The following is a 108118-nucleotide window of genomic DNA, read 5'->3' as shown; positions in this document are numbered from 1 at the left end:
GAGGCAGAGGTTGCAGTGAGCCAAGATCGCACCGTTGCACTCTAGCCTGGGCGACAGAGTGAGACCCTGTCTCTAAGTAAATAAATAAAAGGAACCATAAAAATGGGCGATGAGTAGCCCTCAGGGCGGGCTGCCTGTGGAGTTGCTGTTCTTTTTTCCTTTACTTTCATAATAAAGTTGCTTTCACTTTATGGACTCGCCTCAAATTCTTTCTTGCATGAGATTCAAGAACCCTCTCTGGGGTCTGGATTGGGACCCCTTTCCGGTAACAAGGCGGCTCTATGGCTGCATTTTCCAGAGGCTCTGGGAGGGAGCTCTGCTCCTCCGTGCTTCCTTTTTGCCCAGACGAGATGCCCGGCCTCCCACACGGTCTTGCCGCCATCAGGTAAAAAGCTGGGGGCTGAGAAGCCAACGCTCTGGGGCCATGGGGGCAGAAGGACAGGAGTCTGGCTCCTTCATTCCATTCTCTGAGCCCTGGAACGACCGATCTCCAGGCAGGTGGGAAAGAGAACGCGGCGAGGTTCCTCTCACCTCAGTGGGAAGCGTTTCTGACCCAACTTGATGCAACAATTTGGCTCCAGTAGGTCGAAATAATGTCACAGCTCTCTTCTCATATTACTATGGACAGCATATGGAAGGGAAATGTAAAAATTACAGAAATAAAAAGGCCTCAACAGTGTCTAGTTAAGCCACAGATGCCATCCGGTGACAGGCATTACTGAATTCTTCTCTCTCGGGATTCTTGCATATGTAGCTTTGCTCATGCTCAGCCAGCCCCAGACGTCCGATCTGGAGGCACTGTTGCAGGATGCGTTGGGGTTTCTTAAAGTCACTCCAAACTAAGTCCACATGGAAATGTATTAACTCACAAAACTGAAGAGCCCAAGGATTGCATCTAGCTCCAGGCAAAGCTAAATTCCAGGGGCTCAAAGATGTCAGGTCAGTCTCTCTCCCTGCCCTCCATCCTGCTGCTTCTTCCTCTTTTCCTTGGCTCATTCTCCTGCCCTGCTTCCCTTGGGCTTTCAGGAAGGTGAGGGCCAACATGAGAGTACTAGGTGATGGTTCTCTCCTCCTTTTGCACCCAGCCACTGACCTGCTGCCAATTTTCCAGTGGAGAGAGCTTCTCACTCTATATGAGGCTTCCCAAGCTGTTGACTGGTATCTTCTAGCTGTGATTTAAATTTACTGTTTTAAAAGCTACCTGGGAGACCCATGAGTTTGTGTTGTTATCTCAGAATTGCTGAATAACATGGCATCCATGACAATGGGCAGAAACTGGGCCAGGGAAGCCACTGTGAGCCTTGTCAACACATCAGTTCAACCACTCAACTGCCAGCCAGGCGAGGTGCCCCCAAATGTGGCGGGCCGCTTACCCACTAGCGAGTATAGAAAGTTGCAACAGACATGGAGACAGAGACATCTAAAACAACTGCTCTTAACACAAAAGGTGAAATGCAGAAGAATGAGTACGAGTCTGTCAAGCAGATACAAACAGAAAATCAGAGTTACTCAGCATCAGGCAATATAATTCGAGACAAAACTAAATGGGGCAAGGCCAGGCACGGTGGCTCACACCTCTAATCCCAGCGCTTTGGGAGGCCAAGGTGGGCAGATCACTTGAGGTCAGGAGTTCAAGAAGAGCCTGGCTAATATAGTGAAACCCCATCTCTACTAAAAATACAAAAATTAGCTAGGCGTGGTGGTGCATACCTGTAATCTCAGCTACTTGGGAAGCTGGGGCACGAGAATCACTTAAACCTGGGAGGCAGAGGTTGCAGTGAACCAAGATGGTGACACTGCACTCCAGCCTGGGCAACAGAGCGAGACTCTTGTCTCAAAAAAAAAAAAAAAAAAAAAAGGGAGCCTCAAAGAAATGTGCAGCAGCATGAGTCCTATCAGCCTATGAGAAGCGGGAGTAATGGAAGGGGGCGGGGGAGGAAAAAAATATTTAAGGACATAATGGCTAAAAACATCCCAAATTCCTTGATAAACAGTCTACACATTAGGAAGTTCAATGAATCCATGTAGGATGAGCACAGAGAGATCAGCAATAATAAAAATACTGAAAGCGGCAAGAAAAGAAATGACTTGTCATTTAAGGGTAACTGCAATAAGATTAACAGCTGACTTGTCAGAAACTATGGAGATTAGAAGGCAGGAGGGTAATATATTCAAAGCACTCACAGAAAAAAATTTATCAACCAAGAATCTTATATCGAACAAAGCCACCTTTCAAAAGTGAAGGCCAAAGAGATTCCCAGATAAACAAAAGCTGAGTAAATGTGTTCCTACCAAACCTGCCTTACTAGACATGCTAAAGAAAGTTCTTCAGGCTAAAAGCAAACGCTCCCGGTGGAGAGGTTCCCTTAGGGCACAGCTGAACCCAGTACGGTGCAGCTCTGTAGGGGAGGGGTGTCCGCCATTACCGAGGCAATCCGCCCCTACTGAGGTACACGCCCATTGCTGACGCAGCCTGCCGTTGCCGAGGCAACCCGCTACAACAGAGAGACTCTGCCGCAGGGCGTAGCCTGTGGCAGCAGGGCGTAGACCGCAGCAGAAGGGCAGAGCCTGCAGCAACAGGGCGAACCTCACACCAGCAGGGCAGAGCCTCGGCAGGCAAATAGTGACTAGACTGCCTCCTAGCTGGGCAGGACAGCACAACGGACACTCACAAAAAAAGCCCCAACCCCCTCCCCCCCCGAGACAGAGCATCTGAGAAAAAAAGGTTTTTTTTATGAGTTCTGTTGCAGCAGAATTAAATGTAGCAGCCTAACAGCCCTGAATGAACAACAGAGCTCACAGCTCAGCACTTGAGCTCCTATAAAGTACAGACTGTCTCCTCAAGCAGCTCCCTGACCCCTCTATATCCAGAAGACTGACATTTGGCAGACATCATTCTGGGACAAAGATAGCAGAAAAAGAAACTGTTCCGCAGCTCCTATAGGTGCACCCCAGACAAGCAGGGCCTGGAGTGGACCTCAGCAGTTGTACAGTGGAGGGGCTAGACTGGTAGAAGGAAAACCAAGTAACAGAAATACTTCATCATCAACAATCTGGGCGTCCACTCAGAGACCCAACCGAAAAGTCAGCAACTACACAGACAACAGGTGGATAAATCCACAAAGATGGGAAGAAACCAGCGCAAAAAGGAGGAAAACACCCAAAACCAGAACACCTCACCTCCTAGAAAGGACCAAAACTCCTCACCAGCAAGGGAACAAAGCTGGAAGGAGAATGACTGTGACAAAATGACGGAATTAGACTTCAGAAGGTGGATAATGAGAAACTTTTGTGAGCTAAAAGAACATGTTTCAAATCAATGCAAAGAAACTAAGAACCTTGAAAAAAGATTCGAGGAAATGATAACAAGAATGGATACCTTAGAGAGGAATATGAATGAATTAAAGGAGCTGAAAAACACAATATGGGAACTTCACGAAGCATGCACAAATTTCAACAGCCAAATTGACCAAGCAGAAGAAAGAATATCAGAAGTCGAAGATCAACTCAATGAAATAAAACGAGAAACCAAGATCAGAGAAAAAAGCACAAAAAGGAATGAACAAAGTCTCCAAGAAATGTGGGACTATGTGAAGACACCTAACCTACGTTTGATAGGTGTACCAGAATGTGACGAAGAGAATGAATCCAAGCTGGAAAATACTCTTCAGGACATTATCCAGGAAAATTTCCCCCACCTAGCAAGACAGGCCAACACTCAAATGCAGGAAATACAGAGAACATCACAAAGATATTCTGCAAGAAGAGCAACCCCAAGGCATATAATCGTCAGATTCAACAAGGTTGAAATAAAGGAGAAAATACTAAGGGCAGCCAGAGAGAAAGGTCGGGTCACCCACAAAGGGAAGCCCATCAGACTCACAGCAGATCTCTTGGCAGAAACACTACAAGCCAGGAGAGAGCGGGGGCCAATATTCAACATCCTTAAAGAAAAGAACTTTCAACCCAGAATTTCATATCCAGACAAACTGAGCTTCGTAAGTGAAGGAAAAATAAAATCCCTTGCAAACAAGCAAGGACTCAGAGATTTTGTCACCACCAGACCTGCTTTACAAGAACTCCTGAAAGAGGCACTACACATAGAAAGGAACAACCAGTACCAGCCATTCCAAAATCACACTAATTGCTAAAGAGCATCAACATAATGAAGAATCTACAACAACTAACGGGCAAAACAGCCAGCTAGCATCAAAATGGCAGTATCAAATTCACACATAACAATATTAACCCTAAATGTAAATGGACTAAATGCACCAATCAAAAGACACAGACTGGAAAATTGGATAAAAAGCCAAAACCCATCAGTGTGCTGTATCCAGGAAACCCATCTCACATGCAAATACGCACAAAGGCTCAAAATAAAGGGATGGAGGAATATTTACCAAGCAAATGGAGAGCAAAAAAAAAAGCAGGAGTTGCAATTCTCATCTCTGATAAAATAGACTTTAAAGCAACAAAAATCAAAAGAGACAAAGAAGGCCATTACGTAATGGTAAAAGGATCGATACAACAAGAAGAGCTAACAATCCTAAACATATATGGACCCAATACAGGAACACCCAGATACATAAGGCAAGTTCTTAATGACTTACAAAGAGACTTAGACTCCCACACAATAATAGTGGGAGACTTTAACATTCCACTGTCAATATTAGACAGATCAACCAGACAGAAAATCAACAAGGATATCCAGGGCTTGAACTCAGACCTGGAGCAAGCAAACCTGATAGACATTTACAGAACTCTCCACCCCAAATTCACAGAATATACATTCTTCTCAGCACCACATCACACCTACTCTAAAATTGACCACATAATTGGAAATAAAGCACTCCTCAGCAAATGTAAAACAACTGAAATCATAACAAACAGTCTCTCAGACATAGTGCAATCAAGTTAGAACCCAGAATTCAGAAACCAACCCAGAACCGCACAGCTTCATGGAAACTGAACAACTGGTTCTTGAATGTTGAATGGATAAACAATCAAATGAAGACAGAAATAAAGAAGTTCTTCGAAACCAGTAAGAACAAAGACACAACATGCCAGAATCTTTGGGACACATTTAAAGCAGTCTCTAGAGGAAAATATATAGCAATAAGTGCCCATATGAGGAGAATGGAGAGATCCAAAATTGACACCCTATCGTCAGAATTGAAAGAGCTAGAGGAGCAAGATCAAAAAAACTCAAAACCCAGCAGAAGACAAGAAATGACTAAGATCAGAGCTGAACTGAAGGAGATAGAGACATGAAAAACCAAAAAATCAATAAATCCAAGAGCTGGTTTTTTGAATAGATCAACAAAATAGACAGACCACTAGCCAGATTGATTAAAAAAAAAAAAGAGAGAACAACCAAATAGATGCAATAAAAAATGATAAAGGGGAAATCACCACAGATTCCACAGAAATTCAAACCTTCATCAGAGAATATTACAAACAACTCTATGCACACAAACTAGTAAACCTGGAAGAAATTGATAAATTCCTGGACTCCTGTGTCCTCCCAAGCCTAAACCAGTAGGAAGCTGAAACTATGAATAGACCAATAACAAGGGCAGAAGTCGAGGCAGCAATTAAGAGCCTACCACACAAAAAAAGCCCAGGTCCAGACGGGTTCACAGCCGAATTCTACCAGACACACAAAGAGGAGCTGGTACCATTCCTTCTGAAACTATTCCAAATAATCCAAAAAGAGGGAATCCTTCCCAAATCATTTTATGAGACCAATATCATCCTGATACCAAAACCCGGCAGAGACCCAACAAGAAAAGAAAACTTCAGGCCAATATCCATGATGAACATAGATGCAAAAATCTTCAATAAAATACTGGCAAGCCGATTGCAACAGCCCATCAAAAAGCTTATCCATCATGATCAAGTAGGATTCATCCCGGGGATGCAACACTGGTTCAACATACACAAGTCTATAAACGTAATTCACCACATAAACAGAACCAAAAACAAAAACCACATGATTATCTCAATTGATGCAGAGAAGGCCTTTGACAAAATTCAACAGTCCTTTATGCTAAAAACCCTCAATAAACTCGGTATTAGTGGGACATATCTCAAAGTAATAAAAGGTATTTATGACAAACCAACAGCCAATATCATACTGAATGGACAAAAACTGGAAGCATTCCCTTTGAAATCTAGCACTAGACAAGGATGCCCTCTTTCACCACTCCTATTCAGTATAGTACTGGAAGTTCTAGCCAGAGCAATCAGGCAAGAAAAAGAAATAAAGGGTATTCAAATAGGAAAGGAGGAAGCCAAATTGTCTCTATTTGCAGACGACATGATAGTATACGTAGAAGACCCCATTGCCTCAGCCCAAAAACTCCTGAAACTGATAAGCAACTTCAGCAAAGTCTCAGGACATAAAATCAATGTGCAAAAATCACAAGCATTCCTCTACACCAATAACAGACTTAAAGAAAGCCAAATCAAGAATGAACTGCCATTCACAATTGCTACAAAAAGAATAAAATACCTTGGAATACAACTCACAAGGAGCGTAAGGGACCTCTTCAAGGAGAACTACAAACCACTGCTCAACGAAATCAGAGAGGACACAAACAGATGGAGAAACATTCCATGTTCATGGTTAGGAAGAATTAATATCGTGAAAATGGCTATACTGCCTAAAGTAATTTACAGAATCAACGCTATCCCCATCAAGCTACAATTGACTTTCTTCACAGAACTGGAAAAAACCACTATGAACTTCATATGGAACCAAAAGAGAGCCCGCATAGCCAAGTCAACTCTAAGCAAAAAGAACACAGTGGGGGGCATCACACTACCGAATTTCAAACTATACTACAAGGCTACAGTAATCAAAACAGCATGGTACTGGTACCAAAACAGAGACATAGACCAATGGAACAAAACAGAGGTATCAGAGGCAACACAACATATCTACAACCATACAATCTTTGATAAACCTGACAAAAACAAGCAATGGGGAAAGGATTCCCTGTTTAACAAATGGTGTTGGGAAAACTGGCTAGCCATGTGCAGAAAGCAGAAACTGGACCCCTTCCTGACACCTTACACTAAAATTAACTCCAGATGGATTAAAGACTTAAACATAAGACCTGGCACGATAAAAACCCTAGAAGGAAATCTAGGCAAAACCATCCAGGACGTAGGAGTAGGCAAGGACTTCATGAACAAAACACCAAAAGCATTGGCAACAAAAGTCAAAATAGACAAATGGAACCTAATGAAACTCCACAGCTTATGCACAGCAAAAGAAACAGTCACTAGAGTGAATCGGCAACCAACAGAATGGGAAAAAATTTTTGTAGTTTACCCATCTGACAAGGGGCTGATATCCAGAATTTACAAAGAACTCAAACAGATTTACAAGAAAAAAACAAACAAGCCCATTCAAAATTGGGCAAAGGATATGAACAGACACTTTACGAAAGAAGACATATATGAGGCCAACAATCATATGAAAAAATGCTCATCGTCACTGGTCATCAGAGAGATGCAAATCAAAACCACATTGAGATACCATCTCACGCCAGTTAGAATGGCGATCATTAAAAAATCTGGAGACAACAGATGCTGGAGAGGATGTGGAGAAAAAGGAACACTTTTACACTGTTGGTGGGAATGTAAATTAGTTCAACCATTGTGGAAGACAATGGTTGGCGATTCCTCAAGGCCTTAGAAATAGAAATTCCATTTGACCCAGCTATCCCATTACTGGGTATATATCCAAAGGACTATAAATCATTCTACTATAAGGACACATGCACACGAATGTTCATTGCAGCACTGTTTACAATAGCAAAGACCTGGAATCAACCCAAATGCCCATTGATAATAGACTGGATTGGGAAAATATGGCACATATACACCATGGAATATTATGCAGCAATCAGAAATGATGAGTTTGTGTCGTTTGTAGGGACATGGATGAATCTGGAGAACCTCATTCTCAGCAAACTGACACAAGAACAGAAAATGAAATACCGCATATTCTCACTCATAGGTGGGTGATGAAAAATGAGAACACATGGACACAGGGAGGGGAGTACTAAACACTGGGGTCTATTGGGGGGAAAAGGGGAGGGCCAGCAGGGGGGGAGCTGGAGAGGGATAGCCTGGGGAGAAATGACAAATGTGGGTGAAGGGGAGAAAGGAAGCAAAACACACTGCCATGTGTGTACCTATGCAACTGTCTTGCATGTTCTGCACATGTACCCCAAAACCTAAAATGCAATAAAAAAATTAAAAAATAATAATAATAAAATAAAATAATTTGCAAAAAAAAGAAAATAATTTGAGGTGAATGAAAATGAAGACACAAAATATCAAAACTTACAGGATGCAACTAAAGTAGTGCTTATTAGGGAAGAGCTTATTAGAAGGGAAATTTATGTTGTAAAGGTCTACATTAAAATAATGATCTCAAATTAGTCACCTAACTTTCTACCTTAAGACAGTGGTAAGAGAAAAACAAAGTAAGTAAGCCTAAGGAAGCAGAACAAAGATTAGAGTGGAAATCAATGAAATAGAGAATATAAAAATTAGAGAAAATTAGTGAAAACAAATGCTGGCTCTCTAAAAAGACGAACACAATTGAAAACCTTTAGTTAGATGGACCAAGAAGATAAGAGAGAAGACTGTAGTTACTAGAATCAGTTATGAAAGAAGAAGCATTACCACCAGCGTTACAGAAATAAAAAAAAAACATAAAAGAATACTATGAACTTTTCATAGTAAAAAGTTCTTTTAGAGAGCCAGCATGTTGTCTAGGCTGGTCTCAAACTCCTGACCTCAAGTGATCTGCCTGCTTCGGCCTCTCCTGGGATTACAGGCATGAGCCACCATGCCTGGCCTGGATGAAGTGGGATTTACCACAGGAATGCAAGTTTGGTTTAACATCCAAAAATCAGTTACTGTAATGCAATGTATCAATAGCATAAGGAAAAAAGCCACATGACCATCTCAAAAGATGCAAAAAATGCATTTGACAAGATTCCAGGCCCTTTGATCATAACAGTATGCAAAAAACTTGGAACAGAAAGAAGCTTCTGGCCAGGCATGGTGGCTCATGCCTGTAATCCCAGCACTTTGAGAGGCCAAGGTGGGCGGATCATCTGAAGTCAGGAATTCAAGACCACCCTGGCCAACATGGAGAAACTCTATCTCTACTAAAATACAAAATTAGCTGTGCGTGGTGGTGCATGCCTGTAATCCTAGCTACTTGGGAGGCTGAGGCAGGATAATCACTTGAACCTGGGAGGCAGAGGTTGCAGTGAGCTGAGATTGCCGTTGCACTCTAGCCTGGGCAACAAGAACGAAACTCCATCTCGAGGAAAAATAAAAATAAAAAAGAAGGAAGCTTCCTTAACCTGACAAAGAGCATTTATGAAAAATCCATGGCCAATGCGGTGGCTCATGCCTGTAATCTTAGCACTTTGGGAGGTTGAGTCGGGTGGATCATGAGGTCAGGAATTCAAGACCAGCCTTGCCACCAAGATAGTGAAATTCCACCTCTATTTAAAATACAAAAATTAGCTGGGTGTGGTGGTGGGTGCCCAGCCACTTGGGAGGCTGAGGCAAGGAATTACTTGAACCCAGGAGGTGGAGGTTGCAATGAGCCAAGCGTGCCACTGCACTCTAGCCTGGGTGATGGAGTGAGACTCCGTCTCAAAAAAAAAAAAAAAAAAAATCCACTAACATCAAACTTACTAATGAAAAGCTGGATGCTTTCTTCCTAAGTCAGGAACACAAGGATGTGTCCTCTCACCATTTCTACTCAGCATCGTGTGGGAGATTCTAGGCAGGGCAATTAGGCAAGAAAAGGAAGCACAAGCCATCCAGTTTAGAAAAGAAGTAAAATGGCTTCCATTTGCAGATAGCCTGATCTTCTATATGTAAAATTCTTAGGAACTCAATAAGAAACGACTGAATTCCAGAGGCAGGGTTCAGGGGGCTGCCCTCCCCAGTGCCCACTGTTCTTCACAGCACCGATCACAATGTGAACATATACTGACATGGATTTTTTTGTATCAGCATCTCTCTTTTAAACAGTAACACTAATACATTCAGCAAGGTTGCAGAAAATAAGATTAATACACAAAAATTGATCCTATTTCTATACATTTGCAAGAAAGAATTTCAAATATGAAATTAATAAGATTCCATTAATGACAGCATAAAAAAGAATAAAATACTTAGACATAAATTGATGGCAAAGTGCAAAACTTATAGCATGAAAACCCCAAAACATTGTCTAAAGAAACTAAAGATCTACCATGGCTTGGATGTGGTTTGTGTCTGTCAAAACTCATGTTGAAATTTGATTGCCAGTGTGATAAAGTTGGAACCTTTAAGAAGTGGAGTCTAATGGGAGGTGCTTGGGTCATGGGGTCCACTCTCATAGGCGCCTTGGTGCCATGCTTATGGTAGTGAGTGAGTTCTAGCTCTTGTGAGACTGGATTCGTTCTCATGGGCATTTATGAAAATGCTTGCTAGTACTTTGTTGAGGACTTTTGCATTCACACTTACAAGAAACATCTTAGCCGGCCGCAGTGGCTCTCGCCTGTAATCCCAGCACTTTAGGAGACCGAGGTGGGCAGATCAGGAGGTCAAGAGATTGAGACCATCCTGGCCAACATGGTGAAACCCCACATCTACTGCAAATATAAAAATTAGCTGGACTTGGTGGTGCACTCTTGTAGTCCCAGCTACTCGGGAGGCTGAGGCGGGAGAATCACTTGAACTGGGAGGCGGAGGTTGCAGTGAGCCGAGATTGTGCCACTGCACTCCAGCCTAGTGTCAGAGTGAGACTCCCTTTCCAAAAAAAAAAGAAAGAAAGAAACATCTCATGGGAATGTGAGACTGGGTTGTCATAAAGCCGGGACAGCCCTCAGGTTTTGCTGCTTCAAACGTGCTCCCTTCCCCTTTGACCTTCTGCCATGTTTTCATGCAGCAAGAAAGCCCTCACCAGAGCCAAGCAGACGCCGGTACCATGCTTCTCAAAGTTCCCAGCCTGCAGAACTGTGAGCTAAGTAAACCTCTTTTCTTTATAAATTACCCTTTCTCAGCTATTCTGTTATAGCAATACAAGGCAAACAAAGACAATATAGAAATAAACTTCTATATTTAGAAGCCTTAAGTTTGTTAAGATGATAGTACTCTCCAAATTGATCTACAGAGGGGAATCCACTGGCTTACAGATTTAGCAGTCTACGACAATGAGAGTTTATTATCTCAGTTTCGGTGTGCCAGGAATCCAGGCACAGCATAGCTGGGTTTCAGTAGTTCGAGGTCCGCCGTGAGTTGCAGTCATGTTGAGACTTGGCTGGAGCTAAAGGATCTGTTCACTCACATGGTGGTTTGCAGGCCGCCGTGTTTCTCACGATGTTGGACTGAGGGTCTCAGTTCTTTGCCATGATGCCACATGGGCTTCTCCATAAGTCAACTCACAACATGCCAGCTTACTTTCCCTGGCACAAGCGATCCAAGAGCAAAATCATGCACATTAGAGCCCCCAGTCATTTTTTTTTTTTTTTGAGGCTGGGTTGCCCAGGCTGGGGTGCAGTGGCATGATCTCGGCTCACTGCAACTTCTGTCTCCTTGGTTCAAGTGTTTCTCCTGCCTCAGCCTCCTGAGTAGCTGGGATTACAGGCGCCTGCCACCATACCCACTAATTCTTGTATTTTTAGTAGAGACAGACTTCACCATATTGATCAGGCTGGTCTCGAACTCCTGACCTCAAGGGATCTGCCCACCTCAGCCTCCCACAGTGCTGAGACTACAGGAGTGAGCCACCTGCCTGGCAGCCACAGTCATTTCTTCTGAGACAGATTTTCTCTGTCACCCAGGTGTGAGTGTGGTGGCACAATCATGGCTCCCTGCAGTCTCAAACTTCCAGGCTCAACCCATCGTAGCTGGAACTGCAGGTACATGTCACCACACCCAGCCAATCGTTTTACTTTTTGTAGAGACAGGGTCTTCCTATGTTGTCCAGGCTGGTCTTGAACTCCTGATCTCAAGCAGTCCTCCCACCTCATCATCCTAAAGTGCTGTGATTACAGGTGTGAGCCACTCTGCCTGGCCAGCTACAGTCTTTTTATGACCCAATCTCTGAGGCCACACTCCATCCCTCCAATTTGGTGCTTGTGATCAGCCAGCCAATGAGTCCTGCCCCCTACAAGGGGACAGTATTAAACACAAGCTTGACTTCCAGGAGGCAGGGATCACGGGGATCTTGGAGGCTGTCCCCCACAGCGCCCGTTATTCTCTCTTCACAGCTCTGACCACATGTGTACAGAGCCTGACATGGATTTTTTTTCTTTTTTTTTTTTTTTTTTGGTATCAGCATCTCCCTGTTAAACTGTCAGCTCCATGGCGGCAGAGACAATACCTGTTTTGTTCATCATTTTGTGACCAAATCAGAGCACAGGGCCTGACCCTACAGGCATTTACCAAATTTTAGTTGTGTGTCGGTTAGTTGGGGATAATAAATATCTTTTACTTGTTTTTATTTTATGCATGTATTTATTTATTGTTTTGGTGGTTTTGGGTGTTTTTTTTTTTTGAGACAAGTTCTCAAAAAACAATGTTGAGATCTGTCATTCAGTCTGGTGGGTGGTGGCGTCATGATAGCTTACTGCTGCCTCAACCTCCTGGGCTCAAGTGACTCTTCCAGCTCAGCCTCGGACAGAGCTGCGACTGCAGGTACACACCACCATGGCTGGCTAATTTGTGTTGTTGTGTTTTGTTGTAGAGACAGTGTTTTTGCCATATTGTCTAGGCTGGTCTCACACACTTTGGCTCAAGCAATCCGCCTGCCTCAGCCTCCCAAAGTGTTGGCATTACAGGCGTGAGCCACGGAGCCCGGCAGCCTCTTCCTTTTACACAGCCTCTCCCTGTTTGTTATTTAGGTTGACAGTTGAACGAATGGATTTATAAATATTTATTTTTGAATACACATAGAATATGTTGGCCAGGCGCAGTGGCTCACTCCTGTCATCCCAGCATTTTGGGAGGCCGAGGCAGGTAGATCATCTGAGGTCAGGAGTTCAAGACCAGCCTGGCCAACATGATGAAACCCTGTCTGTACTAAAAATACCAAAAATTAAAAAAAAGGTGGGGGGCGTGGTGGCACACACCTGTAATCCCAGATACTTAGGAAGCTGAGGCACGAGAATCGCTTGAACTCGGGAGGGGGAGGTTGCAGTGAGAAGATGGTGCCTTCTCATTCATTTTCTCATTCATTTCAGCCTTTTCATTCATTTTCATCGTTGCCAATCTGGTAGGTGAGCAATTATTTCTTCTCCTTCCTTATTCCTCCTACTCCTTCTTTCTTCTCCTTTTCTTTCTCCTCCTCCACTTTCTCCCTCCCTCCCTTCTTCCTCCCTTCCTTCCTCCCTCCCTCTCTTCCTTCCTTCCTTTCCTCCCTCTCTCTTTTCTCCCCTCCCCTCCCCTCTCCTCTCCTCCCTTCCCCTCCCCTCTCCTCCCCTCCCCTCCCCTCCCTTCCTCTCCTCTTTTCTTTTCTTTTCTTTCTGACAGGGCCTTGCTATGTTACCCAGGTGGGAGTGCAGTGGCACAATCTTGGCTCACTGCAGCCTCTGCCTCCCAGGTTCATGCAATTCTCCTGCATCAGCCTTCCCAGTAGCTGGGACTACACATGTGCACAACCATACCCAGCTAATTTTGTATTTTTAGTAGAGATGAGGTTTCTCCATGTTGGTCAGGCTGGTCTTGAACTCCCAACCTCAGGTGATCTGCCCACCTAGGTCTCCCAAAGTGCTGGGATTACAGGCGTGAGCCCCTGCGCCTGGCCTCAAAGGGTTTTTTAAAAAATACTCGATTGTGAGAGTTGGCATTTTCAAGTTTTGTTTTTACATTTTTCACAGGGTTTGACTTTCTGGGCTCCAGGCTGGAATATGTGACGGGTTTCCTGCTGGGAGAATTGTGTTTGTCCAGGTTGCCTGAGAGGCACTGGGAGTTTGGAACAAGCAGGGGCTGCCTGCTTCTCACAGAGCCCTGACCAGGGGTAGCCCACTGGGCCCGGGACACCACATGGCCCTGCAGGCTGAGGACCCAGACAGGCCTCATGCCCACTGCACACCGAGCAGAGCACCCAGGCTACCAAGCAGAGCACCCAGGCCACTGAGCAGAGCACCCAGGCCTGTGTGTTTCGCTCTACCTACATCTCTAGGAGTCTGTCGTGTGAGCCTTGTTGTTCTTGCCGTTTGCACTCGTCCCCTACACATCTTCTTCTCTCTGTGGCTCACTCCAAGGAGCAGGCCAGTGACTCCGGCCTGGCCACCCCGAGCCTCTCACTCTCTTGCTGCAGTGATTGCCCCTTGGGTGGGCACCCGATCCACACAAGACCCGTCAGCCCAGCAAGGTGCGGCCCCAGGACGTCTGCCACGGTGGTGGAGAAAGAGAAGTTTGTCTCCTGGGGTTGCTGGGAGAAGAGAGCCTCGGCTTGTCGAGGGCAACAGGAAAGTGCACTGATGCGTGTCCCCTGCCACAGACAAGCCGAGGCCGGTTACTCTGGGCTTTTCATCCCATAAGCCAAGAGTTTCCCATTTTTGCTCAACTACTCTGAGATGTATTTCTGTCACTTAGAACCAAAAGAAGCCCAATGGATTCGTGAGTTAGGAATCAGGTGCTGCAGGGGGCCAGAGATCCAGGGGTGACCTGGCAGGCCAATCTCGGCCTTGCAGGTCCACAGCCCTGTAAGCCCCAGCTTTCCTCCTTGTGACTCACCTTGCCTGCGACCTTGCCTGTGATCTGCCTGTGACCTGTGATCTGTCTGTGACTTTGCCTGTGATCTGTCTGTGACTTTGTGATCTGTCTGTGACTTTGCCTGTGATCTGTCTGTGACTTTGCCTGTGATCTGCCTGTGACCTTGCCTGTGATCTCCCTAGCAGCCCTGCCCAACAAGCCAGCCCTCTGGGTCCTACTATCCATAGAATCTATGAAGATTTTGAGAACTGTGCCACACAAGCTCTCTCATTGACAGAATACCAAAAAGTTGAACTTGCATTCCTCCCAAGCGCTTGGCTTCAGATTCCAAACTTCTTAATGTCTCCTACTGTAGCTTACATTTTGTGTAAATTTTGCATTCTCAACCACTATGCTTTAACATGTAAAGAATGTTTCCTCAGCCTAGTGTGGTGGCACACAGCTGTAGTCCCACCTACTCAGGAGGCTGAGGCAGGAGGATTGCTTGAGGCCAGGCGTTCAAAGTAGCTGTGAGCCATGATCGCGCCAATGGGCCACATAGCAAGACGCTGGTCTCAAAAAAAAGTTTCCCCAAGAAACCTTTGAGTAAAATGCCTGTTTATCCTGTGACTTTTGGAAAGCAGACCTGCAAGGATTCTTCCCTATCCTGTGGCTGTCTTCTCACTCTCCTGATAGTTAGTGTTCTTTGATGAACAAAACTTTTTAACATTGATGAAGCCCAGTTTATATTTTCTTTCGTTGCTCATGCTTTCTGGGTTATTTCTAAAAAACTACTGTCAAATTCAAGGTTATTAAGATTTGCCCCCATATTTTCTTCCTCTTGTTCTTCTTCTTTTTTTTGTTGAGACAGAGTCTCACTCTGTCACCTGGGCTGGAGTGCAGTGGCATCATCTTGGCTCACTGCAACCTCTGCCTCCTGGGTTCAAGTGATTCTCCTGCCTCAGCCTCCCGAGTAGCTGGGATTACAGGCACATGCCACCATGCCCAGCTAATTTTTGTATTTTGAGGAGAGACAGGTTTTACCATGTTGGCCAGGCTGGTCTTGAACTCTTGACCTCAAGTAATCCCCCTGCCTTGGCCTCCCAAAGTGCTGGGATTACAGGTGTGAGCCACTACGCCTGACCAAAGTCCAACTTGTTCTTTTGCATGTGGATATTCAGTTGTCCAAGCCGAACCGACCCCTGGGTAGGATTCTCCCAGGTCCCCTGAGAACCCTGGGGAGATGATACCTTCACAGCATTCCAAAAGGGATGGACCCACTAAACACCAGACTCAGTTCATGGATGGTTTATGTCTGGGAGGGTGGAAAGGGGCTGACTGGGAAGGGATAACATGGGACAGAGGCTGGGCAGAAAGATAAAGCAAGAGGGGAAGAAACTGGGGCAGGTAGGAGGGAACTGCAAATGTGGGAACCAGGGTCAGCACCCTGGCTGGGAGGGGAGGAGTCCGCCATTAGCCGAAGGGGAAGGTCCAGCTCCACCAAGAGCCTGGAGGCTAGGTTTGGGGTGAGGTTGAGGCAGAAGGAAGCCTGGAGCCCCTCATCATCATGGTCCCAAAGGACAATGTCCCTCAGAGGGCCACAGGGCTTACAGCAGCTGGCTAACAGTTCTCAGCCTCTGGGAAAATAACTGGCCCCGTGCCTCACCTGAAAACAATCAACATGAGCGTTTCCAGGCAACATAGTGTAGGGGTCAAGTTCATGAATTCAGGAATCCAGCTATCAAACAGTGTTCAAGACCTGGATCGACTGCAAACACGTGTGTGATCTGAGCCTCTGAACCCCTGGACAGTTGAAGGAGGAAAGCCTCAGAGGGGGATAAAATAAGTTACGCAATACCCTCAGCCTGGAGCCCGCACTCACAGCAAGCAGGGGTCGGTGACCAGCACGTGCCTGGGAAAGTCTGGGAGCAGGTGCCCGAGATGCTGAATGACGCTTACTTTCTCATTCTTTCCAAGTCGGATTTTTCACAATGAGGGTTGTGTCCATTTGGGTGTAGACAACCCAGGGAAGCTTAGGGTCCATGAAGTGCCGTTTTAACCCAGGTCTGCCCTGGTTCGGGACTGCAGGCCGGGGGCAAAGGCCACACTATTGGCTTGACCTGAGCATGGCCAGGCTGTGCTTGGCTCCAAGCCGGCTCTGGCAGAAGTGTTTGCTGCCTGAGTCCCCCACCCTTTGTGTCTGGGGCTGCCGGGCAGGGGCTGTGGGGCGGCCTCTCTGGGAAGAGCCGAAAAAGGTGTGGGCTTTTAGGATTGCATGCAGGGTTTGGTCCATTTCAGCCTCAGTATCCTCTCAGAGGGACAGTGACTTGCTTGGGGTTTCACACACATTTCTGAGCTGGAACCCCAGCTGGCCTGGCTCTCAGCACCCCGTTGCAGAAAGCTGAGGTCTTGGTCCAGGAGGGGCCACGGGAGTCTGAGATGCCTGGTGCTGGTGTCTGCCCTGGCTGCAAAGTCACATCCGCTGTTTGGCTGCGGGCGTGGGCTCTGCTGCATCTCCCTGGGGGGAAGCTGGCATTGTGTTCTCAATGGCCGGTTGTGGAAAAATCACAGCATGCCGAGTAAACAGAGAACTGGAGGCTGCCACCATGGGAACCGCTGGGTGGAGGTGGCAGTGGAGGCTGCAGTAGGGAGGCCGTGGCTTGACCCAGGCTCACCTGGGAGCCAAGAATCTGCCAACAGGGAGCCAGGGGACTGAGGGGGCCCTGAGGGGGTCTGAAGCCCTGGGAGTTCCCCAAACTCACCCAGCACATCAGGGCCAGGGCCAAGGGCTGCACCCAGTCCCCCCTCCACCAGCTCTAGCTCCTCTGCTCCTTGCTCTTCCAGCCAGATAAGCTGGCAGTAAAACAGCAGGAATTTCTTTCTGAACTATCATTTTGGGGAGGCTTTGGGGACAGCCCTCATCCCTCATCTTCCAGACACTGAGCTTGACCGAAGTGCAAAGCAAGGAGCCATCAAGATCCAGGTGAAGGTACAGGTGGTTGCAAGTTTTGCTCTGTGCTATTCAGTGAAAGCCCTTCAAAGTCCCCAGGAAGGTGTCTGCTCCTAGAAGACACCGGCACACAGTGCAGGAGCACAGGGAAGGGATGAGCGAATGGGAGGGATGAGCATATGGGTGGTGTTAGTACATGGGTGGTGTTAGCACATCGGAGGCCTCAGAATCAGAAGATTCAGTAGGTAAAGCTTATGACACACAGTGAGCACTCCCTTACCAAGGACTGGTGATGAGGACACCTTTATTTAAACAGATGATGATTCACTTTGAGAACAGAAGTATAAACAAAGCAGCCAGGCACAGTGGCTCAGGTCTGTAATCCCAGCACTCTGGGAGGCCAAGGCGAGTGGATCACCAGAGGTCAGGAGTTTGAGACCAGTGTTGCCAACATGGCAAAGCCCCGTCTCTACTAAAAGTACAAAAAATTAGCCAGGCATGGTGGCGCATGCCTGGAATCCCAGCTATTCAGAAGGCTGAGGTAGGAAAATCGCTTGATCTCGGGAGGTGGAGGTCACAGTGAGCTGAGATCACACCACTGCACTCCAGTCTGGGCAACAGAGCAAGACTCTGTCTCAAAAAAATAAATTAAATAAGTAAATAAATGTGGATTGGCCCCAATGCTTCCCTGCGTGAGAGGTGGCCACATCACTTTGGAAGTGGTTGGACCCAGGGGCCATCTCAGGGCTCAGGGATGAGGTCAGTTTGCTCTCAGGAAGCTACCACTTCCTGTTTCTAAGAATACGGGTCAAATGTCATTTCCCTTAAGAATCTCCCAGCCACCCAGGAAGGACTTGTCTGCTGAGGCCACAGGCCCTCTCCCAGCCTCTGCGTCGTCTGAGAGGCTGAGTCTCTGGGCTGCTCTGCTTTCAGCACACCCCCACAGCTGTGGATGCTACTTGGTGCTTGGGGCTGGCCTGGGACCGGGCACTTGGTGGTTCCTTTGCTCCACTCTGGAGCTCACCACAGCTCATACAGAGCAGGACTCCACTTGGTACCCACAGAAGGAGATCCCAGCCAGCAGCAGTGGCCATCCTGCTCCTGCCTGCTCAGCACCCCTTCTTCCAACGTCTGCACCTTGACTGTCTTTTGGGTACCCCCTCCCCTGACCTCCTGCACTGGCCTCAGAGCGTATGACTCCATGTAACCAATTGGAGCATCTGAGGGACTGGTCCAGGGATGGGCGCAGAACCCATATCCTTTGAGAGCCCATTAGGAGAATCAAATCAAAGATGGTTTTTTTTTTTTTGAGATGGAGTCTTGCTCTGTTGCCCAGTCTGGAGTGCCATGGCACTATCTTGGCTCACTACAACCTCCACCTCCCAGGTTCAAGCGATTCTCCTGCCTCAGCCTCCCCACTATCTGGGATTACAGGTATGAGCTACCACACCTGGCTAATTTTGTATTTTTAGTAGACACAGGGTTTCTCCATGTTGGTGAGGCTGGTCTCCGACTCCCAACCTCAGGTGATCCACCCACCTTGGACTCCCCAAATGCTGGTATTACAGGCGTGAATCACCACGTCTAGCCTCAAATCAAAGGCTTTTGATTAAACCATTGGCAAACAGAATCTCCTGGCGGGGTGGGGGGGGGGTCACTCAAGTGGGATGTTGGATGTGGCTGAGATGGGGTCTTGCTGTGTTGCCCAGGCTGGTCTTGAACTCCTGGGCTCAAATGATTCTCCTGCCTCTGCCTCCCAGAGTGCTAGGATTACAGGCAGGAACCACTGCACCCAGCTGAGAGGTAAATTCTTAAAGATGTCACCTGAGAGCCCTTGATCCTGCCAATCCTGAAGCCATCCATTCCCTGGACTTTTCCGTGAAATAAGCCAATAATTTTCCCCTTGTGCTTCAACCCATTGCAATCAGGCTTCTGCCCCTTGCAATGGAAAGAGAGCAGCCTCCTCCACCACATCAAGCTCAGCTTCTGCTGGACCTTCAGGGGCTTCTTTTTCTCTGGCAGATCCCAGAGTGTGGCTGGCTTCCTGCTGGCCTCCCCCACTCACTCCTCACATCTGCCTTCAGTAAACATAGAGAAAGGGCCGAGGGTGAACCCAGAGACCTGCAGGGGGGTGGTGGGTGAAGGCTGGGTGGAGGCGTGAAGGCTGGAAGTAGGGGACGGGCTGCGGTCCCAGGGGTTCTGGTGGTCCTGGCAGCCCTTGAGGAGGTCAGAGGTGCAGCCGGGGAGGTTTTTGAGTCCCTGGAGTTGGGGAGCTCAAAGAGCTAGTGAGACCCTCCTTGTCCAGGCCTGGCTGTATTAACAGGGTCACTGAGGCAGAGAAGGCCAGGACTCCCCAGGGCTCAGCAACTGGCAAGGCAGGCTCTGTCTCCTTGGGAGGCCCTGTGTGTGGCCATCGCGGCCAGAGCAGTCCCTGATTCTCTGGGGAAGGTTTCCTCTGGGCAAAAGTCTTCCCCTAAGACAATGTGGACCACCACAGGCCTGGAACCGGAGGGAAAGAGCCTCACAGGCCAGCTGGTCCCCCCAGTACACCTCCCCCAAGCCTCCATGCAAGAGAGGAAGCTGAGGGCCAGAGGCGGATGGGGTTTGCTGGGATTTGCACAGTAGGTTGGGGCCCCAGGTGTACCCTGGAATGGTTCTCCTGGCTTCCAGGCCAGTCTTGTGCCAGCTGGGGGCATGAGGGCAGACAGCTGGGAGGTGTGGGGGAGCTGACTAGAGAGGGCGTCCAGGGCCACTTCTGTGTCTGATCACAACGTGTCTGTGTGTCTGTCCCAGCGCTGGGTGGGGGTCTGAACATCCTAGAGCAGGTGCTTCTGGTTCCCTTGTAACAGGAGATGCCTCACAAAAGCAGACAGCCGGAAGGTGGGGGGGACTTGCCAGGCGCAGTTGGGGGAGGGGCAAGCCCAGAGCCCTTAGGCGGGCCTGGCCCCACGTCCCCATCAGGTGGTGGAGGATGGGGGAGACCCTCATTTAGGGGAAGCCTACCTGAGAACTGCACTGTGGATGCACGGAGGTTGACAGGTAGGAGACTGTCTGCTTAGGACCAAGGTGTCCCTGCCCAGTTAGGGCCACAGCTGAGGCCAGGGACCTTCTCCAGCAGCGGGCAGGGGCTCTTCCACCACCCACCCCCTGCCCAAGTCCGGCCATGTTCTTGAGCAGCCACACCTCGAATTCCTGCAGCCTGCAAGGGCCCCCCCACCGGAGGGCAGACAGAGCCTCTCTCCCAAGTGGAGCGGGCAGGACAGGTGTTCCCAGGCAGGGTTGTCTGCCTCTGGGGTTTCTCCAGTTTCGACGACGCCCTGGTGGAGTTTAAGTGAGGAGGCGGTGGCAGCACCCAGGGCTCTCCCCTTGATGTGCAGGCCATGTCTGCTGGCCGGGTGCTGGGCATGTGCTTCCTGGTGCCCCGGCTGGGCTGAGCGGCAGGGCTCCAGTGTCTACCCTTGGCTGCTGGTGAGCGCCTTGCTGTTCAGCCCCGGGGCTGGCGTTCAGGGCTCTGTGATGCATCTTTACTGAGATCTGGGCTCTGGGTGGGAGGGAAAGCTCCAGAGCAGACCAAGCCTGGGGTCAGGACTGGGGAGATTGCTCAAACATCATCTGGGCAGCAGACGCTGTCTTCGTTGACTAGGGTCGGGGAGTGAAGACGGGAAGAGCAGGAAGAAGAGAGGGGCAGAGAGTTGGTACTGTCTCAGGTTAGAAGGCCCAGCTCAGGACCGGGCAGTGTTTGAGTCTGTAAGCCCAGGCTTTGGGAGGCTGAGGCAGGTGGATCATGAGGTCAGGAGTTCAAGACCAGCCTGGCAAACATGGTGAAACCCCGTTTAAAAATACAAAAAATTAGGCAGGTGTGGTGGCATGTGCCTGTAATCCCAGCTACTCGGGAGTCTGAGGAGGAAAATCACTTGAGCCACTGCACTCCAGCCTGGCTGACAGAGCTAGACTCTATCTTAAAAAAAAAACAACAAAAAACCCAACAACGAAAAGGACCAGCTCAACTGGGCACGGTGGCTCACGCCTGTAATCCCAGCACTTTGGGAGGCCAAGGTGGGCAGATCACTAGAGGTCAGGACTTTGAGACCAGCCTGATCAACATGATGAAACCCTGTCTCTACTAAAAACACAAAAATTAGCTGGGTGTAGTGGTGGGTGCCTGTAATCCCAGCTACTCAGGAGGCTGAGGCAGAAGAATCACTTGAACCCGGGAAGCAGAGGTTGCGGTGAGCCAAGCTCTCGCCACTGCACTCCAGCCTGGGTAACAGAGTGAGACTCCGTCTCAAAAAGAAAAGGAATTCAAGAAAGACCAGATCAAAGGATGTGCAGTGTGTTCCATGGGGCCAGAGTGTCCAAGAGATGACCAGTCTTCTTTCCTTCCCGCCCTACAGCTCCGGGTTTTAATATATTCATTTACCTTCTGTTAGTTTAATAGGCAGCTAAGGGCACCCCCAGCTAATACATTTCTGGGTTTTGTTTTTGTTTTTGTTTTGAGATAGGGTCTCATTCTGTGGCCCTGGCTGGTGCCATCACAGCTCACTGCAGCCTCGACCTCCCCAGGCTCAGGTGATCCTCCTACCTCAGCCTCCTGAGTAGCTGAGATTACAGGTTCCTGCCAACACATGGAGCCAATTTTTCTATTTTTCTTTCTTTCTTTTTTGTAGAGATGGGGTCTGACTATGTTACCCAGGATGGTCTAGAAGTGGACTCCAGTGATCCACCTGCCTCAGCCTCCCAAAGTGGTGGGCGTACAGGCGTGAGCCACCATGCCCGGCCTGTACATTTATTATATTGATAGGGAGATCCTTTCCCATCCCAAGCCACAGCCCGTGGCCCGTGCATCTGGGGTCCAGGTGCTTCTCCACTGTGCGCGCTGGTTGAGCTGAGGCCACGTCCTGGTGTCACTGCAGGTGAGCAAGAGTGTGGCCACCGCGGCAGTGCCCCCAGCCCATGTGGGCCCTCCTCTGTGGCTCTTCCCTGGGTGTTTACTGTAGAAAATGCCTGCACAAGTGTACACTGTTTTCACTCACCTTCACTGGCGTCCTTCCGACAGCGCTGCCTGTTTCTTCAATGCTGAGTCTTTTCCTCTCTGCATGGCCCCGCCTGTCACCTTGGGAAGCCGTCCCAGCCTCCCTGGCCTCATCTCCCACTGTACAAGGGGGAGGTGGGCGGAGGTGACTCAGAGGCCCTTTCCCGGTCAAACACCCTGGGGTCTACTGCCTTGCCATTCACAGGGGGAGGTGCAGAGCCACCATCGGCTTCCTGATAGCTCTGCAGGGTGCTGGATTGGCGATGCGTCTCTCTGTCTCTGAGATGTCTGATGCATTGCACGCTGCATCCATCAGCACCTCGCGGACTGGGCAAGATGGCTCAAGGCCCTCCCATTCCTCATCTGCGCACTCAGGTGCCCTTCTCTGCATGAGGGCAGAGCTACATGGCTGGCGCCAAGGACGCCTGGAACAATGCATTTTCACCAACAGGCTCTGCACTCTGAGCTCGCCCCACAGACCCATGCAACATCAGGGGAGGTGGAGCTGGGCATTGTTCCCATTGCTCAGATAGGCAAATCGAGAGCAGGGCCCGTGCCCCTAACTCCCACCTCTACACAGCTCTACCTCCTTGAGAAAAACAAAATAAAACAAAAACTACAGAATATTTGCAAACTGAGAAGCTAAAAAGAAAGCCTTAGGGGCCAAGACTCCAAATGTATTCCTCTTGGTGGCTCTGTCCCTGACTGTAAGATGGAGTCTCGCTCTGTCGCCCAGACTGGAGTGCAATGGCATGATCTTGGCTCCCTGCAACCTCTGCCTCCCTGGTTCAAGTAATTCTCCTACCTCAGCCTCCCGAGTAGCTGGGATTACAGGCACCTGCCACCATGCCCGGCTAATTTTTGTATTTTTAGTTGGCCAGGGTGGTCTCAAACCCCTGATCTTAGGTGATCTGCACATCTCAGCCTCTGAAAGTGCTGGGATTACAGGCGTGAGGCACCACGCCCGGTGTAACCTCCACTGACATTTCATATGAATGCTGCCACCTCCTCAGACGTCATCTCCCTCCCAAGCCTGTGTTAACTTTGGGCTAGAACACTGAATGAAGTCACAGGAGGGTCCATTGTGGCATACAGTGTTCCTTCATAAATTAAGACTATAATGGTCACGGAGGCCAAGTTTCTCCCTTTGTCTTTCTTTGTTCTCAGTAAGGAACCTCTAGTGTGGGGTCAGCCCCGCCACCTGTCAGCTCTCCTTCAGCTGCTCCATCCAGTGGGGTAACGAGCACCTCTGGCAATTCTGACTCAAACACAACACCACGATGTTTCCTCCACCATTCCAGAGTTGGAGCATGAGGCCTGGGAGTGCGCGGAATTACCCTTGAAACCTCCAGGAAGAGGTGGGGGCACGATGCCGGCACCTGTCAGTTACAGTAGCCTCGCTGAGCCCAGTAGAATTTGGTTTCTTCAGTGGATCTTGTGCCGGAAGCCATCTGTACCCTGTGAGGTGCCGTGGCTCCACCACACCCAGCCATAGAGTGGAAAGGTAGGTGGGGTCACCCACACCGCAGACTCTCCCCTCCTCACTTCCTGTCTACCTGCAGAGCACAGAAATAAAGGCGACCAGGCTGTGACATCTCTGTGATGCCACAGCTGGTATTTAATGAGCATTTCCCGAGTGCCAAGCGGGGTGCTAAGGGTCTATAGCACTCGGGTGTGTTCAGCTGGAAGGAGTAGACCACCCAGAACCCAATTGCTTTGAATAATAAAGGCTTTATTTTTAGATGGAGTATCACTCTTTCTCCCAGGCTGGGGTGCAGTAGTGCAATCTCAGCTCACTGCAACCTCAAGTGATTCTCCTGCCTCAGCCTCCCGAGTAGCTGGGATTACAAGTGCACACCACTACACCCGGCTAACTTTTTGTTTTTTGGTTTTTTTTGAGACGGAGTCTCGCTCTGTCGCCAGGCTGGAGTGCAGTGGCACGATCTCAGCTCACTGCAACCTCCGCCTCCTGGGTTCAAGCAATTCTCCTGCCTCAGCCGCCCGAGCAGCTGGAACTACAGGCACGCGCCACCACGCCCAGCTAATTTTTTGTATTTTTAGTAGAGACGGGTTTTCACCATGTTGGCCAGGATGGTCTCGATCTCCTGACCTCATGATCTGCCTGCCTCGGCCTCTCAAAGTGCTGGGATTACTGGTGTGAGCCACTGTGCCTGGCAATTTTTTGTATTTTTGTAGAGATGGGGTTTCACAATATCGGCCAGGCTGGTCTCGAACTCCTGACCTTGTGATCCGCCTGCCTTGGCCTCCCAACGTGCCGGGATTATAGGCATGAGCCACTAGGCCCAGCAAATAAAGGCTTTTAAGATCATCTCTCTGCCAGGCTCAGAAGCTCATGCCTGTAATCACAGCACTTTGGGAGGCCGAGATAGGAGGACTGCCAGTGTCCAGCAGGTATAGGTTGCAGTGAGCCGAGATTGTGCCACTGTACTGCAGCTTGGGAGACAGAGTGAGACCCTATCTCAAAATAATAATAATAAGAAGAAGATACTCTCAGAACAAGAAGTCTGGAAGTCAGTAATCTCAGGCTATTTTGCAGCTCAGCAATGCCCCCATCCCCCTGCTCGGCCATCCTCCGTGTGAGGGTTTTACATCCTCAAGCTGGAGGCCTCGTGGGCACAAAACAGCTGCTGGACTTTCAGCTTCAGAAGCTCATCACAGGCAGGAAGTAGGGAAAGCAAAGGCTTCCGCCTCTGTATTTTATTGAGGAAGTCCAGCAGACTTCCTCTTATAACTCAATGGCCAGAGGAGGGTCACATGGCCACCCTTAGCTGCCAGGGAAGCTGGGAAAGCCAGTATCCAGCAGAGAGAAAGGCTTCGCTGTCAACGGATTAGCCCACTCATGATTCATGCACCGGGCCTGGCGCTTTTGCTACCTGGAGCAGCTTCAGGCTTCCATTAGCAAAAGGGCTGTCATCTCTGCTGCACTGCCAGCTGCCACTGTCAGGTCTCTTCTCAAACTCACAAACCCCACTGAGGTGGGATGTATTATTACTTCCATTTTACAGATGACGAAACCAACACTCACATATACTTTGTAGCTTGCCAGAGATCACACAGCTGGTAACTGGCAAGGATCTCATCCCAGATCTGTTCCCGTAGAGAGTGCTCTCAGCTAGCACATATGACTAGGTACCTGCTGCTTACCCACCACCGCAGACTCTGAGCCTCTGGAGGGAAGAGAGGCCTTCCCTCTCTTCATCTTCATCTTCATTTTCATCTTTATCTTTGCTTTTCAGCAGGGACTTGCAATTGACAGAAGCCCCCTGAATTGATTTAAACATAAAACCATTTGGTTTTGATGCTCACTGTTTTGTAATGTGCTTTAAAACTAAGAGTTTAAACTTGCCGACCCTGCCTTTAAAAACACACCTCTTTTCTTTTGTATTATTTTCCACTTACCCATGCTGGGTTCCTGAAGTCCTGGGCATAATTCCAATGTAAATATCACCAGTGATGGAAATCTGGGGAAGGAGAAGAGGGTGAAAGAGCAATTGAGGCCCTGAAGAGTGGCAGTTCCTCATGAACAGTGGAGCCACGGAAAATTCTTTGTTCCCGCCTGTTGGCTTCTTGCCTCCAGGATCTGGGTGGGTATTGCCTCTGGCTAGCTTCCTGCTCAGGTCACAGACAGTCTGATCAGAGCGGGAGTGTCCTGGGGAACAGAGGCCTAACCCCAGCTACATCCCTAGAAGTGGCTGCAAGAAAAAGGTGGGCACGGAGAATCAGCAGCCCAGTGGGCCCATGTGGCCACTCTGTGTCCATTTTCTTTCTTTTTTTTCTGGAGATGGAGTCTTGCTCTGTCACCTAGGCTGGAGTGCAGTGGCACGATCTCGGCTCACTATAACCTCCACCTCCCAGGTCAAGGGATTCTCTTGCTGCAACCTTCTGAGTAGCTGGGATTACAGGCGTCCACCACCATGGCCGGCTAACACTTTTTTATTTTCCATAGAGATGGGATTTCACCATGTTGGCCAGGCTGGTCTTGAACTCCTGACCTGCCTCAGCCTCCCAAAGTGCTGGGATTACAGGTGTGAGCCACAGTATCCAGCCCCTGTGTCTACCGTCTTAGGTGGCACTGATAATGTGACCCTGTGGAACTGGGACAACTGTGCTGTCCATTTCACAGTGAGAAAACTGAGGTTCAGAGAGGTGGAGTCATTCCCCTAAGGTCACACAGTAGAGCTGAGACCAAAGCCGACAGACCTCTCAGGTGAGGTGCTTAACCTAGGTGAGGGTGACTAATAGGTACCTCGGGGTCCTTGGAGAGGGTGCTGAGGGCATGTTGGGTGCCAAAGAGGCCCCAGGCCCATCCTCAGGGCTATATGAGTAACTCAGTGCTCAGAAGCGGGGGCTTTGAGTCAGAACTTGCACTGTCTGGGGACCAGGGACAGACACTCCAGCCTCTTTCTGTACAGCACAGAGGCTGTGGGCCACGTGGCCTGCACTGAAACCTCTGCTCTCCCATGCACAGGTCATATGGCCCTGTTTAACTGGGTGTGATAGCACCTGCTCTAAGGGCTTCTGAGGATGAAGCAATGCACTAGCCCCGAGCCTGCGGCAGCTGGGATGCCAATGTGTTGACTATGGCTGTTTTACACCCTCACAGCTGAGAGGGCTGTGGGGGCCCAGGGCAGACTCCCTCCGGCACCCTCCTTCCCTCCACCCAGCAGCTGCCTTTGGAAGTGCTGCTTTTGGGGTGGGCTGACCCAGGAGGGCCCAGGCTGATTTGGATATGCAAATGAGGGGGTGGGAATTCAAGACAAATGGAAGCCAACTTGCAAATGTGAACATTTTCATGCAGTCTGGTTGTTGGAAGCCAGGGCACAGAGCCCAGCTGAAGCTCCCTCCCACCCCGCACCCCCACCGGGTCCAGAGGGCAGCCTAAGGCTCAGCAACTCCCAGCACCCAGCCACTCCAGGAGTGACCCCTCACACCTGTCCTACAGAGCCTCTGGGTCCGCTGGGCCCCGAATGGGTGTGCCATAAGTTATGGCCTCAGAGAGGAAGCCCAGAGAGATAGAGGACACGCCAAGGTCACCTGCAGGGCCAGCTATGGATCTGAGAGCCCCGCCTGTGCGTCTGCCACAGAGGCTGGCCAAAGCCCAGGCGTCAGGTGGCTGGGACACAGTTCCCAGTCCTGCCATGCTGAAGCTCTGGGTGCCTCTGCCAACTTCCCCCACCTCTCTGGGCTCCTGGGCCCCACCTGGAGACCTGGAAAGAACCCAGAGCACTTGTGGCTGACCTGGCAGACACCGGGCCAAGGCTCTGGGCCACAATGACAGGATATCCCCAGGGAGCTGGGCAGGCTGCCCACGCAGGGAACACAGGGCGGAGGCCTGGCACTGCCCAACCAGAAGACCCACAAGGGCACGGAGGAGGGGAAATCAGATGGCTGGGCCCCAGGGGTCAACAACAGTCTGGGGTTGTTAGGGAAACCGGGACCACAGGCAGAGGGTGCAAGGAGCACTGGGCACCCACAAACGGAGCCTGAGAGCAAAGGCCAGGCCCCCTCTCCCGCCACTTTATCCCCGTGGCCAGGGACCTTACAACCTCCAGACGCTGTCTGTCCCACCCCGACTTCAGAGTGACCCTGTGTTCAGAGGGGAAGGCTGTTCCCAGACTCCCACAGCCAGGGTAGTGCCCGGCTTGAGGACTGCCCAGCCACCCTCACCCAGCCCCAGGCCTGGGGGCACCCTCTGGGGTGAACCAGCAGCCCTGCCCCCACCCCTGCACACAGGAGGCAGGGCTGGCCCTCCAGGTTCAGGGCCTGACCACTTGCCCTCAACTGTTCCCCAAGCCAACAGCCTCTTCCCCATACCAGGGAGCAAGTCCCAGCTTTCAAAATGCCTTTTCTAGTTGTGCCTTAAGGCTTACAAGCTGGGTGGGTGTAACCATTTACAAGGCAAATAGGGGTTTTGTGTCTTTCGCCCTAACAACCCGCTTCCAGCTGAGGACACGGTGGCAGGCTGGTTGGGCTTGATCTGGAACAGCTGGAGCCCTCTCCCTGCCAGGCAGGGCCTCTGGCCTCACTGCCAGGGTGCCAATAGGTGCAGCACAAGACTAGCGCTGTGTATTTGCGCCTGACACTGTGTCAGGGAAGCAGGAAAACACAACCCTCTGTGTGGCGTTGGCAAATCCCAGCCCCTCTCTCAGACTTCAAACCCTGTGCTTGGCCGGGCTCGGTGGCCACGTCTGGGATCCCAGCACTTTGGGAGGCTGAGGCGGGTGGAACACCTGAGGTCAAGAGTTCAAGAGCAGCCTGGCCAACATGGTGAAACCCTGTCTCTACTAAACATAGAAAAGTTAGCCAAGCATGGTGGTGGGCACCTGTAATTGCAGCACTTTGGGAGGCTGAGGCAGGTGTATCACCTGAGGTCAGGAGTTCGAGACCAGCCTGGCTAACACAGTGAAACCTCATCTCTACTAAAAACATAAAAGTTAGCCAGGTGTGGTGGTCGGCATCTCTAATCCCACCTATCTGGGAGGCTGAGGCAGGAGAATCACTTAAACCTGGGAGGCAGAGGTTGTAGTGAGCAGAGATCGTGCCATTGCACTCCAGCCTGGGTGACAAAGCAAGACTCCATCTCGAAAAAAAACACAAACTTGTTCATACAGTATGGGTTGTCTGGTGTATCTCCTGGATGGGGAGGACGGCACACGCTTATGAAAGTAGATATGCTCATCTGTTCTTTCGCTTTCTAGTTATTTGCACCTTGCTTCTTTTTCTTGTCTTACTGCATTGGCTAGAAATGCCGGACCAGGTGCTAGGACCTGAGATGCAGTGGTGAGGGCCACAAACGCCACGGCTTCTGCTTCAGGGCGTTCCCCACCTAGAGGGCAACTTTACAGTGACCTTCACACACTGGGCTGGCCTTAGAGGCCTCGTGATGACTCCGATGCAGCACCTGTTCTGGACAGACACACAGTGTGGATGCTGGAGGTAAGAGTGAGGAGCACCAAGGGGCTGGCTGCTCAGGAGTCAGACTGGCTCCTGAGAAATCAAGGAGGACTTCTTGGAGAAGGCAGCACTGAAGCCTGGCTTTGAAAATGCTGAGGGTTTAGAAATGTACAGATAAGGACGGGTAACCACAAACATGGAAAAGTTTGGAAGTATAGAGAAGATAGGTCAATGGATGGACCCTAAGGTGCCAGGGATGGATGTGGGAGCAGGGGTGTGAGGTGAGGCTGGCGAGATGGCTTAAAGCCAAGCTGCAGAGTTGATCTGAACTAGGGAGACAGAAGGAGTCACCGAAGGCACCCAAGCAGGAGGGTGGCAGCGTGGCTACCTGGGAGGGCCTGGGAGCAGCAGAGGGAGGAGGAAGGCCCAAAGGAGTGAGCCCACCCTCACATGGCTTGCCCTCTTCCTGAGGTCCGGGAGTGTCTCTGTCTGCCTCTGGGAGGGAGATGGCGGCTTCCTCTCCTAGGTCTGGCTGGGGAGATATGGGGGAGAGGACAGGAAGTTGCCTCAAGGAGCAGAGGAGTGAGCTGCCTGGCCCCAGGGCCCCAGCCCCGCTCTGTGCAGGGAGTTCCTGTAGAGGTGGAGGCTAGAGGGCAGGAGGCAGGTCCCCATGGCCCAAAATGCAATGGTGCAGGTGTCCTGGGCTGGCTGGCGCCCTGGGTGCCTGCTGGGCCCTGCTGACCACACGTCCCCACTTCCCCGGGCCCCAGGAGGCCAGAGTGTGCTCCACTCCCAGGAAGAGGCTTCAGAATGTTCCCACCTGACTCAGCCATTCAGCAAACACCCCTGACACCTCTCGGGAGCAGCAAGTCAGGTGAGGTGGCTGCCAGACAGGGGAACTAGGCAGACAGCAGGGGCTGGGGGAGTCACAGGAGGGAGTGCAAGAGGGCCCTATTGACCTCAGGGACTGGGGGGCTACAGGCCTTTAGGATGGGTAGGAATTAGCTGGCTGAGAGACGGAGAGGTGTTTCAAGCAGACAGAAGGCATGGGCAGCCCCAGAGCTAGAAACTTCCTACTGTGTGCAGGGGCTGGATATGGTTCAGTGTGCACCCTCCTACTGTGTGCAGGAGCTGGATATGGCTCAGTGTGGCCCTACTGTGTGCAGGGGCTAGATATGGCTCAGTGTGCCCTCCCCTACTGTGTGCAGGAGCTGGATGTGGCTCAGTGTGCACCCCCCTACTGTGTGCAGGGGCTGGATATGGCTCAGTGTGCACCCCCCTACTGTGTGCAGGAGCTGGATATGGCTCAGTGTGACCCTACTGTGTGCAGGGGCTGGATATAGCTCAGTGTCCTCCTCTATTGTGTGCAGAAGCTGGATGTGGCTCAGTGTGGCCCCCTGATTGTGTGCAGGGGCTGGTTGTGACTCAGTGTGCACTCCCCTACTGTGTGCAGGGGCTGGATGTGGCTCAGTGTGGCCCTCCGAGTGTGTGCAGGGGCTGGTTGTGACTCAGTGTGCACCCCCCTACTGTGTGCAGGGGCTGGATGTGGCTCAGTGTGGCACTACTGTGGGCAGGAGCTGAGTTTGGCCCTATTGTGTGCAGGGTCTGGATGTGGCTCAGTGTGCACCCCCCTACTGTGTGCAGGGGCTGGATGTGGCTCAGTGTGCAGCCCCCTACTGTGTGCAGGGGCTGGATGTGGCTCAGTGTGCACCCCCCTACTGTGTGCAGGGGCTGGATGTAGCTCAGTGTGCACCCCCCTACTGTGCGCAGGGGCTGGATGTGGCTCAGTGTGCACCCCCCTACTGTGTGCAGGGGCTGAGTTTGGCCATATTGTGTGCAGGGGCTGGATGTGGCTCAGTGTGCCCTCCCCTACTGTGTGCAGGGGCTAGATGTGGCTCAGTGTGCCTTCCCCTACTGTGTGCAAGGGCTGGATGTGGCTAAGTGTGGCCCAATGTGTGCAGGGGCTGGATGCGGCTCAGTGTGCCCTCCTCTACTGTGTGCAAGGGCTGGATGTGGCTCAGTGTGGCCCCCCCCTACTGTGTGCAGAGGCTGGATGTGGCTCAGCGTGGCCCAATGTGTGCAGGAGCTGGATGTGGCTCAGTGTAGCTACCATAGTGAGGGTAGGGTAAGGATCTGGAGGGGAAAGCCTTGAGGGCTGGATGGTGGGCTTTGAGGGCAGAGCTGATGAGTTGGGTGGGTGGGAGTCTCAGGGCTCTGGGGACCCATCATAGAGCAAAGGGAGAGGCTGGAGGAGCCAGATGTGAGGTGGCTCCAGGCCAGGGAATTGGCACAGCAAGAATGACAGGTGCATCAGAGACTAGCACAGGGGTCCTGAGGCCCAAAACACAACAACGAAAGAACTTGGGGTCGGGGCAAGGTAATGGGAATGTCACCCACTCTGAACAGCTGGGAGCCGAGGTCTTCCCCTGCCCCTCCCCTGGGGGGGTGTCAAATAGGGAGTGGGGTGGGGGCGTAAAACAGCAGACCCAATGCTCAGATTATATCAGATAAGACCAACAAACGGGTGGCTCACCCCTCAGCAGCAAGTCTCCAGAACACCTGGGACACCTGCTCCCCAGGCCCAGGGGACCCTGAACAAGAAGAAGGTGAGGTTCCCAAGCCTACAAGGCTGTTTAGATTTTGACTCAAACCGATTACAAACCAAGGTGGGGCAGCAGCAGGGCAATCCTGCCACTGCTTTCTGTTCTCTCTGGGGGAAGACACTGCCCCTGCCATTTCCACTGTCAGCATGGACATGTGAGAAAGGGGGCTCAGGTCCAAACGTGGGCAGGCACTGCCAAGACCTCACAGCCAGGTCGGCCTCGCAGAGTCTGTTCCCTCAGCCTGGAACACTATTCCCTCCCCTGTGCCTTCAGATTTCAGAAGAAGTATCCCTTCCTCCAGAAAAGCCTCCCAACCTCCCTGACTAGGAGAAATCTGACCTCCTCTACCTGGCATCTTCTCAAGGCACCACTGGCCACACTGTGATAGGTTGCTGGGTGTGGTTATGTGCTGCTTTCTCAGGTGTGGGCATGGGGAGGACAAGGACCATCTCTTCAGGGTCATGCCTGGGGCATGCTGGGTCCTTGAAACTTTTTTTTTAGAGATAGGGTCTTGCTCTGTCACCCAGGGTGGAGTGCCGTGGCACAATCGTGGTTCATAGCCTTGACCTCCTGGGCTCAAGCGATCCTCCCACCTCAGTTCCTTAGTAGCTGGGACCACAGGCAACCATACCTGGCTAATCTTTAGATTTTTTTTTTGTAGAGATGGAGGTCTCCTATGTGGCCCAGGGTGGTCTCAAACTCCTGGACTGGAGCAATCCTCTCACCTTGGCCTCCCAAAGTGCTGGGATTACAGGTGTGAGCCACCAGGCCCAAAGGATAATTTTTTTTTTGAGATGTAGTTTTGCTTTTGTCGCCTGGGCTAGAGCGCAATGGTGCAATCCCAGCTCACTGCAACCTCCACCTCTCAGGTTCAAGCGATGCTCCTGTGTCAGCCTCCAGATTACAGGCTGTAGCTGGGATTACAGATGCCCACCACCAGACCCAGCTAATTTTTGTACTTTTAGTACAGACGGGGTTTCACCATGTTGACCAGGATGGTCTCGAACTCCTGACCTCAGGTTACCCACCTGCCTGGATTACAGGTGTGAGCCACTACGCCCAACCGAGAAATATTTTTGAATGAATAAAGCTAGGATAAGGGGGGCAGAGCCCAGGCCTCCTGCCCTCCTCCCTTTCCCCTAGTTCTCCCAAATTCCAACATAACTCATCTCCTGAACAGTGGCTCAAACTTCCATTTCACTTTTCTGGAGCAAGACCCTTTCTCAGGACAGGGGTAGAGCCCCCTGAGGTGGGCTGCCCTAAGGTCAGTCCCTGGCTTTTGAGGAGACCGTCCCGGTCCTAACCCAGCAGCCAAACTGAGGCAAGCCATTGACACACAAAGACCAGGACGCCTGGGCCCAGGGCTCCTGTCGAAGCTCCGCCTCAGCCTCCCTGGCTCCATGTCCCTGCTTGAGTCCTTTCCTTTTCCTGGGCCTCAGTTTCCCCTTGTGTACAATGAGGAGGGAGGCCTTCATCTCTGGGGGCCTCCGCAGGGGTCTCATTCAGAGTTAGCCAAGCCTGCAGGGAAGAGAGTGAATACACAGGGTTGGTGCAGCCAGTGAAATGAAGTTTCCAGATTTTTTTTATTTTTCTTTCTTTTTTTTTTGAGACAGAGTCCTGCTCTGTCACCTAGGCTGGAGTGCAGTGGCTCGATCTTGGCCCACTGCAACCTCCACCTCCCAGGTTCAAACAATTTTCCTGCCTCAGCCTCCCAAGTAGCTAGGATTACAGGCACGCACCACCATGTCTTTCTAATTTTTTATATTTTTAGTAGAGACGGAGTTTCACCATGCTGGCCAGGCTGGTCTCGAACTCCTGACCTTGTGATCTGCCCATCTCAGCTTCCCAAAGTGCTGGGATTACAGGCATCAGCCACTGTGCCCGGCGAGTTTCCAGATTTTAGGGAAAAGAGCTGGAAGAGAAATCAAGGCCAGGGGAACAGCATGAACAAAGGGGTGAAGCCAGAATGTGCAAGGCCAGTGAATTTGGAAGAGTCTGGACTTTATCCTCCAGTACTAGGGAGCTACGGAAAGTTCTGGAGAAGAGGAATGAGTTATGAAAGCATCATCTCGGGGAAGCAATCTTGCTATACCAGAAGTCTGAAGACAGGAATGTTGCTGGTAGGTCTTAAAACAGCAGACCCTGGCCAGGTGCAGTGGCTCACACCTATAATCCCAGCACCTTGGGAGGCAGGGGCAGGTGGATTACAAGGTCAGGAGTTTGAGACTAGCCTGACCAACATGGTGAAACCCGGTCTCTGCTAAAAATACAAAAATTAGCTGGGTGTGGTGGCAGTCACCTGTAATCCCAGCAACTCAGGAGGCTGAGGCAGGAGAATCGCTTGAACCTGGGAGGCAGAGGTTGCAGTGAGCCGAGAAGCCACTGTTGGAAGACCCTGACAGGAAGGCGGGGGTTTGCTTAGGAGCCTGTGCTCTGGGGTCAGATCAGATTTGAATCCCAGCTGAGCACCCTCACAGCCTTTCAGGCTCTTATCTGTTAAATGGGAAGAAGACTGGCTACATAATTTGTGGAGCCCAGTGCAAAATGAAAACGGGGACCCTTCGTTTAAAAAACAGAGGGGCCAGATGCGGTGGCTCACATATGCAATCCCAGCACGTTGAGAGGCTGAAGTGGGAGGATCCTGGGAGCCTAGGAGTTGGAGACCAGCCTAGGCAAAGTAAGACCCGCCTCTACAAACTAATTTTAAAAATAATTAACCAGTGGTGTGCACCTGCAGACCGAGCTACTGGTGGGGAGGGGGGCGGGGGAGGCTGAAGGGAAAGTGAGGCTGATGGAGTGAGCTCAGCGGTTCGAGGCTGCAGTGGACCATGACCGCACCACTGCATTCCTGCTGGGCAACTGAGTGAGACCCCATCTCAAAAAAATGTTTAAAATAAAATTTAAAACAGGGAGAAAAGTGTCATTCAAGGCGCTCAAATATAAAACTTTTCCTTTCTTGTGCAGTGTCTCTCAACGTGTCACAGTGCTTTGAAAAAATCTACAATTTAATTTTCTTTTCTTTTTTTCCTTTTCTTTGAGACAGACTCTTACTCTTGCCCAGGCTGGAGTGCAATGGCACAACCTCAGCTCACTGCAACCTCCACCTCCCAGGTTTAAGCAATTGCCCTGCCTCAGCCTTCTGAGTAGCTGGGACTACAGGAGTGTGCCACCACACCAGGCTAATTTTTTATATGTTTGGTAGAGACAGGGTTTCACCATGTTGGCCAGGCTGGTCTCAAACTTCTGACCTCAAATGATCCGTCTGCCTCAGCCTCTCAAAGTGCTGGGATTACAGGCATGAGCCACCACGCCTAGCCTACAAATTAATTTTCTAAGAAAAGAAGAACTAAAATTTTTAATTATTTGCATGAAATTGTATCATGTATCTTTACTTTGTGCAATGTCAGCTTTAGATGCAAAATGAAGAGCATTTAACTCATATTGTGTAATCACTAAAATTACCAGGTCTCAGTGTGTAGCTGAGCAGAACAGGAAAATGATGTACATGAAATGTTTCCATTTCGCTTGTGGATATGAATACACTCTACCCACACCCTCTGTCTTTGCTTTACTGATGAGTAAGGAGCTGAAAGGAAAAGGAACCATGGGTTGCCTTATCTTTTCCTTTTCTTCTGTGTCATGTTGAACATGAGTGGCTGTTTAATACAAGGAAGTAATGTGAATAAGAAATGATATGACAGGGATCCCAGACCTTTCGTGTTTCACAGAACACGACTGTCTTCTTCTTCTTCTTTTTTTTTTTTTTTCCGAGACAGAGTTTCACTCTTGTTGCCCAGGCTGGAGTGCAATGGCGTGATCTTGGCTCACCACAACCTCTGCCTCCTGGGTTCAAGTGATCTCCTGCCTCAGCCTCCTGAGTAGCTGGGACTACAGGCACGTGCCACCACACCTGGCCAATTTTTATATTTTTAGTAGACACGGGGTTTCTCCATGTTGGTCATGTTGGTCTCGAATTCCTGACCTCATGATCTGCCCGCCTCGGCTTCCCAAAGTCTTGGGATTACAGGTGTGAGCTACTGTGCCCGGTCGACTGTACTGTCTTCTTTCTGCATGAAGCAAATTCGGGGTCAAATGGAAAGTGGGCCTTCTCAGCTGTCAGCACCCCCGCTTGCTCAGCTGCAGATGTAACACATTCCCCCAGACTTGATTTGAGTCCACTGAACTCCCACGAATCGTGAGTCTACCAGAGTTCCGTGCTCACGGAGCACAGGGAGCATGTGAGTGAAAGAGACAGCAGACTAGGCAGGCCTCCTGCACTCACTGCATGCTCCATTTCCCATCAGGCTTCACTTACAAAGCACAAGTTCAATGAGAAAATTACTGTATTAAGAATTTCAAGGCCGGGTGCGGTGGCTCACACCTGTAATCCAAGCCCTTTGAGAGGCTGAGGTGGGTGGATTGCCTGAGCTCAGGAGTTCAAAAGCAGCCTGAGTAACACAGTGAAACCCTGTCTCTACTAAAATACAAAAAAGTAGGTGGGTGTGGTGGCGGGAGCCTGTAACCTCCAGTTACTCGGGAGGCTGAGGCAGGAGAATTTCTTGAATCCGGGAGGCAGAGGTTGCAGAGAGCTGAGATCACACCTCTGCACTCCAGACTGGGTGACAGAGCAAGACTCTGTCTCAAAAAAGAATTTCAAGATGGCAGTTGCAGAGTGTTAAACCAAGCGGATGGTAGGCCGGGTGTGGTGGTGCATTCCCGTGGTCCTGCCCACTCAGTAGGCAGGGCTAAGAGAAGCATTTGAGTCCAGGAGATGGAATCCAGCCTGGGCAACACCGTGAGACCCATCTCTAAGAAAACAACAAAAATCAAGCAGAGGGTCCTTCTGACAACAGGTGACCTATGCAGGTTGCACGCCCATGAAGCCAGCTCTGAATGGGGATAAGCAAATACTCCTCCAGTGTTATTATGAGGATTAACTGGGGGCAATGTGTGAAACAAATAATCACAGGTATTCCCTCCACAGCTGAGAGGCTCCTCCCCTGAGGAGGCCTGAGGGAAATCGGGTGCTGGCGCATGTCCCTGGCCCCCGACCCACAGTCCTTTCAGCCATGGCTCTCCCCTGTAATCTCTTCTCCATACCAGCTTCTATGGGGGTTGTTTGTAGCAGGCAAACCTGGCCCCATCTCTCCATTGCTTTAAAGGCCTTCAGTACAAAACCTGGGATATTACACAGACAATTGAGGTTCGCAGTATCCTAGCCCTGTCTCTCTAATCTACCCTCCTGGTCCGTGCACTTCTGCTCCTTATGATTCAATCCCCTTCACTCTAAGGGATTGAATCACCATCCCCGACATATGGCTGAGATTTCTCACCTTCAACTCAGGCTGGTTTTGTCTGCCTGCAACACCCTCTTCTCCATGTGTCTAAATCATTCCAGAAAAGCCAGGTGCAGGGGCTCATGCCTGTAATCCCAGCACTTTGGGAGGCCGAGGTGGGCGGATCACCTGAGTCAGGAGTTAGAGACCAGCCTGGCAAACATGGTGAAACCCCATCTCTACTAAAAATCCAAAAATTAGCTGGGTGTGGTGGCAGGTGCCTGTAATCTCAGCTACTCGGGAGGCTGAGGCAGGATAATCGCTTGAACCTGGGAGGCCGAGGTTGCACTGAGCCGAGATCACACCACTGTACTATAGCCTGGGCGATACAGCAAAACTCCGTCTCAAAGTAAAAATAAATAAATCATTCCAGGGAAGACCTCTTTTTCCTCACGCCCACCCGGTGCCCTCAGGCAAGGCGGGAAGACAGGCCTCTGCCAGATAGGTGGTATGTTCTGCCACCCTCTGTCCGGTAAAGGAGGTGGAAAGAGCCGTGTCTAGGTACCAGGCGTGGATCTCCCGGTTCCTGGCAGCTGGGAGGTGGGAAAGGCAGGCCTGCCCTTTGGATAGACTGACTGTGACCATGTCACCCTGGCCACCAGCTGTTTGTCTGTCCAGGCGCGAAAACAGCATAATGAGGAGGGCCCCATGCCACGGGGCAGGTAGCAGGCTGCGGGAGCGTGGAGGAGTGCCCAGAAGTTGTGACAGGGCCAGTCAAGCAGGTGGGCATGCTGACAGGTGTGTGAGCTGCCAGGCGATGGCCCCAGTTGCTGGCAGCTGTTTGTCCTGCCATGGTCGTTTGAGGTAGGGTGGGGTGACCTGGTGAAAGGGGACATAGGCATGGCTGCCAGAGCAAACACTCAGGCCTTCTGGCCCTGCCTTCTAGCAAATACCAACTCATAACTGAGGGTTCGGTGGAGTGGGAGAGGCTGGGGTTAAGGTCCCTAGGGCTGGCAGAGAAGGAGTCAAACCAGGAGATGCATGTAGGGCTGAGCCAGGGTTTCCCAGCTGCTCGCAGGCCTAGGGCTTTGCGTGACTGGGAAAGGGGTCTAGTGGGGAACTTCGAGGCTCTGTCCAGTCACGTCCTGGCTGACATTTTTCCTGGCAACTTAGGGATACAGTTGGGATTGTGTGGACTACAGCAGTGGGGGAGAAAGGGATCGGGTGGAAATATCTGGGAATATCGAACTTGAGATCTAAAATGCCAGGCTGAGGGTGGCTCGGTGGCTTACACCTGTAATCCCAGCACTTTGGGAGGCCAAAGCTGGTGGATTGCTTGAATCCAGGAGTTTGAGACCAGCCTGGGGAATATGGTGAAACCCTGTCTCTACCAAAATAACAATATTAGCTGGGCGTAGTGGCTCACACCTATAATCCCAGCTACTCCAGAGGCTGAGGTGGGAGGATCGCCTGAGCCCGGGAGGTGGAGGTTGCAGTGAGGTGTCATCATGCCACTGCACTACAGCCTGGGTGACAGAGCCAGACCCTATCTCAAAAAAATAATAATTGTGCTGGGCGTGGTGGCTCGTGCCTGTAATCCCAGCACTTTGAGAGGCTGAGGTGGGCGGATCACCTGAGGTCGGGAGTTTGAGACAAACCTTCCCAACATGGCAAAACCCCTTCTCTCTTTTTTTTTTTTGAGGCGGAGTTTCATTCTTGTTACCCAGGCTGGGGTGCAATGATGCCATCTCAGCTCACTGCAACCTCCGCTTCTGGGATCAGGCAATTCTCCTGCCTCAGCCTCCCGTGTAGCTGGGATTACAAGCATGCGCCACCATGCCCAGCTAATTTTTTGTATTTTTAGTAGAGATGGGGTTTCACCATGTTGACCAGGATGGTCTCCATCTCTTGACCTCGTGATCCACCCACCTCGTCCTCCCAAAGTGCTGGGATTACAGGCGTGAGCCACCACGCCCAGCCAAAACCCCTTCTCTTAAAAAATATATATATAAAAATTAGCCAGGCATGATGGTAGATACCTGTAATCCCAGGTTCTCGGGAGGCTGACACAGGAGAATCACTTGGACCGGGGAGGTGTAAGTTGCAGTGAGCTGAGATGTCAACGCTGCACTCCAGTCTGGTGACAGAGGAAGACTCCGTCGGAAAAAAAAGAAAAAAATAATAATAATGAAAACAATACATAAAATAGCAGGCTGGGAGGAGCCACAGCCAGAAGACCAGCATTCCTCTAGCTCCACAGCAGCAGGCTGGGGTGCAGCTGATACCGAGTATCCACCTGGACCACCAACCAAAAGCCACGAAGAACCCTTCTCCAGCCAGTCCTCAGGGAATGTCTTTGCTCAGGAAGGCTCTGAGAGGCAGAAAGGAGGAAGATCCCGGTCCGGTCCCGGGAGGAAGAGCACAGAAGCTGGGGTGTGCATGATCTGGGTGGGGGTTAGCCGCTCCAGGCAAGGCTGGAAGTTGAGGCTCTCAGGAGTGGGCGGCGGGGTGGGGCTGTGTTGTAGGGGCGGAAAGCTCCTGGCTGCGGGGCACGAAGGGTTTGGGGTTTGAACAGCCAGCTGTGCGGGCTCAATCCTGGCATCTGTGACCCGGTGCAGCCTTGGTGGGTGGCAGAGGCTGAGGCTCTAGACGCAGAGCCCAGTTCGCGGGGGAGGCAGGTGGAGGCCGAGGCGCGGGGGAGGCTGTCTGAGTCAAGCTGGAGGGAGCTGCGATCAGGTTGTTCTCCTATCTCCTCCTTTTGGCCTGGCGCGTGGTTTCTGCCTTCCTGCGACTTCCTCCTCTGCCCCGAAGCCGCTACTCCAGGCACTCCCGGAGCGGGGGGAGCGCTGGAATAGTGGCTCCTCCATCCCTCGCCCTCCCTGGGCCGGGGTCAGTCCCCTGGGAGCCCTGGGGAAAGCCCCCCACCGCACCCCTCGGGCCCCTCTGGGGAGCCACACCCCTGCTCCCTGGTCACATTTCCTGCTGGGGTGACGGCGTGAGTCTAGGGTAACCAGCCGGGTTTTCTGAACTTTCTTCTGCGCCGGTTCCCTGCTAGAGGTTCTGGGGAAGAACACCCCCTGGGTGGGGACTGGAAAAGAAGAAAGAATAAAGAAACGCCAAATAAGGAAAACACCCAGCACTCTCCTCTAGAGGAGCCCCGCTTTCTCACAGGCTTTTGGGCTCCCTCTGAATCCACTTCGCAGAAGTCTAGCTGGGAAGCAGGGTGCCCCGGCCGGGGAGACCTCAAAGGCGACTCGCAGCCCAGAGCCAGGCGCTCCGCAGCCCGCCCCCGCTCTCGGACAGATCCCAACCCCAGCAGCTCTGCGGACCCGGACCAGGACCTCCCGCCCCGGGCCGCGCGCCCCGCCGGCGGCCTCAGTTTCCCCTCTGCCGCACTGGCTGGCTGGCGGGCTGGGAGGGCGGCCGGAAAGGGTGTGATGGGGGCGGGCCCCGCGCCGCCCCGCCCCGGGGAGGGAGCCCCGGGCGAAGCATCCTGGCCCGGGCGGGGGCCGCCGCCGCCACTGCCGTTGGGGAAGGTCCCAGCGCAGACATGGCCTTTCGCGGCGCCCACACGCGCCCTAGCCCACCGCGCTCCGCGCTGTAGCCCGGCGGAGAGGCGGCCTCGACGGTGCGGACGGCTCACAGGGCCGGGCGGGCGGCATGGAGGCGGCGCACCTGCTCCCGGCCGCCGACGTGCTGCGCCACTTCTCGGTGACAGCCGAGGGCGGCCTGAGCCCCGAGCAGGTGACCGAGGCGCGGGAGCGCTACGGCCCCAACGGTGAGCGCGCGGGCCTGGCAGGAGAGCGGGGCCGCGCGCGCGGCAGGCTCAGTTTCCCCTCCTGTCCCCGGCGACGGAGCGGTCCTCTCCCCACCCGGCTCTCGGCCCCAGCGGGCGGGCGGGCAGGAAGCGAGGGCTCCGGAAACCTCTTCCGATGCTCTTGCAGCACCCGGGGCTAGGCCGACACCTTCGCGGGCGCGGAGGGCTGGGGGCGGGTTCCAGCTTGGGAGACCCGACGCCTGGTACCCCCTGCGCCTGACACCTCCCGGACATCCCACCTGCACCACGGCCCCGTCCACCTTGTGAGCGTTTTCCACCCCATCCTGGATCGTACTCCATCCCCGCGCCGCGCCGCCCCCGCCGGCATTCTGCAGGTGCAGCGCTGACCCGTCCGTCGCCGGCCGCAGACTCAGGCTCAGCCTCCCAGCTGGCCCCAGGTCTCCCCTGAGAGCTCCAGAAAACGCCCGGGAAGGTGCCTCTCCTCAGCTAGCGGCCTTGGGGCCCCCACCCCCACCCCCCACCCCAGGTCTTCCTCTTTCTGAAGCGGATGTGGCTGGTGGAGTCGGTGGGGGCTTTGAACTGCTGAGGCGGGAGTCCCACCTTCCTGAGGTGGCGGAATCAAGGCCTCGGGGAGCTGCCAGGGAGGCCTTTCCCGTCTCTGAGCAGGGAGGGAGACTTCAGGCCCTTGCTGTTCGGGTGGAGGGGTAGCATTTCTTCGTCATCTCCTTCAGAGGTGAGTGGGGATCTTTTCTGCCAAAAGGCACATTGAGTGCCACTGGGTACTGTCCTAGTGTGGCCTGGCAATTTGGAGGTCCCATGAGGGTAGAAGATAGAGATGCCCTCCCCACGTCCCTTCAGGCAGGACCTGCCACCCCTTGCTCGTGCCCTCAGCACAGGGCAGAGTGTGAGCAGTCCCGGGAGAAACGTCCCCACCATCTCTGGGGTGCAGCCGGGGTCTGCATCCTTTGGGGACTTGGATTCTTTCCCTGTTGGTGTTCCCAGCCAGCCAGAGGGGAAGGTATTCCAGCTCTGGGATCCTATGACTTAGGCTAGCTCGGAAATTAGGAAGAACTGTCAGAAAAGGACTATTGGGTTTTGTATTGGTTTATGAAACCCACCTCTTATATAAATATTATCTTTCTGGAGCAGAAATCCTTTTTCAAAAAAATTAGTTGCTATATTTAGTTGAGCTGTGGGAGGAACTGGGGAGATAAATATTATTTAATATCCCCCATTAGTGACTTGGCAGTGAGGCTGTGCTTTGCTGCAGGGGAGCCGGGCAGCCTGGTCTGCCTCTGACCCTGGGGTGGGCTGGGGTGGGCTGAGGCAGGCAGATCTGGGGTCCTACTGCCTCTTCTGTGTTGCTGTAGCCTCAGCTTCGGAATGCTGATTCCTAGCCCTTGACCTGCCCCTGGAATTGCATAAATTCTGCTTCTGTGGGACTCCAGGCAAGGCCTGTCTCCATGGGGACATCATGTCTTCATTGGTCCAGCAGAGGAGAAACGGAGTGGGAGGGAGGAGCCCCAGCCTTCCCCACCAGTTCTTTGGTTAGCTGAGACCTTGGGGTGCCCTGGCCGCGGTGGGTCTGTGTGGGGTGATGGGGAAGGCTGTGGGCTTGATGTGGTGTGTTGGCCCTCAGAGGGTGGATGTGTGTTGGGTGTGATAGGGAAAGTTGGGGAGGGGTATTGCTGAGCTCCCCTGGGTCCTCTGGGCCTCGATAGTAGTAATAATAAAAGCTAATGTTCACTGAGCACTTACTATGTGCCAGGCACTATTCTCAGCATTTTTCACCTATTATCTCATTTCTTGCCCCAAAACAACTCCGTAAGGGAAGGACTGTTGTCATCCCCATTTTATACAGGAGGAAACGGAGGGACCTACACATTAAACCACTTGCCCGAGGTCACACAGTCGGTGGTGGAGCCAGCACTGGGTACCCGCTCCTCTCTAGGCCTCAATTTCCCCATCTGTACAAGAGCATCACAAGTTCCGCAGGCTCTGGAACCCTGGTGTTGGCACCTGTCTGGAAGTTTGGGTCAGCTGGCAGCAGCTATTTCAGCTTTGCCTCCAGGCTCCTGGGGTCCCCAGAAGGCGGTTCGCTCAGATCAGTGGTCGTGGTTGGGGGACTTTCAGGGCTCCAGAAGTCATGAGGTGAACAGAGGGGAGCCAGCTGTTCCTTCCTGCCTCACGCTTGCCGTGGCTTGAGGAGGAGGCGCAGATGTCCTAACACAGGTGTTGGGGTGGAGCTGAAGAGGCTTTGAAGCCTGGCCCTGCCCCTTCGTAGATGTTCGATGCTGGCTCAGCCTCTTTGCCTCTCTGTGCCTCAGTTTCCTCACTGTAAGTGAGGCCACCATAGAACCCATCTCCCAGCGTTGTTTGTGAGTCTTTAGTGAGGTCACAGACATCAAGTCATCCTTCCCCTTCACAGAAGAGGCAGGGGTGGGCTCTTGGCCACAAGCTGGGTGGCAGGGTGGGTCGGGCCTGTGGGTAGAAGGGACACCCCAGAGACCTGTGTTCTCCCCACCCTGTGAGTCTGTGCATCTGCAAGCTCTTTAGTGCTGGAAACCACAAGGAAGTCATTTGCCTAAGTCCTGAAGCTTGCAAATCTGCAGGGGGAGGGAGAAAGGGCGGCAGGGACTGGCGATCCCACCGCCACCCCCACTCTCCCACACTCCTCCCTCACTGCAGACAGACACTTCAGAGCTGGGGAGCCTCAGCAGTGCAGTCGGTGAGCATGCTAGCCTGGACCCCCTCCACTTGCACACAAAACACCACCTCTCCCAATCCCCAACAAAGAGAGGGCCGGGAGGCTCCTGACCCCAGCACCTCCTATGAGGCCACTTTGCAGGTGACAGAGGTACCCAGAGTGCAGCCTCCTTGGGGGGCTTTTGTATCTTTTTATTTATTTATTTATTTATTTATTATTTTGAGACAGTCTCGCTCTCTTGCCCAGGCTGGAGTGCAGTGGTGCAATCACGGCTCACTATGACCTCCACCTCCCAAGTTCAAGCGATTCTCTTCCCTCGGCCTCCTGAGTAACTGGAATTACAGGCACCCGCCACCACGCCCAGCTAATGTTTTGTATTTTTAGTCGAGATCGGGTTTCACCATGTTGGCCAGGATGGTCTTGATCTCCTGACCTCGTGATCCACCTGCCTCGGGCTCCCAAAGTGCTGGGATTACAGGTGTGAGCCACTGCACCCGGCCCTTTTTAATTTTTTTGAATAAAAATGTGCATAGTGCATCATTCAAGGGGTACAAAAGGTCCACAGCAAAGCCTCCAACCCTGTCCCCACCCACCTGTTGTTTCCCATCCTCCCCGTTTCTTGTGTGTGCTTCCCAAGACCGTCCGTGCAGACACACATCTGGAGCCGAGATCTGTGATCTTTTCCCACACGGAAGCGGGAGGAGGATGAGTGCCCTCTGCCCCTGCTTTGACCTTGATGGTCATTCTTGGAGCGGGTGCCAGGAGAAGCCTGGTCGGGCTTCCTCTTGGCTGTGGGGACTTCGCATGTGGCTTTTCCCTGACTTCTAGTGAGATTGTGTTGTCGGCAGCCTCTGCTATGACACGCAACGTTGTTGCCACATCATGTCATGCACTTGCCAATATCACCAAAGGCTACATTCCTGGAGGTGGAGCTGTGTGGGGTGCAACTGGGTGTGTTTTCAGCATTAAATTGTTCTCTGCAGTTGGGCTGGCTGACCGGCTTGTTCTCCACCACCTCGTCTTGCAGGGGTGGGATCAGGCGGTTTGATCTGTGCCTACAGAAGTGTCCCCTCTAGGTTTGCTATGCATTTTTCTGTTTCAAGTCACATCTTTTCATATGCTAAGGAGCCATCAAACGGGCTGTGCAGTACCTAAAGGGCCCGCCCCCTCCAGAGCCAGGCAACTTGGGAGTCGGGCAGATCCCAGGAGGTCTCCCAGGGTGGTCTCTGTTCAAGGGAGTGGGCAGGCCAGGCGGAACCTGCCTTCCTGGGCCACATGCTGCCTGTCTGCAGTGTGCACCTTGGCCCCAGGGCTGCCAGGTGGAGTAGGTGCTCCTGATTTAGATTCCTGCCGGCAGCCTCTTGGCTGTGGCCTTATTTGCTGCCCTCAAATAACTTCCAGGCCCTAGTTAGAACTGAAACTTGGGCAGCCCATATGCGTAGCCCACGGAAACCAGGCCAAGAGGAATGGAGGGTGTCAGGAGGAGGGGGTGATGTGGAGTGGCCCTGCTTGCTGGGTGGCCTTGGGCAGACTTGCCCCTCCTGGGACTTGCTACTCCTCAGGATAGCAGGGACAGGACCCTGAGGTCCCCTAAAGGCACTGCAGAATCTGAGAGTGTGTGTTTTGCCTGTAGCCCTTTGGAAGTTCGAGGTCTTTCACCCTTCACCCTAGTTTTCACTCACACTGGCCCCTGCTGGGCAGCTGAAGCCCCCCGGGGGGCAGCATCAGGCCTGCCCAGCCAGTCCCCCTCACCCTCTGGCACCCTAAGGCAGGGCCTGGTTTTTCCCACAGCGTAATCGGGCATTAGCTGCTGAGTAAACCCTTCATCCGCAGCTCCAGATGAGCCAGGTGTGCCGCAGGCCCCTCTGCAAACAGAGAACTACTTCCCAAGGCCCCGCAGCAGCCCCCGCACAGCTGGGTCAGGTGTCCTCTCTAGGTGGACCCGGGAGACACAGGCAGGGCCAGGTGGGCTGGGCAGGTCCTGCTCAGCCAGGGCCTGTCCCTGACTCTGCAAGTGACGATTTAATTGCTCTGCAAATTTACCTTTGAGGAAGACCTGGGTGAGTGCTAGCCTCTCCCGGCTGGAACTGACATTTAGAAGCTGAAATACCAGTTTTCAATGTTTCGAGAAGGAAGGAGTGGGGTGGATGAGGGAGCAGGTGGTGTGTGGAGCCTGGGGGCAAGTCAGAGCCATCTCCTACCCACTTCTCCCTGGCTCCGGACTGTGGGCTCAGGACCGAGGCTTGCACTGTGAAGCAACTGAATCAATTACTGTGAAGATTCAGCATCCACGTGGGGGTGACTCAGCCCCACCCCACCCTGGCGGTGCTCCAGTGTGGAGGGGGACCCCAGCACTGATGGCCAGTCAGAGAAGGGCACAGTGACGAAGCAGGGGAGAGGCTTTTCAGAGAAGCCTTCCTGGAAAGGGATTGAGATGATGAAATGGGACAGTACTGTGGAGAGAAGGCACAGCACAAGCCAAATATCGGAGGAGGAAGGCTGGCCGTGTTGCCTAGCACTTTGGGATCCTAGAACTTTGGGAGGCCGAGGCAGGCAGCTCACTTGAAGTCAGGAGTTTCAGGCCAGCCTGGCCAACATGGTAAAACCCTGTCTCTACTAAAAATAAAGATAAAAAATTAGCCAGGTGAGGTGGCAGCCACTTGTAATCCCAGGTACTCGGGAGGCTGAGGCAGGAGAATAGCTTGAACCCAGGAGGCTGAGGTTGCAGTGAGCCGAAGTCACGCCACTGCACTCCAGCCTGGGCAATAGAGCGAGACCCTGTCTAAAAAATAAATAAATAAATAAAAATATACGTGTGTGTGTGTATAAAATATATATAAATTATACATATATTTTATATGTATATATTGTTATATACATACATATTTTATTTATATTGTATTATATACATATACATATAATATATCTATACATACACACATATATATAAGCAGGGGAAGGTTTGTAAAACAGGGTTATCAACACATCATGCTGGACCCCATAAATATATGCAATTATGATTTGTCAATTATAAATAAACTAAGCAACAGGGGTGGCAACCCTGAGGCTTGGCGTCCAGAGGGACAGATGTACGCTGGGGTACACACATGAAGGGCAGGTGCGGGAGGTCCAGGAAGGCCCTGAACGCTGAGCTAAGGGTGGTGTTTATTCTGTAGGCCAAGGACAGCCCGGAAGCTCTATGAGCAGGACCGAGGTAGGGCCAGGCGTTCGTCACATACATTTACTGAGTATCTGCTGTGCACCAGGAGCCGCTTTGCCTGCTGGAGACACTGCACTTAGTCAAGTCCACTGCCTTAGAGCTTATATTCCAGCAAGCGGTGATGACTGCAGTTTGTGAGCTGTGAGCTGTGCCTTCTACCTGCTCTGTGGGTGCCATTCAATCTTCGCGCATCCTTGCGAGGCACTCACCATTATCACTCTCTTTTTGCAGATGGAGAAACAGGGGATTAGGTAACTTGCCTGTGGCCACGGAAGTACCGTGAGATAGAGCAGGATTCGAACTTGAGCCCTCTGGTCCAGATTCCTTGCTCTAAACCACAAAGCTTCTCTGGTCACCTGCCTTTTGTCCCCAGGACGGCAGGCCCAGGTCTGCACATTGGGCCTTCTTGACACAGGCCCTCTCAATCCGGCCACATGAGCCAGTGCAGGGTTCACTGTGGCAGAGGCTCAGATAAGAATAGTGGCCTGCCCCACTGTGGCTCTCGGAGAGAGTGGCACCTCCTGGTCCTGCCTCTGCTCCCTGCAGCCCAGTGGATGGCGCTGAGAGTGGGCAGAGCCAGGGCACTCTCCCGTGGAACAGATGGGACATCTGGCACTGCTGGAGGCCCAAGGCCACCATTTCAAGGGGAACTGTCTCAGTCCCCAACATGCAGCCTGTGGGGAGAACAAGGAGGGAGTCAGCGTCTTCCAGGAATGCCTGGGGGGGGGCTCTCCCAGCCCTGGGCTCCCTCCGTCACCCCTCATTCAAGTGAGCGGAGAGTAGGGTCCTTTGGGGGTGCATTTGAAGCAGACCAGGCCTGGGCAGGCAGAGCCCAGTAAGCCCCTCAGACACCATCAGGGAGGCCAGCAGGGCCTTTCAGACTGGAGGATTTGGGCTGTGGCTCTGGGGTCTCTACAGAGGGGCACGCCCATTGATGGGATGAGGGCGTCCAGCCCAATAATCGGGACATGGGATACCAAGGGTGTTCAGATGACCTTGGGTGGGCGGTAAAGAGAGTGGAGGAGGGAAGGCCGGACTGCCTGAGAGTCAGCACAGCAGGCCCACAGCAGGGGGTTGAGAACCAGGCGGCCTGCACCCAAAACCCTTCTCTGCCTCCCCGCCACTGTGTGACCCTGAACGAGTCACTCAACCTCTCTGTTGTGTGCTTTGTAAAATGGGCATGACAATGGCATCCTCCTTCCCAGCTTGTTTGAGGATCGTGAGCATATGGCACGAAAGGAGTTAGCAGGGTGTCTGGCACGCCGCCAGCCACTGCTGTTACCTCTGCTAAGCGCCTGGCACACTCGGTCCCTGGTGTCTTCCCATTGGTTGTCTGGAGATGACGTGGGAAGGTGCCTGGCACATTGCTTGGCAGGTGCTAGGTAAATGTGGCTCTTAGTAGTGATGATGGTGCTGGTCGCCACAGCAGCCCTTCAAGGTGGCTGTGCGTATCCCACCTCCCAAAGGAGGCTCAAGGCCTCACCAGGAGCAGGCTGTGGGAAGGACTCAGGGGCAGGTCGGGGCTCCCCCGGTGGGCGGCGTGAGAGCGGAGCCTTGCGGTGGAGCCAGGCTTGGGCGGAGGGGGCTATCAGTCAGGTTCAGCTACGTTACTGCAGCAATCACCTCCAAATCTCAGTGGCTTGAACGACCCAGAGGCTCATTTCTCACTCCTGCTGAGTGCTGGCAGCAGGCTGGGCATCGGGGGCTCTGCACCTTCCTCACCACCTCATAGGCTGCTGGCTGCTGTAGGAGAGTGTCAGAAGAGCTCCAGCCACTTGGCTCTTCACATTTAAATGCATGAAAATCAAAGTCAAATCAGAAATGAGTCACAGTGCAGGGGCTCACCAGCTGCATGTGGCTAGTGGTCCTGGCCAGCACAGAGAGAGGACACTTCTGCCATCACAGAACATGCTACTGCACAGTGACCTCTAGAAGTCCCCACCAAAAGTCAGTGTTCCATCCTGGCATGAGTACCCACCTTCTTCTCAAACCCACCTGGGGGCCATGAAGTGCCTTCCTACTATGTGTGTGCAAGGTAGGGAGAAACAGAAATATTTGGGGAACAGCATAATGAGCACTCAAGAGTGGGTCCCGGGTCAGGGTGGATCAGAGAGCAGGAGGGGAGATCATTCCCATGGAGAGAGAGAGAAAGGCAAACTGGGCTGGGCGCAGTGGCTCATACTTGTAATCCCAGCACTTTGGGTAGCTGAGGTGGGTGGATCACCTGCAGTCAGGAGTTCGAGACCAGCCAGGCCAACATGACAAAACCCCGTCTCTACTGAAAATACAAAAATTAGCTGTGCGTGGTGGTGGGTGGCTGTAATCCCAGCTACTGAGGAGACTGAGGCACGAAAATCGCTGGAACCTGGAAGACGGAGGTTGTAGTGAGCCAAGATTGCACCACTACACTTCAGCCTGGACAGTAGAGTGAGACTCCATCTCAAAAAAAATTAAATTAAATTAAAAAAGAGAAAGGAGAACTTGAGAGATCAGCCAGGGCAGGCAGGCAGCATCGTAGGGACCTTTGTGGGGAAGCACGGGGAATTGAGCTGGCACGGAGACCCCACGGCACGCTTTCTCACCCCAGGCCTCGCCCATTCCCAGAATAAATAAAGGTGAGAGTTCCAGGAGTCTCCCTGGTAGGGCACTGCACAGGCCCATGCATGTGCACGAGGTTAGCAACACCCTGATTCGAGGCTGGGGCATGGCTGAGGCAACCTCCAACGCACCCTGCTCCATTGGAGAATTGGCCCAAAAACCAGGCCTGGCTCTCCCCCCGCCTTTCCTGTTCACCTCAGCTAAATAGATCAGAAGGAAAAAGTCTGTTTGATTTTAATCTCTACGCAGGACACTGGAGATTACATTTTCCACAGAAAATGTCAGCCATTGCCTAAAATAGGACTTTAGAGAAAATGCTAGAAAGTGTAATTTTAGGCTCTGTGTTTCCCTCCTGGATTCCTGCAGTCCAGTGGGCTGCTTGATGCTCCCCAGGGTTCCGCTGCCAGGTGCAGACCCCAAAGCTTCAAACAGGTGGTCCGGGGAGAGGGCTCCATAGGAAAGAATGCCTGCAGGCAGAGACAGGTAGACAGAGCAGAGGACCCGTTTCCAGTGGCAGGAAGGACTAGGTGGAAGACAGCCAGCCTTGCTCTCCGCAGGGCTAGAAAGCTTTGGGGAGATGCCACAGATGTCTGGAGACTGTCCCTAGAGTGGCAAGGACAAGAGGAGGCAGGGCTCAGTTAGACAGCAGCCTGGAAAGGGGAAGCCTCTCCAAGCCACCCTCCAGGGCCCCGCTCCCACCTGTCTCCGCCCCCCACTCTCTAGCCATGTGGTCTTGCCCAGGCCGTGCCTCCACTCCGTTAAGCAGGACTGGACCTCCCTGCCGCCTGCCCTGCAGGCTGTAGAAATGATTCAGACTTCAGGAGCCGAGGCAGCCAGCTCTTCCTGATAGAAAAGGTGCTTCAGGAAATGTTGGAGATAAAAACCAGTGCCTAGGCCAGGCTTGGTGACTCATGCCGGTAATTCCAATACTTTGGGAGGCCGATACAGGCAGATCACAAGGTCGGAAGATCGAGATCAGCCTGGCCAACATAGTGATTTTTAAAAAAAATTTTTTAAAAATTAGCCAGGTGTGGTGGTGGGCACCTGTAATCCCAGCTACTAGGGAGGCCGAGGCAGGAGAATCGCTTGAACCCAGGAGGTGGAGGTTGCAGTGAGCTGAGATGGCACCACTGCACTCCAGCCTGGGCACAGAGTGAGCCCCGTCTCAAAACAAAAAAGCAGCTACAGTGTGGCTGGTGCTGTTGGAGTTTGAAAACAGCGTTCTTCACTGTGCTGGGTGGTACTGGGACTGGGTATGGGGGGGCTGGGGGTCTTCACTGAGTTGCCCGGGGTGCAGGGCCAGGGCGGGGGACTGCACCATGGGAGGGATCCTTACTGCAGGGTGCTGGCTGCTGGGGTCCTGTCCAGGGGAAGCCCCCCGTGCAGTGGGGTTCAGCAGGCTGGTGCAGCTGCAGACCTTGGCCAGCTGGTCCTAGGGGAGCCAGGATGCCAGAGGCCAGGTGAGCAGAAGGAGCCTGAGCCATTGTTCTCCTTTGAGGGAGGGGCTGCCTTGCTGTGAGGATGGGGGTTGTTGAACAGAACCGTGCAGCCCTGTGAGGAAGGGCTATGCAGCGAGCCATGAGAACAGCCCACTCTCCACGTGACCTGGGAGGGGGAGTTCCTCTTTTCTAGACCTCAGTTTCCCCTCTAGGAATGGGGCAGGGAGGGGCTGGACTGGAGGGGCTGGAAGGACCCTCTTGGCTCTGATCCTATCTCAAGATGAGCCAAGACTCCCTTGGCTCGTCTTCCTTAATCTGCGTGGGGTGGGGTAGAGGGGTAGAGGCATTTGGGATCAAACCGTCCATTCTGTGACCTGAGAGAGGCCTGAGGACACATCCAGACTTCGGTGGGGACCTGGGTGGGCACTTCGGGAAGATGCTACCAGGCTCCCCTGAGGCCCCTGCTGACCCTCCTCTCTTGTCTCCTCATGGCTCTGTGGCTGCCTGGATCCTGCAGAGCTCCCGACCGAGGAAGGTAAGGCTGGCACTGGGAGGCTGGCACCAGGGTGGGCCACCAGGCCACAAGACAGCTTTCCTGGGTAGTTCACTGTCAGATTGTGACTCCCTCTCCCAGCAAGGGAGGTCTTGCTGAGTGCCCCAGGATCACCCACCTGTGCCTCTCAGTGACCTGGGTTCTCCGTCTTCCGAGTGCAAGAGAGAACAGGCCGGGAGGTCTCCGAGGCCACCGCAGCTCTGAGTGGGAAGGGTCAGTGGTGGGGGCCAGCCTCACGCGTGCTCCCCATCCCCAGGGAAGTCCCTGTGGGAGCTGGTGCTGGAACAGTTTCAGGACCTCCTGGTGCGAATCCTGCTGCTGGCCGCCCTGGTCTCCTTTGTAAGTACCGCCCTGCCTGCCACCCCGTGGTTGGGGGTAACCTGGAGGGAGAGCCAGGCTGGGCAGCGCTCAGAGACCCAGGAGCCTAGCCCTGTCCTCCACACTGTGGGGGTCCTGGGCTGGCTCCCCGGCCTTACCTGGCCCTGCCCTGCTCAGACTTCAGCCTCCCTTGCCTGAACCTCATGGACCCTACCCTAGGCTCCTGGCTCCCACCTGACCCCTCGATCCATCTTACCCTCTGGCTCTCAGCCAGCTCTCCAACTCACATCTGCCTCTGCCCTGCCCTGCCCTGCTGGGGACTAGGCCTGCTCTACCTCAGCACTACTGAAATTTTAGACCAGATAATTCTTGTTGGGGTGGGTGAGGGGGCTTTCCACTGTGGGATGTTTAGTGGCATCCCGAGACTCTACCCACCAGATGCCAGCAGCACCTCTCAAGTGTGACCACAAAAATGTCTTGTTTTTTGGAGATAGAGTCTTGTTCTATCGCCCAGGCTGGAGTGCAGTGACACAATCTTGGCTCACTGCAACCTCCAACTCCCAGGTTCATGCAATCCTCCTGCCTCAGCCTCCCAAGTAGCAGGGATTACAGGTGCCCGCCACGACACCTAGCTAAATTTTTTGTATTTCAGTAGAGATGGGGTTTCACTGTGTTTCCCAGGCTGGTCTCGAACTTCTCAGGCAATCTGCCCAGCCTCAAAAATGTCTAAGTAGACATTTTTGTCTACTTACACAGCCAAGCCTGATGGCTCATGCCTGAAATCTCAGCACTGGGGGATGCTGAAGCAGTAAAATCACTTGAGCCCAGGAGTATGGGACCAGCCTGGGCAACATAGGGAGACCCTATCTCCACAAAAAATACAAAATATTAACTGGGTGTGGTGGTGCAGGCCTGTGGTCGCAGCCCCTCTGGAGGTTGAGGCAGGAGAACTGCTTGGGCCTGAGAGGTCAGAGCTGCAGGGAGCCATGATCACACCACCGCGTTCCAGCCTAGGCAACAAAGCAAGACCCTCTCTCAAAAATATAAACATGTCTTTGGACATTGCCAAATGTCCCTGGGGGGCACATTGCCCTGCCTGAGTGCTGCTGCCATAACCTCTCCTGTGGCTCCCAGTGCCCCCCAGGTGGACTTGGGGCCTGAACCTCTGGCAGCCTCCTCCCGGCTGCTGCCTCCTCTTGCTCTTCCTTCATTCCTGCTGATGCTCCGCTGGCCACCGTGCTTTGAATACGTGCATCAGAATCACCTGGGCTTGGCTGGGTGCGGTGGCCCACGCCTGTAATCGTAGCACTATGGGAGGCTGAGGCTGGTGGAACACCTGAGCTCAGGAGTTCGAGACCAGCCTGGGCAACATGGTGAAACCCCGTCTCTACTAAAATACAAAAAAATTAGACTGGCATGGTGGCGCACACCTGTAGTCCCAGCTACCTGGGAGGCTGAGGCATGAGAATTGCTTGAACCTGGGAGGCGGAGGTTGCAGGGAGCTGAGAACGAGTCACTGCACTCCAGCCTGGGCAACAGAGCAAGGCTCTGTCTCCCCCACCAAAAAAAAAAAAAAAAAGAATCTTTAGGCTCTTTGACACACAGATGACGGGCCCCACCCCAGAATTTCTCACTAAGGAGATCTGGAATGGGCCCCGACCTCCTCATTTCTTTTCCTTTTTTTTTTTTTTGAGACGGAGTTTTGCTCTTATTGCCCAGGCTGGAGTGCAATGGCTCAATCTTGGCTCACTGCAACCTTCGTCTCCTGTTTCAAGCCATTCTTCTGCCTCCACCTTCTTAGTAGCTGGGATTACGGGCGCCCAACACCACACCCGACTAATTTTGTATTTTTAGTAGAGACAGGGTTTCTCCATGTTGGTCAGGCTAGTCTTGAACTCCTAACCTCAGGTGATTCACCTGCCTCAGCCTCCCAAAATGCTGGGATGACAGGAGTGAGCCATCCTGCCCGGCCGAGAACTACATTTCTTACCAGTTCTCAGGCGCTGCTGCTGCTGGTCTGGGGACCACACTGAGCAGCTGTGCTCCAGACAGACAGTAAGGCCTCGGTGGGCAGCCCTACAACTGCCCCACACCCTTGAAGGTTGGCCCGGGTGGGGTGGTCACTCCTGTGCGGCGGGCATCCTTCTCAGAGAAGTGGCCCTCTCCAAGCCCAAGGCTCCACAGTGGCATCTTCCCAAAGCAGGACAGCAGACAGGAGGTAGGGGGTGCCAAGGAAAAGGACAGCAGACCCCATCCCGCAGCAGGGCCCAAGCTCACCCACTGTGACCCTGCAGGTCCTGGCCTGGTTTGAGGAGGGCGAGGAGACCACAACCGCCTTCGTGGAGCCCCTGGTCATCATGCTGATCCTCGTGGCCAATGCCATCGTGGGCGTGTGGCAGGTGGGAGGTGCTGGGGCGGGACCGGGTCAGGGGTCTCCCAGCCACTAGGAGTGCCCCCACCTGGTGCCAGAGAACTGCAGGCCCTTCTGCTTCTGGCTCCATCCCAGGCCCCAGGGAGTCGCTCTACGGGGGTGGCCTGCAGGAGTTGGGCAGCGGGGACAGACCGCCCGCCTGCCTTCTGCCCTGCAGGAATGCAACGCTGAGAGTGCCATCGAAGCCCTGAAGGAGTATGAGCCTGACATGGGCAAGGTGATCCGCTCGGACCGCAGGGGCGTGCAGAGGATCCGCGCCCGCGACATCATCCCAGGGGACATTGTAGAAGTGGCAGGTATGCCAGGGGCCTCCTCCTTTTATTCTATTGTCTTTTATTTCTGAGACGGAGTCCCGCTCTGTTGCCCAGACTGGAGTGCAGTGGCACGATCTCGCTCTGTTGCCCAGACTGGAGTGCAGTGGTACAATCTCAGCTCACTGCAACCTCCGGCCTCCCAGGTTCAAGCAATCTTCCTGCCTCAGCCTCCCCTAGGGGCCTCCTCCTTTTATTTTATTTTATTTTTACTTATTTATTTTTTTGAGATGGAGTCACAATCTGTCACTCAGACTAGAGTGCAGTGGCAGGATCTCGGCTTACTGCAACCTCCGGCCCCCCAGGTTCAAGCAGTCCTCCTCCCTTAGCCTCCCATAGGGGCTTCCTCCTTTTATTATGTGGGCCTGAGAGCCCCATCCGTCTCTGTGCTTCCATTCTGGCTGTTTATATAGAGGGGGTGGCCGTCAGATCCCTCCAAAGCCCTTTGGCCAAAACCCCATTGGACAGATGAGACTGTGGGCCAGAGGGACAGGGGTCCACCAGAGCCACCACAGCTCAGGCACCCAGCGCCCAGCCCTGGCCTTCAGTCCTGGGAACCCTTCTGGCTTTTCCCAGCCAGTGGTGCCCAAAGCCACCCTCAGCCAAGCCATTCTCCGTGCACAGTAGGGGACAAGGTGCCTGCTGACCTCCGCCTCATCGAGATCAAGTCTACCATGCTGAGAGTGGACCAGTCCATCCTGACGGGTGAGGCCCCCCCGGAGGCTGGGACTTTGTGGGTCTGGACCAGGGGATGGGCGTGTCTTCATGTGAGGCTTCTCATCTCTAACTTCGTGACCAGGTGAATCTGTGTCGGTGACCAAGCACACAGAGGCCATCCCAGACCCCCGCGCTGTGAACCAGGACAAGAAGAACATGCTGTTTTCTGTAAGTCTCTGAAACGTCTGGGGCCTTTGCCCAGACAATGATAAAAATAATATTAAGATTATTACTTATTTTCCAGCCCTGTTGTCCAGGTTGGAGTGCAGGGGCACAATCTTAACTCATCGCAACCCCTGCTTCCCAGGTTCAAGCTACTTTTGTGCCTCAGCTTCCCAAGTAGCTGGGACTGTAAGCGCATGCCATCATGCCCAGCTAATTTTTATTTTTAAGAGTCTTGCTCTATCACCCAGGCTGGAGCGCAGTGGCCCAATCTTGGCTCACTGCAACCTCTGCCTCTTGGGTCCAAGCGATTCTCCTGCCTCAGCCTCCTGAATATCTGGGATTACAGCCACCACACCCGGACAATTTTTGTATTTTTAGTAGAGATGGGGTTTCACCATGTTGGTCAGGCTGGTCTCAAACTCCTGACCTTGTGATCCGCCTGCCTCAGCCTCCCCAAGTGCTGGGATTAGAGGCGTGAGCCACTGCGCCCAGCCTGACATTAGGATTAATCAGCTAAAGTCCTACAGGGAAGAACCTTATCAATTTTTGACAAGACATGCAAGTTTATAGTAATAATCATAGCTTGTGTTTACTGGGGGTGACGTGCCTGGCACTGTTCTAAGCCCTTTACTCATATTGGTTAATTTAATCCTTACACCAACTATTTGAAGCAAGTACTCTTGTTATCCTTGTTACCTATATTTTCCAGCAAAGTTGCCCAAGTTCACATAGCCAGTGAGTGGCAGAGCTGGGACGAACGCAGACATCCTGACTCTAGAACTTATCTGCTGGGAGACCCTGCTTTCTTCTGGAAGGGCAGAGCCTCCCTATAATCACCCAGCAGAAATCCTCTAGAGGAAAGAGGTCGGCCAAAGTGGCGGAAGATGGTGGGAACAGTCCCCTCTCAGATAGGAAAACCAACCCACAATGCATGGTGCCTGGTCGACCCGGCTCTTCTCAGGGTTGATCTTTGGCGGGAGAGATCTGCCTCTGTGGCTTCAGAGAAAGTTAGCAAGTGATACTTACACCTGCCCAGCAACAGCCTGAGACTAGCAAGAAGCATTTGGGGCCACAAGGAGGGGTCAGGCCAATGAGACAATGGCCCAGGCCACCAAGTTATAAGGGGATAGAAAACTTCCTGGAAGTGAAGAGGGATCGAGAAAGTGAAACTCACCCAGAACTCTTCTGTTTTGAAACAGAGTGTCACTCTGTCACCTAGGCTGGAGTGCAGTGGAGCAATCATGGCTCACCGCAACCCACCTCCTGGGTTCAAGCAATACTCCCGCCTCAGCCTCCCATGTAGCTGGGATTACAGTTGCCCGCCACCATGCCAGGCTAATTTTTGTATTTTTAGTAGAGCGGGGTTTCACCATGTTGGTCAGGCTGGTCTCAAACTCCTGACCTCAGGTGATCTGCCAGCCTGGGCCTCCCAAAGTGCTGGGATTACAGGCGTGAGCCACCGTGCCTGGCCAATCCCTGCCTTCTTAGAGCTGCACTATCATGGGAAGGCAGTAGTGACCCTATACATAGCTACCGAAGTCTGGAAGCACTAGTGAGACCCACAAAAAGCAAGCCAGGCAGAAGGATAAGTGGCTTACTCCGGCCTGAGGGAGTTAGGGGTCTTGGGCCCATGGTTGGCCTCTGAGCAGCTTTTTCCTTGTCTCTCCCTTGGCCCAGGGCACCAATATCGCATCAGGCAAAGCAGTGGGTGTGGCAGTGGCCACGGGCCTGCACACAGAGCTGGGCAAGATCCGGAGCCAGATGGCGGCGGTGGAGCCCGAGCGGACCCCACTGCAGCGCAAGCTGGATGAGTTTGGGCGGCAGCTGTCCCATGCCATCTCCGTGATCTGTGTGGCCGTGTGGGTCATCAACATCGGCCACTTTGCTGACCCAGCCCACGGTGGCTCCTGGCTGCGCGGTGCTGTCTATTACTTCAAGATCGCTGTGGCCCTGGCCGTGGCCGCCATCCCCGAGGGCCTCCCGGCTGTCATCACTACCTGCCTGGCACTGGGCACGCGGCGCATGGCACGCAAGAATGCCATCGTGCGAAGCCTGCCCTCTGTGGAGACCCTGGGCTGCACCTCAGTCATCTGCTCTGACAAGACGGGCACGCTCACCACCAATCAGATGTCTGTCTGCCGGGTGAGTGACGGCCAGCTTGGTGTTGCTGTGCATCGCTGGCAGACTGGGCTCTCTCTGTGGGTCTCTCCCCAACCTCCTTTTAGGTGAGGGATGGAGGAGATAACCTGTGGGCTGTCCCTTGGCACAGAGCAGGTCCAGGTTTTCATGAGATGACAGGGAGGCTATCGCAAACTATGGCTGGTGGCCACATGTCACTGAGTCCTGTGCGTAACTGTGGGGCCCTGGCCAGGTTGCTGACAGTCTGTGAACCTCAGTCTCATCAGAAGCCTGGCTGTGTGAGCCCTGCTAGTAACCATAAAGGACGCAGGAGAGGCTCAACTTCAGCCTCGGTGTAGGCGCCATGCTGGCCCAGACCCGGGTTCCATCCTGCCCCAACATGATTCTGTACAGTCCATGCCCGTCACCAGATAAGCCAGCTTCAGTAACCTGGGAAGGGCCAGGGCAGGAATTATTCATTCCTGGGCACTTGATCCCACATCCTGGGCCCGCTGCCTACATTGCCAAGGGATTCTTGCTGAGACTTCAGCCGGCCCATGGGGCAGAAGGCTCCTCCTGACCCAGCAGGTGGGTGGATGTGGAGATGGTAAAAGGCTAGGGGTTCTCCACCCTTCCAGGTCCCCCACGGCCCCTCTGTCACCCCTGCTTCCACAACTGCCCACTGGGCTTGGAAACCCAGGCTCTCTATTCTGAGACCCTAAGGCCCCTCTAGGAGCCCATCAGCGGCCGCCGTAGGGGAGGGTGCTAACCAGCTTTACTGTCCTGCTAAAAGCCCTAGTAGGATTTTATTTAAACAGAGTCTTTCTTGACTAGCAACAATTTTTTTTTTTGAGACAGAGTCTCATGCTGTTGTCCAGGCTGGAGTGCAGTGACATGATCTGAGCTCATTGTAATCTCTGCCTCCTGGGTTCAAGCGACTCTCCTGCCTCAGCCTCCCAAGTAACTGGGACTATAGGCGTGCGCCACCACACCTGGCTAATTTTTGTATTTTAGTAGAGACAAGATTTCTCCATGTTGGCCAGGCTGGTCGGTAACTCCTGACCTCAGGTGATCCGCCCACCTTGGCCTCCCAAAGTGCAGGGATTACAGGCCTGAGCTACCATGCCCAGCCCTAATTAAGTTTTTTTTTTTTTTTTTTTTTTTTGAGACAGTCTCACTCTGTCAGCAGGCTGGAGTTCAGTGGCATAATCTCGGCTCACTGCAACCTCTGCCTCCCCAGTTCAAGCAATTCTCCTGCCTCAGCCTCTGAGTAACTGGGATTACAGGTGCCTGCCACCATGCCTGGCTAATTTTTGTATTTTAGTAGAGACAAGATTTCACCATGTTGGCCAGGCTGGTCGGTAACTCCTGACCTCAGGTGATCCGCACTCCTTGGCCTCCCAAAGTGCAGGCATTACAGGCCTGAGTCACAGCATCCAGCCCTAATAAAGATTTTTAAAGCTCTGTGTAGGGAAGTTGTAGAGGCCTCATGTGCTGGATGCTGGGCTGTGCTTGCTGGGGGACTGCCGCAGGAGCAGGCAGGAGAGTGGGAAGGAAGGGGCATTGATTATGCATCTCCTGGGTGCTGGGCTGGCCATTTGCTTGAAAATGTGCAGCAAAGTCATGTCCAGAAGCAAGAACCATCTCCCCAGCAGAGCTGGCCAAACAGACAAAGAAATAGGCACCCTGGGCCCAGTAAGCCCCTGTCCCTGAGGTGCACAGGTAGGGGCTGGGTGATCAGCAGGCCTGTGTCGGGGCTCACTCTCTGACATCTCTGGGCTAGAGGGGTCTGTGCCTCAGAGCAGCCTGTTGCTTTCCTCCCCTGAAGGCCAGGAACTCATATCCTTGAAGGCAAAAGAGGGATGATTTCCATGTTACCCGGGGAGAAACGGGGGCTCAGCTGTTTGGTCAGGGGTCACAGTGAGATGAGCAGGCTTTCTGCCTAGCTCAGGGCTCCCTCAAGCTGGCAGCTGCCCCCAGGGAATGGAAGAATCTGCCATAAATCCCTCAGAAGCCCAGGACTTTTGGACAAACCGGAGTGGGACACACCTGGGCAGAGCAGACAGTCCCCACCTGAGCCTGGACACTGCCTTCTGTCTCCCTCGTGGTGGGGACGGATGCCCAGGCCGATTTGGCTCTTAGTGGGGTAGGGGGCCTGGAGGAACCCACCCAGGGGTCAGGCTTTATTCACACTGGCCGCCCAGGAAGGAAGGAGGCGACCCCTCCCCAGCCTGAGCATGCCCCTGCGCTCCCCAGATGTTCGTGGTAGCCGAGGCCAAAGCGGGCTCCTGCCTTTTGCACGAGTTCACCATCTCGGGTACCACCTATACCCCCGAGGGCGAAGTGTGAGTTCCGGGCCCGGGAACTGGTGGGCGGGGCGGCCTGGGGGCGGGGCCTCCCGAGGTATCCGTGGGAGTCCCCGGAGACGGGGTGAAGAGGCGGAGCCCCTTCCTGAGGCGGGGCCAAGGTCCTCGTAGTGACCCCCTCCGGATCCGCAGGCGGCAGTGGGAGCGGCCGGTGCGCTGCGGCCAGTTCGACGGGCTGGTGGAGCTGGCGACCATTTGCGCCATGTGCAACGACTCAGCGCTGGACTACAACGAGGTGGGCCCCACCCCTTTTCATGACCTTCCTAGTATCCAGGCCACCCAGACAGACCCTTTTCCCAGCCTCAAAGCTCCCAGGGTTGGCGGCCCTTGCCCCCTGGGAGTGCCACACCCAGGAAGCATGGTAACCCCGGTGCACCCCTCTCCGCTGCCCCTCCCTTTCTTCAGACAGGCTTCAGAACCCTCCCTCTGGGGCTCCAGGGCTGTTGGGGACTGCCATGGAAAGGGCTGAAGGGCTGGGGATACCTGGTGGGGAGAAGAGATTTGGGGAACAGGACCAAGAAAGTGTTTAAAGCAGCCGAGCGCATTGGCTCGTGCCCGTAATCCCAGCACTTTAGGAGGCCAAGGCGGTCGGATCACGAGGTCAGCAGTTCGAAACCAGCCTGGCCAACTTGGTGAAACCCATCTCTACTAAAAATAAATAAATAAAAAATTAGTTGGGCGTGCTGTCACTCGCCTGTAATCCCAGCTACTAGAGACATTGAAGCAGGAGAATCACCCGAACCCGGGAGCTGAGTTTGCAGTGAGCAGAGATCATGCCACTGCACTCCAGCCAGGCCGACAGAACGAGACTGTCTCAAAAAAAAAAAGTGTTTAAAGCAGAAGACACAGCCCACAAAAGGCCCACATTCAGTTAAAGCCTCTGTGACTTCGGCATTGACCACCGTTCACGTGGCTGCAGCAGTGGAATGGGGCATGTGGCAGGATGCATCTGCTCAAGGGAGGTCCTTGGCCAGGCCCAGTCTGCTCCAAGGCCAAACTGGGGGCAGTAGAACATCACTTGAGTAGTAGAGTTACATGGTCAGATGAGCATTCACCGCAGCTTCTGTGTGGAGGACAGACAAACAGGACCGGAGCCGGGGAGGGCTGTGTGGTCATTTAGGCCAGAGAGATGCTGGCTGAGCCCTGGCTGGAACCTCAGGGAGAGGGGAGAAAGCATGGGTCAGCGACATTTAGGAGCCGAGAATCCTGTGGCTCAGTGACTGGTTAGTGAAAGAGAGAGGGAGGAGGCCGGGGTGGCTCCTGGTTGCTGTCCTGGCTGGGGCTGTGTCTGGAGTGGCAACTACAGGGAGTGGGAGAGGTGGCTTGAGTGGCCCCCAGAGAACAAGGTTCAGCAGGCAGCGAGCGGTTGGACATGTGGGCTTGGAGCTCAGCAAGGGATCTTGGCGGGGTATGCACAGGCAGTCATGAGCACGTGGAGCTGGAGGCAGGAGGCACGTGGTCCCAGCGAGAGCAGGTGGGAGGGTAGGAGCAGGCCCAGACAGCAGACACCCAAAGGAGGCTGGCAGAAAGTGGACAGAGATGCAGGCGGAGGGCAGGGAGGGTGTGTGGCCATCGATGCTGGGTGGGAGGCTAGATGTCAGTATCAGACACCACCCTGACCCCAGGGCGGCCAGGCTGGGAAGGACTCACAGGCCCACACACAGGAGGTTACACGGAACTCCAGCAAAGGCAGCGTCCAGGGCAAAGAGTGAGTGAGGCTGGGGACGCTGGCTAGAGGCGGCCTGCCCTTCACTCCTATCCCCCAATCCTTGCCAGGCCAAGGGTGTGTACGAGAAGGTGGGAGAGGCCACGGAGACGGCTCTGACTTGCCTGGTGGAGAAGATGAACGTGTTCGACACCGACCTGCAGGCCCTGTCCCGGGTGGAGCGAGCTGGTGCCTGCAATGCGGTGAGCGGGGATGGGGCTTCTGGGACATCTGGAGAAGGCAGAGAGAACACCAAAGGCTTTTCTCTTTTAATGAAAGCATTTATTATGTCTCCAAAGATAAATGTGTAATATATTACACATGAAAAACTAACAAAGAGAGTTTCGCTCTTATGGCCCAGGCTGGAGTGCAATGGCTCGATCTCAGCTCACCACAGCCTCTGCCTCCCGGGTTGAAGCAATTCTCTTGCCTCAGCCTCCCGAGTAGCTGGGATTACAGGCATGTGCCACCATGCCCGGCTAATTTTTGTATTTTTAGTAGAGATGGGGTTTCACTCTGTTAGTAAGGCTGGTCTCAAACTCCTGACCTCAGGTGATCCGCCCACCTCAGCCTCCCAGAGCACTGGGATTACAGGCATGAGCCACTGCACCTGGCTGACAGTGAAGTCTGGGGAGGCTTTTGGGAGGAGGAAGGACATCTAAATCCTAGTAAGACTTGGCTAGGGAGCAAAGCGGGGAGAAGGCTGAGTGTGGACAAGGGTTTGGAGTTGGGCTGCACACAGCGTGGTCAGGGAATGGCAACTGACTGCCATTTCTGGGGCTGGAGAGGAAAGTGGGGGCCTTAAATGGCAGAGTCAGAGGAGTATAGATGTTACCCCACAGATGGCAAGAGGCCTTCTGGGGGCCAGGCAGTTGGTGGGAGAGCAGGCGAGGGTCGCTGGCTCTGTCCTTCCTGCCCTGACCTACCTGGACCTGCAGGTCATCAAGCAGCTGGTTCGGAAGGAGTTCACCCTGGAGTTCTCCCGAGACAGGAAGTCCATGTCGGTGTACTGCACGCCCACCCGCCCCCATGCTGTGGTCCAGGGCAGCAAGATGTTTGTGAAGGTGGGGCTGCCCGTCCGGCCTGTGCCCCTGCACACCAAGGGAAACCTGGCCATCCAAGCTCCTCTGTGGGCCCGTCTCCCTGCGAATGGCAGGGTTGGTTTAGAAGTTCTCAGGAGCCCCTTTTGCCTCTAACTGGTGGAATACCCTTGGTGTTCTGTGTTTTGGAAACTGAGTCCCAGGGAGGGAAAGGAATCAGCCCCCGTGCACATCACCGTCTGCGGCATCTCCCGTTGCTGCTCCCAGACACGAGGCGGGACACACAGCTCAAGCTTCACCCTGCACGGGAGCTGTTAGCTCCTTTTGAAATGAAATGGCTTCTGTGCTGGGAGCTCCAACCATTGTGAAAAGTTAATTTCTGGGTGACCTTTCAGGAGCAGGAGAAGCCATTGAAGGAGCTTGAAAGGCTCTTCCTAGACCCGGGGTGAGGTCTGGGGTGAGACCTGAGGCCACTGAAGGGCCTGTCTCCCCTGGACCTCCTTCCCAGTGCTGTGCGCTGCCACACCTTGTATGCGGCTCTGTTTCTGGTCCCCTGCAGGGCTCAGCCTGCCTCCCTGCTGCTGAGGCTACTACCCAGTTGGAACCAGTGTAGCACCAGGGAGGCTGGGCCGGCAGGGACGCCATTCCCACCCCACCTGCAAAGCCGAACCAAGCCAAGCCCTCCCCTACTCCTATGGGCTGGCAGGGGAGGGCTTCACTTGGTTGGTGGCTGAACCCACCCCAGCACCCTCCCCACCCCATTCCCTTTAGATTGTCTCACAGGGGGGCCCACTTGGTTCTCATGCTGAATTTACTTTATTTATTTATTTATTTATTTTGAGACGGAGACTCGCACTGTTGCCAGGCTGGAGTGCAGTGTTGTGATCTCGGCTCACTGCAACCTCTGCCTCTGGGGTTCAAGCGATTCTCCTGCCTCAGCCTCCCGAGTAGCTGGAACTACAGGCACGCACCACCACACCCAGCTAATTTTTGTATTTTTAGTAGAGATGGGGTTTCACCATGTTGGGCAGGGTGGTGTCGATCTCTTGACCTCATGATCCGCCCGCCTCAGCCTCCCAAAGTGCTGGGATGACAGGCGTGAGCCACTGCACCCAGCCCTTTGAACTTTCAAATAATGGATTCTGGTCCCTGCCTTGCGCCTGTAGCACTGGGTGGCCTTTCCCCTTATCTGGGTCTAGTTTCCTGAGTTTGGGCAGGAGGGAGGGGAGGGGCCCTGACTGATATGCTGCCTCCTTTCCCGCTCCTGCCTTGCAGGGGGCTCCTGAGAGTGTGATTGAGCGCTGTACCTCAGTCCGAGTGGGCAGCCGCACAGCACCCCTGACCCCCACCTCCAGGGAGCAGATCCTGGCAAAGATCCGGGATTGGGGCTCTGGCTCAGACACGCTGCGCTGCCTGGCCCTGGCGACCCGGGACGTGCCCCCGAGGAAGGAGGACATGGAGCTGGACGACTGCAGCAAGTTTGTGCAGTACGAGGTGGGTGCGGGGCCGATCCTCCCTGGGCAGATGGCAGGTCAGGGATGGGCGTCGGCCCCACGTGAATCTGTCTCCTCCCTACAGACGGACCTGACCTTCGTGGGCTGCGTGGGCATGCTGGACCCGCCGAGGCCTGAGGTGGCTGGCTGTATTGCACGCTGCCGCCAGGCGGGCATCCGCGTGGTCATGATCACCGGGGATAACAAAGGCACTGCTGTGGCCATCTGCCGCAGGCTCGGCATCTTTGGGGACACGGAGGACGTGGTGGGCAAGGCCTACACGGGCCGCGAGTTTGATGACCTCAGCCCCGAGCAGCAGCGCCATGCCTGCCGCACCGCATGCTGCTTTGCCCGTGTGGAGCCCACACACAAGTCCCGCATCGTGGAGAACCTACAGTCCTTTAACGAGATCACTGCCATGGTGAGGGCACAGCCTGGAGCCCAGGAGAGGCTGACGAGCGGGGCCACAGGGCGCAGAAAGAGCAAGCTGGGCAGCGCTCCCCTCGGCCTCATGCTTAGCTTTCCTAACGCCTTGTTAGTATCTTATTTGTTTATTTATTGAGACAGAGTCTTGCTCTGTGGCCCAGGCTAGAGTGCAGTAGCGTGATCTTGGCTCACTGCAGCCTCTGCCTCCTGGGTTCAAGCGATTCTCCTGCCTCAGCCTCCTGAGTAGCTGGGCTTACAGGCACCCACCACCACACCCAGCTAATTTTGTAATTTTTTTTTTTAGTAGAGACAGGGTTTCACCGTGTTGGCCAGGCTGGTCTCAATTTTTTGACCTTGTGATCCACCCACCTCAGCCTTCCAAGTGCTGGGATTACAGGCGTGAGCCATGGCGCCCGGCCTTCTAACATGTTATTACCAAAAAATTCAAATACAAAGAGAGATTTAAATAATGTTTCTTTGAGCCAGGTGCCCAGAACGCTGACCTCCAGACTCACCCAGTCCTTTTCCTTGACCTTAACCCTGACCCATGGCCCAGCCTTGATCTTCATGCCAGCCTTGACTGCAGCTGTGACCTGGTTCTTGATCCTATCTCTGACAGCTATGCGGATTTGCCCCTGACCTTGCTGTTGACACTCATCTTAATGTAATATTTGTGTGTGTGTGATGAGGTCTCACTCTGTTGCCCGGGCGGGAGTGCAGTGGCACAGTCATGGCTCAAGGGATCCTCCCACCTCAGTGTCCTGAGCAGCTGAAACTATAGACACACACCACCACGCTGCCTAATTTTTTAATTTTTTGTAGCGATGGGGTCTCTGTATGTCACCCAGGCTAGTCTTGAACTCCTGAACTCAAGCAATCCTCCTGCCTTGGCCTCCCACAGTACTAGGATTGCAAGTATGGGTCGCCACACCCAGCCTGACCTAACTGTTTACTTTGAGCTTAACTCTGATATAGATTTAAGTCTTGACCTGGACCAAGACCTGATTCCCAGCACTGACCTTGACACCACCTCATCCCCAATGTAATACTTTATGTTAACTTCAACTTTGACCTGGCTTTCAATCTTGACCTTGAATCAACTCCAGACTTAATACCACTTGACATCACTCCTCATGTGGACCTGGACTTGGCCTCTGACTTTGACCTGACCTTCAACTTTTTTCTTTTGAAATGGAATCTCACTCTGTCACCAGGCTGGAGTGCCATAGCGCCATCTCCGCTCACTGCAACCTCCACCTCCCAGGTTCAAGCAATTCTCCTGCCTCAGCCTCCTGAGTAGCTGGGCTTACAGGCTCACACCACCACACGCAGCTAATTTTTGTATTTTTAGTAGAGACGGGGTTTCACCATGTTGGCCAGGATGGTCTCGATCTCCTGACCTTGTGGTCTGCCCGTCTCCACCTCCCTAAGTGCTGGGATCACAGGTGTATGCCACCCCACCCCATCGTCTTCCCTGACCTCATACCCGATATTCTTGCCAACTTTGTCCTCGTGTGCTCCCCTTGCCTTTCCCTTAGTCCATCCTCAGCCCGATTTCTAAGTTCATTCTAGAACCCACCACGTGTCCTGTCCAGCTGCCTGCTTCCTCCAGGACATCCCCTAAGAGCGGGGAAGGGCTGAGTTGAGAAGAGAGGGGGAGGTGGGAGGGAAGTTTCTCAGGCACAGCCCCACCTGACCTGACCCACAGACGGGTGATGGTGTGAACGACGCTCCAGCCCTGAAGAAGGCAGAGATCGGCATCGCCATGGGCTCAGGCACTGCCGTGGCCAAGTCGGCAGCAGAGATGGTGCTGTCAGATGACAACTTCGCCTCCATCGTGGCTGCGGTGGAGGAGGGCCGGGCCATCTACAGCAACATGAAGCAGTTCATCCGCTACCTCATCTCCTCCAACGTTGGCGAGGTTGTCTGGTGAGGCCGGGGATTTCCTCCTCGCAGCCCACTCCATCCTCTCTGTGCCCGAGACTGGGAAAATGCCCATTCCTGCGACGGGGTTGCATGGATGGAGGGACCTGTGCGCTGCCCTGGCTGGGGCCTCCCAGGGTCCCACCTTGGATTGGGCAGGGGAGAGGGCATCTGGTTATTCCCCAGAGGCCCTGATGACCTATGGATCATGGTCACCCCAGCACCCAGGAGGAGCCTGAAGAGCCGCCTCTCAGCCCTCCAGCCATGAACTTCCACTTTTAGATTAGCAAGATGAGAGAAACCCCCCTTTAGGCAGGAATGTATGTGTCCATGTGTGAATGTGTATTTGTATGCACAGGCGTGAGTGCCTGAGTGAGGTGTGTGTGACATGTATATGTATGCGTGTGTGCTCTTGTGCATTTTGAGTGTATGAGCAGAAGTTTGTGCCGGTGTGTGACTGTGTACACACTCGTACTCACGTGTGAGGATGCGTGTGGGGAATGGTGAGCATATGTGCTGCTGGACACGTGTAGATTCTGCATCTCTGCACCTCAGGGCAGACGTGTAGGTGTTTGTGTTTGCAGGATTGTGTGGCATGTGCCAGGTTTTTGCACGTCTGATGCTTTGGCATGCCCTTTTCACGCGCCTGTGTGTATGTGTGTGTGCACTTGGCTTTTGCTAGGTCTAAAGAGCAGATATGGGGCCGGACACGGTGGCTCACGCCTGTCATCCCAGCACTTTGGGAGGCCAAGGTGGGAAGATCACGAGGTCAGGAGAACGAGACTATCCTGGCCAATATGGTGAAACCCTGTCTCTACTAAAAATATAAAAATTAGCCAAGCATGGTGGTGTGCACCTGTAATCCCAGCTACTTGGGAGGCTGAGGCAGTAGAATCGCTTGAACCTGGGAGGCAGAGGCTGCAGTGAGCCGACATGGCACCATTGCACTCCAGCCTGGGCAGCAGAGCAAGACTCTGTCTCAAAAAAAAAGAGCAGATATGTCCAGGATCCAGAGCTGGGACTGGGGAAGGCAGGGTTGGCCAGGCCTGAGGCAGAGCCGTGTACACATGCCCTTCACATCAGAGCTAGCAGAGGGAGGAAGGGCCGCTGTGGAGGCAGTGGGTGAGCTCCCAGCCTGGGGTCTGAGCAAGAGCTGGAGCCTCCATCTGGTGGGTGCCAGGCCTGCTGGGGGCTAGAGCCCATGACTCTGTTCCAGCATCTTCCTCACGGCAATTCTGGGCCTGCCCGAAGCCCTGATCCCTGTGCAGCTGCTCTGGGTGAACCTGGTGACAGATGGCCTGCCTGCCACAGCGCTGGGCTTCAACCCGCCAGACCTGGACATCATGGAGAAGCTGCCCCGGAACCCCCGAGAAGCCCTCATCAGCGGCTGGCTCTTCTTCCGGTACCTGGCTATTGGAGGTGAGTGGGCTGAGTGCAACATGGAATTCCTAAGCTTCCCAAGAGCCTAGTATCAGGCTTGCAAGCTGTGACAGTGTGCCTCAGCCTGGCTAGGCCAGTAGAAACTGCATGGGCTCATGCAACCAAAAAGACCAGAGCATACACACCTCAGGCATGGCTGGATCTGGGTCTCTGTGTCACTGGCTCTGCCTCAGCTTCATTCTCAGGCCCGTGACTCTCATGGTGGCAGAATGGCTGCTGCAGCTCCTGCCGTCATGCTCACTCCATTACAACCCCAAATTCAGCAGAAGAGAGAGCCTTTTATCACACTGCTCCCTGGTAGTATGATGAAAGTCCCAGGCCTGGGCTGGGCAGCATTTTGGGAGGCAGAGGTGGGTGGATCACTTGGGGTCAGGAGTTCGGGACCAGCCTGGCCAACATGGTGAAACCCCATCTCTACTAAAAATACAATAATTAGCCAGGCATGATGCCAGGCGCCTGTAGTCCCAGCTACTCGGGAGGCTGAGGCAGGAGAATTGCTTGAACCCTGGGGACGGAGGTTGCAGTGAGCAGAGATGGCGCCATTGCACTCCAGCCTGGGCAACAGAGCAAGACTCTATCTCAAAAAAAAAAAAAGCCGGGCACGGTGGCTCAAGCCTGTAATCCCAGCACTTTGGGAGGCCAAGGCGGGTGGATCACGAGGTCAAGAGATCGAGACCATCCTGGAGAATTGCTTGAACCCAGGAGGCAGAGGTTGCGGTGAGCCGAGATCACACCATTGCACTCCAGCCTGGGTAACAAGAGCGAAACTCCATCTCAAAAAAAAAAAAGCCTCAGGCCTGTTCTCATCCATCGGCCACCTTGTGTCACCTGCTAATCTCCAGTCACTGTGGCCAAGGGTATGGCCGATGCTGATTGACCAGCGAGGGCCCAGCACAGGCCTCAAGGGTAGGTGCCTGCAACCCACATGGCTTAGAGAGGAAAAGGGTGGCTGCCACCGGGAATTCAGGGAATCAGGAGGCAGGGAAACGGATGCCAGACACCACCCTGTTCTCTACAGCCAGTCTCCTCCCTCTCCCCACAGTGTACGTAGGCCTGGCCACAGTGGCTGCTGCCACCTGGTGGTTCCTGTGTGATGCGGAGGGCCCTCACGTCAACTTCTACCAGCTGGTGAGCAAGGGATGGTTAGGGAGCCTCTTGAACTTCCAGAGCCTCTGGGTGGCCTGCAGCGTCCTTCCCCACTCACTATATACATGTAGACATCCCCACCCAGGGAGCCATGTTCACAGCCCACTGGAAACCCAGAAACACCAGCACAGCCTGCCAAGCCAACAGGCTGCTCCCCATCCCAGTCAGTTAGGAGGGGCAAGGGGCCTGTCAAATCTATCTTACCTTTATCAGGGAAACCCTAAAACATTGAGGCTCCAGAGGAATGAGCCCCTAAATGGTGGGACTTTAGGCAGAGGGTCAAACTGAGGAGATCAAGAATGGAGGGGAGGGCTGGGCGTGGGGGCTCACGCCTGTCATCCCAGCACTTTGGGAGGCCGAGGTAGGCAGATCACCTGAGATCAGGAGTTCAAGACCAGCCTGACCAACATGCTGAAACCCTGTCTCTACTAAAAATACAAAAATTAGCTGGGCGTGGTGGCAGGTGCCTATATCCTAGCTACTCAAGAGGCTGAGGCACGTGAACCTGGGAGGCGGCAGTTGAAGTGAGCAAAGATCACACCACTGCACTCCAGCCTGGGAGACTGAGTGAGACTCTGTCTCAAGAAGAAAAAAAAAAAGAATGGAGGGGAGGCTGGGCACGATAGCTCATGCCTGTAATCTTAGTGCTTTGGGAGGCCAAGGTAGGCGGATCACTTGAGCCCAGGAGTTTGAGACCAGCCTGGGCAGCGTAGTGAGACTCCATCTCTAACAACCAAAAAAAAAAATGGTAAAAATTAGGTACGGTGATGTGTGCCTGTAGTCCCTCCCAGCTACTAAGGAGGCCGAGGTGGGTGGATCACTTGCACCCAGGAGTTTGAGAGCAGAGCAGCCTGGGCAACATGGCCAAACCCTGTCTCTACTAAAAATACAAAAATTACCCAGGCATGGTGGCTCAGGCCTGTAGTCTCAGCTACTTGGGAGGCTGAGGTGAGATAATCACCTGAGCCCAGGATTGAGTTGAGATCGTGTCCTTGCACTCCAGCCTGGGCAATGGGCGTCAGACCCTGTCTCAGAAAAAAAATCAAAAACAACAAAACATGCACTTGCTCCAAATGCTGGGGCTTGAGTTTTGGAGAAACGTCCACTATTGACTTAAGAGATTATCAGATTCTTTATCTCTTTGTTAAAATAAGAAATCCAGCCACGTTTATTTTCCTTCCTGCACGAGAGAGAAGCAAAGATACCCAGAGTGGCCTTGTCTGCATTTGTGCAGTGTGTGAAAACAGATGTGTTTGTGGGACCGACAGTAGATCAGACAGCCGGGCATTTTACAGGTTTTTCTTTGAGGATTATGTTCACAGCACATGGCCCCAGTTTCTAATGTAAAATATCCCTGTGTTCATATTAGACTCCCAAGAGCTGATCTGTATCTTTGGAGAATAAGCCGGTTAACGGTTGGAAACATTCACCCTCATCCCCATAATATGAAAGAACAAGCCAAGTCCCCCAGATGCCCTCAGTTCAGCCTCTTATCTCAGCAGATTCTGTGAACAAGGTTTATGGGCAGAAAGAAAACGCCCCTAGGGTTACAGGGGCAAAGGCGACTTCTTTTATTGACCCTAACGGCTTCTTGTTAATTACAGAGAAGATACCTGTCAAGGCTGCCCCTTGCCATTCATTAGTCTCTGTCAGAAGCAAACGTCAGAGCTGTAGAGCTCAATTTCAGTGGGAGAAATGGAGTGAGGTATGAGGTGTAAATGGAATCTTTTTTGTTTGCTTCTGAGACAGAGTTTAGCTCTTGTTACCCAGGCTGGAGTGCAATGGCATAATCTCAGCTCACAGCAACCTCCACTTCCCGGGTTCAAGCAATTCTCCTGCCTCAGCCTCCCAAGTAGCTGGGATTACAGGCACGCACCACCACGCCTGGCTAGTTTTTATATTTTTAGTAGAGACGGGGTTTCACTGTGTTGGCCAGGCTGGTCTCAAACTCCTGACCTCAGGTGATCCACCTGCCTCGACCTCCCAAAGTGTTGGCATTACAGGCATGAGCCCCCACACCCAGCTGTAAAAGGAATCTCAGTAACAGTGATCGGGGCCTGTGTCCCACACAGGTGAAATTCGTTCACGCAGGGTTTTGTCGGTTGATTTTCACACAAATTTCCTTATTCCGTGGTCTCCAGGGTCCCGCCAGCCTCACCAGGCTAACGCCACATGTTCTCCCTCTGATCACTGCTCCACTGCTCCAGAACTGTCTGCCTTTCCCACTCTGTGCCTTCCTTCTCCCTGGCACGGTGCAGCGCCCTCCACCCTGAGCCCCTTCCGGGATCCCTGGTCCACCCCATGGCAACGTTTTGTGGGCTGCTTTTGCCCAGGCGTGGGCCAAGGGCAGGGTGAGGCTTCCCTCCTCCCACCCAGTGGCCCCCTGCCTGACTTACCACTCTCTCTGACCCGCCACGGTGCCTTCAGAGGAACTTCCTGAAGTGCTCCGAGGACAACCCACTCTTTGCTGGCATTGACTGTGAGGTGTTTGAGTCCCGCTTCCCCACCACCATGGCCTTGTCCGTGCTCGTGACCACTGAAATGTGCAACGCCCTCAACAGGTGGGCTGGGCGCAGGGCCTGGAGCTGGGGCTGAGGAGTGAGGGGCTGAGGGTTGGGAGTTCCAGCATTGGTGTCTGAGCGGCAGGGCCCAGGATTAGAGTCTGTGGGTCAAGAGGGTCCAGGGTTGGGGTCTGATGTTTGGGGGGTGGTCAGGATTGGGATCAGAGGTTCAAGGGGGTCCAGGATTGGCATCGAGAGGTCAAGAGGGTCCAGAGTCGAGGTCTAGGGCTCAGAGAGGCCCAGGATTGGAGTCAAGGGGTTCAAGTTGGGGTCTGAGGTTTGGGGGGGGTCAGGATTGCTATCAGAGGGTCAAGGGTCCAGGATTGAGGTTCCAGAGTCAAGGAGTCCGTGACTGAGGTCGGAGTCAGAGGAGTCCAGGATTGAGGTCTGGGGCCAAGTAGGGTCCAGGATTACGGTCTGGGGGTCGGGGCGTCTGAGACTGTGATCCAAAGGTCCTGAGACCAGGATTGGGATGTAAGGGTCAGAGGGGCCTGGGGGGATTCTGAGAGTCCCTGGGGACCAGGACTGGGGTCTAGGGGACAAAGAGGGCTGAGACTAAGGTCTGAAGAAATAGAGGCCAGGATTAGGTCTGAGGGAAGGAGAAAGGGGTCTCAAGCCCCGGACAGGCCCTGGTGGGCCAAGCGGGCAGCAGTGATGGGCTGCTGGGGAAGTGGCCAGGCTCTTCCCACGGGGTGGGTGCCCACGGCAGGGCCTAAGGAGAGCGCCCGTCCCTTGGCAGCATCTCGGAGAATCAGTCGCTGCTGCGGATGCCGCCTTGGATGAACCCCTGGCTGCTGGCGGCCGTGGCCATGTCCATGGCCCTGCACTTCCTCATCCTGCTCATGCCGCCACTGCCCGTGAGTCACCCCGCCTGCCCCACTGCCCTGCTCCCCAGACATCACGGGACCTGGGCTGGTTGCTGGGCCTCTCCGGGCCTCCCTGCAATGGAAGCCACCTGGAGGAGAGGGAGGTTAGGGGTCTGGCCAGTCACTGCCTCCAGATGTGGCCCCACTGTCAGGAGCTCCCAGACTTGGGGGACAGAGAGGGGAAAACCTCTTGCTGAGGGGACTGTGCAAGGCTGGGCTGGGAGGAAGAATGATACCTTCCCCGGGCAGAATCCTTCTGCCTCCCCACAGGATGGGTGGGGGCTGGCCCAGCAGGCAAGGGCGGGGGGCCTTCAGGCAGAGGAAATCAAGTGGACAAAGATTTGGGGGCTGCATCCAGGGGGTTCTTAGACGTGCTCACGAGGAGTCCATCAGAGTCCCGGGGGGTAAGGCTGGCAGACAGCCAGGGCACGGGATAGTCAGTGCTTCCTTCAGCCAAACCTCCCTTCCCCGCCCCGCCAGCTCGTTTTCCAGGTGACGCCACTGAGTGGGCGCCAGTGGGTGGTGGTGCTGCAGATCTCTCTGCCTGTCATCCTGCTGGATGAGGCGCTCAAGTACCTGTCCCGGAAGCACGTGGACGGTGAGTGGAGGCCCCGCCCCACCCGCTGCCTGCTTGCCTTCAGCCTGTCCCGCACCTGCCACTGCTCCTGGGCTGCCGTGGACGCTGTGGGTGCAGCGTGCAGAGCCTCTCCATCTGCACGTGGTGGGGAGGGCATTCTTGGATCATCAAGCAGAGGGTGTGAAGGGACTCTGCTGGCTGGGACCCGAGGTGTCTGTGGGGTCCGGCACTACAGGGGTCCTGGGCTCACTGGGCCAGCAACAGGAGCACCGCTCGGCCACACAGCCTGTCTTCACCTGCCACCCACTGCGTGGCCAGGGCCCCTAGGCCCTATTCTGTGCCTCGGCCTCTGACCCCTCTGCACTGGCCTGTCTTTTATCCAGGCATTCTTGGGACAGTCTTGCAGGCCTGGAGTAGGCAGCCACGACCACCTCGTGGACCCCAGACCACACCGGATTGGCCTCTTTAGTGTCACCTTGTGGGTGGGGCGAGGGGAGCATTCTTTGTTTCCGAGCTCACAGATTGACCCCAGAGTGGATAGGACGGGTTGGCCAGTGTGGGGGTGGGGAGAAGTAGGCAGGGACATGGGGTCCCTCCACCTGCCTCTGCCAGGTGGGCTCTGAGAGTGGGTGATTCTGAACCTCCAAGGGCCGGGCACACGGCTTCTTCTCGCCATCAGGGCTGCTTTGGGAGGGCGGAAGCAGGCGTGAGCTCCCATTCCTGGGAATGTGCACAGAGCCAGTGGCCATGTGGCTGGACTGTGGTGCTGGGGCCTAGCTTGGGCTGGGCAGTGGCTGAGGCCTGCATGGGGGCAGCTGGGTCATTGAGGACCACCTCTGGCAGAAATGTGCCCCAGGGGAGGGAGAGGGGGACTATAAATAGATCACCCATCATTCCCTAGGGGCTGAGCAAGGGAGCTGGCCTGTCCAGGGAGTGGCCAGACTCCTGGCGGGGCTCACTTGAGGGTGCAGGTGGGTACTCAGCCTGTTGGAGCTCATGGGTGGCAGAGGCTGAGCCAGGCCGTTCTGCCTCCTGCCTGGTTCTTTCTGGCCAGTGTTCTGTGGCACCCTTGGGAAATGTGGAAAAGGGGGCAGACCTGACCCTGGAAATGCCCATCCAGGGGGGCCTGAGGCCTCCCAGCGCTGGCCGCTGGCCGCTGGACGGAGCGCCTGGAAGTTATGCCAGGAAATCCTCCAGCCGTCGTTGGCCACACCTACTCACCTGCAAAGCGGGGTATCCTGGGGACGTGGCAGCTCTGGTGGCTCTTTTGTCTTCCTCGGGAGATTTCCCAGATGGTCACAATTACCTAGGAGCTCAGCAGGTTTTCCTGAGAAAATGTAAACGTGAGAAAATTCTGCCCATAGCTAAAAGGTCTCAGCCAGCAGGGAAAAGCCTGTCTCAGATGCCTTTCTTTGCTCATTGGCTGTTGGATGGTGGAGGATTCCTGGGCCTGAGGAGGGGGAGGGCCCTGGCTGGATGGGACAGGCTAGGAGGGCTGGGAGGGAGAGATTCCTGCTGGGCCAGGAGGTAGGGGGAGTTTCTCGAGGCTTTGACGTTAAAGCAGCGTTTGAACCTAGTGGAACAGGGTTGGGTAAGCACAGATGCGCTCGGAGTGCAGGGCAGAGGGGTGAGGCCTAGGTGGTGGCAAGGGCCTTGAGTGCCAAGGTAGAGACCCTGGACGCTGTCCTCAGGGCAGTGGGGGAGCACGGAAGGGTTGTAAGCATGGAGGGGACTGTGTCATCCATGGAGGGCAGGCAAGAAGGAGTGAGACTAACAGGGGCCGGGCGCGGTGGCTCACACCTGTAATCCCAGCACTTAGGGAGGCTGAGGCAGTCGGCTCACCTGAGGTTGGGAGTTCAAGACCAGCCTGGACAACATGATGAAAACCCATCTCTACTAAAAATACAAAAATTAGCTGAGTGTGGTGTCGCATGCTTGTAATCCCAGCTACTCAGGAGGCTGAGGCAGGAGAATACCTTGAACCCGGGAAATGGAGGCTGCAGTGCATTCCAGACTGGGCAAGACTCCATCTCAAAAAAAAAAAAAAAAAAAAAGGGGGTGAGACTAACAGCAGGAGGTGGGCGAGCAGCATTATGGCATCTGGGGAGGAGGCAGAGCTCTGGCCCTGGGAGCCATCGCAGGCAGCACCCCACCTCCACCTCCCCGAGAGGCTGACCATGGTACCTGTGAAGTTTGGCTTGGAAAGGTGGTGCCTGGATCCTGAAGGACAGACACAGGCTGGGTACCTGCGGCTCCATCTGAGGGGTGGGGTGGAGGCACCCCGAGGAATGTGCTTGCTGGAAGCCCAGCCAGTCCTGCCCAGCGCGCGGCTGAGGTCCCTGGGGCCTCCTAAAGCCAGACAGGGCGGGGGTGAGAGAGGGACCCTTGGCACTCCCAAGCCAGCTGGGTGGCCTTTTAGGGAAGTTTTTCTGAAGCCTGATGCTTGTGACTGCCCCATGATTTATGTCCTTTACAAGGGATGTGTCCTGGCGAGAGTCATGGCTCCTGGGTCAGCCCTGAGGGCTAGGGGCAGTCCTCCTGCCACACCTCCTGGCTCTGCCCAGGTGTGACTGAGCAGCTGTCAGGGGAGGCCTGGGGGCTGGGCTGTGAGGGGGTGATTGGAGATCTGGGAGGTCCTGGTTACAGGCTGGCTTAGACTTTTCCCTGAGGACAGTGAGGAGCTGTGAAATGGGGTGTTGGGACTGGATTTCAGCTTTGGCTTGATGTTAGGTACAGAGGGATGATGGGATGGTAAGACTGGGGCTGGGTCCAGGGCAGGAGGCCTTGAGGCCTGGTGGGGGGCAGCAGCGGAAGAGATTAGCTAGCGCATTTTGGGTGAATCAGGCCTGGGTGTGAGAGCTGGCCAAGAGAAGCAAGAGTGACCCTGGTTCTGAACCTTGCGATGATGGGTGGCAGTTCCCCAGACTTAAAACCAGGAGAATATGTACTGGGGGTTTGGAGGTGTTCATGGAGCAGTGGCGTGAAGGAGGCGTGGGGGCCGTTGGGGGAATGTGTCTTGCAGAGCAGGCTGCAGCTCAAGGGGTCTGGAGTGACAGAGGCCATGGGAGCCTGGGGCTGTTCTGGAGAAGTGGAGGCTGGAAGGGGCTGGGAGGGGCCGGAAGGAACCCGCCTGGATGTGTGCCCTTCCTTACACATACATCTTTTTTTTTTCATGAAGTCTCGCTCTGTCGTGCCAGGCTGCAGTGCAATGGCAAGATCTCGGCTCACTGCGACCTCCCCCTCCTGGGTTCAAGCGATTCTCCTGCCTCAGCCTCCAAGTAGCTGGGGCTACAGGCTCATACCACCATACCTGGCTAACTTTTGTATTTTTAGTAGAGATGGGGTTTCATCATCTTGGCCAGGCTGGTCTCAAACTCCTGACCTCATGATCCGCCCGCCTCGGCCTCCCAAAGTGCTGGGATTGCAGGTGTGAGCCACCGCGCCCGGCACGCATACATTTTAACACGCTCTTGGGTTTTTCTTCCAGAAGAAAAGAACCAGAAGTGAGTGCTGGGAACAGAGTGGAGTCTCCGGGCTGCTCCTCAGACTGATGGTGTCCAAGCATTGGCCTCCATCCCTGCCTCTGCCACCACACTTGCCCACTTGCCCCCTGGGCCCCACCGGATAAACCACAGGCCTGAGGCCAGAACGGTTATCTCTGGCCCCTTCCTGGGGTCTCCGTCCCCACTTCCTTCTGGCCTGCAGGCTCTGTAATTCCTGTCTCTTGGACTCTCCTGGGAAGTTCCCCGCTCTGATGCTCTAGCCCAGGAGCTGCAGGCTGGAGGCGGGGGCAGCCAGGAAGCCAGAGCTGGCAACAGACCCAGAGATCCGGGGCCCCTCCACCCCCAAATCATGAGCCCGTCTGGAGCTTGCTCTCCCTCGCTTACAAGCTGGACATTCACTTGGTGATTGGTGCCTCTGCACTGACGAGGACTCCTGGGGGGTCCTTCTTCCCGCTCTGACCTCTCCCTTGCGCCTGGTCAGCCACGGTGGATCAGAGGGGCCATCTGGGCCCAGCTGTGCACAGCAAGGGTGGGCAGTCCCCGCCACTCTGCTTTGCTTCCACAAAGTCGGCTCCTGAGAGCTTGAGGCTGTTTCTGTTTATATGTGCAGAGCCCAGGGGGTGAAGGGTCAGCAGAGACACAAGGACCCGGGAGGGGGACGGAGCAAAGATGCTGCTCCTGGGAGGCAGCCTGGAAGGACTGTCTCAGCCCCCTTCGCTTCCTGGACTCAGGGTTCCCTGTCCTGAGCACATAAGACTTTCGGAGTCTCGCTGTCGCCCACTGTGCCGTGCAGAGGTCAAACTCCCCATCCACGTCCTTGGTACCTGAGACCCCAGACAGCCTCGGGTTCCTGACCGAGGTGCCCTTCCACCCAGCCCCCTGCCTGCACAGCTAGGGCCTCCAAGTCTGGTGGGCTCTCCTGGACTCTTGGCCTCACTCCTTGCCCCCTGCCCACGACAGCCCTGAGCTGAAAGGTTATCACTAAGGATGGCTAATTCCCCACGGGCACTTTCTCTCCCTCCCTCCCTCCTGGTGTATTGCGTCAGGTCAGATGACAGGAAGGTGCCATTTGATGGACAGAATCTTTCTCTTAAGTCGGCTTTTGCTGCTTAGGCAAAAACTCGCTAGGTGTGTCAGGAAACAGTATCAGGCACTGCCCTGTGCTTTGCCTGTCCTAGAGAGGGTGCAAAGTGATGATTTTGCATGTAAATCAAGACTCACATCCATTTCCTAGTCCCCCAAAGCTGCTCAGCCTGCCTTGCAGAGCAATGGGCTCCGTGTTCTGTAGCCACCCTTCCCACTCCTCCCCCCTCCTCTCTCTTGCAGGTTCTTGGTGGGCCAGTGAGAGAAACGCAGTGGGGGAGTTAGGGCATCTGGTGCCTGCAGAGATTCTCTGCTCCTTTCCTGCGGGAAGGTGAGGAGGTGGCAGCAGGAGCAGGGCCCTGTACCTACCTGCTGACGTGCTGTTTGGTAGAGAAATAAATGTTGTGTCTGGGGCGATGGAAGACCCTCAGCGTCTGTTTCCTGGGGAGTATTCCCACCTGCTCCACCTACGCGGTGTCTGCCTGGGGCCCTACCACCTGCCCACACCCACTCCAGGAGATGCTGAGCAAAGGGCTGGGGTTCACACGTCACCGGGATTGTTCTCTGGCCTCCAAGACAAGACTCTGAGAGCCACACTCGAGTGGCAGGTGCAGCGCCTGTAGACCCTCCCGGCTTCAGGATGCTTAATCCTCAGGGAGCAGAGTTGGCAATTTGTGCACGAGTTCAAATAACATAACCTTTTATTTTATGTTATTTATTTATTTGAGACAGAGTTTTGCTCTGTCACCCAGGCTGGAGTGCAGTGGTGCAATCTCGGTTCACTGCAACCTCCGCCTCCTGAGTAGCTGTCTCGCCTCCAGAGTTGCCAGGAAGGCGCATGCCACCACAGCCAGCTAATCTTTTGTATTTTTAGTAGAGACGGGGTTTCACCATGGTGACCAGGCTGGTCTGGAACTCCTGACCTCAAGGGATCCGCCCGCCATGGCATCCCAAAGTGCCAGGATTATAGGCGTGAGCCACCGTGCCCAGCCCCTTTTGTGCACTTTATGATCTTCATGTCACCACAGAGGAAACTGAGGCTGGGGGTGTTCCCTGGTTGGGCCTGGGGCAGGTCTGGGCCTGGAGTCTGAGCCTCGGGGGCCCCTTGCATCCCACAGAGGAGCCTTTGCCTTAGCCCTTCTGCCGGTCCCACAACTCTCTTGCTCTATTTCCCTCCCTCCTCAAACCCCAGGATCCCTTCCACTTCTGGCCCTTCCAAGCCCAGCTCAAATGCACCTGGCACCTGCCACCTCCCCAGGCTTCCCTCAGCCCACAGTGCCCCCAGGGCCTCTGTGAGGCTGCTCGGGGTGAGCGGACTCGCTCTGGTGGCCCTGCCTTCCTGGAAGCCGGGCTCTGGGAAGGAAGTCACCACGGCCCTCATTTCATCCAAACGCACCATGAGGTCTTGGTATCTAATCTTCCACTCAGCTGCCCCAGGAAGGAGACTCAGGCCCTGCCCCTGGGGCCACAGGCAGGGATTGTCTACATCATTTGCAGGGCCCGTTGCAAAATTAAAACCTGGAGCCCTTTGATCAAAAATGACAAGAATTGCAAAGACAGCAGAACAGTCAACATTATGGCCAGGCATGGTGGCTCACGCCTGTAATCCCAACACTTTGGGAGGCCAAGGTGGGTGGATGACTTGTGGTCAGGAGTTTGAGACCAGCCTGGCCAACATGGTGAAACCCCGCCTATACTAAAAATACAAAAATTAGCTGGGTGTGGTGGCAATGCGCACCTGTAGTCCCAGCTACTTGAGAGGCTGAGGCAGGAGAATCACTTGAACCTGATAGGCAGAGGTTGCAGTGAGCTGAGATCATACCACAGTCTGGGCGACAGAGTGAGACTCCATCTTAAAAAAAAAAAAAGGCATTAAAATTCACCAAACCGTGTGTCTAAAATGGGTGCATTTTATCGTTTGTGAATTACACTGCAGTACAGTTTGACTTAGAAGGAAAAGAGGTAGCAGCTGCAGAAGAGGTGGGTGATGTGGTGTCAGCATCCTCAGCACCTGGGGAGGAGTGCTCAGTGCTTGAGGGGCAGGGCCGATCCCAGGCACCAGGAGTCCTTAATCCAGGGCAGAGAGAGGCTGGGATGAGGGGAAATAGCCCAAGCATGGAGGCTTTTAGAGTCTCCGTGACAAGGAGGCAGTCCCCACCCTCACCCTGCTACCTGGGAGCTCCCCGGTTCCTCCTTGGGGGGCCGGGGGTTGGCCCCTAGTTCACAGCAGAAGCCACGGTCGGCCTGGAAGACCCCTCACACCACAGAACCTTCCACACACTTCATCTCCCCGTGTCTTCAGCCAGCCTTGGGAGATGGGCCAGGCAAGGGCTAGGACTCCATTTACGGATGAGGAGCCTGAGGCCCAGGATGTGTGGGCCTTGCCCAAGGCCCTCTGCTGATCTGATCATCAGGCTTGCACCATGGTGCCCAGGCAAGGTGTGGGTCTGAGATAGGCTGGGGGTCCTGTGTACAAGGCCGTCAGCTCCAGGCTTCCCAGCCTGCTGCCTCCACCCCCATCCCGGCCGGCCTGAGTCCAGCTCTGTGCAGCACACAGCATGGAGTCCACAGGCCAGGACGGGGCGGCCAAGGTAAACAGAGGTCTCCTTACCTCACAGCTGCTCGCCCAGGAGGGAATTCCGGGGCAAGCCCCGGCACACTTCTAACTGGCAACTACCACACGCTCATGGGGACCCCGCCCCTCTGGAGACCAGGAGTCTTCCAGCCCCACACCCCATGCTCCAGGACCACAACGGGGCTTTATTTGGAGAAACAGAGGCACGAAATCAGAGCAGGAGGAGAAGGAAGCCAGACACACACACAGAGGCCTGCCCCCAAGTTTCCACAGCAGTTTACCAGCACAGGCCCCAAATGTCCATGAACAGGTGAAGGGTAAGCGAGCTGTGGTGCGTGCACACAACCGAAAGGAGCAAACCATCGACACACACACAACGGCAACTCGGAGTCCACACCTTCAGCGGCAATGAGCAGAGGCGGCCAGACCCCGAGCAGAGCTCCTCCTGTGTCATTCCACCTGCCTGATGATCCGGAGGAGGCTGGAGAAGATGGACCACAAAGGGGAAGGCGGGGGCATTCTAGGCTGATGGATTTGGAGCGTGTGCATGCATTTGTCAAAACTCATCAAATCGTTTGCCTAAAATGGGTGCATTTTATTGTATGTGAATTACACTCCAGACAGTTGGATTTAAAAAAAAAAAAAAAGGCTGGGTGTAGTGGCTCACTCCTGTAATCCCAGAACTTTGAAAGGCCGAGGCAGGTGGATCACTTCACGTCAGGAGTTGAAGACCAGCCTGGTCAGCATGGTGAAACCCCATCTCTACTAAAAACACAAAAAAAGTCTGGGTGTGGTGGCTCACACCTGTAATCCCAGCACTTTGGGAGGCCGAGGTAGGCAGATTTCAAGGTCAGGAGTTCGAGACCAGCCTGGCCAACATGATGAAACCCCATCTCTACCACAAATACAAAAATTAGCTGGGTGTGGTGGTGGGCGCCTGCAATCCCAGCTACTCCAGAGGCTGAGGCAGGAGAATCGCTTGTATCGGGAGGTGGAGGTTGCAGTGAGCCACAATCATGCCACTGCACTCCAGCCTGGGCTGGACAGAGTCTCACTCTGTCTCACAAGAAAAAAAAAGAAATAAAGATGTAAGTGCCAGAAAGGAGGTGAATGTGGTCACCTACTGGTGTAGAGGTGCCGGTAGCCTCAAGAGCTGACAGGGAGAGGGGTCTCCCTCGTAAGGGCTCCGCACTCAGTGTTTGAGGGACAGGGCCTAGCCCAGCCCCCCAGAAGTTCTCTTTATTTTTATTTAATTAATTAATTAATTTTGAGACAGGGTGTTGCTGTGTCACCCAGGCTGGAGTGCAGTGGCGTGATCACGGCTTGCTGCAGCCTCCCAGGCTTACGAGATCCTCCCACCTCAGCCTCCCAAGTAGCTGGGACTATGGGCGTGCACCACGATGGTGGTGCATGCCCAAAGAATTTTTTTCTGTTTTTGATAGAGTTTCACTCTATCCCCCAGGCTGGAGTGCAGTGGCGCGATCTCGGCTCACCACAATCTCCCTGTCACAGGCTCAAGCAATTCTCCTGCCTCAGCCTCCCAAGTAGCTGGGATTACAGCTGCCTGCCACCCCGCCCAGCTAATTTTTGTAATTGTAGCAGAGACAGGGTTTCACCGTATTGGCCAGGCTGGTTTCAAACTCCTGACCTCAAGTGGTCTACCCATCTCAGCCTCCCAGGTTGCTGGGACTATAGGCATACACCACCATGCTCAGCTAATTTTCTTTTTTTCTGTATTTTTTGTAGAGATGGGATTTCACTATGTTGCCCAGGCTGTTCTCAAACTCCTGGGCTCAAATCCTCCTGCCTTAGCCTCCCAAAGTGCTGAGATGTCAGGCGTGAGCCGCCGCCCCTGGCCTCCCGGTAGTTCTCTTAATCCAGGGTGGAGGGAGGCTGGGGATGAAGGGAAGTGGGGCAGAGGGGTGAGCCGGATGGAGAAGGACCAGGAGGTGATACACTTTAAACACACAGGGGGAGTGGGGAGGGCCTCAGCTGGGTCACAGCCCAGAGTGCGGGGTAGGAGAGGCCTGAGAAGCAGCTCAGGTCCAGGTAATGGGAGAAGCCAAACCTGGGGCCAGCGCTGTACCCCAGGCCTCCCCCCAGCTGCCGGCCCTCCCCCAGCCTCCCCATGGCAGGCTCTGCCCGGCTGGCCCAGAGCCCTGCTGTAGCCAGAGTCTCAGAGGCTGCATGGCATTATAGGAATCTCAGCCCAGACAGTGTCAGGGTTGGACTGAGGCAGCATCTGGGCATCCTTGGGACCCTGAGTGGCTAAGGAGCCCCTGTTGGAAGCTGTGTCCCCTCCCTTGAGGCCCCAGCCAGCCTCGAGCCTCCATGCTGCACAGAATCGCTAAATTTAGCCCCACCGGGAGGCTGTCCGGGGCAAGTGCTTGGCAGCCAGGCCGTCTCCCTACAAGGCCCGGCCTGGTCCCCGAGCCGGCCACCCAGTCTTTGGGCTTATAAGGCAGGACTGGCAGCTCTCACACGCTGGAGTCTTCGGGTGGCTCGGGGCCAAGCCCTCAGACTTTGGGGAGCCTCCTTCCAGCCATCAGCTCACGTGGGAACTCCTGTGACCGTGGGCCTCAGTTTCCTGGCCTGTGAAATGCGGACTCCGGGGCCTCCCCAGCCTCCCCCTGGGGCTGCTGGAAGGAAAACCCTTCCCCGACCGACCCCAAGTGTGGCACTCCGGCCTGTGCCCTGCCCACGCCAGCCCCAAATGCCTAGAACAAAGGCAGGTGTTTGTCCCAGAGAACACTGCGGCAGGGCCCAAGGGAGAGAAAGACGCAGTTTAGAGCCGGCGAAAGGCGTGCTGACCCCACCGGATGGCTGACTTGCTCTGTGGAGTTAGCAGCAGGAAATAAATGTAGGTCCCTGGGGTGCACTTTGGATAAGATAATATCCCCACATGAGACACTCCTCCAGGCTGCTCCGCCTTCTGAGGGTCAGCGCCAGGGCCCAGGCTGTGACAAGCACAGGTGTGTCCTCCAAGCAAATCTGTCCCTCAGCCAATCTCTCCTCAGTCTCTCCAGCAAGCCTGGCTCCCTGGAGGAGGAGGAGGAGGAGGAAAACACGGTGGTGTGACAGGAATAGAGCAGACTGAAGAACCCCTTCCCTTCCCTTCCCTCCCCTCCCCTCCCTTTTCTCCCTTTTCCTCCCCTTCCCTTCCCATCCCTTCCCATCCCTCCTTCCTCCCTCCCTACCTCCCACCTCCTTCCCTCCTTCCTTTCTCCCTCCTCCTTCCCTCTCTTCCTCCCTTCCTTCCTTTCTTCTTTCCTCCCTCCCTCCCTCCCTTTCTTCCCCTTCCTCCATCTTCTCCTTCCTTCCTCCCTCCCTCCCTCCCTCCTCCCTCCCTCTCTTCTTCTCTTCCTTCCTTTCTTTCTTCCTTCCTCCCTCCCTTCCTGTCTTCCTTCCTCCCTCCCTCCTCCCTCCCTCCTCCCATCCCTCTCTTCCTCTTTTCCTTCCTTCTTTCCTTTCTTCCTTCCTTCTTCCCTCCCTCCTGCCTTATTTCCTCCCTCCCTCCCTCCCTCCCATTCCACAGTGCCAGCCACTCTCCAGAACGTGGTGTTCGTGTCAGGGAGCAGTGGCTGAAAGGGGACCCAGAACGGCCCACGAGGTCTCAGCATCCACCCCAGTCCCCATCACAAGCAGCTGAGTCCTGGTGCCTCCCATTCCACGGCCACAGGGGCAGCTGGGAAAGGAACTGGCCCTTTTGTCTGGGGTCAAGATCAGGAGACGGCCGCCCCAGCTCTGGTTCCCAACGTCGCTGGATTTTCTTTAGAAAAGCCCACGACACTCACCAGATTAGCAGAAACTCTCCGACAGGGGTGAGACTGGTCCACTTGGCAAGGAGAGACAGGCCAGGGTGCTGGAAGGGGCCTCGGGCAGCCCTCTGTGGGCGACCCCCATTCAGACAGGCTGTGGGGATTCCCAGCCCCAGGCCTGGCTCCCTGCCAGGAGCACTTCTGGCTAACGGCTTGCCAGGAAGACGACTCCTTATCAGTCTCAGGGGTGGCGCAGCTCGGACTCTGGGGCCTCCAAGGCCCTGCTTCCAGCTGGAACCACCAGTTCCACTGGGTGAGCTGGACCAACTCATTTCTCTTCTCTGAGCTTCCATTTCCTCGTCTGCAAGATGAGGGATGGGGCTGGGAGGCCTCCAGCTCTGAGGTGCTAACATGGGACCCTGTGCCCGCCCCAAACCCCAGTGTTCAGGCCCTGGCTGGGGTTGGGCAGCGAAGGTAGGGGCTGCAGAGGTGCTGTGCCCCAAACTCAACAGTGGCCTGTTCTGTCCTGTGTTGCTGAGACCCATCCCCCGGGAGCCTCCACTCAGGAGGAGTAGCCCTGATCACCCCACTTTACAGATGAGGGAGCTGGCTCAGACGGACAAGGTGGCACCCAGCGCCCACAGCCAAGAAGCGGCAGAGCCAGGGAGCTCCGAGGGCAGGCTCTCCGCTGGCCTCAGGGCCCCGACAGCCCTGTGTGGCAGACGTGGTGCCTGCCTCGCCTGGCACCTGCCACCTCTCTCCCTCCAATGGTGGCCCAGGCAGGGCAGGTGGTGGAGAGGAGGGGTGGGGGATAGAGATGCCAGCCCAGCACTGCAGTCAGCTGGGCCGGGCCAGGCTTGGACTCAGAGCCTCTTTCCTCTCCACCCGCTCTCTACAGGCCCCCAGGGACAGAGCAGTCAGCCCTGGTGGGAGAGGAAGAGGGTGGTCAATGGGGATGGGGACGGGGATGGAAGGCTGATTTTGGCGGGCAGGGGAGGGCACGGGCGGGGGGAGGGGTGCGGTGCAAGGGCGGGGGCTTCTGAACCTGAGGCGACTCCAGATTCCCGCAGGCCTTGGCCAGAGCTCCATCTTGCCAGGTTTTGGAGGAATAACTCGAGGAGCCGGCAGAGAGCTTTATCTTTGCCCCCGTGACGGGTGGCCAGTGGTTTCCTGCCAACAACTCCTGTTTCCGGAGGCCCATCAGGGCCAGGCAGAGCCAGGAGGGGCAGCGGGGCTGGGCCTGAGTGGCCCCGCCAGCCCCGCCCCATCTATCTTTGGGAATTTATTTGTACATGGGCAAGGCAGGCCTGCAGTCTCCTGCCTTCCAGGGGCCAAGAGCTGCTCCTACCGCCCCAGGCTTCTCTCTCCAACCCACACGCCTCCAGCCGACCCCGGGCTCTGGCCCTGTCCACACCTGCACGGCCCCGCTCTTCCTAAGGGGCCGCACAGCCCCCAGACGCCCTGCCATCCACGTGGGTGTTGGCACCGGCTCACCCTGAGAGCAGAGGCCGGGCAGGGGTGGGCTCTGAGCCCCCGCCGGTCTGCCATGGCGCGGCGGTTCCAGGCTGAGCTGGCTGCCTTTTTCTTCGAGTACGATACCCCCCGCATGGTGCTGGTGCGCAACAAGAAGGTGGGCATAGTCTTCCGGCTGATCCAGCTGCTGGTCCTCGTCTATGTCGTGGGGTGAGTCTGGTGCCTCCCGCTGTCCCCGCCCCCGCACTGGGCCTGTCCTCCAGGCCCCGAGACACCTTCTGAGACACCAGGGAGGCCTCTTCCTCTCCAGCAGTGGAGGGGAAAAGCTGCCAGGTCACCGGAGGGGAAGCCCTGTCCGGGGCCTTCGGTGAACGGGAGGCAGAGTTGTGGGGTTTCGAGGAACCGGCTCAGTGTCGGGGTTCCTTTGAGGGGTGGTGTTCAAGGCTAGGGCCCACCAACCACAGCGACCGAGCCCTCGACCTCTGACTGCCTGCCAAACCAGGCTGTCACGGACGCACAGGCCAGAGAGGGACAGGCTCTGCTGCCACCTTCCCTGCCTAAGTGAGAGGCATCTGGGGAGGTTTGAGGCCCCTGGAGCAGAGAAGTCCCCGCCGCCTGAAGGACTGGTGCCTTCACGTTGGCATGTCAGGCAGAGGCCAGAGATTGGAGGTTCTGCTCCCTGGGATGATGGTTTCTTCCCGGGCGTCTCTGGACCTGTCCCGCCAGGCAGGGAGTGCAGTCAGAGGCAGCAGGGGAACGCTCCTACAGTCTGGTGCTCCCGGGAGGCAGGCTTGGCCTGGCAGACACTTGCACACATATGGGTGTGTGCATGGACTCGGCTGGCTGCCTATGCGTGGGGACCCCTGTGTGTGCATATGGCTGTGCCCATGTCTGCCCTGTGGCTGGTGCGTGTCCCCTGTGTGTGGTTCATCTTGTCCACTCACAGTGACTCTGCAGAGGGCTCCTGGAGGCCCCAGGGCCGCAGGCGGGGTCTCAGCCCCTGCTGGGGGGGCTCAGGGTGCCCAGTAACCCCTGCCTGACTCTGCCGTGTGATTCTGAGACTCTGGTCTCCACATCATGTTTACCATGGTTCCAAACCAGAACTGCTAAATGGAGTCCAGGGCAGGCTGACCCAGGGCCCAAACAAGGACCTCAGCTTCCTAGTCCCCCTGAAACGAATGGCGTCCAAAAGAGCCGTCCCTCTGCCTCCACCCCGTCTCCGAAGCTCAGAGCTGGCCAGATGCACCCAGGGCCAGGCCCCAGCCTTGGCCTCTCTCCTCTCTCTGGTTCAGAAACCAATTTGACATCTGCGATGCTGTTTGAGCTTGTGAGGGAAACTGAGGCCCAGAGAGTCGCAGTGGGCCTTCCAGGTCCACAGTGAGTCAGCAGCCCGCATGCAAGGGCACAGAGCTCCGTACACACCCTGACCCCCAGGCTTCTGCTGGGCCTGCTCCTTCCTCACCATCACAGGACTGGGGATCTTTTCTAGCGGGCACTTATGATGGGATGCCAGGTGCAGGACGGGCCTCAGGTTCACCTAGCGGCACTCCTGACCCTCCCTGGAAGAGAGAGGCTGCCTGCTGAAGCCCAGCCTACCCTTGCTGGAAGAGGTGGGGGCGGGGGGCTGGGGGAAGGTTGTCCTCTCTCTGCCCCTGCGGCTCCCTACTTCTGCTCTCAGATCTGCAGGTGTGAGGGGCTCCTGTGTGAGGGTCACAGGCTGTCAGTGTGGGAGTCCCCACCCTGTACCCCCAGCCCCCACCCAGCCACAGCCACAGCCTCAGCCTATGCCCCAAGCTGCCGCCCAGCCGGGAACCTAAACCTCCAGTGACGGGGACCTCACTACTGCCCTCCTGCCCATCTTCCTTCCCAAGACGGTCTCATCAGCTTCCAGATGGCCGTGGCCCTTCTCGGTGTCCGTGGGGCCCAGGGCCACAGGGGTCTAGCCAGGATCTCACAGCTGAGTAAGAGGCTAACCAGGATTTGAACCCACCCACCTGCAGGGCTCCAAAGTCAGCCTTGATATTCCAGAAAGAAACATCCTCAGAGAGAGGGCACTGACCTGCCCTAGTCACACAGCAGAGGGTGGAAGGAAGGCAGGGTCCCTCAGCACAGCCTTCCAGCTCACGCGTGGGCTGTGGCTCCTGCTGTCCCTTGTGCCCTCGTCTGGCCACTGCCCAGTACTGCACTGACCTCTCAGCTAGGAACCCATAGCTGCAAACCCAACCCCTGACCCAGCCTGGACCTGGTCTTGGCATCTCAGGCCTCAGCTTCCTAACCGGCCCCTGGGGCAGGGGTTGCAGGGTACCTCCCTAAAGTGCACTCAGCTCAGCATGTGGCTATTTCCTGGGGAGGGCTTTGCTTTCGTGTCTGGCCCTGTGGGCATTGCCGGGGGATGGAAAAGAGCTTGAGAGAAGAGCCAGGTCCCGTGTCCCAGAGACAGGGCGAAGCCTGGGTCGGGGATGGGTGGACACAGAGACAGACCTGGACAGAGAGACAAACACCGGAGCACAACTCAGATGAAGGGAAGGAGGTCCTGAGACTCAGAGATGGACAGTTACTGAGGCTGAGCAGAGAGGCTGACATGCCGAGAACACAAACTCTGAGGAGGGAAACTGAGGCAGTGGTCTTTGCTAGTCATGCTCTTCTAGGAAATCCTGGGCAAGGGAGGACGTGAGTAGGCCTGATACCAGAAGGGTTGGGCTGAGTTGAGCTGGCCCTCTCCAGTTAAGATGGTCTCAGATAAGGCTGGGCACAGTGGCTCACGCCTATAATTCCAGCACTTTGGGAGGCCGAAGTGGGCAGATCACCTGAGGTCAGGAGTTCGAGACCAGCCTGACCAACACGGTGAAACCCCGTCTCTACTAAAAATACAAAAATTAGCTGGGTGTCATGGCTCATGCCTGTAATCCCAGCACTTTGGGAGGTCACGGTGAGCAGATCACTTAAGCTCAGGAGTTCAGGACCAGCCTGGCCAACATAGGGAGGCCCTGTATCTACAAAATATTGCAACAAAACAAAATTAGCCAAGTGTGGTGACCCGTGCCTGCAGTCCCAGCTACTCAGGAGGCTGATGTGGGAGGATCACCTGAGCCCAGGAAGTTGAGGCTGCAGTGAGCCACGACTGCACCAGCGCACTCCAGCCTGGAGGACAGAGTGACACCTGTCTCAAAAATTAATAAATAATGGCCAGGCATGGTGGCTCATGCCTGTAATCTCAGCACTTTGGGAGGCTGAGGCAGGTGGATCACCTGAGGTCAGGAGTTCAAGATCAGCCTGGCCAATATGGTGAAACCTTGTCTTATAAAAAGAATAAAAATAAAAATAAAATTAATAAATTAAAATAAAATAATTAAAAATGCAAATCGTTGGCCTGTGATTCAATTCCACATTCATTTAGTCATGCAATACACCGGTGTTTATTGAGCCCCTACTATGTGCCAAGCATTGCGCTGGACACTAAAAATACAGAAGCGAACAGAAAAAAGATCCTGTAGTCAGGGAATAAATGCTCAGATGCTCCTGGACTTGTCTGTAGGTTGTGTTGAGGCCTCAGGGTGGGCTCAGTTCTGAGCAGTCCTCCCAGGCTTGGCGTCTGGTTGTGCCCCTCCCCAAGGGCACTGCTGTCTGACAGCTCATGCCCCATCTGGTCAACTCTTGCCTGTGGCCCATGGTCATACCCTGTATCCCATCAGCCACCACCTGGCCGGGCCCTCCAGCCCGTGCCAGAGCTGCCCCAACATCTGCCCCAGCTCCTCCAGCGTCTCAGCCTTCCCACCACAAGCCCTTCTGGGTCCTTAGATGAAAGCCAAGGGAGGACAGGAGGACTGAGAGACCCAAAGAATGTGGGCATGATGGGGAGGGTGGCTGTGAGGACGCTGCCCAGGTGCCGAGCCTGGGCGATGGGGTGGGGCAGCACCATTCTCCATGATGAGGACACAGGGGAACAAGTTTTAAAGGGGGATGAAGAGATCAGTTTGGTCCAGTTGAGTTTCTGTTTGTATAGTGGTTAGTACTCGGCATTGAAATAATTGTGTAAACCAGGCACAGTGGCTCACGCCTGTAATCCCAGCACTTTGGGACACCAAGGCAGGTGAATCACGAGGTCAGGAGTTCAAGACCAGTCCCGCCAACATGGTGAAACCTGTCTCTATTAAAAATACAAAAACTAGCTGGGAGTGGTGGTGGGTGCTTATAATCCCAGCTACTCAGGAGGCTGAGGCATGAGAACCGCTTGAATCCAGGAGGCGGAGGTTCAGTGAGCCAAGATCATGTCACTGCACTTCAGTTTGGGAGACAGAGAGACTCCATCTCAAAAAAAGAATGAAAGAAAGAAAAGGAAAGAAAGAAAGAAAGAAAGAAAGAAAGAAAGAAAGAAAGAAAGAAAGAAAGAAAGAAAGAGAGAGAGAGAGAGAGAGAGAGAGAGAGAAAGAAAGAAAGAAAAGAAAAGAGAGAGAGGAAGAAAGAAAGAAAGAAGGAAAGAAAGAAAAGGAAGGAAGGAAAAGAAAGAGAGAGGAAAGGGAAAAAGAAAAGAAAGAAAAAGAAAGAAAGAAAGAAAGAAAGAAAGAAAGAAAGAAAGAAAGAAAGAGAGAAAGAGAGAGAAAGAAAAGAAATGTAATATACCATAACATTTACCCTTTAAAAAAATACCATTCAGGCTTGGCTTAGTGGCTCATGCCTGTAATCCCAGCAATTTGGGACACTGAAGTGGGAGAATCCCCTTGAGGCCAAGAGTTCAAGACCAGCCGGGGCAACAGAGACTGACTCTACAAAAAAACATATTAAAATAAAAATCCAATTCTGTGGTTTTTCGCATATTCACAGAGTTATGCAACCATCACCACTGATTCCTGAACATTTTCTTCCCCCCAAAAGGAAAGCTCCCACCCTTTAACAATCGCCCGCCATTTCCCCTCCCCGCAGCCTGCTGTGGCTATTCTGGGTATTTCATGTGGGCAGAATCCTATGATACGTGGTCTTTTGCGTTTGGCTTCTTTCACTTACTCAAGTGTTGTCAAGGTTTATCCGTGTTGGTTGTAACTCGTATCAGCACTTCATCCATTTTCAAGGCTACATAATATTTCACTGTGTGGCTCTATTTTGATTATCTAGTTGTCAGCTGATGGACAGTGGGGTTGTTTCCACTTCTTGGCTCTTGTGAAAATACTGCCGTGAATATTTGTGTCCAAGTTTTTGTGTGGACATAGGTTGTGTTCTGTTTTTTTTTTTTGAGATGGAGTTTTGCTCTTGTTGCCCAGGCTGGAGTGCAGTGGTGTGATCTCGGCTCACTGCAACCTCCACCCTTTGGGTTCAAGTGATTCTCCAGCCTCAGCCTCCCGAGTAGCTGAGATTACAGGCACGTGCCACCACGCCCAGCTAATTTTTTGTATTTTTAGTAGAGACAGGGTTTCTTCATGTTGGCCAGGCTGGTCTCAAATTCCTGACCTCCAGTAATCTGCCCACCTTGGCCTCCCAAAGAACTGGGACTACAGACATGTGCCACCTTACCCTAGGCATGGAATTGCTGGGTCAAATTTAATTTTTGAGGGAGTGCAGGACTGTTTTTGAAACATTTCGGTTGAGCTCGAGGAACCTGTGAGATAGGTAAGGGGTAGGGAGGTGTGAGCCACCCAGCAGTTGGAAATGCGGACATTTATCCAGATGGTCCCCCACTCACATGGGTCAATTTAGAATGTATCAGGACATAACCCCATTGTAAGCTGAGGAGCATCTGGACTGAATGGTTTGACTTGGGATTCTTTGACTTTTTGGTGGGTTTCCTGGGGGTATTAAGAGCACTTTTAACTCAGGATGGGTTCATCCGGCCACAGCTCCATCGTGATTCCAGGAGCACCTGTGTAAGTCTCTTGGGTGCAAGATTTGTGTTTATTTTGTTCATTTTTGTGTTTGCTTTGTTCAACAGTGCTTGGCGCATAATGGGGCTGGATAAATACTTGTTTGTTTTCATTTTTTAGTAGAGACGGAGTGTCGCTATGTTGCCCAGGCTGGTCTCAAACTCTGGGCCTCAGGTGATCCTCCCCCCTCAGCCTCCCAAAGTGCTGGGATTACAGGCCTGAGCCACCACACCCGGCTCATGTTTACTGAATGACTATGTGGATTGAATCTCAGGGGAGAGTGCAGTCTGGAGTTAGAATTCTGGGGACAGAATGTGTCTGAGGCAGCTCACTCCGGGAATGGGGGCGGATCGGCATTGAAAGAGGAATTTGTGAAGGAGGAACAGAGAACAGTGAAAATGAAAGGTTTGCATCATATGCGTCTACTGAGTCCCCGGCACTGTGCTAATTTCCTTAAAAAGAACTCATAGAGGCCCAGCGCAGTGGCTCCCAGCACTTTGGGAGGCCAAGGTGGGCAGATCACAAGGTCAGGAGGTCGAGACCAGCCTGGCCAACATGGTGAAACCACATCTATACTAAAAATACAAAAATTAGCAGGGCGTGGTGGTGCATGCCTGTAATCCCAGCTACTGGGGAGGCTGAGGCAGGAGAACTGCTTGAATCCAGGAGGCAGAGGTTGCAGTGAACTAAGATTATACCACTGCACTCCAGCCTGGGTGGCAGAGTGAGACTCTGTCTCAAAAAAAAAGAAAAAAAAGAACTCATGGAAACTCCCCCCCAAACAATTTACCTAAATGCCTTTGTCTCCTGAGCCCTGGCTGAGTACATAGTAGGGCCTCACTAAATACTTCTTCTTTTTTTTTTTTTTTTTAAATAGAGACGGGGTTTCACTATGTTGGTCAGGCTGATCTTGAACTCCTGACCTTGTGATCTGTCCACCTCAGCCTCCCAAAGAGCTGGGAGTACAGGCGTGAGCCACTGCGCCCGGCCAAATACTTCTTGAGTAAGCAGTGCCTTTGAGGTAGGTGGCATCACCTCTGTTTTATTGAGAAAACCAGGACTCAGAGAGGTGTAGCATCTAGCCTGATGCCACACAGCTGGGGAGCAGCAGGGCTGGCCCCTGACCTTCAGCCACTCCACCATGTGGCCTCTTCCACAAGGAGGTCATCAGAGAGCCCCAGGACAGGGGATTGCTGATGACAAGGTAGAAAGCATGGCAGGGTTATTTCTGGAAGGGGAGAGGCTTCTGAAGACACTGTGTCTGACATCAGGCCCTCTAGGTTGCCTTCCAGGGTGGTGATACAAGGCTGGATCCAGGCATGGCTTTGGAGGAGTGGGCTGGCACCACTGTCATTCTATTATTTTGTTTGTTTTTGAGACGGAATCTCACTGTGTCGCCCAGGCTGGAGTGCAGTCTGCAATCCCTCTGCTTGCTGGGTTCAAGCGATTCTCTGCCTCAGCATCCCAAGTAGCCAGGATCACAGGCACACACCACCACACCCGGCTTAATTTTGTATTTTTAGTAGAGATGGGGTTCACCATGCTGCCAGGCTGATCTTGAACTCCTGGCCTCAAGTGATCTGCCCACCTCAGCCTCCAAAAGTGCTGGGATTACAGGCGAGTCACTGCGCCCGGCCCAAAGTCGTTCTATTATCATAAGAGCTGAGGTCACAAATGCCAGATTTGACTGACCCTCAAGACCCGCAGCCGCAAGAGCAGACACAGACGCACGCTGAGTGCATCAGCCCCATGAGGCCTGCAGGCTCCACGTGGCTCTGTTTGCCCACTGTGCTCTGCCTCCTGGGAGCCACATGAAAGCCAGTGTTGCTTGGTTGGAGGTGGGCTGAATCCTGGGCTGGGTGCCTCAAGTGTGGGGACACTTGGGAGTGCCACTCCTGCAGACCTCAGTTTCCCTGGCTGTGTTATAAATTGGTATCAGGTAAATATAGAAAGGTCACTAAGCTCTTAGGGTTGGGGACACCAAGAGGAAGGTCCATGGCCTGTCTGCAGAGGGACTCAGAACACAGAGCAGCTCCCTCCCCACTGCAGCAGCTCCTGGCTTGGACACAGAACCAGAGGCCTTCCTGGAGGAAGGGACCCAAGGAGGGCAGGGGGATGGGTGATGCCATCACTCTCCCCCATGGGGCTGCAGGCAGCGTGACAGGCTCAGGACACTGAGAGCCAGGGGCCTTTGTCATGCCTTACCTGTTGCTCTCTGGGACCTGCAGGGGACAGCAGTGACCAAGCTGAGGCTTCTGGAGTGTGCGGCTTGGCCCCAGTGCCAGGGGGGCTTAGAGGAGAGGTGGGTGGAGGAGGAAGGAGAGGACGTTGGTGGGTGGCCTCCTGGGGCCTGGGGCCTGCAGCGGGGAGAGGAGTGACTCTGGGACTAAGAGGCCTGGAGAGTTCTGTTACTGGCCTTAGCCCTGGGGAAAGGAGAAGGGGCCATTGCTTTGAGCTCCCCTTGGACAGGTGAGCTTGCGGTAGGGTAAGGAGTGGAGAGGAATGACACATCTGCCCACAGGTGCCCTCACAGATTTGCCCTGGAAGTATACAGCCACACACTCCATATGCCAACACACACACACATACACACACATTGCCCGGAATCTCCATAAGGAGTCTTTCCTCAAGGAAGGAGCCGCCTGGAGAGCAGTGTGATCCAGGGCTTTTTCATTTGTAAGCAATAGAAACCAAGCCCAAACTGGCTTCAGTAAAAGAAAAATGTATCGGTTTATGTAACTGAAAAGTCCAGAAATCGATTTTTCATGTGTGCTTCAGGCATGGCTGAATCCAGGTGCTCAAACAACATTGTCAGGATTCTGCCCCTCTCCATCTCCTGGGCTGGCTTTCCTCTAGGTGAGCTTCACTGTCGGGCTTGCCCTCTCTATCAGGTGGCAAGGATGACCACCACAGTTTCGTCTCGCAGCCGTCCTGCTTAGCCACTCAGTAGACAGGGTGTTCCTTTCCTGGCACCTTCCAGAAGAGTCCTGGCCTCACTGCTGAAACTCCCCAGGTCATGTGCCTCTCCCTAGACCCATCACTGCTACCAGGGGGATGAAACACTGATGGGCAAGCCTTGGTCATCTGCCCACTCGGGGGCTAAGAGGGAGGAACCTTCCAGACTGAAAGTGGAGAACCCAGAGGAGGACTGCTTAATGCTGCAAAGGAAAGGCCAGAATTTCCCAAGAAAGCTGGAAGCCCTCCAGTCTGAGCCACTCCTACAGCGCCTCAACCGAGGGGCAGGACGCTGCAAGCCCTTCAGAGGGCCACCTCCCAGCTCTGTGTTCCTTCATGTCTCCCAGGGAGCCCCAGCATGGCTGGATCATAATAACAACTCATGTCTCTACAGCATTGATTCTGTGCCGCCCCCATTCTGAGTGATTCTACATGTATGAACTCACTCATTTGATCACTTCAAGAAGTACTGCTATAATTCCCGTTTTATAGATGAGGAAACAGAGGCACAGGGGGATTGAATATCTTACCCCAAATCCCAGTAAGTAAGTGGTGGAGCTGGGATTTGGACCCAGGCTGTTAGGCACCAAAGACCATATTCTCAGCCTTTGTGCTCTGCTGGCGCCTCTGGAATGAGGAGCACCCTGGGAAGGATTAGGGTCTGAATGGCTTGGCCTCCAGGCCCCAGCAAATGCTGTTCTTGGAAAGGGATTGGAGGGAGTATCTGAATTAGCATTTATTTCTCCCTTCCTTTCCCTTCCCCTCCCCTCCCCTCCTCTTCCCTCTTCTTCCCTTCTTCCTTTCTTCCTTCCTTTCCCCTTTCCTCCCCCTCCCCTCCCCATCCCCCTCCCCTTCCCCCTCCCCTCCTTCCTTCTCTCCCTCCCTTCCTCTCTTTTTCCTTCTTTTCTTTTCTTTTTTTTAAATTTTTTTCTTTTTTCTTCTTTTTTTTTTTTTTTCTCAAAGATGTGGTTTCACCATGATGGCCAGGCTGGTCTTGAACTCCTGACCTCAGGTGGCCTCCCAAAGTGCTACGATTGCAGGCGTGAGCCACCGCGCCCGGCTTTTTTTTTTCTTTTCGAGAAGGAGTTTCACTCATTGCCCAGGCTGGACTGCAATGTTGCACTCTCAACTTACTGCAACCTCCACCTCCCGGGTTCAAGCAATTCTGCCTCAGTCTCCCCAGTAGCTGGGATTACAGGAGCCCACCACCACACCTGGATAACTGTTGTATTTTTAGTAGAGATGGGGTTTCACCATGTTGGCCAAGCTGGTCTCAAACTCCTGGCCTCAAGTGATCTGTCCGCCTCAGCCCCACAAAGTGCTGGGATTACAGGCGTGAGCCTCGACACCCGGCCTGAATTCACATTTTCATAGTGAGAAGCTCAGTGGAACTTCAGGCACCAGCCAGCAGGGGGAAGCAGGCAGAGGCAGGGGAGGCCATCCTGCCTCTAGTCCAAGACAGAAGCTTCAGGAGAAGGCGGTGGCTCAGAGGCACATCTGGAGTGGGCGCAAGGAAGGAGGCGATGGATCCGGCCCGTGCCAGAACCACAACTCCCCCTGTCCCCTACCCGCACAGGTGGGTGTTTGTCTATGAGAAGGGCTACCAGACGTCCAGCGGCCTCATCAGCAGTGTGTCTGTGAAACTCAAGGGCCTGGCTGTGACCCAGCTCCCCGGCCTCGGCCCCCAGGTCTGGGATGTGGCTGACTATGTCTTCCCAGCACAGGTGAGCTGGCTTGGGGCTGCGCCTGCCCTCACAGGGCCTGTCTTGGAGCGGGTGGGACTCTGTCTCCGTGGGAGCAGCCCAGCTCCTCTTTCTCTCCGGGCCTTAGCAATACCATGCAGAAGCAGCCTGGTGATGGCAGGGGGTGTGGCGGCTGCTGGGTGTCCTGTGGGCTCTAGGGGTCTACTGGGGCAGCTCTGGGTCCTTGGGGCTCTTCTCTCAGCTCCCAGCCCACCCCTCCCTCCCCTGCCCCTCACTTCTAGGGGGACAGCTCCTTCGTGGTCATGACCAATTTCATCGTGACCCCAAAGCAGGCTCAAGGCTACTGCGCAGAGGTGAGGACTTCTGCCCACCAGCCCCTTCCCGGACTCACAGGGGAAAATGACCTGCAGGGAAAGTCTCCGTGGGCACCAGAGAGGAAGCCAGAGAGGCTTCCGCAGTGGCCATGGCGGTGGAAATTTGGGCGTGTATTCACACAGTCACTGTCAGGCCCTGCAGAGCTGAGCCTTCCCACCCAGCACTTGATATACCTGGCAGCGTGCTGAGACTGCCCACCCCCATCCCCAGCTGACACTGGCAGTGGGTGGCTGGGCAGGACCCCAGGGTGGGGGAAATGGGGAAGGAGGCTGTGAGTGGGTGTCACCCCAGAGAGGTGGGAGACACTGCCCCACACCCACCTCGGGCCCTGGGGACGGGAGGGGCCTGAGGCCAGCAGCTCTTGCCTCGCCCAGCACCCGGAAGGCGGCATATGCAAGGAAGACAGTGGCTGCACCGCTGGAAAAGCCAAGAGAAAGGCCCAAGGTAAGGTCAGCCTCCTCCTGTCCCTCCACAGCCCCCAGCTGTAGCCCTGGCATCCTGCAGGCCCAGCTCATGCTGACCAGCGTCTCCCCACACCCCTCCTGCCGAGGCGTCCTCTGAGAGGGGCTCCCTCCTGCCCTCTCTCCTCTTCCACCCAAGCTCGGGCTGCCCTGTCCCAGACCCAGACACGTTTCTGTCCTCAGCTCCTTTGCTTGAGTGCCTCTCACTGGGGGCCCCTGGGGAAGGGGCCTGGGTGGCCTCCTCTGCACCCCAGTTTGGGGCGGGCACCCAGGGGTTCCTCTCTGGCCGCAGGCATCCGCACCGGCAAGTGTGTGGCCTTCAACGCCACTGTGAAGACGTGTGAGATCTTTGGCTGGTGCCCCGTGGAGGTGGATGATGACATCCCTCGGTAACACTGACCTTCTGGGGAGCCAGAACAGGGTCCCAGGCCAGGCAGAGGGGGAACCTGCGTCTAGAAAGGATCTCTACCCCCTTTCTGACCCCACCCCAACCCCATCCGAATGACCTGGGCCGAAGATTCCCCCGGGCCTTGGCCGGTTACAGCACACCCACCCCTCCACCTGCCCAGGGCTGAGGAGGGTCCCGGATGCACGCCCACCCCTGCTATGTCAAGCTCTGCCTGGGACACACAGGGGGCCCCTGGGGAGGAGCGGATGAGTGAGTGTGATGTCCTCCAGCCCTGCCCTTCTCCATGAGGCCGAGAACTTCACTCTCTTCATCAAGAACAGCATCAGCTTCCCACGCTTCAAGGTCAACAGGTGTGTGGGAAATTCCGCCAGAAGTTCAGGCGGCTGTCCGAGACTGCCCCAGCTGCTCTCAGCTGTCTCTGTCTCCCTCCATTCCTGCTGGCATGCAAGGAATCGAAGGGGCATTGTGGAGCCAATGAGGGGTCCCCAGGCTTTTGGCAGTAGTGGGCACCCTCCCGATGGCACCCCGCTGCTGTCAACACCTTCCACCCGGACAGGCGCAACTTGGTGGAAGAGGTGAATGCCGCCTACATGAAGACCTGCCTCTACCACAAGACCCTGCACCCCCTGTGTCCCGTTTTCCAGCTTGGCTACGTGGTGCAAGAGTCAGGCCAGAACTTCAGCACGCTGGCTGAGAAGGTATGGAACATGGTGCCAGGCGAGCAGGGAGGGCTGGGCCGCAGGATCCTGATCAAGGCTGCTTAGGCCCAGTGCATCCTCCCATCTCCTTGGTGAGGGCTGAGTGTTTGTATGCGTCTGTCCCCTGATACTAGGGCCCCTGAGACTCAGTAGGTCCTGGCATGGACCTGGCACAAAGGAGGTACCCAGAATGAAGAGATGTGGGCAGACCTTGTCACCTGGATGTTTGTTAATGTCTTGCTTTAAAAAAACAATTAGATAAAGCAGCTTGGTCAGGTGCGCTGGCTCACGCCTGTAATTCCAGCACTTTGGGAGGTGGAAGTGGGAGGATCACTTGAGGCCAGGAGTTTGAGATCAGCCTGCCAACATAGTGAAACCTCCTTCTCTACTAAAAATACAAAAATTAGCTGGGTGTGATGGCACATGCCTGTAATCCCATCTATTTGGGAGGCTGAGGCAGGAGACTCACTTGAACCCGGGAGGCGGAGATTGCAGTGAGCCAAGATTGCGCCATTGTACTCCAGCTGGGGCAACACAGTGAGACTTCATCTCAAAAAAAAAAAAAAAAAAAAAAATGCCAGCCTGGCCAGTGAAACATCGTCTCTATTAACAATATAAAAATTGGCTGGGCACAATGGCTCATGCCTGTAATCCCAGCACTTTGGGAGGCCAAGGTAGGCAGATCACCTGAGGTCAGGAGTTCAAGACCAGCCTGACCAATATGGTGAAACCCTTTTGTATTTTGTAAAAATACAAAAAAAATTAGCTGGCTGTAGTGGTGTGTTTTTGTAGTCCCAGCTACTTGGGAGGCTGAGACAGGGGAATTGCTTAAACCCAGGAGGCAGAGGTTGCAGTGAGCTGAGATGGCACCACTGCACTCCAGCCTGGGTGACAGAGCAAGACTCTGTTAAAAAAAAAAAAAAAAAAAAAATATATATATATATATATATATATACACACACACACACATAAATTATCTGGGTGTGGTGGTGGGTGCCTGTAATCCCAACTACTCGGGAGGCTGAGGCAGGAGAGTCGCTCGAACCCGGGAGGTGGAGGCTGCAGTGAGCTGAGATCGCGCCATTGCACTCCATCCTGGGCAACAGAGTGACTCTGTCTTAAAAAAAAAAAATAGATAAAAGCAGCTTGAATCCTAAAGCCTATGGCCCTGAGAAATCCTGTGCCCCTGAGATCCTTGCAGTCACCTGGGACTCCAGAGAAGCAGTCTCTATGAGCACAGAACTAGCTGACTTTGTTCCAATCCCAGCTCTTCTGCAAACAAGCAGTGGGAACTCAGACAAGTCTCTAAACTTCAGTGGGGCTGAGCTTTTGCCCCATCAAGGGGGGTATCATGGCGCCAGTCTCATGGGGTTGTCCCTAGGGTCCGGTGAGTTGACTCGCTGCGCCTGGCATGCTCTGATGCCTAGCACGTGGCAGGCCTATCCAGCTGCTACCACGTGCTCCTTATCAGTACTGCTCCTGCAGTTGCCTATTCAGGGATGAAATCAGTCCCTTTTCTGTGATGTTACCAAAAAACCCCACTCACAGGCTGGGTACAGTGGCTCATGCCTGTAATCCAAGCACTTTGTAAGGCCAAGGCAGGTGGATCACAAGGTCAGAAGTTCGAGACCAGTCTGGCTAAGATGGTGAAACCCCATCTCTACTAAAAAAAAAAAATTAGCTGGGTGTAGTGGCACATGCCTGTAATCCCAGCTACTTGGGAGGCTGAGGCAGGAGAAATGCTTGAACCCAAGGGTGGAAGTTGCAGTGAGCCAAGATTGCATCCCTGCACTCCAGCCTGAGTGACAGGGTGAAAATAAATGAATAAATAAATTAAATAAAAATGAAATGGTCAGAAAGCTGGAGTGTGGAGGGTAATTAGAAGGCTAGAGAGGGTGATAGGACCTTTACCCCAAAACAGCTTCTCAGTGTCTTTTTTTCGAATAAAAAATGTTTTGTTTTGTTTTGTTTTGACATGGAGTTTCACTCTGTCACCCAGGCTGGAGTGCAATGGGGCGATCTCAGCTCACTGCAACCTCCGCCTCCCAGGTTCTAGAGATTCTCCTGCCTCACCCTCCGGAGTAGCTGGGATGACGGCACCTGCCACCACACCTGACTATTTTTGTATTTTTAGTGGAGACAGGGTTTCATCTTGTTGGCCAGGCTGGTCTCCAACTCCTGACCTCAGGTGATCTGCCCACCTCGGCCTCCCAAAGTGTTGGGATTACAGGTGTTCGCCACTGCGACTGGCTCCAAAATGTTGTCGTTGAGAGAGAACTGGTACCAGCTGTGAGATGGGGTTTTTGTTTGTTACCGCATTTGAGATGGACCCTCGCTCTGTCACCCAAGCTGAAGTGCAGTGGTGCGATCTTGGCTCACTGCAACCTTTGCCTTCAGGGTTCAAGCAATTTTCCTGCCTCAGCCTCCCGAGTAGCTAGGATTACAGGCACTGCCAACATGCCTTGCTAATTTTTGTATTTTTAGTAGAGATGGGGTTTCACCATGTTGGCCAGGCTGGTCTCGAACTCCTCACCTCAGATGATCCACCTGCTGAAGCCTCCCAAAGTGCTGGGATTACAGGCTTGAATCACTGCGCCTGGCCCCAAAATGTTTTCAAGAGAATACTGGTACCAGCTGTGAGATGGGGTTTTTGTTTGTTACCATATTTGAGACGGAGTCTCGCTCTGTCACCCAGGCTGAAGTGCAGTGGTGCGATCTCGGCTCACTGCAACCTCCGCTCCTGGGTTCAAGTGATTCTCCTACCTCGGCCTCCTGATAACTGGAATTACAGGTATGCACCACCATGCTGGCTAATTTTTGTATTTTTAGTAGAGATGGGGTTTCACCATGTTGGTCAGGCCGGTCTTGAACTCCTGACCTCAGGTGATCCACCCGCCTCAGCCTCCCAAAGTGCTTGGATTACAGGCATGAGCCATCATGCCCAGCCGAGATGGGGGTTTTTTATCCTGAGACCCTAGCTCTTAACCACTTGTGTCCCTGGCAGGGTGGCATGGTTGGCATCACCATCGACTGGCACTGTGACTTCGACTGGCACGTGCGACACTGCAAACCCATCTACGAATTCCATGGGCTATACGAGGAGAAAAACCTCTCCCCAGGCTTCAACTTCAGGTGTCTGTCAGCCCCCACACCCCAGCCATCCTTCCTGGTGGTCTTGCAGGGTCTCCTATTCCCCCAACCCTTCGCAGCTGAAAAAGCATCCCCAGAGGGGAGCAGAGGGTCTGTGCGGCTCCTACTGTGCCTTCCTCCCATGTAGGAAGCCAGCAGGAGCGAGATATTGAAGTCTCCGATCCCCTGTCCCTGGGTCTCAGTCCCTTTGAGGTCCACCCGGCCAGAACAAGCTGGAGAAATTGCTGACATCAGGAGCTGGGGCAATGGTCTGGCACAGTGGCTCCTATCTGTCATTGTTGAACCTCAGGAGGCTGAGGTGGGAGGATGGCTTTGAGGCCAGGAGTCTGAGGCTGCCGTGAGTTGTGATTACACTACTGCACTGCAGGCTGGGTGACAGAATGAGACCCCATCTCTTTAAAACAAACAACTAGGCGCAGTGGCTCATGCCTGTAATCCAAGCACTTCAGGAGGCTGGGGCAGGTGGATCACAAGGTCAGGAGTTCAAGACCATTCTGGCCAACATGATGAAACCCGTCTCTACTAAAAATACAAAAGTCAGCAGGGTATGGTGGCACATGCCCGTAGTCCCAGCTACTTGGGAAGCTGAGGCAGGAGAATCACTTGAACCTGGGAGGTGGAGGTTGCAGTGAGCCAAGATAGTGCCATTGCACTTCACCCTGGTTGACAGAGTAAGACTCAGTCTCAAAAAACAAACAAAAGCAAGCAGTTGGGGCAAGAGCTGAGTACAACTTTCCCAGAATGAGGCCCGGGAGCCTGCCCGGGCTGGGGATGGGGCTTTATTTAGAGACTGCTAAGGCTCCTGCATCCCTGATCCGCTGAGAAATCCAGACCCAAGACAGTCCCCTCCATCACCCTCCTGCCACCTCATCCCTTCCCCAAGGTTTGCCAGGCACTTTGTGGAGAACGGGACCAACCACCGTCACCTCTTCAAGGTGTTTGGGATTCGCTTTGACATCCTGGTGGACGGCAAGGTGAGAGTCCAGCGTGAGTGTGGTGGCAGCTGAGACACGTTCTTGGCTCCTCTGAGTACCTCTGGGCATCTACAGTTACAGACATCCGGAAGTTGGATGGGTTCATCTGGCAGTTTTACTTCTAATAACAGACGGGGCGTGGGGGCTGTCCAGGGCAGAGCTTTGCAACCTATGGCCATGTCTCCCCCACAGTCCCCTTGGGCCCAGGGAGGCAGAGCCAAGGTCAAAACCCAGGTCTACTGACAGCAGCTGTTGGTGCATATAGAGTCAGAGGCAGGGACAGTTCACAGCTGAGGGTGGGGAAGTACCCTTGTCCCTTTTCCAGCTGTACCCCTTCCGACTGGTAGCCCTTTTCTCCCTGGGTCCTACCACCAGGCCGGGAAATTTGACATTATCCCCACGATGACCACCATCGGCTCTGGGATTGGCATCTTCGGGGTGGTAAGTGCTGGGGTCACCGGGTCGCTGTGCTGGGTCAGCTCCTACTCTTCCACAAGTCAGTAGCAGCAAGACACCTCTCACCCTAAAACTTGACCCTAACGGTCTATCATTTCTGGGCCAGCAGCTGCCCACCCCACCACACACAGCAGATCTAAGAAAACCAAGGCCCAGAGCCAGGACACTGGCTCATACCTATAATTGCGGCACATTGGGAGGCTGAGGCGGGAGGCTGGCTTTGATGCCAGGAGTCGGAGGCCGCAGTGAGCTGTGATTACACTGCTGCCCTCCAGCTTGGCGGCCAAATGAGATCCCCCCTCTCATTCTGTCAGGGTGGAACCATCTTGGTCCCCTGAGAGTACTGCAGGGCCTCGTCCACCCTCCAGGAAATAGGCCTCCAGTGAGGAGGGATCCGGCCAGGCCACAGCGTTAGGGACTGAGCAGGGATGTGGTGGGCTCTGTGCCCGTCCCCAGATTCCCACGCTGTCTCCCTGCCCTTCCCTGACCCCAGGCCACCGTCCTCTGTGACCTGCTGCTGCTTCACATCCTGCCCAAGAGACGCTACTACAAACAGAAGAAGTTCAAGTACGCTGAGGACATGCGGCCAGCAGAGGTGAGGGAGCTCCCTGAACCCGGCCCTCGGAGCCTCCGGCACAGGCGTTTGCGTTGAGGGGGACGGGCAGCTGCTTCCCCAGCACCAACTTGTGTCCCCCAACCTTGCACCACACACACAGGGTGAACATGACCCCGCTGCCACCAGCTCCACCCTGGGCCTGCAGGAGAACCTGAGGGTATCCTGATGCCAGCCTGTACTCCCGACTGCATGCAGCGTGAGGCTTCAGGCTGGGGGCCTGCTGGGTCCCAGCCAGGGCAGAGGGTCTCCACAGGAAGTCTCCTACCCTCTCAGCCAGGCACATACCAGTTTGCCAGAAGCTCAGGGTGCAAACTAGGAGAGACGTGTGCCAATCTGAGCTCTGGCTCCAACTCCACACCCCCCAAGGGAGCCTGCCCCGGTCTCAGCCGCTCCTGGGAGGGAAGGGCTGGGGCTGGGCAGGCCCCTCCCACACACCTGTACGCTAGCCTTGCGCTTCTCTCTCTGGACCTCACGATCCATCCCTCTGCCTCCATTCCTCCAGCTCTGGGCTCTCCAATGTGGCAGTGGATAACCATAGGCGACTAAATTAAACTAAAATAAAATCAATGAAACACAGCATTCACTTCCTCAGTTGAACTAGCCAGATTTCAGCTGCTCAGTAGACACGTGTGGCTAGTGGCTGCCATATTGGACGGCTCAGGGCATTTTCACCATTGAAGAAAGTTGTATGAGACAGCTCTGCTTGAGCCCTGTTTCTTCCTGGCCTTGGGTTTCCCTGGGAAATGTATCGACCATGCAGGCTCCTGGGTCTAGCCCAGACTTCCGAAACCACAGGCCCTAGGGCTGGCCATATGACCTGCACAGACAGCAAACTCCCCAGGCCGTTCTGGGACCTAAACTGAAGAACTACTGTCCTCGAACTTTCTTTTTTTTTTTTTTTTTTTTGAGACGGAGTTTCGCTCTTGTTACCCAGGCTGGAGTGCAATGGCGCGATCTCGGCTCACCGCAACCTCTGCCTCCTGGGTTCAGGCAATTCTCCTGCCTCAGCCTTCTGAGGGGCTGGGATTACAGGCACCCGCAACCATGCCCAGCTAATTTTTTGTATTTTTAGTAGAGACGGGGTTTCACCATGTTGACCAGGATGGTCTCCATCTCTTGACCTCATAATCCACCCACCTCGGCCTCCTAAAGTGCTGGGATTACAGGCTTGAGCCACCGCGCCCGGCCAGAATTTTTTTTTTTTTTTGAGATGGAGTCTCACTCTGTTGCCCAGGCTGGAGTGCAGTGGAGCAATCTCAGCTCACCACAACTCCGCCTTCCAGGTTCAAATGATTCTCCTGTCTCAGCCTCCTGAGTAGCTGGGATTATAGGCACCTACCACCAAGCCCAGCTAACTTTTGTATTTTTAGTAGAAATGAGGTTTCATCATGTTGGCCAGGCTGGTCTTGAACTCCCGACCTTGTGATTTGCCCACCTTGGCCTCCCAAAGTGCCAGAATTACAGATATGAGCCACCGTGCCCTGTCATGAACTTTCTGACCCTAAGCTCCTGAGCAGGAGTCAGACTTTGTCCTGAGCTTGCACCACCTGGCAGGTGCAGACACGGAGCAGGGTCCTGGACACCTCCAGTGTGTGTGTCATATACTTATGTGCCACACGGTGTGTCATACACACAACCTGGCGTATGCACTGCCCACATGCACGCAGCGTCCTTCCACACTGTGTCTATAAACAGCTGGGGCCCGTCAAACACAACCATCTAAACACACCTCCACCACCATGCACAGACTCAGGGTCCATGCCACGTCACCTCCACAGGAAAAGCTTCTCTCCAAGAGTGCCAGGCCAGGCCAGCCCTTCTAGCCATGAATCCTTACGCAGCTACCTCGGGTTGGGGGTGGGAGCTCCAGCCACATCCTGGGCTCCCTGCCTGTGGCTCAGCCCTCACTCCAAAGGCCTGCCTGGCTCTGTCTGAACAGAAGGTCTGGGGAAAGTGGGGGACGGAGTACAATAAAGGGAGTGAGGACAGACCTCTGCCTTCCATGCTTTCTTTCCAGACCTCTCTGCGACTCAGTGTGCTCGTCTGTGAAACGTGGGGCTAAGCTGGGCAGTCTCTGAGATTCCTCTGGATCTGCCGGGAGCAGGGTGGGGGTAGGCAGGGACCAGTGAGCCGACTCTTACGCCCTGAGCCCAGCAGGGCCAGGGCTGGATGGGGACGTCGGCTCACCTCTGTCCACAGGCTGCTATCTTGGCACAGCCCTGACATCGGCACTCTCCCTAATCCTCCTCGGCTGTGAGAGGCCTGGCACTGGGACAAGTAGAGAACCCCAGGAGTGGCCTCATGAACCAGCAGGGAGGAAGGGGCTGACTGTCCAGGAGGGAGATCTGGGGGAATCCCAAAGAGGGGAGGAAGTCTTTTTTTTTTTTTTTTTTTGAGATGGAGTTTCACTCTTGTTACCCAGGCTGGAGTGCAATGGTGCGATCTTGGCTCACCGCAACCTCTGCCTCCTGGGTTCAGGCAATTCTCCTGCCTCAGCCTCCTGAGTAGCTGGGATTACAGGCACGCGACACCATGCCCAGCTAATTTTTTGTATTTTTAGTAGAGACGGGGTTTCACCATGTGGACCAGGATGGTCTCCATCTCTTGATCTCGTGATCCACCCGCCACGGCCTCCCAAAGTGCTGGGATTACAGGAGTGAGCCACCGTGACTGGCCAGTTTACTTGTAATTAATTTAAATGTTACAGGTGACTAGTGGCTGCCAGACTGGATGACACAGTCCAGCCCCTGCCATCTCCCTCAGGCCCTTGGCCTTCTGCCCTCTTCCCCAACCAAGAACCATCACTTACAAGACTGGAACTCCCTCTTCTGCCCCCCCTTCCTTCTCCAGACCCACCTGCTTTTGCACCCCCTGCCCCCTTCCCTTCCAAATGAACAGAAAAGGGCCCCTCCTCTGTATTCAGCCTTGCTACCCAGCCACAGGCTGCACAGCAGAAGCCACCCCCATTCTCCCAGCCCTACACCTGCTCCCCTCTTCTGCCTCCTCTGGCCCAAGGTTCCCCAGCAGCTCTGCCCACTCTCCCCTCACTGCGACCCTTCCAGAAAGACCAGTCCACACTTCCCTCTGCAACTGGCCTCCACCCACCACTTCTCCTCGATGCCCTTGCCAAGGTCACCGGCGGCATCCTAGTTGCCATATCTAGGCAGATCCTTTGGCCCCATATCCTGCTTGGCCTGACAGCATCTGGCATCGTTGTCCAAGCCCTCCTTGTGAAAAGACTTCCTTCCAGCAGCTCCTAGGACACACCCTTTCCAGATTTTCCAGCCTGTCTGGTGTGCAAGGAAAAGACAGGTTTCAACTGCAGCTCTGCCACAGTTCACTGTATGTCCTTGGGGAAGTGGCTTAACTCTCCAAGCCTCCTCTGTGAGTCAAGGATAAGAACAGCTCTTTTTTTTTTTTTTTTTTTTTTTTTAATAGAGACAGTTTCACTATGTGGAACAGGCTGGCCTCGAACTCCTGGCCTCAAATGATATGCCCACCTCAGCCTCCCAAAGTGCTGGGATTACAGGCAGGAGCTACCGCACCCGGCCAATAGTAGTTTTTAGTAGCGATGAGAAAAGACATGTAAATGGAGCCTGGCATACAGTCGTGCTCTGCCCCTCCATCTATCCACCCTCTCAAAGGTGGAGTCCACTAGTTGTTCCGGATGTATATTCTCCCTATAGCAATTCAGTCCTTGGTTCTTGGTTGGGCATGTGGTTACCCAGAATGGAAGCTGCATTTCCCAGCTTCCTCTTGCAGCTGGGTCTGGTCACGTGACTAAGCTCAAGTGGTGTATGTGAAAGCGTCACATGGCAACTTCTGGGAACTTTCCTGAAAAGAGAGTTGGTGCAGACCCTCTGTCCTCTTCTTCATCCTTTTCTCCACTTTACCGCCTGGAACACATATGGGATTGCTGGAGCTCTAGCCGCTATCTTGAACCATGAGGTCAAAAGCCACATCCAGAAGTTTCTGGAATTGTTCATTCAACAATCATCCATTGAGCACCTGTGCCATGTGACAGGCTGTGTGCTGGATGAATCAGACACAGTGCTTGCCATCAAGGAGCTCCCAGTCCCGATGGCAAACAAGCAGGTAAACAGATGCTGGGTACAAGAAGTACCTTGGAGAGGTTGCTAACCCATGCCGGGAAGCGGGGAGGTATGGAGGTTTCCTGGCAGAAGGGACATTGAAGTGAGCCCTGAAAGAACAAGTAGGCGTTAAACAGGCAGGTGGTTGGGAGTAAGGTGAAACAGGGTTTGATCAGACCTATTCTCTGGGTAGCCATGAGCCACAGAAGATGTCTAAGCAGGAGCTAATTCTGTGGACTTTGTTCCTGAAAACTTGCCAGGTAGAGAAAGACCAGGACGTTCACTGAAAGGGGCTGGAGGCCAGTGAGGAGGCTGCTGTAGCAATCAGGGGCAAGGTGGTGGTAGCCTGAGCTAAGGGAAGGGACCTGGGGTGGAGAGAAATGGGCAGATTCCGGGGATACTTAAGAGGCAGCATGGCAGGGCCTGGAGATGACTGAATGGAGCCGGAAACAGGCTGCAGTGACTCCCAGGCTCCTGGCTGCACTTGCAGACCAGGACACAGGAGGTCAGGTTTGGGGAAGGACATGGGGCAAGGGGTAATGCTAGAGTTTTCACACCCGGAGGCGTTAGGGGACGAGG

General features: G+C 54.1%; 2 protein-coding genes and 1 long non-coding RNA gene across 10 annotated transcripts; 2 read left to right on the top strand and 1 right to left on the bottom strand.

Annotated features, from left to right (window-relative positions):
- Positions 1-24153: 24153 nt before the first annotated feature.
- Positions 24154-39670, bottom strand: LOC118153677 (uncharacterized). Its single transcript, XR_013535445.1, has 4 exons — positions 39549-39670; positions 26136-26197; positions 25881-25999; positions 24154-24271 (listed from the first exon to the last, which is right to left on the bottom strand). It is a non-coding gene; the product is annotated as an uncharacterized LOC118153677 (long non-coding RNA).
- A 1356-nt stretch (positions 39671-41026) lies between these two features.
- ATP2A3 (ATPase sarcoplasmic/endoplasmic reticulum Ca2+ transporting 3) lies at positions 41027-78415 on the top strand. 8 transcript variants are annotated; one of them, XM_035299497.3, is made up of 21 exons: positions 41027-41287; positions 51769-51786; positions 52061-52143; positions 54417-54521; positions 54711-54849; positions 55489-55569; positions 55664-55749; positions 57424-57888; positions 60121-60209; positions 60363-60465; positions 62007-62138; positions 62874-62999; positions 64251-64469; positions 64554-64889; positions 66603-66823; positions 68034-68236; positions 69300-69385; positions 71831-71964; positions 72704-72821; positions 73311-73428; positions 76898-78415. In XM_035299497.3, exons 1-21 carry the CDS (start codon positions 41170-41172, stop codon positions 76912-76914), a joined length of 2997 nt encoding a protein of 998 aa, XP_035155388.2. In that variant the 5' UTR covers positions 41027-41169; the 3' UTR covers positions 76915-78415. The 8 variants fall into 8 exon arrangements, with proteins under 8 accessions (XP_035155388.2, XP_035155387.2, XP_035155394.2 ...); XM_035299496.3 differs by having other exon boundaries at positions 76895-78415; XM_035299503.3 differs by lacking the exon at positions 76898-78415 and adding an exon at positions 73791-73955.
- A 7222-nt stretch (positions 78416-85637) lies between these two features.
- Positions 85638-105436, top strand: P2RX1 (purinergic receptor P2X 1). The gene is made up of 12 exons (XM_035299494.3): positions 85638-86009; positions 96183-96330; positions 96591-96662; positions 97059-97128; positions 97438-97534; positions 97824-97904; positions 98111-98252; positions 101257-101384; positions 102286-102376; positions 102752-102817; positions 103326-103427; positions 103549-105436. The coding sequence occupies exons 1-12, from the start codon at positions 85873-85875 to the stop codon at positions 103612-103614; spliced, it is 1200 nt and encodes a 399-aa protein (XP_035155385.1). The 5' UTR covers positions 85638-85872; the 3' UTR covers positions 103615-105436.
- The last annotated feature ends 2682 nt before the right edge of the window (positions 105437-108118 follow it).

Source organism: Callithrix jacchus, chromosome 5 (assembly GCF_049354715.1).
Source record: "Callithrix jacchus isolate 240 chromosome 5, calJac240_pri, whole genome shotgun sequence".
In the NCBI taxonomy this organism is placed as follows: domain Eukaryota; kingdom Metazoa; phylum Chordata; class Mammalia; order Primates; family Cebidae; genus Callithrix; species Callithrix jacchus.
Note: the sequence above shows the minus strand (reverse complement) of the source record. Positions and strands in the feature narration are given on the sequence as shown.

Coding starts and splice junctions, on each gene's coding strand:
- ATP2A3 (XM_035299503.3), top strand. CDS start 41,170: ATGGAGGCGGCGCACCTGCTCCCGGCCGCCGACGTGCTGCGCCACTTC. Junction 55,750..57,423: donor AGAAGAACATGCTGTTTTCT/GTAAGTCTCTGA, acceptor CCCTTGGCCCAG/GGCACCAATATCGCATCAGG. Junction 73,429..73,790: donor GTCCCGGAAGCACGTGGACG/GTGAGTGGAGGC, acceptor TCTTTTATCCAG/GCATTCTTGGGACAGTCTTG.
- P2RX1 (XM_035299494.3), top strand. CDS start 85,873: ATGGCGCGGCGGTTCCAGGCTGAGCTGGCTGCCTTTTTCTTCGAGTAC. Junction 86,010..96,182: donor GTCCTCGTCTATGTCGTGGG/GTGAGTCTGGTG, acceptor CTACCCGCACAG/GTGGGTGTTTGTCTATGAGA. Junction 102,377..102,751: donor ACATCCTGGTGGACGGCAAG/GTGAGAGTCCAG, acceptor TCCTACCACCAG/GCCGGGAAATTTGACATTAT.